At 39.3% G+C, this 144,179-nt stretch overlaps 1 protein-coding gene across 1 annotated transcript; it reads left to right on the plus strand.

The window, feature by feature from the left end:
* Positions 1 to 38,960: 38,960 nt before the first annotated feature.
* Positions 38,961 to 95,794, plus strand: PELI1 (pellino E3 ubiquitin protein ligase 1). Its single transcript, XM_068965767.1, has 7 exons — positions 38,961 to 39,256; positions 80,065 to 80,204; positions 83,096 to 83,225; positions 89,748 to 89,849; positions 92,389 to 92,586; positions 92,674 to 92,862; positions 93,434 to 95,794. The coding sequence occupies exons 2-7, from the start codon at positions 80,134 to 80,136 to the stop codon at positions 93,998 to 94,000; spliced, it is 1,257 nt and encodes a 418-aa protein (XP_068821868.1). The 5' UTR covers positions 38,961 to 39,256; positions 80,065 to 80,133; the 3' UTR covers positions 94,001 to 95,794.
* Positions 95,795 to 144,179: the final 48,385 nt, after the last annotated feature.

A 144,179-nucleotide genomic window follows, 5' to 3' on the forward strand; every position in this document is an offset into this window, starting at 1 on the left:
TGTCTATATCAGAAACTTAGCTAGTATTCAGTAGGGGTATAGGTTTCCAAGAACATCAAAATATTTCTTTAAGGAAAGGTAATTTATCTAATGTCTTACTTCTTAATTTTACCCAGGTGTGCTTGTGTGTGTGCGTGTGTTCTACAACTTATTTCAATAAAAGAAAATGAAGCACTTAAGAGGGTCTGTGCCTTTATATACTGCAAGACAGAATGACTTGGAAACTCCCTGGATACCCCCTGATCAACTGTTCTACTTTCAGTTTTGACAGTTTTAATTCTTCTAAGCCACCAGGCTCCTGATATTCTTCTTTCTAAAGAGAAACAGTGATTTTGTTTACATGAGTAGTCAGTCTGATAATTATCTAAATTTGTTTCTACCAACCCTGCTTGATCTCTGTAGTGTCAACTGATAAAATCTATCCCTTTCAAAGGGCCAAGCAGCTTTCAGATCCCAGGTCAGAGGTCACTCCCTTGAGAGAAATCAGAAGACTTTAAAGAGGTTGAATAAGCCTGGATTTCCTCACAGAAATCAGCCACATGGGATAATCTTACAACCATCGCATTCTCCTAATTCCCACCAGCTGTGTGATTGTTTGATTGGTTTTCATCTATTCCATGAGAAAATATAAACCCGAAGAAGGTGCTCATCATATTCTCAGTGCCTGAAACAAAGAAGGTGCTCAAAAAATATTTGTTGAATTAATGAATGTAAAAATACATAAAACGTGTACATGAATAGATGTGTGAACTAAAGATATTGCTCAAAGAGGCTTTATCTGTAACACTTTGGAACAGCATTGTCCAGTGTAATAGCCACTAAACACATGTGGCTAGTTAAGTTTGCTGTTTAGTGACTAAGTTATGTCCAACTCTTTTTGCAACCCCATAGACTGTATGTAGCCCACCAGTCTTCTCTGTCCATGGGGATTTCCCAAGCAAGAATACTGGAGTGGGTTGCCATTTCTTTCTCCAGGAGATCTTCCTCATCCAGGGATTGAAGCCACATCACCTTCATTGCGAGAGGATTCTTGACCATTGAGCCACCAGGAAAGTCCCATGAGGAAGCTTTAGGAACTGTCTAATCCACTGGTCAGGGCATCCCTGGTGGCTCAGCAGTAAAGAATCCTCCTGCAATGCAGGAGACGCGGGTTTGATCCCTGGGTCAGGAAGATGCCCTGGAAAAGGAAATGGCAACCCATTCCAGTACTCTTGCCTTGATAATCCCATGGACAGAGAAGCCTGGTTGGCTACAGTCCATAGGGTAGAAAAGAGTTGGACATGACTGAAGTGACTTAGCAGGCACTCAATCCACCGGTCACATTGTATAGAAAGCAGGTGCCCAGTCACACCCACAGCTGAGTAGTATTATAATCTAGAATAAAATTCAAGTGTTCTACATCCTAGGCCCTTAGATGTTCAGCCTCATTTAAATACCTTCTAAGACACTCCAGTGTTCTTGCCTGGAGAATCCCATGGACAGAGGAGCTTGGTGGGCTACAGTCCACATATCGCAAAGAGTTGGACACGACTGAGCGACTTCGCTTTACTAAGACACAGATTAGAGAAGTGAAGTTTCTTCTATTGAGTTCCATTAATCTACCAAGAAAATATCTATGTTCACATATATAAAACTTTAATTTTTAAAAATAGAGACATAGATTTTTACTTCTCTCCTTTAAAGAGAATGGTAAAGATGATAAGGTACTCAGATTCAGGTGTACAAACCAGGAAACCAAAGATACCAGGAGACATTTGCAGATGCAAGTCCCTAGGAGGCTTGTCTCTTGTAATAAAAAGCAAGGTTCTGGGTCTTCTTTTAGCAAACTAGACTCTATCTCATCCTGTTTTTATCCACATCTCTATAAAAACACAAAAGACTCTATCCAGTAAATACTATGGTTACCTTAACTGCACCCACATGTTTTGAGTTACATATCACATACTTGTCAATCTGTATCATAAAATGTCCAAACCAGCTTTTGAACCAAATACATTTTACCAAAGCATCATTTTCACATCCTAAGTTTCAGAGACTAATAGAAGTGACAAGTACCAGCACTGTTTTTGACAGGTAACCACCTCAATGCCAAACATGCTTGTCAACATAGCTAAAACATTATCATTTATCATATTATAGTACCTTTAAATTTTCAGATCAAGGTGTCCCAAACCATGGGAAATCAAATATTTCCCTAACAGCACACTTTAAAACTTCAAGCCCAACAAACTAAGAAAATACACCAGTAACCCTTTTTGAAATGTATTTGCAAGAATGGATCTCACCTGTGTCTACTTAGGAACATGCTTAGATTTTCTGCTTCACTCTTTCAGTACTTAGCCCTTATATCTTGAGGTTTTACTTTTGCATGTCACACTTGGCAAAGTTACAAATGTATGATTTCTCCACTTGGCTCTTGAGCAATTCAGACCTTGCTTCTTAAAAGGTAAACCTAAGGGGTTGTCAGAATGTTACACAAGTTCATCCATGAAGAACTTTAAGGAATATGTTGGGTGGTGAGGGACCAAATGAGTAGAAAAATATAATTGGGAACGTCCATGTGCCTCATCTCTGCTGATTTCTGTGTGGAAATCCAAAACCAGACAATCCCTTTGAAATCTGTGCTTCTAGAGACCATTGCAAGTTTGGGAACTCAAATGCCTTGTAAGTCAAGGCATGTAACATTGATGAGTGAAGTAAATAAGGCTGTATGACAGAAAATAGAGATGAATGGGAACTGTGATAAGCTCCACCTGAAAATATTTAAATTAAAAAAAAAAAGTTTAAAAAACTCCAGAAGCCCATTGAGTATAATCCATGGGGTTGCAAATTTAGAGTTTCTGCTTTAGGGGGCAGACTGGGTTTGGAGCAGGTTGGGGAGAGAGTTACTGGCTGGAATAACTTGACAAACTTTGCATTCCAGTAAAAGTCACAAGGCCATGATTTAAGAAGGCAAGGTAGTCCTTTTGGAGCGAGTTTTTCGAGTTTTAGGTTGCAAAATTATATCTAATTATAAACTAACTTTAACCTTTCTCCAACTCTCCTCCAGTTCCCTCCCCAAACACCTCAACACTTGTTGGCTTGATTCAGGCTGCTTTGCCTAACATAGCCAAATACCGAGTTCTTTCTGACCAATGGCTCTATAGTCCAAACCATGGAGAGCAGATTTATAATCCGTCCAAATTTTGTGTGAAACAATAACAACAAGAAAGGAGTTCTGAGGCCCTTTGTTAGTTTTAAAGGTGCTGTATTTCTAAACACCTCTAGAAAGTACCTCTTCCTGGAGGTGGTACTCTCACCCTTAATGAAAACAGAGTATTTAAAATGGGCTTCCATGACTCGGCTCTCAGCTGGTACTGTGTCAAAATCGTGTGCTATTTGGGGCAAGTAATAATCTCTCTACTTCAATGTCCTCATCATTTCCTCATCAAATGATGATGGCAGCTGGATTGTAGGGTTGTTATTAGCATCATGCCTGTTGATGCATAAAAAGGTCACAAAGTATGTACTCAATAAATAGTATCTATTTCGTTGTTACACTTGCCACATAATTTACTGATTATCCTAAACATTGATGGTGGAATGTTAATGACACAGAAATTTGGTCATAGTGCTTAGGTAGAATCATGAAACATAAGAGCAAAAGGATTGAAAACAAAGAGGAAATGACAATTAACATTTAGTGGTGTGCTTACAGTGTTTTAGATGCTGTGATAAGCGCTTTCTTTACATGTTTCAAGTCCCATTTACTTTTCATATCTCCATGAGTTATGAACTCTTAATAACTGCATTTTGAAAATGATTCACATGGCTGTTTGTACTTAAAAAAAAAAAAAAAAATCCCGGTCCAACTAGACCTAAGTTCCCCAGAATCCTCTTCTCTTGGTGATTCTGGGTTTGATTTAGCCCAAAGTGGAATTTTCCTGAGATTTGAAAGGCAGAATGACGCAGTAGCCGTTATTCTGAAGGTCATCATGGTTAGATGCAACAATGGGCAGACATAGAAGTACCAGTAGGTTCCAGCTATCCACTCTTCACTCCACATCCTGCAGGTACCTCTGGCTTTCCTGGTCAAACTCAACATCACCAGATGTTTGAATGCAAACCTTTCGAGGCATTAGTTCCTCATAGATTTCGCCACCAGCTCTCTGCTTAGAGACCCATTCAGACCCTCTTACCTTTCAACTCCCCCTTTCAGACCTTCACTTTCTCAGTACCTCCCACATTAGCAGTTCTGCTTCCCTAAATGAACCTTGACGGATACAAGGTTGTAGCGACATGGCAAGATAAAGCAGCTTACCCAAAGTCCCTCAGTGTCTGGTGGAGCCACATTTGGAAGCCTTAGTTTGCTTCCAAAGTCCATGCTTTTAATGACCACTGTGCAGCATTGCCTTGCAGAGGGAGACGAGGAAGAAGGAGATAGGGATGAAAGAAAAGAGGCAAGACTTGAAAGTTCTAAATAAGGAGAAAGGAAACAATGAGAACTAGATAGGAAGAAGGGGAGGACAGTGGTAAGGAATCAAAAATAAAGGGGGACAGGATAGTGAGTCATTTGTTTTTGTTTATGTTTTTTGGTCATGCTGCACTGAGAGGCTTGCAGGATCTGAGTTCCCTGACCAGGGATAGAACGCCGGGCCCTTGCAGCGAAAGTACCAAGTCCTAATCACTGGACTTCCAGGGAATTCCCAATACTTCCTTTTTAGCACAAAGGGAGAATTTTAAGCATAGCTAATATATGCCAGAGGACTGCTGAGTTCCAGTGTTCAATTGCTGAGGAAGCAAAAGCCCTTTCAGTTTCACCTTTCTATTAGAAACTGAATCTAAAGTTTCATAAAAGGTTTGTTTTGCTTTTTTGTAACAGAGAATCTCATAATTTCTCAAATTGTTCACTTTTCTTTTTTAGACTGTTAATCAATCTTTTAGAACCTTGCATGTCAGAACCTTTTAAGCCATTTAGAACCTTGTAAGCCAGCCACCTTTATTACAGATCTTGTCCACGAGTTGAGAAAGCAAATATTTTTAAGCAACAGAACAATGACTGATAATTTAATTTCAGATCATCATGTTCAACTGGGGTAATTATCAATTTAACTATGTGATATTCAGCATGAAGGATGCAGCAAACTTTGCACATAATTCCAAAATAGAGGTGTGAAAAATCATTTTCCATGTGACTACTTGGTTTACCCTAGATATTTACTATGTATAGTATGACAGCTGCCAAGGAGGCATAAAAATTAGTTTAAAATCTTATTGAATTTTCTTTTCCACTTTGAAGCAGCTAAGACTCTGAGTACAGAAAGTGATCTTCAAAGGTCCTGATGTTCACACAGGTGGGAGGACATTGTACCTGACTCTAAGGACAAATCCTCTCATTCCCACCATCTGCCCATGCAGTGTTTCTGACTTGCATTTTAAGCATTGATCTCTATGCTTTGGCAACACTCTGCGAGGACAATGGGTTTTATGAGAGGACGGACAGAAGAGGTCCTCTTGCCCCAAACCATCCCTTCCCTTCTCTCCTTTAGGGAGTAGGGTACCATTGCCTTCTCCCAAAGAACTGCTTAAAATGCCATTATTTAAAAGCCCCTCTCTTCTAGGGGCTTCCCTGGTGGCTCAGTTGATAAAGAATCTGCCTGCAATTGCAGGAAACGTGGGTTCAATCCCTTAGTCATGAAGATCCTCTTTAGAAGGAAATGGCAACCCACTCCAGTGTTCTTGCCTGGGAAACCCCATGGACAGAGGAGCTGGTGGGCTACAGTCCATGGAGTTGCAAGAGTTGGATATGACTTAATGACTAAACCACCACAATCTGTCTTCTGGATTTGTTCACTAGATTTTGGTGAGTTCTGCCTCATAAGAGGTTACCACAGCCTCAGAATGGTATCTGAAAGTAAATATTAAACATTTATTATGTATGATTATTAAAAATATGGTTGCTAATTATCTTATACTTAATTATCATTATATTATAATAAATAATTATTCATTATTTACTATAACTGAAAAGGAAAAACGTTGGTCTCTTGGAGTTCTTGGGCAGGGCCTGGAAAACAACCTTTATCCCATTAAGCCCAACCCCTCTGTAGCCATCAGCCCAGGTAACTGGACACATGGAGCCCTAACCTTCAGCCTTGGTCCTGCACCTCTCTGTATGCCCCCTCTCATACTTCTTTTCCCTATCAGTTCTCAGCTCACCCAGATTCTGGCCTTCTGGGTTATTTTCTTATCTGTAGCCCCACACAGGACTCTGCTTACCACCAACCTGGTACTGACATCTGCCTCTCCTGTTCACATTTCCTGGTGAGACCCTGGGTTCCCACTCCCCAACACAGACACTTCCGAGTAGCAACTTCCCAGTTCATCCAGCACCAAAGAGTACCTGAACACAAAGGCAGAGAGCTGAGAGATGTGGTATACCCTAACTAAGCCTTGATTCTGGGGGCAGCTATTGGCAGCTTATTCTCCAGTCCCTGCATTGTGCCTCTGGATGACAGTATGGCCAGCATGGTGTCAACATTATGCTTGCACTAAGAGCTCCTCCAGATGATCATGGACTTTTACCTGAACTCTGGAATACATGGCAAGACAAACAGGGACCAACGTACAGGAAATATGAGGGAGGGAACAAAACATAGGCTCAGAGATCAGGTGTGTTTGCCTTGTCTGGGTTTATAAGCAGGTAAGGTGCTCCTATACCATAGAGGTAACATCCAATAAAGACCCAACTCCACTACCTCATTCACAGGCTTCACTTGAGACATTTTCTACTTGATTCAACTTCTCCTCTCCTTCTATACTTGGTTTTAATCAACATAAATTCTGAGCTTTTGACTCATCTCCTCAATAGTTTGTGTTGTGCCCCTGGGTTAGGGTTAGATATTAATCCTTTGTTACAGGGTTTGATTTGCCTTCTTAGGGACACTTCAAATGTGCTTTGCGGAGCACATGTGCTATGTACCCCAGCTCTAGCAACAATCCCTATACCAATCCTAGATGTTACTCCAACCCACAGCATAGCCCAGTTTGCCCCAATCCCTAAGAAAGGAATTGAACAATTGTAGAGTGAGTATAGTGAAGGAGAGAGGAAGGGAAGGAATTACTAACATTTTTGAGCACTTTTTATAACCCAAGTATTCTTCTGGACTTTCTGTTCAGAGTATCATCTTTAACTTTCATGATTCATTAGAATGTAAATTCCTTGAGGTCAAAGACCTTTGCTCTTGCTATCTCCAGTGCCCAGAATAGTGCCAGATGCATAGAAAATGCTCAGAAAATTTTGGGTGAGCACACCTATCACCAGATCTTGATTGCTAAAAGCCATTTCCCAATCAAAGGAACCAGGGCTCCTTGGAGAGATGGCTGATTCTAGAGCTGGGGCAGAGAAAATATAAGATGAGCCCAAAGCATGTTATAGTCCCAGAAAGAAAGTAGTGCTCAAAAAAAGGATGTAGGTGTATCAGAGGGGCACAAGAACCAACCTGAAAGGATTCCCCATGGTCAAAGCCAGAACAATTTGAACAGCAAGATAAATAACATAGCATTAGATTATTACCTAAAATATAAAAGAAACACAAGTCCATACAAATGAATAAATGAATAAGAAACAACTCTTCCTTACCAAAGAACTCCAGATATTTTCAGAGTTGACCATTCTAGGTAGGAGTTTACAGCTTATAATGACTTTTCCCCAGTAGATGTCCCAGGTTAGGCAAATTTTAATAACTACTTGCCTGTTTAATATAATGAGGTCAGATTCTGCCCCTAATATACACAATTTATATTAAATTTGTTTGAATATTTTATACAATTATCCAAGAGCTGAGAAAATATTTTCTTTTGTGTCATATGCTGTCGTGTCAATATAACTGACAACAGTAAGCATATATCTTCATTACTATAATCCTGTAAGTATTATTATCATTCATTTTTACAAATAAGGAAACTGAGAGTTGGTGAGGTTAAATGACTTGCCCACACAACTAACAAATGATAAAGCCAACATTTAAACTTACACTGATTCCTACACCTATATTTTCCCCACTGTGCCATACTGCCTCACCAAAATTAAAAGTCCTGTAATACAGTATTCCATATGCAAAGCACTATGAAAACAGGAAGAGCTAAAATCATGCCTACCAATTTTGTTTCAGATTCTAGATGTGTGGCATACTTATTGTTTCTTGCCTGAGGATTTACTCTCTCTACTTGCCTGACAGAGAAGGTAACAGATGCCGAATGTGAGAGCAGAAGGAAAACAAAATGTGTCCTGATGCCAAAGTCAAAATTAACTTAACAGGAGAGAAAAGTTGAAGAAGGCAAATTCGTTTTTGTGATAGAGTTTAATTTAGATCACCCATGCTTCAACAACATTTTACAAGTCATAAAAGACATCGGGATTCTACCTTGGCTTTGTTTTTTTTTTTTTTTAACTCTTTAGTGGAAAGGGTTGCAGATTAAAAATAAAAAAAGGTTGTTTAACATTTCTTGCTTATTTGCTTGCTGCTACTGCTAAGTCACTTCAGTTGTGTCCGACTCTATGCAACCCCATAGACGGCAGCCCACCAGGCTCCCCCGTCCCTGGGATTCTCCAGGCAAGAACATTGGAGTGGGTTGCCATTTCCTTCTCCAATGCATGAAAGTAAAAAGTCAAAAAGTCGCTCAGTCGTGTCTGACTCTTAGTGACCCCATGGAATGCAGCCCATCAGTTTCCTCCATCCATGGGATTTTCCAGGCAAGAGTACTGGAGTGGGGTGCCATTGCCTTCTCCGGCTTATTTGCTTACATGCCATTATTTCCCTACTAGGTTCAGTGATCCACGGAGATCACCATGTCTTATTTATCATTTTATCCCAATGGCTGACAAAAAGTAGGAACCCAAAAAGTAATGACTGAGTGAAGGAATGAATGAAGGAAGAGACAACAAGCAAACCACTATCTCACCAACAATGGTACAAAGTGGGTAGGGTACCCAAAGCTGAGGTCTTTTCTCTTCCAGCCAGAGAATTCATTCCAGTCTCTATCAAGATTAATCCTCAGTAAGACAGGAATCCCTTTCCTGAGTTTATAAGGTGCTTAAAAGGCAGATTCACATTCAGCTCACACCCCCTGAGAACCTGCCATGTGTCAGGATCTTTCATGTACAATATCTTACGTAAAGCATCTAATAACCCTGTAGCTATTTTTATCCCCATTTTTCAGATGAGGATGCCTAGGCTCAAAGAAGTGAAATGCTTTGCTCTGGGTCACACAGCTAAAAAGAAAGAGAACTGGAAGCTGAGTCTGGTCTCAATTAAAGATCAACACTCTCCACGCCCTCACTGCAGCTTCCCCACTGTATACCAACCCCATGTCTACCATTTACCATATTTCAGTAGAATTTACGGCACGCCTTTTTCACAACTTAACATTGCTGAAATAAGGATGCGTTTTATAAATGATAGCCTCTTATGTGACTTGAAATGTGCTCATGGTTTCTCAAAAAATGTTAAATCCACCATCCCTATCCTGTGTCATTCGTTACCTCTGACCGAGAGCTGATGTCAGAGCCTCTATTCTGTTTGTAGAGTCAAAAGGAAGCACAAAGGACCTGTTGCAACAATTTAAAGAACCATAGGAAGGCATCTCTGATCAAAACACTTTTCTACAGTGTTTTTATTTTGTCACTTAACTACCAGAAATTCTCATCTTCAGTTCAGTTCAGTTGCTCAGTTGTGTCCGACTCTTCACAACCCCATGAACAGCAGCACGCCAGGCCTCCCTGTCCATCACCAACTCCCAGAGTCCACCCAAACTCATGTACACCGTGTCAGTGATGCCATCCAGCTATCTCATCCTCTGTCGTCCCCTTCTCCTCCTGCCCCCAATCCAGAGTCTTTTCCAATGAGTCAACTCTTCACATGAGGTGGCCAAAGTATTGGAGTTTCACCGTCAGCATCAGTCCTTCCAATGAACACCAAGGACTGATCTCCTTTATTTTTTTTTTCAGATTTTATTTTATTTTTTTTTTAACTTTACAATATTGTATTGGTTTTGCCATACATCAACATGAATCCGCCACGGGTGTACACATGTTCCCAATCCTGAACCCCCTCCCACCTCCCTCCCCATACCATCTATCTGGGTCATCCCAGTGCACCAGCCCCAAGCATCCTGTATCCTGCATCGAACCTAGACAGGCGATTCATTTCTTATATGATATTATACATGTTTCAATGCCATTCTCCCAACTCATCCCACCCTCTCCCTCTCCTGCAGAGTCCAAAAGACTGTTCTATACATCTGTGTCTCTTTTGCTTTCTTGCATACAGGGTTATCATTACCATCTTTTTAAATTCCATATATATGCATTAGTATACTGTATTGGCAGAGAAGGCAATGGCACCCCACTCCAGTACTCTTGCCTGGAAAATCCCATGGATGGAGGAGCCTGGTGGACTGCCGTCCATGGGGTCGCTAAGAGTTGGACTGAGTGACTTCACTTTCACTTTTCACTTTCATGCATTGGAGAAGGAAATGGCAACCCACTCCAGTGTACTTGCCTGGAGAATCCCAGGGACGGGGGAGCCTGGTGGGCTGCCGTCTATAGAACACGACTGAAGCAACTTAGCAGCAGCAGCAGCGTACTGTATTGGTGTTTTTCTTTCTGGCTTACCTCACTCTGTATAATCGGCTCCAGTTTCATCCACCTCATTAGAACTGATTCAAATGTATTCTTTTTAATGGCTGAGTAATACTCCATTTGGAGAAGGTAATGGCACCCCACTCCAGTACTCTTGCCTGGAAAATCCCATGGATGGTGGAGCCTAGTGGGCTATAGTCCATGAGGTCCCTAAGAGTCGGACACAACTGAGCGATTTCACTCTCGCTTTTCACTTTCATGCATTGGAGGAGGAAATGACAACCCACTCCGGTGTTCTTGCTTTGAGAATCCCAGGGACTGAGGAGCCTGGTGGGCTGCCGTCTATGGGGTCGCACAGTGTCGGACACGACTGAAGCGACTTAGCAGCAGCAGCAGCAGCAATACTCCACTAGAATGGACTGGTTGAATCTCCTTGCAGTCCAAGGGACTCTCAAGAGTCTTCTCCATCACTGCAGTTCAAAAGCATCAATTCTTCAATGCTCAGCTTTCTTCACAGTCCAACTCTCACATCCATACATGACCAGTGGAAAAACCATAGCCTTGACTAGACGGAACTTTGTTGGCAAAGTAATATCTCTGCTTTTGAATATGCTCTCTAGGTTGGTCATAACTTTTCTTCCAAGGAGTAAGCATCTTTTAATTTCATGGCTGCAATCACCATCTGCAGTGATTTTGGAGCCCCAAAAATAAACTCTGACACTGTTTCCACTGTTTCCCCATCTATTTCTCATGAAGTGATGGGACCAGATGCCTTGATCTTAGTTTTCTGAATGTTGAGCTTCAAGCCAACTTTTTCACTCTCCTCTTTCACTTTCATCAAGAGGCTTTTTAGTTCCTCTTCACTTTCTGCCATAAGGGTGGTGTCATCTGCATATCTGAGGTTATTGATATTTCTCCCGGCAATCTTGATTCCAGCTTGTGCTTCTTCCAGCTCAGCATTTCTCACGATGTACTCTGCATAGAAGTTAAATAAGCAGGGTGACAATATATAGCCTTGACGTACTCCTTATCTTAATATGTAGTAATTGAATTGGCTTATTTCCTTTTTATCCCAACTAAATTTACCTCAGGGCTTCCCTGGTAGCTCAACTGGTAAAGAATCCACCTGCAATGAAAGAGATACTGGTTCGATTCCTGGGTCACGAAGTTCCCCTGGAGAAGGGATAGGCTTCCCATTCCAGTATTGTTGGGCTTTTCCTGGTGGTTTAGACAGGAAAGAATCCACCTGCAATGTAGGAGACCTGAACTCAATCCCTGGGTTGGGAAGATCCCCTGGAGGAGGGCATAGCATCCCACTCCAGTATTCTTGCCTAGAGAATCCCATGGACAGAGGAGCCTGGCAGGCTACAGTCCATGTGGTTGCAAAGAGTCGGACATGGCTGAGCGACTAAGCCCAATACAAGATCACCTCAGAGGCAATGGGAATTTTAACTGAGGATAAACTGAGGGCAGTTAGGGAGTTGAAACCATTTGAATGAAGAATTTGGGAAAGGAAAGTGAAAGAGGAGAGTGAAAAAGTTGGCTTGAAGCTCAACATTCAGAAAATGAAGATCATGGCATCTGGTCTCATCACTTCATGGGAAATAGATTGGGTAACAGTGAAAACAGTGTCAGACCTTATTTTTCTGGGCTCCAAAATCACTGCAGATGGTGATTGCAGCCATGAAATTAAAAGATGCTTACTCCTTGGAAGAAAAGTTATGACCAACCTAGATAGCATGTTCAAAAGCAGAGATATTACTTTGCCAACAAGGTCCGTCTAGTCAAGGCTATGGTTTTTCCAGTGGTCATGTATGGATGTGAGAGTTGGACTGTGAAGAAAGCTGAGCACCAAAGAATCGATGCTTTTGAATTGTGGTATTGGGGAAGACTCTTGAAAGTCCCTTGGATTACAAGGAGGTCCAACGAGTCCATCCTAAAGGAGATCAGTCCTGGGTGTTCTTTGGAAGGACTGATGCTAAAGCTGAAACTCCAATACTTAGGCCACCTGATACGAAGCACTGACTCACTTGAAAAGACCGTGTTGCTGGGAAGGATTGAAGGCAGGAGGAGAAGGGGACGTCAGAGGATGAGATGGCTGGATGGCATCACCAACTCGATGGACATGAGTTTGAGTGAACTCCGGGAGTTGGTGATGCACAGGGAGGCCTGGCATGCTGCTATTCATGGGGTCGCAAAGAGTTGGACACAACTGAGCTACTGAACTGAATTGAACTGAAGAGGGTGCCTTAGGGGAAAGTAAAACAATAGGGGTTGGCTTAAAGAGTAGAGTTAAAAATGGAAAAAGCATTTTAAGAAGATAAATAAATATAGTCCAACCAAAGATTACCACACATTAAAAAGAATATTTAAGAGAGAATGTCATAGGAGACTGATGTTAAGAGCAGAGAGAAGGTCTTATTTCACATTTATAAGTTAACTGAATGCCCAGAGTGAAGTGAAATGGTCCTTAATTTATATTTTGATATTAAAGCCATTTTTAAATCATTGAGTATTGCACTACCCTAAAACTATCACCTTTTGTGTCTCTTATGAATCAAAAAAATTCTGAGTGAGATATTTAGTTCTTGATCAATGAAAGAAAGAATGAAATCTATTAATAAGAGACCAGAAATCCCCTGCACTTGACCCTGTATTGGATCCACTTTTCCTGTCTCATCTAGGAAGTATCATTAGCTCAACAAAAATTCTGTCCTGTCACAGGTCACAGGTCAATTTGCAGATCAAGGCCAAGGTACCTGTGCAGTTCTACGCCCACAGCAATGGAGTAAGATCCTGTCTCTCACTGACGTGAGAGATCTGGATCCTGGTTTACTGGGCAAGTCAACATGGTGCCTACCATATCTATAGCACTATCTAATAGCACTCCAAACTACAGTTCCTGATGAGGGGAAGGTAGGGGTGTGAAGGTCAGGGGAGATCCCAAACTTCTCCTTAAGCATGGATGACCATGTTTTGTAGCTCATGACCTCATTTCATGGTTTTTGTTAATTGGACCAGAGGAGGACATTTGACTCAAGGAGAACCAATTTGTAGACTGATGGCATCACTGACTCGATGGACATGAGTCTGAGTGAACTCCGGGAGCTGGTGATGGACAGGGAGGCCTGGCGTGCTGCGATTCATGGGGTTGCAAAGAGTCGGACACGGCTGAGCGACTGAACTGAACTGAACTGATTTGTAGCAGGCTATGAAGTAATCTGGCTCAAGAGCACTTTCTTTTTATTTATTTATTTAATTTCTTTGGCCGTGTTGAGTGTTCACTGCTGTGCAGACTTTTCTCTGGTTCTAGTGTGTGGGCTTCTTATTGTGGTGGCTTCTGTCATTGTGGAGCACGGGCTGTGGCACATAATGGCTTAGTTGCAGTTCCCAGGCCATAGAGCACAAGCTCAATTATTGTGGCACCCAGGATTCATTGCTTCGCGGCACATAGGATATTCCCAGTTCAGTGACTGATCTTGTGTCTCCTCACAGGTGGACTCTTTACCACTGAGCTACCAGGGAAACCCAAGAGCACTTCCTAATGCATGTCCAGATTGGAGCAACTGAGTTCTATCTCTCTGAAGGACAAATGATACAGAGATACAGAGATGCAATGATGCCAAGAAAAACAAGTGTCAACTGGAAGTGGGAGAAGGAGATGGACACAGAAAGGAGAAGCAGATTCAAAGGGAGAAGCTGAATTACTTCAGTGGTGGAACAGCAAAGATTGACAAGGATATTGAATAATCTCCCAGTTCTATTTTCTGAGACAGCTGGCCATGGTTCCTGTTTTTCCTGAAATGTTTTGCTTACTTGGGTTTTTCCTGAGTTTTCCTGTACTGCAGTACGTTCGTCAGAACTGGCTGAGTTTTGTGGTGGTAACAAGGAACAGATCAACTCAGTAGTTTAACATAACAAATTATTTCACTTTGCAAAGAATCTGCTCCAGATTTCAGGAGACATAAGCACAAGTTCTATGCTTAGAGCACAAGTCCTTCAACATTCCAGACTTCTAGCTGAAAACTAATCCCTCGTTTTTAAATTCTTCTCTCTACCTGTAATCTATTGCTTCTACTAACAGCCATTGACCAGAGCTTATCACATGGTCTGCTCAACTTCAAGGAAGCTGACAAATGCGATTTTCCAAGTACTGAGAAGAAAAATGGAAACATGGGTAAATTGGGTACTTAAATATGGGATACCTTTACCATACCCGTAGTCTTTCCTTGGTGCCTTAATCATTTTAGCTCCTCCTTTGCTTCACTGAAACCCATCAAGCAGTGTTATGTTCATGTCATTTACTCACCTTTGATTCACTCTCAACGCACCTAGCCACACCTCTTGCCACTAGCAAATTTGATGCCTCATGATAAATAGCAAAACTTATAGCAAGCAAGGACTTGGACTGTTGAGTAGATGCCTTCAGCAGCCTTTTTTTCCCTTCTAAAATAAGAATAGTAGCAGAGGATGATGGATTTTTGCCATGTGGTAAGGGGGAGGGAAAAGATAATGACAGCTAATGAGATCATCTCAGAAATAAATTACTGTAATTTATTTTTTTGCAAATTATTGTAAAAAGAGTAAGTTCAATCTAAAAAGAAAAAGAGGCTTAAAATTTCCTGAGTATCTACTATGTCCATCACTTCACACAGACATTATCTCATTTATTCACCAAAAACCCATATCAGTGGACTAGCTATTACTGTCTTCCAGCTGGCAAAACCAAGAAGAAGAGGTTATATAATTTTAGAAGCAGTTATATGAAGAGGTTATATGATTTTCCCTAAGTCACACAGCTATGATAACTGAGAATTCAATCCAGGCTTCTAAATGCAGATTTCCAAATCTATGCTTTCACAATTTTATGAAGCAGAAGCAGCAGCAAACTTAAAATACATTCTAGGAGAAATGTTCCAGATTTTCTGGGGCTATTCCTAGAAGAAATAAGACTTGGGAAGGATTGAATTGATTTTAGGAAAGCCCCCAAGGCTTTTCAAGATGATGACCTCATGCATTCATTTATGCATTCACTTATTCAAAAAGATTTAATGAGTGAGGAGAAAAAGGAAGTGAAGATGAAAAGACAAGATTGAAAATCCCTGTCCTCAAGCTGCTGACTATATTTAGGCATAGCCCCACAAGTAAACAATGATGGGGTAAGAGTCACATTAGGAATAAGCAAGTGGTGTTGAGAGCCGTAATCCAGTGTTACCATGCAGTTTCCTGTGAAACACAGTCAAAGATGGAAATTTATGTGCAGAAGACTTGCTGTCATGATTGACACCTGTAGGAAGAAGTGAAAGAAGGTGAACTGGGGAAAAGAATAAATTGAGCTGTGATACATTTGTGACAAAGTCCTCAGTCTATCCAAGAGAGAACTATGGGGCTGAAATGGCCCACGGCACTGTCCCAGTGGGGGCAACGGGACCAGGCATTTATGCCTTTGTCTAATTCTGTGACTAGTCATTGCAAATGGGCTGCCCCAAGGAAGGAAGGCATGACCTTTAGTAAGTAGCTCTTCAACTCAAGGTAGTCTCCAAAATGAAATATGGCAGGGATCTGAACTGCTACCAACACTCTCAGCAGTTAGAAGGTGAGTGCTTTAGTCCTGAGGAGGCAGAGGAATCCAAGCGGCACACTATTTCATCCCTATAAGAACCTCCAGGGAAGGTTTTCTGGAGGTGACCCTGGAGCTGAGTCTTGAAGGATGGCAGTTGTCCAGGGGAAAGGCAGGTACAAAGACATAGCAGCTGAGAAGAGCGCATTCAGGATGGTTTGTCATGCCTGTAGAAATGAATATTCATTTCTACAAATGTCTAAGGAAAGTCATAAATGCTGAGGTTTAAACGTGGAACATGACGTGTTGTGCTAAGGAGTTTGGACTCCTTCCTGAATGCAATGGGAAGGTAGTGAAAACTTTTATTCTGAGAGTGATATAATCAGATTTGCTCCGTAAAGATATCATTCTGGCAACAGGTGAATGTATTAGATGAGGAAGAAACTGAAGGAAGTGAAGCAGGGCACTGTGACGGTGAACCCAGAGCGAAGAATAATTGAACTGACTAGTAACAGTAGTAGTGAGAATGGATATTCCAGAAATTGTCAGTGAGCAAAACTGAGGAAACTGTAAGACATCAGTGATGTCTTGAACTGAAATGATATGGGTAGGGAAAATTTAAAAGTCAAGAATGTCTCAGAGGATAGTTGCATCCATTTGTTGATATAAATATGGAGGTAAAAATGCTAAATTCAGTTTTGAACATATTGTCCATGATGCATTCATGGGGCAGTCTCCAGCTACAGAAGTTTGCCCACCTCCAGAGCTCAGGAGAGAAATCCAGGTTGGAGACAGAGTCAGAATCCACATGTGGATGGTAGCAGAAGCCATGGGAATGGATGAGATCACCCAGGGAGGACGCTCTAAAATGTACATGTACATGTACCTGCTCTAAATGTACACACAAAAGAAAAACAGTATTTCAAATGGAAGGGAACTCACAAGTAAATGCTAGATATGTCACAGGAGAGAGGAATGTCTTAGAAGCAAAAAGAGAGGAGAATTTTAAGAAATGCCAAGGGCAGCTTAATGCTTTTGAATAGTTAAGACACACAATTTTCCAGAAAGGTAAAGAGGGGATATCTGGTGACGTTGGCAAGGAACACTTTGATGACATGAAGAAGAAAGGATCAGAAAAAAAGACAATAAGGGAAACAGGGCTGAACCTTGAAGACATTATGCCAAGTGAAATACCAGCCACCAAAGTATAAATACTGTATGATTCCCCTTGTGTGAGGTACCCAGAGCTGTCAAACTCAAGAAACAGCAAGTGGGATGCTGGTTGCCAGGGGCTCATGGTAGAGGAGGAGGAATAGAGAATTATTATTTAGTGGGTATGGAGTTTTAGTTTGGGAAGATGAAAAAGTTGTGGAGCCAATAGCAGTGATGGTGGTATAATAATACGAATGCACTTAATGCCATGGAACTGTACACTGGAAATTGTTGCAATAGCAAACTTCATGTTATGTGTATTTCACTAAAAGTAAAAGGGAGTGAGAATAAAGGAGGGAATGAGAGATGAGAAAGTGGAGGGACTGAACGTAACCCTCTCTCAGGAAGCTTGAAAGGAAAGAAAAGGAGACAGGGTGAGAGCTAAAGGAGAGTTGTGGATGGCGGAGGCATTTTTAGGTGAGAGCCAGTAGAGAGGCATTCTGGAGATTTCAAAGATACAGCAAAGAGAAGGCGTGCTGTGAGCTTAGCAAGACCGAATTATGGTGAAATACGGGCTATGCAAGCTGCTGCTGACTCTTTCCGGTGAACACCAAGGGAGGTTGGATGACATAACTAGAGAGTGAACTTTGACCCTGAAGGATGGCCAAAGATCTTACTCTGCCCAGACCATTAACTTACATTGGGAAAATATGGTAAGCCACCAATGCGCTAAGTTGTGACTGTCTTTATTTTTTTAATTTATTAATATTTTTCACTGAAGTATAGTTGAATTACAATATTGTGTTAAGTATTTCCAACCAGCCCATCCTAAAGGAAATCAGTCCTGAATATTCACCGGAAGGACTGATGCTGAAGCTGAAACTCCAACACTTGGGCCACCTGATGTGAAGAACTGACTCATTTGAAAAGACCTTGATGCTGGGAAAGATTGAAGGCAGGCGGAAAAGGGGACGACAGAGGATGAGATGGCCGGATGACATCACTGACTCAATGGACATGAGTTTGAGTAAACTTTGGGAGCTGGCAGGAGGTAGATGGACAGGGAGGCCTGGCATGCTGCAGTCCATGGGGTCACAAAGAGTTGGACATGACTGAGTGACTGAACTGAAAGTTACTCAGTTATACATACATATATATATATATATATACACACATACTTTTTTTTCATATTCTTTCCCTTTGTGGTTTATCACAGGATATTGGGCTGGATGAAGCACAAGCTGGAATCAAGATTGCCGGGAGAAATATCAATAACCTCAATTATGCAGATGACACCACCCTTATGGCAGAAAGTGAAGAGGAACTAAAAAGCCTCCTGATGAAAGTGAAAGAGGAGAGTGAAAAAGTTGGCTTAAAGCTCAACATTCAGAAAACGAAGATCATGGCATCTGGTCCCATCACTTCATGAGAAATAGATGGGGAAACAGTGGAAACAGTGAGAGACTTTATTTTCTTTATTTTGTGGAGGTCCAAAATCACTGCAAATGGTGACTACAGCCATGCAATTAAAAGATGCTTGCTCCTTGGAAGAAAAGTTATGACCAACCTAAATAGTATATTAAAAAGCAGTGACATTACTTTGCCAACAAAGGTCTATCTAGTCAAAGCTATGGTATTTCCAGTAGTCGTGTATGGATGTGAGAATTGGACTATAAAGAAAGCTAAGTGCTGAAGAATTGATGCTTTTGAACTGTGGTGTTGGAGAAGACTCTTGAGAGTCCCTTGGACTGCAAGGAGATCCAACCAGTCCATCTTAAAGGAAATCAGTCCTGGGTGTTCTTTGGAAGGAATGATGCTGGAGCTGAAACTCCAATCCTTTGGCCTCCTGATGCAAAGAACTGACTCATTGGAAAAGACCCTGATGCTGGGAAAGATTAAAGGCAGGAGGTGAAGGGGACGACAGAGGATGAGATGGTTGGATGGCATCACTGACTCAACTGACATGAGTTTGAGTAAACTCCAGGAGCTGGTGATGGACAGGGAGGCTTGCTGCAGTCCATGGGGTCGCAAAGAGTTGGACATGACTGAATGGCTGAACTGAACTGATTGAATATAGTTCCCTGTGCTATACAGTAGGACCGTATTGCTTATCCCACTCTATATATACAATTTGCATCTACTAATCCTGAACTCCCAATCCAACCCGCTCCCATCTCCTTCCCTCTTGGCAGCTGCCAGTCTATTCTCTATGTCTCCGATTCTGTTTCTGTTTCATAGATAGATTGATTTGTGTCAGATTTTAGATTCCACAAATGCAGTATCATACGGCATTTGTCTTTCTCTTTCTGACTTACTTCACTTAGTATGATAATCTCTAGTTGCATCCATCTTGCTGTAACTGTCATAAGCAGATAATAGTGGCCTCATGTCACTTTCAGATTAAATTGCTCAATCACATAGAGTAGTGCATCACATATGATGAATAGACACAATAATATTGTAATATGTAAGTTTTTATTTTTCAATTACATGTTGGATGATATTTTATAAGAAAGGGCAAAACATTTACAAATTTTGAAGCTCATTAAAACTTCAAGGAAGAGTATTATCTAAATTTCAAGAGTGTAGTCTAAAAGTTTTATTCTTAAATATTTCCTTATTTAATTAATTTTAACTTACTGTATGTTATTTTATAGTATATTATTTAAAATACCTACAAGGAAAACATTGTCAAGTCACAGTGTCCCTTGACTCAAAGGGGAAAAATTAGCTAAGGAGAATAACAAATTTTCTCCAGAGTGAGAAAGACAGGGCTTCTGTTTAGAAGCACCACATTTAATCCACATATTTTAAGGCAAACATTGCGTTGTATTTTTTTCTGTTTAGACACAAAAGTTTATGAATTAAAAAGATAGGAATCTTTAATATATCTAGTCATGAACATAAACATATGCTCACCAGCGCTTGTAGAAGATTTGGCTTTTGGCCATGATTATGTGAATTCATATCATTTCTTAGTTATATAAAGACATGGAGCCAGGAAATCAAATATAAACAGAAATGCTCTCTCATTTCCAGTCCCCAGTCTTGAGTTGAGTCCTGAGGTTTCTGAGGCAGCTGTTAGATCCATTCTATATGATTATGTAGTTGGTTTAAGAGCTTCCTTCTTTGCTACATGTGTATGATTTTGTCATTAAAAAATACATTTGGGGTCAAACTATGAGTCATAATAATGACACTAATATATAAATTTCTGTGTATATATATGCATACATATATGCATAATTTTTAAGAGATCTATATGCATTATCTCAAAAAAAATTTTTTAATCTTTATTTGAGACATGAAAAGTATGTCATAATTGTTACACAAGATATATGTAATAAGTATGACACAAAGACAGGTGTGTCTTAGGAGCCACCAATATTACACCCATTGTGTGTGCATGGTCATTAGGAAATTGAGGACATGCCACATTAAAAATGAAAGATGACATTGTCCCTTGAGGTCTGGAACATGTGAACCAACTAAAAGTTGTAAGGAGAAAAAGGAAAGTAAAAGATTAGTCTTTTCTGAGAAGATGTCAAGCAGGTGGAGGTAATCTTCCCTTTCAACCTTATCCTTAATAAATGAGAAATAGGTATGCTCTGCCTTTATATTTCTGCTAAAATGCTTCTTTTCCTTTAAAGGGGAAGAAAATAGGACATCACGTTCTTTTAATGAGTCTCTACTGTCTGAGTCTCTACTCTGGCAGAAAGTGAAGAACTAAAGAGCCTCTTGATGAAAGTAAAAGAGGAGAGTGAAAAAGTTGGCTTAAAGCTCAACATTCAGAAAACCAAGATGATGGCATCTGGTCCCATCACTTCATGGAAGATAGTTGGGGAAACAGTGAAAACAGTGGCTTATTTTTTTGAACTACTCTCTGAGCCTCTTCTGAGTGTGTGAAGTATCATTCTAGGCCAATTGATCAATTGTTGCTTTGACAAAGTCTATCTTCAGTTCAGTTCAGTTCAGTCGCTCAGTCATGTCCGACTCTTTTGAGACCTCAGGAACTGCAGCTCTCCAGGCCTCCCTGTCCATCACCAGCTCCCGGAGTTTACTCAAACTCATGTCCATTGAATCAGTAATGCCATCCAACCATCTCATCCTCTTTTGTCCCCTTCTCCTCCTGCCTTCAATCTTTCCCAGCAACACAGTCTTTTCAAGTGAGTCAGTGCTTCGTATCAGGTGGCCCAAGTTTTGGAGTGAACACTCAGGACTGATCTCCTTTAGGATGGACTGGTTGGATCTTCTTGCAGTCCATTCAACATTTAAATGATTCCCTGGAAGATATAATTATAGTAAATGTTTTTAAAAGGGGAAATATATCACTTTACATGTTGAAATGTTGTCCTAATAATAGACAATGGAGTCTTTCTAACTTACAGATTAATTAGTATATATGCACTATATATATTTATACCAAGGCTAGAAGAAAGACCTTTCAGAGTATTTTTGGCATGAGAAAGTTCATAAGTAATCTCTCTTTACTGTTATAAACTCAAATCATATTTTGTAAAATTTCAGAAGTCCATCAAAAGAAAGACCTACTCAAAATCATTAATTTTTTTATTAATTAAATGTTCTAAGTATCTAAATGAGTGTGGGACCTATATTTACAAACTGTTTGCTATTCATAAATATTATTAGGAATCAAAGTAAAAGTAATATTTTCCTAAAAATGTTAGACCATTACCCTCTATGGTGTCCAAATATTTTAAAGCAAAAATCAAAGTGAATGGCTTAGCATAGTTTCAAAAGGGAATGTTAACACTGGAACTGTCCTGGAAATTTTACAGAAAGTAATTGTAGCTATACATCTTCCTTCCACCATGTGAAAATTCAGGAAGAAAATGTTTTTCTTTCTCTTGTACTTTAAACTAAATTCATTTCTTTGATCTTTTTGGAAAATCCCCTACAGTTAGCAAGAGGGCTTAAACAACACATAACCCTTATTTGTGATTATGTTTTTGAAGTGCACTTTTGAGCACACAAATATATAGGTAGAAATTAAGTAATTATGTCCCACACATTGTTTTCTTGCAACACAGTAAAATATTAAAGCTACTCAGTAACAAGTAGTATTTTTGTTTGTTTGAGTCTTGTCTATGATCATTAGCCAATTGAAAAATTCTTTGTAGCAATTTTTAAATTATTAAATTTTTTCATAAAAAATGCATCAAACACCTAAGCAGGACATAGGACTTTAAAAGAGCTTTCAGGTCAATACAACTAATATGCCATGGAAAAATTATAATTTTTTATATTTCTAGAACTACTTTCTATAATTTTTTTTCAAATGCTCCCTTGAATAGGCCTGAGAATAAAGTCTTCTAATATTTGTGTCATCTGAAATGTATTAGTTAAGCAACAGTTGGCTAATTTTTAAAAGACAGAAGCAAATGTATTACTCCCAAATTACACTGATTATAGTTTTTAACTTTTTGCCTTTTTATAGCTCAGAACGTACATTATCATTACAAGGCAATCATCAATACAGCACCATACATGGGACAGTGTAGGAAACATAGTTAAACATTGGATTAATACATGCCATGAATATTGTTCTCTAATGTAAATCCTCTGTTTACTTGGCACTGACTACCTGAATTTTAAATTCAGAAGTCTTTGAAGAATACCCAATGTCCTTTTGTTCTCATGAAAGTATGGTTGAGGGGAAATCCAATTATTTTACTTTCCTAAAAGCTTTAATTCCTTTAATTATAATCTCTCATAACTTGTAGACACACTTTTTAGATGCGGAATCATTCAGTGTTAACACATAATCCAACTTGGTATTAAAGTGTTGGGACTATTTTTGTTGGACCCTGTGACACAAAATTGTGTTAACCTTTATTTCATCTGTCTATTTGTACTGTTTCCCAACATAGAAAACTTTATTTATCTGGTTTCATTAGAAAAGAAGTATTCCAAAAATTTTCCAGACACTCAAAGTTCATCTCTTTAAATCCACAAATTTGTTTTATTTTCACCATGTCTATTTTTAGATTTTTTAAAATATGCTATACATTTTCTTAAACAGAGTAATCAGCATAATGTAACTGGTTCTTGATTGTTCAGGTATCACTTTTACACATTCATTATTGTCCCACTTTTACATTTAACCATTTTATGCCTCGCGCAAGTCCCTCACAGCCTGGTGTAGTATGTACAGGACTGTCTCCTTTTGCACCAAGTGGACTAGACTGAATGGTGTCTATGCTCCTGGGCTTGCAGCGTTTTGTTAGAGTAGTGACAAGCCTGGCATGCTTCCAAAGAGTTGGACATGACTGAACACTGGACAACAACAACAAGTGATGTGTAGGAGCAAGGAATTCAGCTTTCATGTCATGCAGATGTGGATTCCAATCCCAGGTCCACTATTGATGAATTATACAATTGGGGGAAATTTGTTTAGCTCTTTACAATTTCGACTTCTTCATCTGCAAAGTACTTATGCTAACTTGCAGAATGGTTGCAAAGAGAGAGCTAAATCATAACTGTAAAGGGTCTGGTGGTCCCCAGTCCCCAGCCTCCTTCCTTGCTCTGCTGTGTGTCAGTTTCTTGCTCCTGCCAGCTTTCTTCTCTTACACTGGCTTGTCCCTGTAGATTGTGACAGCAGGAACTTCCTCAGACCTGTTCATCACTGGATGCCTGCCATAAGAACTTTGACAGTGTGGTCTCTGGTCAAACAACACTTGTCTTTAAATTCTGACCCTATCTGTTTCTATTGTGTGATTCTGGGTAAGTTTATCAACTTCTCTCCAACTGTTTCCTTTTCTGTGAAATGAGGGGACTCATAATACATACCACCTAGGATCAAATTAGCTATTTCTGTAACTCCCTCACCCATGGTAAATACACAATACATGTTAGGGTCCGTAAAGACTGGGGCAAAAATTTATTGTTTCTAGTGTTCTGTGCCCCCAGAAATGAAATAATCAAGTTTATTTAAATAAGCTTAAGTATAAGAAAACTTCTACTAATAAAGATTATGAGCTTTAGTCTAGTTTTTAAAGCTTTCCCCCTCCTTTCTTTTTAAAGCCACTTAGAAATTTTACACTTACCTTTGGGTGAGTGGGTCCTATTTTGATTGCTGAATAAATGATCTCAAGATAATTGGAATTTTTTCCTTTTAAGTCTTTGAGATAACCTATCTTTTTTTCTTACTGTTATTTTAATCCATTTTCTCTGTTTTATTTACAGTGATAGATTTGAAGTTTCATATAAGTTAACCAGTTTGTATGTGTTCTCACGTATAAATGTTTGCCTTTATTCGTGTGTGACCAATCGTGTCAATATCCAAGGCGACAATTCAGCATGTCATTAGTAAAAATTCACAGCAGTTGTATTTCTAAATCTTAACACCAAACTCATTTAAATAGCGAATAGAAGTCAAATATTTACATTATGTATTCCATTTCTTTGTGTTTAAGTATCATCTATTTGTCTTCAACTCTGTTTTGTCTAATCTTCCAGTTGAATAATTCGTTGTAATTTGGAAGTAGTGATAAAAAATGAGGGTACATGCCTATTGCTGAGGAGTGAAGAGCAACCAATTGTTTAGAAGAGCAAAAGAAATCACTTATGTGGTATACACAGATGGTTCAATTAAATCTAGAACTTGAATAAACAAAAGTTTTAACTGATTTCAAGCTATGAAAGGAATTATTCATTTACAGTCTCACTACTATTGGTTATTTCTATTACTCAATCTCACTACTCTGTACCTATAAAACAAGGTTTTTCCTGTGTTCCTTTTTATGCTTATCAATCAAGAAACTATTTGACATTGATCGTAACATCAGTAGAATTCTAACGGTAGTTTCTTCCCTCTGTGTGAAGAGTTACACACAAGATCTAATCAGGCACATGTTATTACTAACGTGATAATTCTCTTCTGTTCCCTGGACATGTTTGGTTATCCATGTGATTGAAGGGACCACTTGAACCACACACTTGTTAGGTTGGTTGGCCAGGATCTAGGGGCAACAGGCTAGAGTCTGGAAATTCAAAAACTTTCCTACAGAGTGGATTAGAGCTTGAAGGAGGGGGTATTCCTAGAAGGATTAGAGCATCCCAGAAAGTATTTGGCAAATGCTCAGTGATTGCAACATAGCAGGTATTTTTCCAAGGGGGAAGGTAAGACACAACAATGATTCATTGAAGACCATCTCAGGTCTGACTCCAAATTTAACATTACAGAGGGTCACTAATCAGACCACTTGTGACTCTCATGGCCTTATAAGAGAATTTGTCTTCAGAGTAACTTGACCTGTTCTGATTTTCTTATTATGTATCATCTCAGTTCAGTTCAGTTCAGTCGCTCAGTCGTATCCAACTCTTTGTGACCCCATGAATCACAGCACGCCAGGCCTCCCTGTCCATCACCATCTCCCGGAGTTCACTCAGACTCACGTCCATCGAGTCAGTGATGCCATCCAGCCATCTCATCCTCGGTCGTCCCCTTCTCCTCCTGCCCCCAATCCCTCCCGGCATCAGAGTCTTTTCCAATGAGTCAACTCTTCGCATGAGGTGGCCAAAGTACTGGAGTTTCAGCTTTAGCATCATTCCTTCCAAAGAAATCCCAGGGTTGATCTCCTTCAGAATGGACTGGTTGGATCTCCTTGCAGTCCAAGGGACTCTCAAGAGTCTTCTCCAATGCCACAGTTCAAAAGCATCAATTCTTCGGGGCTCAGCTTTCTTCACAGTCCAACTCTCACATCCATACATGATCACTGGAAAAACCATAGCCTTGACTAGACGGACCTTAGTTGGCAAAGTAATGTCTCTGCTTTTGAATATGCCTTCTAGCTTGGTCATAACTTTCCTTCCAAGGAGTAAGCATCTTTTAATTTCATGGCTGCAATCACCATCTGCAGTGATTTCCCTAGCCCAGTCTAAACCTCCAGTGTATTACTATCTGTTGGGATTTGGAATTGGACAGTAAAAGATGAGGGTAGATAGCTATGATTGAGGAGTGAATAGCAACAAATTGTTCTGGATAGCAAAATCATCTCATAACTGTTCTAACTGAACAATGAAAATTAGAAAATGAGTAAATAAAAGTTCAAATGAACCTGCAGTTACAAGGGCTTATTATCTTATATCAATCCTACTATTTTATGTGTACAGACAAGACTTTTTTACTGAATCCTTTTACTGAAATCCTTTACCTTTCTTTTCAGTCAGTAAAACTACTTCTGAGTGACAGCACTTTCTTGAATTCTAATCTTCTAAGAGGTAAGAATTACTGTTCACAATTTTCCTAAATATTATGAAATTTGCCCAGTCAGAAACTACAATGTAGCTGTCTATAGTAATGATAATCTTATTAGCCAAGTTGCTTTCTTTAAACATACATAATATTTTTCCAGCACCACTTCTTTTTCTTTTTTTTTGTCCCAATTCTAGGCATTGGGAAGAGATGAGAACCCTGTTTTACATATCCAGTTGATCCTTATTATTTGTGCAGTACATATTTGTGAATTTACCTACTCACTAAAACTTACTTGAACCCTCAGATCAATACTCATAGTGACTTTGCAGATCATTTGTAACCATATGAACAGCAGCCAAAATTTGAGTCACTCAGTGCTCACATTCCTAGCTACGACTGAGTGAGCCAATGCTCTGCCTTCTTTCAACTCTCACACTGTCAACCAGCGTCCTTTTCGTGGTCCATTTAGTGCCAAATTTTTCAGATTTTTGTGCTTTTCATTGGTGATTTTGTTCAAAATGGCCCACAAATGTAGTACTGAGGTGCTGTCTAGTGTTCCTAAGTACAAGAAAAGTGTGATGTTTCCTTTGGAGAAAATACATGTTAGATAAGCTTCATTAATGCCAACAAGGGTCCATCTAGTCAAAGCTATGGTTTTTCCAGTGGTCGTGTATGGATGTGAGAGTTGGACTATAAAGTAACCTGAGATTGCAGCACTGTTTATAATAGCCAGGACATGGAAGCAACCTAGATGTCCATCAGCAGACGAATGGATAAGAAAGCTGTGGTGCATATACACTATGGAGTATTACTCAGCTATTAAAAGAATACATTTGCATCAGTTCTAATGAGGTGGATGAAACTGGAGCTGATTATACAGAGTGAAGTAAGCCAGAAAGAAAAACACCAATACAGTATACTAACGCATATATATGGAATTTAGAAAGATGGTAATAATAACCCTATATGCGAGACAGCAAAGGAGACACAGATGTAAAGAACAGACTTTTGGACCCTGTGGGAGAGGGAGAGGGTGGGATGATTTGGGAGAATGGCATTGAAACATGTATACTATCATGTAAGAAATGAATCGCTAGTCTAGGCTTGATACAGGATATAGGATGCTTGGGGCTGGTGCACTGGGATGACCCAGAGAGATGATATGGGGAGGGTGGTGGGAGGGGGGTTCAGGGTTGGGAACTCATGTACACCTGTGGTGGATTCATGTCAATGTATGGCAAAACCAATACAGTATTGTAAAGTAAAAAAATAAAATTTAAATTAAAAAAATCAAAAAAAAAAAAAAAGAAACCTGAGCACCGAAGAATTGATGCTTTTGAACTGTGGTGTTGGAGAAGACTCTTGAGAGTACCTTGGACTGCAAGGAGATGCAACCAGTCCATCCTAAAGGAGATCAGTCCCGAATATTCATTGGAAGGACTGATGCTAAAGCTGAAACTCCGATACTTTGGCCACCGGATGCGAAGAACTAACTCATTTGAAAAGACCCTAATGCTGGAAAGGATTGAAGGCAGGAGGAGAAGAGGAAGGCAGAGGATAATATAGTTGGATGGCATCACCCAGTTGATGGACATGAGTTTGAGCAAACACCGGGAGCTGCTGATGGACACGGAAGCCTGGAGTGCTGCTTTCCATGGGGTTGGAAAGAGTCAGACATGACTGAGTGACTGAACTGAACTGAAGCTTCATTTGGCATGAGTTATAGTGCTGTCGACTGTGAGTTCAATGTTAATGGATCAACAGTATATATTAAATAAGGTGTCTTTAAGAAGAAGTGCACATAAAACATGGTTATGTACTGATCAGTTGACTAAAATGTTGGGACCAGACACTCTCAGAAACTTACCTTGTGTTTCCTCTCAGAGTAATCATTCAGTATTTGCTAGTTCATTGTTCACAGCAACTTTATAAAAGACGTGCAACTTAAGAGACTTAACCATTGGTAGTTTTATGTAACAATGTTCTTAGCAGCTTTATTCTCCATAGCTAAAACCTTGCATTAGCCAAATGTCCATCAACAAGAGAAAAGATAAACATTTGTGATAATAAGAGCAATTATAACAAACGAATCCAATAATAAGGATGAATTTCATAGACATTATAGTGAGAAGATGCTGAACATAAAATAGTATAATATTCCAAGAATATTGTAAGTCACTACAGCCTGACTCTGGTCCTCACTATGGACCGAATCTGGTCCTCTCTTTGCCTCACAACGGCCTCACTCTTTGCCTCACTGGGACCTAACTCTTGACTCTTTGCCTCACAACAAAGAGTCTGCCTGACTCTGCCTCACAACAGCCTGACTCTTTGCCTCACAACAGCCTGACTCTTTGCCTCACAACGGCCTGACTCTTTGCCTCACTGGGACCTAACTCTTGACTCTTTGCCTCACAACAGCCTGACTCTTTGCCTCACAACAGCCTGACTCTTGGCCTCACAACAGCCTGAGTCTTTGCCTCACAGCAGCCTGACTCTTTGCCTCACAACAGCCTGACTCTTTGCCTCACTGGGACCTAACTCTGGTCTTCACTGGGCCCAGAGTCTGGTCTTCACTGGGCTCTGACTCTAGTCACCACTATGGCCTGACTACGGTCCTCACTGTATCTTGACTTTGGCCTTCACAAGGGCCCGACTCTAGTCCTCACTTTGGCCTGACTCTCATCCTCACCACAGCCTGACTCTCATCTAGATCACGGTCAGACTCTGTCCTCTGTGGCTGACTCCTTGCCTCACTGGGGCCTGACTCTTGTCCTCACTGGAAACTGACATTGTGCCTCACTGTGCCCTGACTCTGGTCCTCTCTATGGCCTGACTCTGGTCTTCTCTGAAACCTGACTCTGTTCCTCTCTACGGCCTGACTCTTTGCCTCACTGGGCAAAACTGCCTCTGGTCCTCACTGGGCCCTGATGCCGGTCCTCACTACAGCCTGACTATGGTCCTCACTATGTCCTGAATCTGGTCCTCACTAGGGCCTGACTCTTTAATTTAAGATTAAAAAAAAAAAAAATCAAAGTGGTTGCTAGTGAAGAAGTAAGAAGCAAAAGAGAACCATCTAGGGAGACAGAAATGTCCTGTGTGATGATAAGCACTCCCCAGGTGGTACTAGTGGTGAAGAGTCTGCCTGCCAATGCAGGACATGCAGGAGATGAGGGTTTGACCTCTGTGTCAGCAAGATCCCCCAGAGTAGAAAATGGCAACCCACTCCAGTAATTTTGCCTGGGAAATCGTTGTGAACAGAAGAGCCGTGGCTACAGTCCATGGGGTTGCAAAGAGTCGGGCATGGCTGAGCACAAGCGTGAGGTGTAAGGACAGAGGTGTTGGGTATTTTCATATTTCCATTTGTCAAAACTGTACCACTAGGACTTGTATATTTAAATATATAGACATTTTACCTCAAACGATTGAATGGAAACTGGAGAGTGGATGGAGGTATAGGTGGTACAAGAATGACAAACTGTTGATCATTATTGAAGCTGGGTATTGAGTACATATATTTTTCTGTTTATTTTGTATATGTTTGGAAATTTTCAAAATACAAGTTTTTGGTTTTTTTCTATGAAGAGAGAGAGACTTAAGAGATATAGTAATCAATAGCACATATATTCTTTTTTTTTAATCTCAGTTCATAAAACTGTCTGGGTGTTTGAGGAGGTTAGGGAAGTATCTGAGGGACGGTATTTTTAGGTAATAATTGGGTTATAGTTATGTTCTTAAAGTAAAGATACTGTTTAAGAGGGATACAAATGAAATTATATGGTATCTGGGGGTTGTTTTGAAATAAACTAGTTTGGTAGAGGTAGAGATAAAACAGGTTTGACCGCGAGTTGAAAATTGTTGAACCTGGATGGTGAGTAGGTACATGGGGTTCATCAGACTATTCTCTGTCATTTTGTATACTTGAAATTTTCTGTAATAAAAAGATTTTCAAATAATATATTTTTTATAAGTACTCTCACAAATTGAAAAACTCCAGGCTGGCTAAGTCTAATCAAATGGATGGAACTGGATCTCTACTAACGTGTGATGCTGATTCTACTTGAGAAGAGACGGGGTAGGCTGGGGACAGTAGCCTGGGCTGGTAACACTAGAAGGGGGCATCTGGTGACTCGGGTTGGGAGGCTGGGAGTTTTGCAGAGTGACACAGTGAGGTGGGATTGTGAAGAAACTGATCTCTGAGAGGTAACTATGGAGGCAGGACAAGCAGGAGGAGACACAGATGATTAAAGCAGGATGTGAAACTGCATGGAGGAACTACTTGGGAAAATATTAAGGGGGTACCAGTTCAAGAGAGGTAGTTACAAAGAATCAATTCTCAGAGAGGCAGAACTCAAGTAGGAAATTTCTATTGGCAAAGTTCACCATTCCTGTATTTAGGCCTACAAAGAGATTAAAAACAGACAAACAGAAAACAAAAAACAGGAGTTTAGGGAGTAACTTGCTACTTTATTTATTAAAGTAGCTCAGAGAACTAGATGAAATAAACAGGGAAGATTGGGTTATGGGGCATCTACCTACTTGGGAGGATGAAATAGGGAGCGTTAAAGCAAGTATCATGAGTTTATAGTTTTATAACTTAGCAAATTTAAATATGATTCTTTACCTAGAACCTTCTCCCCACTCTCCCCTGGCCTCCTAAGACTTTCTATTCTACTACTCAAGACTGTAATGTTTAAAAGTCAACATGTTTCCTTTTTACCAAAAAAAAAAAATTGTTTTATTTATTTGGTTGTGCTGGTCTTAGTTGCAGCATGTGGGATCTACTTCCCTAAACAAGGATTGAACCCCAGGCACCCTGTGTTGGGAGCATGGAGTCTTAGCCACTTTGAACACTGAAGAAATGAAGTGAAGTCGCTCAGTCATGTCTGACTCTTTGCAACTCCATGGACTGTAGCCTACCAGGCTTCTCTGTCCATGGGATTTTCCAGGCAAGAATACTGGAGTGGGTTGCCATTTCCTTCTCCAGGGGATCTTCCCCACCGAGGGATCGAATCCAGGTCTCCCACATTGCAGGCAGATGCTTCACCCTCTGAACCACCAGGGAAGACACTTTGAATACTAATGAAGTAGTATTTTAGAAAGACAGATGTGTTCTTAAAAGTTTTGGGATATGGCTAAATGTTTAAAATAGTTTTCTAAAAGAATGAAAAATAAGTTCCTACATCATGGCAGACAGCTAATTGGAGCCACCTTTTCTGACACAAATACATAGACATGCTGCAGAAGTATAACAGAAGCAAAAATGAAATACATGGCTGAGCTTGAGAGAGATAATTTCATTCAGCTTGAATGAAATACATAAGCTCAGCTTGCAGCAAAAAAAAAAAAAAAAGTTGTGCCAGGAGAAGGGGACTCAAAGTCAGAGACCTGCTATTTCATTTTCCACATCTTTTCTAGAGTATCAGTTACACTGAAACGTCCTTGCTTATCTGATAAGCACCTACTCGCTTATCAGGACTCAACCCAACTACCACCTCTTCTTTGAAGTGTTTTCTGACTGCTTTCTCATGAGAAATTATTCCCTATCTATAGTCTCACTATTTCCTAAACATTCTTCTAGAAAAGTGCCTAAAAAATCTCATTGCACTTAGCTATACACTTGATTATAAGCTTCTTGAGGGTTGATAAAATGATAATTAATCTTTGTGTCCATAGCCTGGCACCATAGTAGATGCTCAATAAGTATGCGGTGAAAGAATAAATGCATGAAATTTGAGGTAAGAAGATATCAATACAAGTAATTATTCCATGATTAAATAAATTAATAGGGATGGAAACACAATCTAAATCTTCCCTTCATGAGTTTTCCACTCCTTTCATTATTCAGTAACTTTTACAGTCCCAAAGTAACTGCTGGCACACATGTTGGTTGGACTAATACTAATATAGACACTGCATTCTTTGATGTACAAACATACTCCTTTAAAACATTAAAATCTTAACTAGCTTGTCTTTGACATTTTCCACATACATCTAAAATGTCAGAACCAACATTTGGGGCCTACAAATCTTTTGAGTGAAAGCCCAGGCCTTCAAATTGTGTGTCATTCACAGGTTTAAAATAGGAACATGTTCCATGTTGACTATGAGCTATTTGGAGATTTTTGAGGACATTAGAAGAGAATAATTTTATTTGGGGGAGAAATGTTAGAAGGTAGGAGTTTTGAGAGAGAACCTATTTATTATCTGAATATTGAAATGAACACACATACATGCACACACACACATACATTATTACTCTCAAATCCAAGAGCCTCAGCAAGAGTTAAATATGCAGTCTAGGGTCTTCCTGATTCAAAAGGGAAGTCTGCCTAAATTTTTAGGAACAAAAAATAACTTTTAGCATACGTGAACTAACAGTATGTAATCATTTGTCAGTATAAAATATGAGAAATTTGGATTAAACATAAAAAGATATATTCATTTGCAGGAAATGAAAAATTTCCCATGTAAGGAGAAATACAAGTTTGCAATATTTCAAGTCATAAGAAAAGCTGAGTGTGTCTAATTTCCTCTGCATCATTTACTAGTAAATTAGGTTTATTGCACAATGTTTTAGAGACAGGTGCCAATAATGTGATTTTTCCTTATGTTCACATCCTAAATACCATTTTTATATTTGCCTGGGGGAGAGTAGAAACATAGTTTTAGCTGACTTTCATATAGTCATAAGGTAGAGGAAATATTGAAATTTACTAAGCAATTTCCCAAGATGAAAAACTTTTTACAATTCAAGGGATCCCAGTAATATAACTTATTAGTCCCTTGTATACTTCGTTGCTCAGTCATGTCCAGCTCTTTGTGACCCCATGGACTATTGCCCACCAGGCTCCTCTGTCTATGGGATTCTTCAGGCAAGAATACTAGAGTGGGTAGCCTATTCCTTCTCCAGGGGATCTTCCCAATCCCAAGAATTGAACCAGGTTTCCTGCATTGCAGGTGGATTCTTCAACAGCTGAGCTACCAGGGAAGCCCTATTAGTTCCTTGCTGCTGCTGCTGCTGCTGCTGCTGCTGCTGCTAAGTCGCTTCAGTCGTGTCTGACTCTGTGCGACCCCATAGATGGCAGCCCACTAGGCTCCCCCGTCCCTGGTATTCTCCAGGCAAGAACACTGGAGTGGGTTGCCATTTCCTTCTTCAATGCATGAAAGTGAAAAGTGAAAGTGAAGTCGCTCAGTCGTCCCCAACTCTTTGCGACCACATAGACTGCAGCCTACCAGGCTCCTCCGTCCATGGGATTTTCCAGGCAAGAGTACTGGAGTGGGGTGCCATTGCCTTCTCCTTAGGATTCACTAAAATGACTAGATATCTGAATATAACAAATTTGGAACTATAGATTTTCAACCACAGGATAGCTGCTTTGGTCAAGGAAATGTAGGTATTAGACTAGGTATGTGGACCAAGTAGGTGGCAACTGGAGGTGAACGCATCTTCTGTGACTCAACTGTCCTCTACTCAAAGGACTTCAGATTTTGAAGAACACAGTAGAACTGTGGTGGGTAAATTTCGAAAAGAGATTCACAGATTTTGACATATAAATGAATGCCACCTCGATTTTCTACACCTGGCACTAGAGCACAAACCCCACATGGGCCTAAGTGGTGGTACATCTACTTGTTATTGCGGCTCTGTTTCAAAGTAACAGATATTTACCAAGCGTTTGCTGTATTCCAAGGACTACGCTAAGCAATTTACATGTATCTTTTCCTTCAAGAACAAACTGATTGAACTGATTGTAATAAGTGATACTTATACAAGAGATGAACTGTCTTTGGAATTCTAGTGACAAATACATGACCCCAAAACATATGTTGAAGTTATTGGCCCTGCATCCAAATTCTGAGCAATGTGTGGGTCTGCCTGATTTTGGGAAACACTTTACTTGATGAAATTACTTTAGGCTTGTGGCTGTTCTGATTAGCTTCAGCTGTACGTAGCACAGACTACAAAAAACTATGCCTCTAAAGAAAACAGAAGTTTATTTCTCTCACTTAAAAGAAGTCAAGAGGTGGAAAATCCAGAGCTGCATGTCATTTCCATGGTCCTTAGGGACACAGATTTCATTTATATTTTTGTTTCTATTAGCTATACTGTTATTATTACCTGCTTACTGTTGGCTTATTAGCTATACCTGTTTTTTTTTTTTTAATGGCTGTTCTAAGGTTTAGAATATGCAGTTTTAATTTATCACAATTTGCCTTCAAATAAATTGTGGTGGTCATTTTGGCTTGTCTTACATCAGATTTGGAGAAGGAAATGGGAACCCACTCCAGTATTCTTGCCTAGAGAATCCCATGGACAGAGGAGCCTGGCAGGCCATGGTCCACAGGGTCACAGAGAGTTGGACATGACTGAAGCACTAAGCACACACATTCAAGTAATAGTATAACACTTTACATATGATGTAAATTCTAATAATGTAATTCCATTTCCTGCTTCCACCCTTTGAATTCAAATAGTTATTGTGGTCAAGCATTTTACTCCCATATATGTTATGTTGTTATGTTATATAAATTTTGCTTTAAATAGTCAATTATCTTAAAAAATTTTTTTAAGTGAAGGGAAAAATCTTTTATACTAACGTGTATAGTTTCCATTTCTGACACGTTTCATTCTTTAGTATAAATCCAAGTTTCTATATAGTACTATTTTTCTATGCCAAAGAATTTGCTTTAACATTTTTTATAATGCAGTTCTGCTGGCAACATTCTCTCAGCATTTGTTTTCTTTAGCCTTCATTTATGAAAGATATCTTCTCTAAATATAGGATTCTATGTGACAGACTTTTTTTCTTTCAGCACTTTAAAAATGCCCTTTCATTGTCTTCTGACTTGTGTAGTTTTTAATTAGAAGTTTACTGAAATTATTTTTTTTCTATACATAATCTTTTATCCCCCACTGGCTGTTTTTAATTTTTTATCACAAGTTTTCAACAATTTAATGGTGTCTTTTGCACCATTTTTGTGAGTATGTGGGAATGTGTGTGTTTATCCTGCTGAGGGCTCACTGAGCTTCTCGTCTCATAATTTTTCATCAAATACAAAAATAATATCAGCTATATTACTTCAAATGATTTCTCTATCACCCTTCTCACCCTCCTCTCATCTATATTACATGTATATTAGAATACTTGATATTATCCCACAGATCACTGAGGTTCTCTGTTTTACTTTTCTTAATTGTTGTTTCTCTAGAAATTCCATTTTTAAACCTTTAGTTTCTCTGTATCAGCATATAAAACATATTTGCAATAATTGTTTTAATATTTTGACTGCTAATTCTACCATCTCTGTAATTTCTAGATTTGTTTATTGACCGACTTTTTCCCTGCGTATAGATTATGTTTTCCTACTTTGTATGTCTTAGTGTTCTCACTAGTTCCCAGGCATCCTAAATGCTGATGTTCCCAGCACTTAGAAAGTAGGCAGGAAGAGCATGAAGCTGCCTCTATGCTTATTATCGGCTCTGAGACTCCTGGATGCTATTAGTGACTTCTTTTCTGCTGTGCATTCTCTCCCTGACCGATCTCATCCACTTCCAAAATTTCCATTACCATCTATACGATGGTATACTCCAATTTTATCTTCTACTGTGCAGATCTCTCTTCAGGGCAGTAGAGTCATGTATATAACTGCCCACTCCACTTCTCCACATAGATTCAGAGCCATCTCAAACTCAGTATACCCCAAAAGAAACTCATCAAATTCCCCCTCAAAAGCTGCTCAATGTCTTATATTCCTTAACTCAGTGAATGGCATCACTTGCTCATAGTCTTACAAGTAAAACATCTGGGAGTCATTATCCTTTTCCTTCCATGTAGTAGGTGTTGTGGTTCTCCCCTTCTCAGCCTCCATTCTTCTTTTTCTAGGTTATCACCTCAATTTTCATTGGGATATCCACACCTTCTCATCACGGCTTTGGATCTAGAGGCAGGATATATTTCTCTATCCTAAGATAATTAGACTCATGCCATCCCCTGGTCACCATGAATCAACTGGTGAGACTTCTAAGAAAGGAGTTTTCTCTCCTTTCTAAAAGAGTTTTAGAAAGAGTTTACAAAAATGACTTCCTCATCTTCTCTTCTTGGACCTAGATGGTGAAACTCACAGCCACAAGATTTGTTGGCAACTATAAAGCCAACACTAAAGAAGAGCAATGAAACAAGAAAGAAGCATGTCCTTAATGACATCACTGACCTGTTGAATCATTCAGCCCTGTAGCCCATCTTTTCACTAGACTTCATATCTAGACAAGTCAATGTTGGTTTATTGGTTAAGCTAGTTAGAGTTGGGATTTTTGCTGCTTGCAATCCAAAGCATCATAACTGATAACTTTTCTTCATCCTTCACTCCCTATCACAGGTAATTGACTCACTAGGTGCTAGTAATTCTTTTACTTAAATAGTGTCTGATTTCCCTCATTTCTGTCTCCTGCCACTGCCAGTGCCAGTTCAGGCTCTCATATTTTTTTAAATGAATAAAATGCATTTATAAAATGTACATCTTACTAAAATTTGCTTCCAATCCTGGCACAACTTTCTGTTGCTTCTAGAAAAGCCTGCATTCTTTGCATATTATACGAGATTCGTCACAATCTGTCTCCTTTACCTTTTCCTCTCTCCTCTAGCTATTCTGTTTAACCCCATCCTACCACCAGCAATGAAGAATTCTTTACTGGACCAAAATATTCTTTGATCTCACACTTCTAGCACTAACCCTAGCCCTAGCCCTGCCCACAGTGCTCTCACTTCTCCCTTTTCCTTCCTCCACCAAAGAACACAGTCATCCTCAAGTTTAAATGTTCTTTGAATCATTTCCTGACCCTATCTGAGTCTGGGGTAGGTGTGTACCAAACCATCTGGTAAACTTTTCTACTAAGGTATTTATTGCAGTTTGTTTATTTACCTGTCTCTTCCTCTGCACTATAAGCACTTTGAAAATAATAAATATTTCTTTTACACTCCTGTATCTCTATTTCTGGGAACTGAAGAAGTACCTGAGACATACTATACTCAATAACTGTTTTTTGAATATTAATCATGGGGTCTGCAAACACAAGGATCCTTGACCTTGAAACTCTCTACCTGAAAACCGCAGCTTTTCCTGTGCTTCTGATTTCTAAACACTAGTCCTTTTCTTCCAGAGTATGGGGTTCTAGGTAGGCAGAGAAGGAAAACAAAAGATCTTGGGATAGGTTGCCTTTAGTTCTCTGGAATCCAGTAACATGTCCTGCCTTGCACCACCCTCGTCCACCATCTCTTCACACCTGGCTGTCCCACATGGGCGTAGACTTAGCTGACCAGCCCCAAAGCATACTCAGACCTTGGTTCAGACTTCTCTTATTGCCAACTGAAAGTTGGTCAATGTACGTACAGCCAACAATTTTCAACTTTCCACTTATCTTTTGAACTTCTACTTTATAAAATTTGTATTTCTTGAAAATTGTAGGCCTTAAAATTTAAGAAATTTTTTAACATGGATGAAGTAAGATATAGTGATCTTAACCTTGAGCTTTACCTTTGCTGGCCTTAAAGCTGGATGTGACTGCGTGAAGAAATGATGGGAATCTGACAGTGGTGATGCTCCTAACCCTTTTATAACCTAATTAATTAAGATATCGGAAGCAACTGGTGGCTCAGATGGTAAAGAATCTGCAATGCAGAAGCCCTGGGTTCCACCTCCGGGTCAGGAAGATCCCCTGGAGACGGGACAGGCTACCCAATCCAGTATTCTTGCCTGGAGAATCCCAAGGAGCCTGAAGGAGCTACAGTCCTTGGGGTCACAAGAAATCCGACATGACTGAACGACTAACACCTTTCTACAAGTCTTAGGTTAAACAACAGACAAAGAACCTTAAATTTAAGGCAGAGAGGATACATTTGCGGGAAGGGAGGGAAATGGGTATTTGTGATCCTGAATTTATGGGATAAAATTAAGCAGCAGGGAAGACCGAGATATGGTGAGGAAGTCAGATTTCACTGGGCACTTGGCGTGATGAGGCTAGAAGCTGGGGGTGGAGCGAAGTTAAAGGACTAGCCAAAAGTGGGATCCTTAACAGTACCATAACACAAGGAGGGCCTTGTTCAGTCAGCAGCCTCGCTTAACACGTTCCCTTCCTTAGTGTGTCGGTGACCATAGTAACAGTAGGGCCGAGCCTCCCTCCCGAGCATGCGCACTGCAGAGCGAACGCAGCCGCGTCCTCAACAACAATGTACAGCTTTTTTCTTGAGGAGAACTACAACTCCCAAGAGACCGCTCGGCGCCGCCGCACCGCCTCCCTCTGTGGCCCTGCCCTGTCCCCTCCCTCCAGTCCCGCCCCCCCGCTAGTCCCCTCCCCTCCCTCCGAGCGTGGGTCAGAGACCCAGAGGCGGTGGAACCGTCGGGGGGCGCCGCCGCCGCCGCCGCCTCCAGCAGCAGCAGCAGCAGCCTCGCCGCGCGTTCGGATTTGCTTCGAGCCCTCCTGGAGCGCATCACAAGGCGGATCCCGCGGCTCTTCCTCCGCCCGCGGCTTCTCCAGCGTTCGGCTCCGCGGCCAACTTCCCCTCGTTGGGCTCGGCCGGCTGGCGAACAAGGCGGCGGCGGAACGCCGGGCTGTCTGCTCGCGCTGCCGGCGCACGCACACTTCTCCCCCCTCGCTCCGTGTCTCGGGGCCGTGCTGGGAATTCCGGCCACCAGCAATTGTCCGGTGAGTGTGGCCGCAGGAGGGGTCGCGGCGGGGCCGCCGAGGGGTGCGGGCCAGGCAGGCGCGCAACTTCCTCAGCGGCTTACCGGGGCGGCCGGCCGGCCGGCTCTCCCCGCCCGCCTGCGCGCCCCCGCGCCGGAGGCGGCCGGGAGCGGAGTTTGCGGCGCCGGCATCCCGCGCCCTCGCAGGAGGAAGCGCCTTTGTCAGGAGCCTGCCCGGCGCGCCCTCCCCCTCTGCCTGGGAGCGGGCGCGAGGGTGGCCAAGTCCGAGCCCCGCGCCCGGGGTAGGGTCGCCAGCTGCCGGAGGGGAGCTCCGCGGGGGCTGGGAGCGAGACCGAAACCAAAGGGAAACAAAAGGGGTGGTGGGCTTTTCTTTTGTTTGTGCGAAACTGATAACTTCTTTTTCCTTTCCTTACATAACACAGACTTCCAAGTTAGTCATTCTTTTTATTATGATTATTGTCATCATCTCTGCGTGTCCCTCGCATTTCCTTTCATCTCTGGATCACAGAGCACTTAAAAACATTAATTAATTACACCTCCGGGGCCCCGACGAAACAAGTTAATAAGCCCGTTTCTGTAAGTGGGTAAACTGAGGTTCAGAAGAGCTTGCTCCTCCACCGCACCTGGTGTCTGAAGACCTGAAAGCATTTATGAGTAAGAACTCGTTCTCCAGTGCCCCGTGGAAAAGTTAAAGATGTTCCTTTTACTTATAGGCTAACTAAAGTCTAAAAGAGGTACTTGTTAGCTAGTTCAAACCATAACTCTTCTTACATAGTGTTTAAATTTTAAAACCTCAAGAGTCTCTTGAAAAATGCCCGGAGTGGGGAAAATACTGTGATCATAAACTCACCTCACCCATCTAGTTTTGGTTTTTGTACATGTAGGTTTGTTACAAGGCAGACGAGCAGGGATGGGGGATGGGGGTGGGAGGACAGACTTTTTAACGTAGGCTTCACAGATTTTAATCACTGCACACAAGGAAATGTGTCTTGGTTTTAATAGCACCAACAGCTTTCCCATCGTTTAGTCATCAGATAATTGAGTGAGCGCTTTATCCATAAGGTGCTGGTTGTGCCAAGAACTGAAGCTTTAAATATACGAAAAGGTCATCTATTTGTTTTGGTTTAAAGACGGTGTACTTCTCTTAGTCTGCAGAATGTTATTTTTTCACAGCAGCTGATCTTTTGTTTAAGAACTGGCTTTGTCTTTTTCTACATTGTGTATGTGTTACCTTAATTGAGCAGAAAGATTAGAGTGTTTTTGTTATTTACTTTTCATAGTAGTGTGAATTTAAATTTTTGAATTGTGGAGAAGGTTCAGTTTCTCCAGTTCTTGTTTCAGTTTATGGCGTTTTCTTTGTAACTAACAAAGAGAAAATGTTTTCTCAGAGTGATCAGATTTGTATCTTTCAAAACATTGTCCGTCTTGTACAAATACAGCATATAAATCCCTTATGTTTTTTACTCGCACCAACAACCTCTGTGGAGGAAGATAATTCTGAAGACAAGTTTATTTTGGTAGTTGACCCAAAGTAGAAGGTAGTGCAAATTTAAATCAAGCATCATTTCTGCTGGTTATTTCCTGAGGTGAATAATGATCAGAACTGTAATAACAAGACTTTTTCTTATCTGCAATTCTCTTGAATTTAATTTTGTATTTTATAGTTGCCCCTAGATTTTAGATTCTGGTGATTCCATCAGAAAAGGGAAAGATGTTCTTATTTTGATATTTCCCCCCTTGTCTTCTAACCTGTTCTCTTTCTGTTCTCTTTCTGTAGTATCTTGAAAGAGATCTTGACTTTAAAACAAACAGTTGGAAAATAGAACAGTTAAGTGTATGGAAAGATGCATGTAGTGAAGTGTTTATAATACTAAATCTAATAAATTTAAGACTTTTAAAGAGAAAACTGTCACCTGGATTTTTATTAATAATACAGAAGTGCTGTCATATAATAATAGTGGTATTTATTGACTTTAAAAAAGAAAAAGAGATCCTGGGAATTGTCTCTTTGTGGAAGATTTGGGGGCAGGGAGAAATCTGTGCTCTCAATATTTTCATTGAAGTGCCCTTGCAGTTGGTTAAGTTGAACTTTCTCTGCAGCATTTACAAACCAGATTTACCAAAGGCATTTATTTGTACTTTAAGAAAGCTACTAACACAATGTCTGCTCAGTCACTGGAGTCCAAAGGCAGCAGTTAATGTTGACCGTCAAAAGGCTGGCATTGCAGGTTTTCCTAGTTTCTTTGGAACCCCTTAAAGGAAATGACTGAAAAGTACAGGGAAGGGAACTGAGTCTAGTATGCTAAATGCTGCTGAGCCAAGTTTCAAGGGGAAGCCTAAATATGTTTCCATCTGTCTTTGTTTCACCTTCCTTTCAGGTTGTCAAAATATCACTTCTATATGAAGAGTTCTGTGAATTCAGAATATGCCTTATTGTGGTTGTCCAGTAGGTCAGATGATAAGGACTGTAGTAGTCGTGCTCTGTGAAGAACTGTTTTCCGACAGAAGCTTCTGTAGCTAAGAAGAGATTTTAATCTGGAAGACTTTGAACACTAACATTCTCACATAATATGCCTTATCATGGCGCATCAGTAGAGACCTTTTCTCATATTTATTGAATCAGAAAGACTTATATGGATTATTTTGTTACAGCTGTTGTATCTATGAAAACAATGACAAGCACATGATGGCACTGAGAGGTGGTGCTAGAAGTTTCTTTGGAAAAATCATGCTGATCCATGAAGTTACATTTGTGTCTCTTAATGAGGAGAATAAAAAAATTTAAAACCAGTAGAAAAAAAGAAAATCGGTAGAATGAAGGAAACCTGATGAAGATACTTTTAAAGAGTATAATATTACAGATTACTGGCAACAGTATGTAAGGGACAAAATTCTAGCTAAAGTCAGTAAACCGTGAATTCCGCTTAGCATTTTCTGTTTATAGATCACTAGCCTTGTTTTCCAGATTCTCTCTAAATATATCACATAAGAAATGTAAATAGAAATCATTCCTTCAAGGGATTTGAGTTGTTGGGAGGTTTTTGTTGTTTTTTTTTTTACACACATGGTAAGGGGGGTTTATTGTTTTTCTTTGTTTTCTGTTAGAGAATAGTTTCCCCCGGACTAATGTATAGGAACCTCAGTGCAAGAAATATTGGATACTGAAATATCTAGATATAATTTCAGGTTGTACCACTAGCTTTTGTGTGTATATATATATATATATATATATATATATTCTCTCAAAAGAGCAATTCTAATAATTGTTCCTTCCAGAGGTTGAAAATAATTGCACGTAGTAGGTCTTACATAGTTTTTGTTTTTGCTGAATGAATTTGCAAGATAAAGAGAAAGCACAAGATTTCTTGAGTCAAAGAATTTATTTCATTTTAAATAGAAGTAACTAATTGAAACATGAACATCTGATTGAAGCCCTTCAATTAGCATAGCTTTCTTCAGAAATAAACTCAAAGGGAAAGAGCTTCATCAGGTACTTTAAAAGAACTGAATTGCAAATGAGTCTAAGAACTGGTTATTTTTTCAGAATGTTGTACATGTTTTAGATATTTTGCTACGATAAACTCCCATTTCAGGGAAATAGAGTTCTACAGTTACTCCTTGTATCACCCCCGTAATACTTTTTTACACTTCAAAATACCATTTACAGAAAATAGAATATGTTGCTGGTGCCTATGAGAAAATCCTGACATTTGTCATCCCCCAGTTAATCGTGACCATCCATGTAGTTAAAAAAAAAGTTTTTAATTGAACACACATGTAATTTACTTCCTTCCTTCCTTTTTGAGAAGTTTATTGCTGATCTTTGATTTTATAATGTGCCTCTTGGGATGTTGCTACTTCTAAAAATATGTAGTACCTCTGCTTAGTTTCCCACCATGTTCTGCAGTTTTTCCTATTAAGTTTTTGGCTACAATTTGCTTTTCCCTCTAAATTGTCTAAAATGAGCTAAGAAATACTGAAACATACCTGACAAGAAATACAGTCAGTAATTTATTATGCTAAGCTTCAGCTGAATTTCAAAGTACAAGGTTTGTTGAATCTATTTTGGAAATAGAAATGTACTTAATTTAAAGGTGGCTGATATAGCTAGTAGATTTCAACTTGGGTACCAAATCTGATTGCCTGGTGGTGACTGCCTAGAGTGCCATGTAGAAAACATGGAGTCCTGGTTCAGTCTCAGCAGGACAGAGTGCTGTGATTAGCAATTTCTGCTGTGCACGTTTGGCATGAATGCCAAATATTCATTTAGTGTTTTTTGGATGCCTTTTATGTGTCAGGCATTGGTCTAAATGCTAATAGCACACAAACTAAAATCTCTGCCTTATGGTGTTTACATCTTAGTAATGACACAGACAATAAAATAAACAAGTAAAATATTTTGTGTTTTAATGACAAATGACCTGGATTCTTTTAAGAAATAAATAGCAAGAAATCAGAGAGGGAGGGGTATTATAACTTTAAAAGCAACTCAAAGGTCATATCTATCAAATGCATTGTATGGTCCTTAGATCCTGCTTTGAGCAAACTAACTGTAAAAGACATTGATGAAAAATTTGGGAAATTTGGACATTGGGATATTTAATGAAAAGAAATTGTTAGTTTTTAGGATATAATGTATTGAACATGTAATGTAGTTTTAAAACAAGAGCCTTACCTTTTGGAAATAGATATTTATGAATTAAAATATGATATCTGAAGTTTTTACTTTAAAATAATTGGGAGGGGAAAAGAGCATAGATGAAACAGTATTGGCCACGTATTGAAAGTTGTTGAAAGTGGATAATGGATACATGAGATTTCTTACTTTCTACTTCTGTGTATGTTTGAAAATTTCTGTAATTAACAGTTTTACACACACACACATAAAGCAGAAAGGGAGAAGAGGGGATATATGGGATGGGAGTGTGGAGGTAATAATTATATGAATAAAGACCTGAAGGAGTTGAGAGCAAAAGCCTTGGAGCTAATTTTGGGGCCGGACATTCCAGGTGGAGGGAAGAGCAATTACAGTGACCCTGAGGTTGAAGTTTGGTTGGAAGGCAAGAAATTACAAGAAAATCAGTGTGTCTGTGTTAGAGTGAGAGAGAATAGCAGGGATAGTCAGAAGTACGGGGCTTCCCAGGTGCCAGTAGTGGTAAAGAACCGTCCTGCCAATGCAGGAGACATGGGTTCAGTCCCTGGGTCAGGGAGATGCCCTGGAGGAGGGCATGGCAACCCACTTCAATGTTCTTGCCTAGAGAATCCCATGGACAGAAATGTCTGGTGGGCTGTAGTCCTTAGGGTGGCAAAGAGTCAGACACGACTGAAGCAACTTAGCAGCAGCAGCAGTCAGAAATGTAAATGGAGGGTAGAGGAGACCAGCTGGTATAGGATTTGGTTGTCCATCCTTCCTTTAGAGTAAGGATACTTATTTTATACACTTATCTAAAATAAGTCTTCAGCCACCCTGAAAGCTCTACACTTATTTCAACAATACTGCTGCTGCTAAGTCGCTTCAGTCGTGTCCGACTCTGTGCAACCCCATAGACGGCAGCCCACCAGGCTCTTCCATCCCTGGGATTCTCCAGTCAAGAATATTGGAGTGAGTTGCCATTTCCTTCACCAAAGCATGCATGCATGCTAAGTTATTTCGGTCATGTCCGACTCTGTGCAGCCCCATAGATGGCAGCCCACCAGGCTTCTCCGTCCACAGGACACTCTAGGCAAGAGTACTGTAGTGGGTTGCAATTTCTTTCTCCATCAACAATACTAGCATTACTCAGATATTTTTGGAACTTTTAAAAAATTGCCTTCTAAGCCAATTTAAGAGCCACACATGAAAATAGCTCATTACTTTCTATTTACTCCTTGTTTTTAAGGAAAAAGGGGGTATTAGCTACATGGTATCTCATTTTATTTATCAGATATGACTCAGAAAGGATTTTAACAGAAAGAAAATAGGAAATAACTTCAGGCTATTTGTGAATATCAGATCTACTCTGAGAAGGCCATTATTGTTACTGAAAATCAGATCTACTCATAGACTAAAGAGGAGTTTTAATAATGTCCTAGACAGTTGCAGCATCATGTAGAATAAGGGTATAACCTGTGAGAATGACTAACATGGAAGAGACTATACTCATTTGGATATTTAAGTTCTATCTCATACATGAAAACACATAATATATACACACAGGACCATGCATATTTCTTAATACTTAAGTATTCGAAACAGTCGTTGCTGATAAATTGTGTATCATGCATCCAAAATGGAAGAGATAGCATTTATCATCATAATGAAACTGTGTAACTTTCTTGTTGCTATGGCATACATTTGGAATTGAAAGACTAGCATGCATTTAGTGTTAGGAATCTGGCTTTCAAGTCTTCTTGTGTTCATGTTTCAAATCTCAGATTAGTAGTTATTTCAAGAACATGCTGATTTCCCACAAAGAACTCTTTTTAAATCTTTATTAAAATTACAGAAAAATCAGACCCTCCATCCTCCAAGTGTTTGAAAGGTCCCCTTTCCCCACCCCCCCCCCAAAAAAAAAAACCATCAATAGGAGTTTTTTTAATCATCTACTTATAGGACAATGTAGATGTAAAGACTTATTAGTTTTGAAATTTTTTATACTAGTTCATTTTTTTAATAGGAATGTTTTTCAACCTGAGAAACTTAACATTTGAATGCTCTTTAGTAACATTGAATAAAGAAAACATCCTTTTTCTAGTCAATTATGCATAATAAGAAGGCACAATATTTTCTTTATCCAATAATATGATATGTAGATCTCTGCAAGGAGATCAAACTAGTCAATCCTAAAGGAAATCAACCCTGAAGGAATGAAGCTGAAGCTGAGGCTCCAGTACTTTGACCACCTGATGGGAAGAGCTGACTCATTGGAAGAGACCCCGATGCTGGGAAAGAGTGAAGGCAAATGAAGAGTGTGACAGAGGAAAAGATGGCTAGATAGCATCACCAAACTCAGTGGATATAAGTTTGAGCAAACTCCAGGAGATAGGGACAGGGAAACCCCATGTGCTACAGTCCATGGGTTCGCAAAGAGTCAGACATGACTTAGCGACTGAACAGTAGCAACAACATAGAAATTAATGGAATTAAGTAGAATTTATGAAATTTTATTATATAATAGATTACTAACAGTGACCACTAAGCACATAAATACATAACTGTATAAGAAATACTTTAACCAAGATTCCTATTTTTCAGAAAATTGTTAGGTATCTAGTTCTTTAATTCACTCAAGAGTCTTTATCCTTTTGGTGGATAGATAGGTAGATAGCCAGATCCTTTCTTCATATACTGCACATACTATTAGGATTAAGCTGCTTGGCTGGATTATTTAATATGTTTTAAACACTATCCTTTGAGCATGGAACATAGGCCATGTTTAATTTTTGGGCTTTCCACTAACTCTGGAAGTCTTTAACAAACTATCTTTGATTCACCTGTGAAATAAAAGTGGTGGTAGTTTTTTGGAAAGGACTTTGAAATTCTAAGAGGTGACTGTATTTGAAATAACAGGCAGTCTTTTGATTTTGGTGGTAGGATTATGAAGCTGTTTTCTCATTTCCATTTTTTGTGGAATAAATAGCTTATGAAGGAGGAGAAAGAGAAAGAGGGAAAAGGGAGAGAGCAGGAGAAAGAAGGAAAGAAAAAAATCAGCTCTCACAAAATAGTAACCATGACCAGAAAGCCCTAGTAACTTGGATCTACTTAAGTGTCCGTGACCTAATGAGCTAAGATTCAAACTTATAAATGCAGTAGAGAGTAGTAATAAGAATACAGCTTCTCTTTTAAGGAAAAAAGTTGCTTTGCAAAAGGGCCATGTTATATTTCACATTGACTTGAACATTATGACCATGATAAAGCCTATATTTCATTTTGGAGTGAATAATGATGACGGTGATTAACAGTAGTTTATGGAGTTATATGAAAATTCAATCTGTTACTTAAGCTCTGTTGATGGTTGCAGCATCAGGTTCCAGGTTATTCTGTTCACCTTGTGCGTTGCAAATACTCATTCCACCTCTGACTTCATCTCTCTTTCATGCTCCTCTCCACTCTGCCACTGGCTGTTTATCTTCCTTTGCTAGCTTTAGTAGAGCCCATTGCTCTTCCACATTTTTTTCTGCCTTTTTTTATACTTATAAAGTGGATTTGGAATGAATTGAGGGCCTAAAAGAAGTGACATGTAGATTGCAAGTGTATTACTTTTCCTGTGTGTCTTACGTAGTTAGCTTCTTTTTATCTTTTCTTGCACTTTTTACGGTACATGTTCTAGTGGAGAGATAGTATATTGTATCAGCTGGCACTCAGAGATAACTGACCTAATAAGATGGAATATTTTTTGAACTGAGTAATGTAGGAAATAGTAATAAACTCAGCCTCATAAGTTAATCCTGCATCCATCCATAGTCTATACCTCAGCTAGCCTAGTGGATTTTCAAAAGCTGTTTTCAGCTTTTGGTGTATGTTGTTTTTTCTGAAAATGTCAAACAATCAAGAACTTCATCGTCACTGTAATAATAGTTAATCATAAATAGCCTTGGGGAAAAACTGTCTGGACTTCTGTTGAGCTGTTTTTTGACAGTGGAGAAGAAAGGAGAAAAAGATCAGTAATGTGATGAAGTCCTTTATAACTTCTTCCATCCAAAAAGTGAATTATAAGGTGACTGACTCTGATTTTTTTTGCTAGTTGTAGTGTTCAAGGTATCTATCAGTTGCCTTAATCTTCAGAAGGCACAGTTCAGTTTAATTTTACTTTTTAACAATAAGTGAAAACAATTGGAGGTATGTGGTTCTTCAGAACCTTAGAGTTGTACTCCTGGTTCTTGGCAGATACTATCCACAGTACTTCGTGTTCCTGTGGGTTTACACCAGATTTAATGAACTACATGTACTGGAAACACTGAGAGCTGATTTTCTTTAATTTTAGACTACAGTTAACATAATGGATTTTTCTTCAGAGTGTCTCTCACTACCATACTTTAAATGTACCAAAGGACTAAAACACCCAAATTACAAAACTAGTTAAGTTTATCATTCATGAGAAAATGTGTGAATTGTGTGTCTTTTATAAAGTACGAGCTGCTAATTAGAAACCACCGTCCTATAGACAGACTTCATGTATCTGAAAGCTTTTCAAATTTACTTACTGCTTTACTGTAATTTTCATTTAAAGTAGGAAGATTCAGTCTCTGAATTAGTCCTGTCAGGTCACTGAAGGGCTGTGAATTTTGAGGTAGACTCTTAAACTGTTCAGCAGAGAGCAGATCTGTGATGTCAGTGGCCCCAGATCTTTTTTAATTTCATCACGGACACTTCCTCAACAGAAGGTAAATCCCATTTTACTGAAGCTTCTTGATTGTATCACTTTTAGAAATGGCACACTAGTTTATCTACAGATAGTTGAGCTCTTAAAGACCAGTCTTTTTAAGGCTTTTGCCAGAATTTGCCTCCTGAGGCTGTCTTTTAAATGGCTTCCAAAAAGGATTTGCTACTTTTCCAAGCTGAGTAGGCTGTGAACAATTCAGTATGCCCCCTCATTCTCCTCCTACCTCTTAAATTGAAAGCGCCTTCATAACACCTAGGTGCCCTGAGTCATCATGGCTAAATTCTAAAGAAGAATTGTCACATGGAAACACTCACCATGAAGTAAAATTGTCAGAAAACAATATGAGTCAGAGATCATTCATGGATCACAGTGATACAACTTAGAGGTTGTGGGCTTCATTTAAATCTTTGAATGTACTTTCATCTAAGTCTTTATCATAGGCTTGTAAATTTCAAGGACTTGTTTATTCCCAGTTAAATTTTAATTGGTTTGATTTTTATTATCTACTACATGAAAATGATTTACTATTTTTAATAAATGTATCCAAAAGGAGAAGAAGTATGGTTCAGGATAAGAACATCTCTTGACTCAGGAGTCAAGAGAAGTAGAGTTCTGGTCCATTTATTTGGGATGTACCTCATGTATTTCACTTAATGTCTTAGCTTCCTTTTCTTTACAAGGAAAGTCAGGAACTCTATGGGAGCCCTCTTTGGAACCAACCTATGGCAGATAAAGCTAATAGTGAAGAAAGCTGAGCGCCGAAGAATGGATGCTTTTGAACTGTGGTGTTGAAGAAGACTCTTGAGAGTCCCTTGGACTGCAAGGAGATCCAACCAGTCCATTCTGAAGGAGATCAGCCCTGGGATTTCTTTGGAAGGAATGATGCTAAAGCTGAAACTCCAGTACTTTGGCCACCTCATGCGAAGAGTTGACTCATTGGAAAAGACTCTGATGCTGGGAGGGATTGGGGGCGGAGGAAAAGGGGACGACTGAGGATGAGATGGCTGGATGGCATCACGGACTCAATGGACGTGAGTCTGAGTGAACTCCGGGAGTTGGTGATGGACAGGGAGGCCTGGCGTGCTGTGATTCATGGGGTTGCAAAGAGTCGGACACGACTGAGTGACTGGACTGAACTGAACCCCACAATAGCCCTAGACTCCTTTTTGGTACAGCACTGTCAGCACCTATATGGTTGGTATTCTAGATGAAATCTGTCATCTCAGCCTTATAAGGTCCCTTCTAACTCCATGATTCCATGACTTCCCATAGGCCATCTCCCTCTCCCAGTCTTTACTGTCTTTTTCACATGAGTGTCAGGGTTGAAACTCACTAGGTAAATTTAAGCATTCTTATTCTTTGTAGTCAGGGATAGCATGTGTATATTTCACACAGGACTGTAGACTGATGTTTATACCTGCCCGAAATGCATGTGTAGAGGCCTCATCCACAATATGACAGTGTTTGGAGGTAGGGCCTTTAGGATGTATTTAGGTCATGAGGGCAGAGCCCTCCTGAATGAGATAAGTACCTTGTAAATGACCCTGGAGGGATTTCTCGCTCCTTCTATCATGTGAGGACAGAGCAAAAAGATTTTGTGAATGAGGAAATGTCAGGTGGGCCCTCACCTGACATCAGATCTGCCAGTGATTTAGTCTTGCACTTCTTTGTCTCCAGAACTGTGAGAAATAAATATCTGTTGTTGATAAGCCATCCAGTCTATGGTATTCTGTTATAGCAACTCGAATGGACTAAGGTATATTGCACTATTAAGAAAAAATGATTGGAGAAAATTCATGGGTACACTTAAAATTCCAAGTGAAGTGGAACAAGTCAAAATGGTCAATGATAACTTGATTGACTCATTTTAACTCCTAAGTGTTTCTGTGGCAAAAACCTCAGGTTAGTGAAGTTCATAGTAATGTTGTATCTGTTTGGAGGGCACATAATGAAGCAGGACTTATCCTAAACTGAGAGAGAAGAGGCCTGAGTTCTAGCTCTGCAAACTTGTTAACCTGGTTAGTATCTTCAGCAATGTAATGATAACAGACCAGGGCTTCTTGGACATTAATACAGTGTGTGAATTATCCAGGGGTCATAATTAGGTGCAGATCCTGATTTAGTAAGTCTGGATGGACCTTGAGATTTTGCATTTTTAACAGGCTCCCAGATGTGCTACTACTGTGTGCCATGGACCAGAGTTTGCTTTATGAAAGTGCTGTGATGATATGAGGCTCTTTGTGCTGGATCTTTAAATCTTTACTTCTTTCTTTCCACCTGTTTCACATCATCCATTAAACTTTTTTTTTTGAAGCCTTGTTTTCCTAGACTCATTCCCTGTTTTCTCAGGCTAACAGCTTCTTTAGTTTTGCTGTTTTTCTGTTTCCAGAACCAACTTCATAGGTGGTCAGTCATTCAAGTTAGTGTGGTAGTATAATAGAGTAGAAAGAGGCTTTGATTTGAAGAAAATTGGATTCAAATTCCTCCCTCACTGATTAGCAGCCTTATGTAGTTGACTTGGTTTTCCTCTCAAAGCTTTGAATACCTTCCAGATAGGGTTGCTGAAAGGAGTAGAAATTATATGTAAAGCCCTCAGCACAGTGTTAAGTGTTCAGTAGGTGCTCAAAACTCAGAAGCTGTGTTTATTCTTATTGGCATCCTGATTTGGTTTTGTAGAGGAGAAAAAAGCTGTGGAGATCACTTACTATCTCTGTATTGTTAAATCCAGTGACACTTCTCCACCATTTATCTAACCTGACTTCTCAGCAGCATTTGGTCTTGTTGATACTTCCTACTTTTTGAAACATTCTTCTTCACTTCCAGGGTACCGTATACCTTACACTAACACTTAATGCTGTTGCTTTTTTAATGTCTTTCAGAAGCTGCTGCTGATCTTGTAGAATCCTAAATTTTGAATTCCTCAAAGCTTAGTCTTAGATTAGGTTTTCTTCTCTTATTCTATACTCTTCCTAGGTAACTTCTTTTGTACGTTGAAGATTTCCAGGTCTTCATTTCCATTCCAAGCTCCAGACTTATATATACAGTTGTTTTCCATGGATGTCTCAAATGTAACTCAGATTCTTGTACTCAAACTAATGGGAACCTTAAGAGTACTAGACTGTAAAAGTTTTTGAAGAATGAGTTATTACCCTTCAAAAAACTTAACTTCCACCCAGTTTTCCCCCCAATTTCTCTTTAGCAGGAAATAGTTTGTATACTAAAATAATCATTTAAAAATAATTGACAAAATAAATATTAAATAGAAGTTGACAATCCGAACTGTAACAGTAAACGTTTATTGAGCTGTTGCTTTGTACTAGGCACTTTGTTTCTTTCTCATAACAGCTCACTGAGGTAGGTAATAATATAGGTAATGTTAGATTAAAAGTTAATACACTGTAATGTTTATAAGTAATTTACTGATCTGGGTCTCAGTTTCCTTCTCTGTGAAACAAGATGATATTATTATTTGTCTCACGAACATTAACATCTCTTAAGTAATTAAAGAATTAATATGTAAAAGTCTTTGAAAAATATGCCTGGTACTTATGATAAGCACTGTATACATGTTAAGATTATGACTTATTAGTTATCTTAGGTTTACAGGAGAGTAAACTGAGCCTCAGTGAAGTTGGTCCAAGTCTCACACCTAGTAAATGACAGTGTCAGGCATCAGCATAGACAGTCTGACTCCAGAACTCTCTTAACCACTCTGTTTCACTTCATCTCAACCAATAAGAATTTATCTCCTTTTGCACACAGACTCTAAATTAATGGTCTCATTGTGATCGTAAGAGAATTATAATTCACTTCAACTCTCACGCCTGGTGTTTGAAATATAGAAGATCTAAAATATGCAGGTAAAATTTCACTTCAGTAAGTTATGAGAGAGCTTCCCTGGTAGCTCAGTTGGTAAAGAATCTGCCTACAGTGCAGGAGATCCGGGTTCGATCCCTGGGTCAGGAACATCCCTTGAAGAAGGAAATGGCGACCCACTCCAGTATCCTTGCCTGGAGAGTCCCACGGACTGAGAAGCCTTGTGGGCTACAGTCTATGTAGGCAAGAGTTGAACACAACTTAGTGACTAATCCACCACCGAGATATGAGAAACACAAGGATATACCTCTTAATTCCATTTTATTCCATGTGTATTTTTGTTTTTTCCCTTTTCTTGTTAGCAGTTAAGTCACCAAAATCCCTAGAAAGTGGAAGTCCTAATTCTATATTACTCTTAAGTGACTTTAGTTGTCTTTTACTTACTCTGTTAAATTCTCTCTGGCTGAAAATTGGAGGCTCAGTAACATGTTGTATCCACATAATATGCTTAAAATTAATAATTTCTATGATTTTGATTAACGTCTTGAAATTATGTGGTGATTTGTCTGTTTTCAGATGTTTAAGTTATTTCAATTTCCCAAAGAACTTTCCTTTGAATTTTATCAGCTGCTTTTTGAATAAGAACTTTGATTTTAGCATTATGATATCTTTATATTACATTCTAGATGTGGTTGAATCTGCTTAATTTATAAGCTTTAAAGCACATCTGGTTATTATTTACAGTTTCTATAGCAGATTTGTCCCCCCGCTCCCACCATTACTTATTTCTTTTTTCCCACTGTTGATTTTTTATTCTTATTCCTTTGCAGTAATTTTTTTTTTAACTTTGTGTTTAGACGGTATAAAGGCAGAAGATACAGAGTCTTTCATAGCCTTTGAACTTAGTAGGGAGATGGGCTAGCAGGTTCTTGAAAAGGAGTGGACTTTGAAAAACCAGAATCATCTATGGGGGAAGAGTCTGTTTTTACTTGTTTTTGGAACTGAATTCTATGACCTAGTGTATTTACTTTGGGGAAACACTTAAAATGGTTATAATATCAGCTAAGACTCTATTGTGACAGAAGACTCCATTGAAACTGGCTTAAGTGGGGGCCAGCTGGGGGCACAATTTATAAGGGTTTTTGTAAACTGGTCCAGGATAGGTGCAGCATCAAGAATAGCTCCACCCATGGCTCAAAGTCATCAAGACTCAGTTTCTGTATGTTTCTTAGTACTGCTTCCTCAGTGTTAACTTTATTCTCAAGCCATGCATGAGCAAAAGATAACTTTTAGTCCATTCAGCCCCTAAATCCTTAATCTGAAAAAATTAACTATCTTTTTTCCCTGGAAGTCCCAGCAAAAGTCTTACTGTATCTCATGGATTCATACTCGTCCACTGCCCTTGTGGCCAAGGGAATGTGACGTTCAGATCGTCTGGGACAGAGCCATGTACCCAGCTTTTGAGTTTGAGGGTTAGTCAACTACATCAGACACACATAAAACTATATGTAATTACAAAGGGGAATGAAGATATCAATATACCACCTGAAGGGTGACTGATTGATTGTTGGGCAGTGGAAAATGTACTTTGTAGTATCTTTTCCATTTTAAGAGTTAGCATGCAACTAGCAAAGATCAGTTTGATTATTTTTTAATATAATATTTAGTGCTAATTTGAAATTTGTGTGATTTCACTTTTAAATTACTAAAAGCAGTATGTAAATGGAATTGCTAGAATTTTCACCTCTGAAGAGCTTTGAGAATGTATCAAAATGTAAAATTTGGTGCTGTTTTAACAAATACAATACTACTAATTTTCCTATTAGCTGTAGTAATCCAATTTGTTGATAGCTAGTTCTTATGAGATAAGGGATTGTCTTTATGGATTAACATCTTTTTCTAGGTTAACACTTCCTGGTGGCTCAGAGGTTAAAGCGTCTGCCTCCAATGCAGGAGAGCCAGGTTCGATCCCTTGGTCAGGAAGATCCCCTGGAGAAGGAAATGGCAACCCACTCCAGTATTCTTGCCTGGAGAATCCTATGGACGGAGAAGCCTGGTAGGCTACAGTCCACAGGGTCACAAAGAGTCGGGCACAAATGAGCGACTTCAGAAGAAGAAGAATGCGTTAAGCAGACTGGACTCTTGGACCAAGAAGTTCAGAAAGAACCATAAAATCAAAGATTCTCTTGGACACTCAGGGCCTTAGAGAGAGGAGGGAGGAGTAAGGGGTTATAAGGGACACTAGTAAAGGCATCAGGAGAAGGCAATGGCACCCCACTCCAGTACTCTTGCCTGGAAAATCCCATGGATGGAGGAGCCTGGTAGGCTGCAGTCCATGGGGTGGAGAAGAGTCAGACACGACTGAGCAACTTCACTTTCACTCTCATGCATTGGAGAAGGAAATGGCAACCCACTCCAGTGTTCTTGCCTGGAGAACCCCAGGGACGACGGGGCCTGGTGGGCTGCTGTCTGTGGGGTCACACAGAGTCGGACACGACTGAAGTGACTTAGCAGCAGCAGCAGGAGCAGTAAAGGCATCACATATTGATTTCTATGACTGATTTTAGTCTGAAAATGAAAACTAGATTTTTATTGAAAAAATGATATTGTAGGATTACTCTTGCTTTTAAACATCAAAATATGAAGTGGTAAATGTTATTTGCATTTCAGTCTCTAATACAATCATTTAGATACTGCTTCTGGTTCTTCGGTTACATTAATATGTATATGAATGAATATATCCATCCCCATAGAGCTTTAATATTCTATAGTCTCTAGGAAATGTTAGCTTTTTCTTTTAAATTTCTTGACATCATAGAAATATTTATGCTTTATGCACCAAATTAAAATGAAGACTCCAAAGGATCTAACGTAAATGTATATTTAACATCATCTTGTGCTTTATTATTAAGTGCTGCAGAATGAGGAGAACAGTTTTTATCTTGGGAGTTTTCAGCTTTAATAGGAGATAGCATAAGCTCATACATACCTATCATGTAAAGGTTTTATAAGAATAAGAGTTCAGGGGATATGGAAAAATTACGTTATAAGAAAAGGAATATCAAAACGGGTCTTGAAACATTAACAGAATTTCTTTTCAACTAAATAGTGAAAACATTAAAACAGTTACTGTTTACTGAGCATTTGTCATATATTCAGTTTCATTTTTGTCAAAAATATGTGGTATATGTGACATAGAGAGGGACAGCCATGGCACTTTATATTTGGAAGAAGTTGGAAAGAATTTGAAGTACAGTGAATTCAGAAGACACAGGGTTTAAAACTTAAAAATTGAAGTAATAGAGCTTATTGGGACACATCAATTGGGGACCTTTCTGTTTCAGCCACCACAATAGCTCTTCCTAGTGTAAATAAAAATTTGAGAATCATTTCTTAGTGAATATTTTCACTATTTAGTTGAAAAATTCTGTTAATGTTTCAAGACCCGTTTTGATATTCCTTTTCTTATAACGTAATTTTTCCTTATCCCCTGAACTCTTATTCTTATAAAACCTTTACATTATAGGTATGTATGAGCTTATGCTATCTCCTATTAAAGCTGAAAACTCCCAAGATAAAAACTGTTTTCCTCATTCTGCAGCACTTAATAATAAAGCACAAGATGATGTTAAATATACATTTACAAAATTTAAAAATTACTTCGTTTCTCTGTAGGTAATCAATGATTTGAATCAAAACTTAATAGTACATGACAGAAAACAACAAAATTCTGTAAAGCAATTATCCTTCAATTAAAAAACTTAATAGTAGTTACATTGCTTTGAAGTGAAGTCACTCAGTTGTGTCCAACTCTTTGCCACCCCATGGACTGTAGCCCGCCAGGCTCCTCTGTCCATGGGATTCTCCAGGCAAGAAGACTGGAGTGGGTTGCTATTTCCTTATCCAGGGGATCTTCCCAACCCAGGGATAGAACCCGGGTCTCCTGCATTGCAGGCAGATGCTTTATCCTCTGAGCCACAAATTAATCTAACATTAGAGTCATTATTAAAGAAATCCCTGTGACTATATGGATCACCAATATTAGCAGTTGTAGACTGTATTCTATATCTTATAGAATCAGCAATGTATCTATTTACTTGGTTTTTATATAGATACTAGTGCATTTTGGCACCCCACTCTAGTACTCTGGCCTGGAGAATCCCATGGATGGAGGAGCCTGGTGGGCTGCAGTCCATGGGGTCGCTAAGAGTCCGACACGACTGAGCGACTTCACTTTCACTTTTTACTTTCATGCATTGGAGAAGGAAATGGCCACCCACTCCAGTGTTCTTGCCTGGAGAATCCCAGGGACGGCGGAGCCTGTTGGGCTGCCATCTATGGGCTTGCACAGAGTTGGACACGACTGAAGTGACTTAGCAGCAGTAGCAGCAGCAGCAGTAGTGCATTTTACAAATATAGGATGGTACATTTAAAGTAGATTTTCCACAGTACAGTGTGACATTAAATGAGTGGTCTTAGAAAATTTGTAATTGGTCTAAATATTTACTGAAGAACATTTTCATAATAACAAAAAAGGGAGTAATATATTTCATGAGCTATTAGACAAAGCCAGTTCGAATATGATTTTAATTGCAGTTTATTGAATTATATGAGAAAGAGCCCAGAGTAGTTTAAACATATAAGATCTGAATTTATGGTCTTCTGAGCCTAGTATTTTTTTCATTGAATGTTAGGGTTATATATTAAAGTGCCTGCATTTATGTTTCTCTACAAAAGATTGTTCTGACAGTAAGTTTAAGTCATTTTCACAATTTATTTGCTGTCTAAAAATTTCCCTTGACTTCACATTTTGTTCTGAATGTCTTGGTTTCCTTCCTCCACCTACACAATATTGAAGGCAAGTGAATCAAGAGTTGCAAAGTAACAGTGAATTTGAGAACCCTGGCTTTTTTTTTTTCCCCAAAACAAAATAAACCTTTATTATAAGGTTACTTTTTATTGATACCAAAAAAAGAGCTTTTTGGCGAGTGTTCAGTAAATGTGTGAATAACCTAATTGATTTAGTGGAATGAATAGGAAGCTTTGCTATTTGTCTTTGTAGCTACTTGGCTCAGTAAACTCAATGATAGACCAAATGCTGCATGGTTTAAGGTAAAAACAAAACCAAAAACCCTTAAAGCCCTCCAAATGTATAGATCCAAAGAGCAAATTTCATGTCTGTGTCACAGCCTCCTAAGAGAAAGAGCAGTATGTTAATTAAATCTTACTTCTGTTGCGACAAATAATCATGTTAAGTACATAAAACTCAGTGTTTTGACCAATGTTAATATGTGAAAATATCAATAGTAAAGCCTCTCCTTAAGAATAGTAAACTGTCTAATAGTAAATATGGATTCTAAATGATATGGTTGGAAAGAATCTGGTTTTATCTGAGATGACTGGTTGGAAAAAAGTAAACTAAGGTGGAGAACTGGTTTGAGAAATAGATTTCTTCTTGTCTAGTGGTCATTCCTAACAAATGTAGTTAAAGGGAAGCTACATTCTGGCTTTCAAATGGTTAGCTGAGGCAACAACCTTGATTTTCCGGGTTAGTTCCAGTTTCAGGTACAAAATTCCTTTGACAACAAGGAAAAGAACTATGGTTAGCAAAACTGCAACTGTTGCAATCAAAATCTGATTGGAAATAAAGTTCAAGATAGTTAGGAGACTTCCCTGATAGTACAGTGGTTAAGAGTCCTCCTGCCAGAGCAGGGGCCACAGGTTTGATCCCTGATCTGGGAAGATCCCACATGGCGCCACAGAGCTGCTAAGTCCATGCGCCACAACTACTGAAGCCTTTGCTCAGCAGCAAGAGAAGCCATCACTGTGAGAAGCCTGGGCACCACAACAAGGAGTGGCCCCGGAAAGCCCACAGCAATGAAGACTCAGCGCAGTTAAAAATAAATCTTTTTTTTTTTTTTTAAAGAAAAAGTTAAATGTTGTTTTAAGTTTTTTAAACTTATTTTTAATTAGAGGATAATTGTTTTACAATGTTGTGTTGGTTTCTGCCGTACATCAACACGAATCAGCCTAGGTGTACACATATCCCTTACCTCTTGAACCTCCTTCCCACATCCCACCCTATTCCCCGCTCTGGGTTGTCACTGAGCACCAGGCTGAGCTGGGAAGGAGAGGGTGGGGAAAATTGAGAGAGTGGCATTGAAATACATACATTACCACATGTAAAACAGACAGCTGGTGGGAAGTTGCTTTATCACACAGGGAGCTCAGCCTGGTGCTCTATGAACATACTTTTAATACAACAGAGTTCCAGAAGGCATCTGCTTCCAATTCAGCAGTGTTAATAACCTGACTGACTTAACATTGTTTAGGAAACATTGCTGTGATGGCCATAATCTACTAAAACATAATCATGGTCTTTGAAAACTTTTCAAACCAGCTCTTAATGGCTTGGGATTGGATGAGTTTTGTGCGTTTGTCTTCCCATGTTTTGTTGTTACTGTTTAATAAATATAAGCAAAGGGTTAGGTCACAGCCTGGACTTCTGCAATATGCTTTAAGAGAATGTTTTTTTCTGGTCTTGGTAATCTATCCATGATTGAAAAAATACAGTGTGGAGAGATTTTCTTTGTTGTCACGCTATAAAGAGGAATCAGTAATTATTGTCATACTTTTTCTTTATGTGGAAACTGAATTTTTTAAACTGAGGTTTTATATTTTATTGCACAAATGTTAAAGATCGTAACTGACAAGTGATTTCTTTAGCTTCCTTCCCATCTTACCCCACCCAGCTCCTCATCCTCATAGGTAAACCCAACCATAGTCAGGTTCTCCTGGTTCTCAGTAACCTAAAAATATGAAAACCCTATCCAACATCAGACATTCTTTTTGATCAGTTTTGGCCTGGCTAGTTTTAAATAGCTTAATAAGCATCCTTCAGCTTTATATGCAGGCTAAGTCACTTTAGTTGTGTCTGATTCTTTATAACTCCAATAACTGTCAGCTTTATATACAGATTCTTATTTACAAATGTGTCTTCCAGAAACATGTATGCAAATGAGCTCACATTTGCACATTACTGGTTTGTTCTTGACCCATGGACCTGAGGAAAAGGACAGGTACAAATCCATTTCTGTATGGTGATCCCAGGGTCTTTTCCCTTCCTTAGGGAAGACCATTTACCTGGGAGAAATTGAGTAGTAACATACACAAATGCTCAGGGAGCCCACCAGCCTTCTGTATTCATCAATATAGATTTCCATAAGTAAAGAGTAAAGAATCATCAAAACACTGTGAAGAGACTCAGTAACTAGAATAAGGAGGCGTGCGGCTTGTGTCTTTGTGGGCTTTCTATGGCTTATGTCATCCATTCCGTCATAATGCATTGGCATGTATTTCCCTCTTCGTCTTCAGATCTCTTAATTAGTTTAATCTGTTAGAAAGATAACTCTTTCTTCAAGATGACTTCTCAAGAATCCCAAAAATGATGTGTCTCGTGCTAAGTAGCTTCAGTCGTGTCTGACTCTCTGTGATCCTATGGGCTATGCCCCACCAGGCTTCTCTGTCCGTGGGATTCTCTAGGCATGAATACTGGAGTGGGTAGCCATTCCTTTCTCCAGGAGATCTTCCTCATCTGGGGATCAGACCCGCATCTCTGTCTCTTACATCTCCTATAGTGGCAGGCTGGTTCTTGGCCACTGGCACCACCTGGTAAGCCCTTTATGTGTCTACTCCAGCCTATATTTTTAGATCAAGCTATCCCATCGGTCTACTCAAATTTGGCAAAAACCCATTTACCATAATGTAGTAATAAGCAGACTAAAAAAATTAATTTGACATAATATCAAATTTGATCATGGACATTGTGGCCAGACATCTTTGGGCCCTGGCTTGATTGATTGAATTTGCCAGATAGAATGGTAGACAGGATGTATGTTTAAATTCAGATCTCAACTTCTGCCACTTAGTTTCTGAATGACCATGAGTACATAATTTATTTCCTCATCTGTCATAGACAGTTAGAAAGATGGAGTTTAACACAGGCATACAAGTTGTTTTCTTCCCTTTCTGAAAGCCTTTCTTAAAGACTTTTGACTAACTCCAGAGAAAAGTTCAATCTCTTTACCCAGACTCTTAAGGCCTGCTGTATCAGGCTCTTCTTTACCTTTCAGTTCCTGGGAACCTAACCTTTCCTGAGCATACAGTACAGTTTTTTTTTGTTTTGTTTTGTTTTTTAATCTTGATGCACGTTGTTTCTTCCACCTGAAATGATTTTTCCCCACTTACCAAAATCTAGTCTGTCCCTCAGGGCCCAACTCAAGTACCTCTCCTTCTGTGGACCTTCCCTGGGTGCTCTTCAACCAACATGGTAATACTTTTCCTTGAAGTGTTACATTATCTATTCCCTTTTGCTTTAATAGGGTACCTGATTTGGGTTGAACTGATTGATTTACACCTTTTCCCCTCCAAACTGTGAGTAAATGAGTAGTGGTATACAGAATCATACTTTTTGCATTAGTTTGAATATTCTTATTGCTTCTGGCATTATAGTAAACGCTATTTGTTGGGATTGTAATTGTATTATTATTCTCTAGATGTGACTTCAGAGGTATAAAATTAAAAGTAAGGAGACCATAGGCCTCAGTTTGAAAATTACTCAAACATCTAAGCTAATTAAAGTGTAGGGAAGCCCACAATTGCTGCTGTTAGTAGAGGAAATCATTAATGGCATTTAGTGGAATCTAGAGGATTCGGAGAAGGGTGGCTCTTTATAATCCTGCTGTGGAGAGATACCATCATCTGGTAACCTAGATCTTAGTTTTCTGTTTTCAGCTATTTAGCCAAATGAGACTGTAAGCTACTTAATACTCAAAATATTTAAATAACACTTCCCTTTATAATAAACTGGTAAATGTAAGTTAAATTTTCTCCTGAGTTGCGTGAGCCATACTAGTAAGTTAGGGACCATGAAGTCATGGGAACCCCCGATTTATGGCAGAATTCCAAGGATGGGCTTGATAAAGGACAGAAATGGTATGGACCTAACAGAAGCAGAAGATATTAAGAAGAGGTGGCAAGAATACACAGAAGAACTGTACAAAAAGGATCTTCACAACCCAGATAATCACGATGGTGTGATCACTCATCTAGAGCCAGACATCCTGGAATGTGAAGTCAAGTGGGCCTTAGAAAGCATCCCTACGAACAAAGCTAGTGGAGGTGATAGAATTCCAGTTGAGCTATTTCAAATCCTGAAAGATGATGGTGTGAAAGTGCTGCACTCAATATGCCAGCAAATTTGGAAAACTCAGCAGTGGCCACAGGACTGGAAAAGGTCAGTTTTCATTCCAATCCCAAAGAAAGGCAATGCCAGAGGATACTCAAACTACCGCACAATTGCACTCATCTCACATGCTAGTAAAGTAATGCTCAAAATTCTCCAAGCCAGGCTTCAGCAATACGTGAACCGTGAACTTCCTGATATTCAAGCTGGTTTTAGAAAAGACAGAGGAACCAGAGATCAAATTGCCAGCGTCCGCTGGATCATGGAAGAAGCAAGAGAGTTCCAGAAAAACATCTATTTCTGCTTTATTGACTATGCCAAAGCCTTTGACCGTGTGGATCACAATAAACTGTGGAAAATTCTAAAAGAGATGGGAATACCAGACCACCTAACCTGCCTCTTGAGAAATCTGTATGCAGGTCAGGAAGCAACAGTTAGAACCGGACATGGAACAACAGACTGGTTCCAAATAGGAAAAGGAGTACATCAAGGGTGTATATTGTCAGCCTGCTTATTTAACTTCAGTGCAGAGTACATCATGAGAAATGCTGGGCTGGAAGAAACACAAGCTGGAATCAAGATTGCCGGGAGAAATATCAATCACCTCAGATATGCAGATGACACCACCCTTATGGCAGAAAGTGAAGAGGAACTAAAAGCCTCTTGATGAGGGTGAAAGAGGAGAGTGAAAAAGTTGGCTTAAAGCTCAACATTCAGAAAATGAAGATCATGGCATCCGGCCCCATCACTCCATGGGAAATAGATGGGGAAACAGTGGAAACAGTGTCAGACTTTATTTTTTTGGGCTCCAAAATCACTGGAGATGGTGACTGCAGCCATGAAATTAAAAGACGCTTACTCCTTGGAAGAAAAGTTATGAGCAACCTAGATAGCATATTCAAAAGCAGAGACATTACTTTGTCGACTAAGGTCCGTCTAGTCAAGGCTATGGTTTTTCCAGTAGTCATGTATAGATGTGAGAGTTGGACTGTAAAGAAGGATGAGTGCCGAAGAATTGATGCTTTTGAACTGTGGTGTTGGAGAAGACTCTTGAGAGTCCCTTGGACTGCAAGAAGATCCAACCAGTCCATTCTGAAGGAGATCAACCCTGGGATTTCTTTGGAAAGAATGATGCTAAAGCTGAAACTCCAGTACTTTGGCCATCTCATGGGAAGAGTTGACTCATTGGAAAAGACTCTGATGCTGGGAGGGATGGGGGGCAGGAGGAGAAGGGGACGACAGGGGATGAGATGGCTGGATGGCATCACTGACTCGATGGATGCGACTCTGAGTGAAATCCGGGAGTTGGTGATGGATAGGGAGCCCTGGTGTGCTGCGATTCATGGGGTAGCAAAGAGTCGGACACGACTGAGCGACTGAACTGAACTGAACTGAAGGGTTGCCTGAGATTTGCAGCTGGCATCATAAGTGCTGAAGTGGGGCTCTTTTATGGGACTGAGTCCTTTAACTTGTGGGATTTGTGCTAACTCCTCCAGGTGGAGTGTCAGAATTGAATTGAATTCTTGGACACTCAGTTTGTATCAGAGAATTGATGAGTTGGTCTTAGGGGAACACCCTTCACTTGTATTTATTGAAGGTGCTGTAAGATGTCAGCGAAACCAAACAAAAATGTCTACAATAAAAGATAGATTGACATAATATGAAATTAAAATTCCAAGCCTGACTGTGAATTTTGTGATTTTTGTACAAGAAGCAGTTGGTTTGGGAAAGTCTTCAGCTCTTTTTGTTAAAACCTATATATCTTGTAGAATGTTCAAATGATTGTTTCCCTCAGTTTCTTTGGTTCAAGAAGTAGTAAGTTCAAGATCAGTACTTGAATTCCACATACACGCCAGCATCCAGTGATCTAGAGTCTATGGCATTTTTTTTTTTAATGTGGAAATGCTTTGTTTCTTTGATAATATAATAGTTTAATTGAGATATACTTTATATACCATGCATTTGAAATCTAAAGTGTATACTTCAGTGTAGTCACAGAGTTGTATAACCGTTATTACAATCTTAGAACATTTTTATCACCTGAAAAGGAAACCCCATAAGCCCATGGCATTTAACCATTGCTCCCTCAAGTTCCCATTTCCGACCCCCCGCCCCTCCCCACGCATGTCCCAGCCCTAGGCAACCACTAATCATAGTTCTATCTCCGGATTTGCCTACTCTGGACATTTCAAATAAATGGAATTATACAATATGTAGTCCTTTCTAGTTGGCTTCTTTCACTTAGCATAGGGTTTTCAGAGGTCACCTATGTTGTGGCATGTATCAGTATTTTATTCCCTGTTATTGCCAAATAACAATCAATTGTATGGATGTGCCACATTTTATTTATCCATTTGTCAGCTGATGGACATCTGGCTGATTTCCACTTTTTGGCTGTTATGGATAATACTACTGTGAACATTTGTGCACAGATATTTGTTTGAATATGTGTTTTCATTTCTTTTGAATATATACCAGGAGTGGAATTCCTGGGTCATATGGTAACTTTGTGTTTAATCTTTTGAGAAGCTGACAGATTGTTTTCCAAAGTGACTGCCCTATTTTCCTTTCCTACCAGCAGTGGTCAGGAATTTTGAATTTTCCACATCCTTGACAATATTTCTTTTTGATTACAGCCATCCTAGTGGGTGTGAAATGTCTCATTATTCAGATTTTGATTTACCTTTCCCTAATGGCTGTTGATATTGAGCATTTTTTTGTGTGTAATTATTGATTATTTATGTTTTTTAAAAAAGAAATCTCCATGGTACGCATATCATCAAACTTTTATTTGTCTAATTTTCAGCTTTTTCTTTATGGTGTAAAGTAACAGCACACAGAGAAGAATAGAGCTAAAGGTCAATATTTGGCCATCTCACATGATAGATAATACTGTGGTGCAGAGTATGAGTCACTTGTCAGCTGACTGCTCTTTTCTTTAGTATTGTGATATTGCCTCCAAAACTAATGAAACAACCTAGTAGAAGTGAAAAGATCTATTACCTGGCTCCACTACTTAGTTCAGTTCAGTTCAGTCGCTCAGTCGTGTCCGACTCTGTGACCCCATGAATCGCAGCACGCCAGGCCTCCCTGTCCATCACCAACTCCCGGAGTTCACTCAGACTCAACGTCCATCGAGTCGGTGATGCCATCCAGCCATCTCATCCTCAGTCGTCCCCTTTTCCTCCTGCCTCCAATTCCTCTCAGCTTCAGAGTCTTTTCCAATGAGTCAACTCTTTGCATGAGGTGGCCAAAGGACTGGAGTTTCAGCTTTAGCATCATTCCTTCCAGAGAACACCCAGGACTGATCTCCTTTAGAATGAACTGGTTGGATCTCCTTGCAGTCCAAGGGACTCTTAAAAATCTTTCTCCAACACCACAGTTCAGAAGTATCAATTCTTCGGAGCTCAGCTTTCTTCACAGTCCAACTCTCACATCCATACGTGACTACTGGAAAAACCATAGCCTTGACTAGACGGACCTTTCTTGGCCAAGTAATGTCTCTGCTTTTGAATATGCTATCCAGGTTGGTCATAACTTTTCTTCCAAGGAATAAGTGTCTTTTAATTTCCTGGATGCAGTCACCATCTGCAGTGATTTTGGAGCCCCCCAAAATAAAGTCTGACACTGTTTCCACTGTTTCCCCATCTATTTCCCAGTACTATGACTTAATCAAATACCTTACCCTCTCTAGATACAGATTTTTCTCATCTGTAAAATGAGGGAATTGAAAATTGAAGAAGCTAATAGGATATTCTTTAAGGTTCTTTCCAGCTTTACAGTGTGGTTATATGATATAGTAATACCAGTGATATTTTTGTTATTGTCGTCTTCTTCCTGTCCCTAACAATGAAGAATTATGCCTTATTGAAAAATCTTAGACCTCAAATACCTTTTCTTCAAAAGGATTAGAGTTAGGTGCATTCGGCAAGTAAAAACCTGGGCACATGTTCAGTAAAAGCTTACTGTGGACTAGCCAAGGCCATCTGTGTGAATTTGCCTTATGTCTTAGAGGAACATGACATACGTGTCACCAGTGAAGTGGAACTAAAGGATGAAATAGTTTACACACTTGCTGTGGGTGTGGCTAGAGGTAAAGGGCCTAGGAGGAAAGAGTCCTTGACTGCATCCTCAGAAGAATTCAGAGACCATTAGAGGAGAAACAGGCTCTCAGAGGGAAGTCGTGTTCAAAGGTGAAATCAAAACCTAAACTACAACAGATAAGAAAAATAAGACATAAGAAAAGAAACATCTGGAAAGGCATACACGTTTTCAGGTAAGTGCACTTTGTTTTATTTTTCTTTTGGATTGATTTTTAAGTTTTCAGGGTACTGAAAGTTTATCACTGATCTCAAAAAAAAAAAAAAACCCAGCCCAACTGAAATAAGTCCCAGAAGTTCAGATATTATAGATGAAGACAAGGAAGTTTGACACCTGTAAGCCAAGGCAGATTCAGAAGAAGAGTGGGGAAAGGTTATTGAGGTTAAGGTCCATTTGCCAGTTTGGTAACTTTGATTCCTACCAGTTAACAAAACTACTTAATGTTTTGTTTTTGTATCTGACTGGGCTTCCCCAGTGGTTCAATAGTGAAAGAATCCGCCTGCAGTGCAGGAGATGCGAGTTCAATCCCTGGGTCAGGAAGATCCCCTGCAGAAGGAAATGGCAACCCACTCCAGTATTCTTGCCTGGGAAATCCCATGGACACAGGGACAACAAAAAACAACGAGATATTACTGAATCAGACATTGTAAATAAAAAACAAACCACATGTGAAAAGCAAAAAATGTTATTAAAAAGCAAACCCAAGTAACTAGTCAATTCAGATTGGGAAATAAAAGCTTAAAAATTTAATTCTAGCCCTTTTCCCTTATGAATACGGATCTTTGTCCCATTTTTAAATTGCTCATCATTCTCAATAAATAGGGAGGTTTTGTCTTCAGTGTTTTCTTGGAGTTCTTTAAGAAAAATATATTCCTTCAGATTATTTGGTAAACACAGAGCTTGAAATACATAAGGAATTTTTATACTCCTGATGGTCTGTTTTTAATCATTAAAAGATAAGTCACAATGACAGTGTATGAGCTATTGATGTATTTGATTGCCTTAGGAGGTGAGCAAGAAATACACTCCCCAAGTTAATAAGAGAGTCAGTATATTTGTCTCAAGAATGGCAGGTCCTCAAGTTTTGTTGTGGCATCAATTTTAAGGCATAGTCAGTCACAACTACATTCTGTTTAGTATGAGTATTGGACCGGTCACGTCCGGCTTCTTGAGCAGTTTCATCAGCCTGGAATCCCATGATGTGGCAGGATCACCAAACAGCAAAACGTCAGAGTATGCCCAGATTACTTTGACAAATAGGTTTCCTGGACTGAGCATGTATCTACATTGGACAAAAGCAGACTACCTGAGCAGATTTACGTTCACAGTAACCTAAGTGGGCCTGCTGCCAGCATAATGAGCAAAAGAAACATTATGCAGATTTGCTCAAGAATGGCTGCAAGGGATATGACATAGTTATGAATGCTGGGTAGCAGCAGAAGTAGACTTGTAGCTATAAGCTAGAAGAGAGTTCATTTTGTGACAAGATGTTATTTGGTAGATATTAGGTAGATAGTAGATACCCTAATTTACTACTATTTGGTAGATATCAGGGTATCTATTATTTGGCAGATATTAGGGCTACCAAATATTTTTCTATAAGAGCATTTGCTCCCTAGACTCAAAGCTGAACAACAATTTAATGGGTGAGAGTATAGATAGTTTGCATGTGCAGCTTATTGAACAGGTATGGACCAGAATTTGCTCTTGTAACTTAATTTAGCATGCTTAAAAAAAAAACCCTGAAATATAATTAAGCTCAGAGCAGGTTTATTTTTGGCTGTGTAGAGGAATAACAGGTTCCATGTATAACCCTTCACCATAAGAAAACACATTTCTTAAGAAAAGATGCAGGGAAATTTGGAAAAGCAGGCAGTAACTCTTCAAATAAAGCTTACAAGTAGGATCTAAAAGCTGCTGAAGTCAGTAAATAATTTGGTGCCTTCAGTGGCTGTTGGTGAAACTTATACAACCCCAACTCGCTCTGGGTACTGGTATCATTTCTCCATGTTCATCAGCACCCAGTGAATCTATTTTTAAAGTATAAATCTGGAAATAAGCATGATCAATTGGAAATGTGATTGAATGTTCACCTGTTCTTATGCCTGGAATAATGTAGTTTTTTGTAACAAAACCAAAAAAATCTGCTTCGTTGGATAGTTCTAAAAGAGCCATCTTTCTTTGCATGAATGGTATTGATTCTTTTGTTTTTTTAAGAGTGTTTCTTAACAGATAAAGTATTATGCTAAATCTGTTAAAATAGGCTATTACTTTATTATGAAAAGATAGTTCAGAATTTTATATTTCCAACATTTTTAGAGAACCTTTAGGTAGTCAATTCAGTCAGCCTTTTAAGAAATAGAATACTCCCTTTTGAAGTACCATATTCCATAACTTGAAATTCAGTCTGTTAAAAATTGTTGAATGCTTTCCTCTTACTTCCGTTTCTTCTCTTTTGGGATACAGACTTCCTTAGGGAGGAGAGGGGAGAAGTGAATTCTCAACTCAGCCAATAGAATCTAGAATTACATAGTGTTTACCTGTTTTCCCTAACACAGGCCCACCCACACACGTTATGAGGTGCTTAAGTGAAAGAACACTGAACAGACTGCTTTTCTGTGTGTGATTCCAAGTGTAACTGGAAGATGCATTAGTACTATCTGGATTTTATCATCTGGTGAGAAGGTTGTTTATCTAGCTTGTGGTGATAGCAAAGGAATAAAGAGGTAGATGTTCTATGGCTTAATTTTAAGTGTCACATTGTCAGTGCTTCAGGTTAAAGGTAGGGTTGCAAAAGGAATGATTGGAATCGTCAGATGGTTTATACTTAATTTTTTCACATTTGATTTTAGAAATATGTTATGTATAAATTATCTTTTCTTCCCTCTTGGGAAAAAGGTTGAATAAATCTCAGGCTCCAAGGATTTTGTGTTTTTAGGGAGGTTTATAATATTAATTTTTACCTCTCATTACTCTTACAGAAATAACTACAGGGATTTACTGCCTGTTGACTGTTGGTCAGCAGAAAACTAAAAATTCTTCATTTGCAGTGTTTTTCCGATCCAGGCTACAGTATTTAGTTCTTAACATACTTTGGAATTCAGTATTATTCATTGTTTTCTTTTGAACTATTAAATTTGAGAATTACATTGCTCTATGAAGGAAATCGTTTGGTAGCCAGAATGATAGCACTGTCATTTTACTTTGGTTAGCTGTTTATAGCTTATTCAGAATTTAGCTTTTTGACCGTAAGTCTCCCAAGTTCCCCTCAAAGAGATTAGGGCTTTGAGATAACTACAATTTACTATTTAAATATTTTTACAAGGTAGGGAAAATTTATAGAATTTTTTAAAAATATTGAGAGTTTTGCTTTATAAGAATTTTAGATAATGTTTCTACTTGAATGCTTTGTGATTGTTCTATAATGTGGTAGGAAGAGATTTAATAATTGTAGATCTGCTGACTGATTAAGAGGGGGTGAGGCTCCTGCTAAAAAATGAACAGTTTTGTGTTCCCAGCAGTGTTCTTTTCTGAAGCATTTTATTTTCTTTTAAAGAAAAGGTACAACTAAGATTCTCTTTTTAAAATTTTGTTTAAAACTGACTGTTTACTAGAATACCAACATGCTGCCCAGTAATGTGTGTCCATTTTTTATCAGATTTTCTAATCCGTGAGAGGGGAGTATACACTCTCTTGGGTATGTATACAGCAGAAGACATGGAGAAAGTTGCAGATTAGGAAGAAAAATTGATCTTAATAAGTTACCTGCTTGGGTAATCAGAGTGGAAAGAGGAAATTTGTAGAAATATCCCGGCTACATGTATGTATTATTTTCCTAATGAAAAGAATTAGATAGGAACACCATACTGAGTGATTTAAAATATTCACTCTGCTAAAAAAATAGATGTTCTTAGCCTCCCACCCACAGTGTCTCTAAATTACTGCTATAAAAATTTATGGGGAAAACATGGTTTGGTCAAAGAAAGATCAGATGCTGTTACTTGTGAGAACTTTTCATGAACCACAGAGAAATCATAAGATGAAACTTTGGTTCATTAGTGAGATTATAATAGTCATCTTTTAATAATGACTTCTCTCTGTGGGTAGCTGACTTTACTGTTAGAAGAAATATTGGAGATTTAGTGGGTTATTTGAATTTTCAACCACATTTTCTTTTCCCATTCCTTTTTAGTAAAGCTTATAATGAAATTGTGAAACTATGAAAGAGTTAAAGTTAACTCCCTGTAAGAGCAGGAAATTGTTGTTGTTCCTTCACTAGGTTGTGTCCTACTCTGCGACCCCATGGACTGCAACACTCCAGGCTTCCCTGTCCTTCACTATCTCCCAGACTTTGCTCAAACTCTTATGTCCATTGAGTTAGTGATGCCATCCCACCATTTTATCCTCTATCACGCCCTTCTTCTGCCCTCAATCTTTCCCAGCATCAGAGTATTTCCCAGTGTGTCAGCTCTTCACAACAGGTGGCCAAAGCATTGGAACTTCAGCTTCAGCATCAGTCCTCCAGTGAATATTCAGGGTTGATTTTCCTTTGGGATTGACTGGTTTGGTCTGCTTGCTGTCCAAAGGATTCTCAAAAGTCTCAAAAGCACCATAATTTGAAAGCATCAAAAGCAGGAAGTAAATACACTAAATCTAATTTGATTTAGATGTAGTTTTTTCCACTACTGCGAATCAAGACATTTATATAGCATTCAACCTTAAAACTAATTGCTATGATCTTTGAGGTTTTTAATTTCAGGGCCTGTTATGTTTATGAGCAGTAGAAAACTAGAACTTTATACATGGTATCAAGTTATCGACAAAGAGCAGACCATAAACATTTGTTTAAATACTGAGAAATAAAGATGCATCTCTGAGAAAACAAATATTAAGTGATAAGGCAGCATTACATAAATTATTATCAAGGCCAACTTTATATTATTAGATATATTATTTAGATTACCAAGTATTATCTAGCCTAACTGAATACATTTTACAAATACTTGATTTTTTTTTTAACATTACATTAAGACCTTGAAAATCGCTGGTTTAACTCTCACAGTTTGAATAATTTTAAGAGACTCAAAATTCTGTGACTTGAGTGAATCAACGAGATGGCCCAACAGAACAAATCCCAGTGCGGCTTTGTTTCTCATTCAGATCCGGTGACAAATCCTATGAGGTGAGGGAAACGTCCCCGTCTGGGGGAGTTGTGTGTTACAGGACTGGTTTGTAGTTTTGAGAATTCATGAACGACCCTGGGTCCAGCCCTCATGACTGTCAAGGGCCAGAGTTCTTAGGGTTGGCCTTAGGGAACTCTGTCACAGCGTAGTCCTTTGCAAGTGCTGCTTCCTGTTTGAAGAGAATAGTATCCACAATGAAATAATTAATGAATGATTCAGGAAAGTATTTGACTTTCTGGCTTTTCAGGATTTTATTCTAAATGAAATGTGTCAAAAATCACCCAGGGCTGCTGCTTCCTAACTCTTCTTTCTCCCATCCTTCTTTCTGTTCCCTTTTATAAACTATTGAGAACTCAAATAAACTAAAATCCTGTTAAAGGTCAGTGTATAGTATAGCATTAAATCAAAAGCTATGATATAATTCCATATACAAAGTATTTTCTAATAAAACCTTCTAGAGCATTCAGTAGTGAAGTTGCTCATGTCATAACTTTGAGGGGGAAAAAAATCATGAAACATGATTCTGCCAAATTTAGATCAGTGTGTGGATACATCACTAAGGTTCAGTTTTTATCACTCAGTCCAATGAATGGCCACACTTGGCAGTAACAACTTTCCTCACTAAAGAGGCTGTGAATGGGGCAGCTTCACATCAGAGACAGGACAGGAGACCAGACGCTGTGACTTGACAGGCCCAGCATAAATGAAACTCTCACACATTTAGGTTGTGAGAGGGCTGGAAGGAAGCAAACTTTAAATCTTTAGTTCATTTCTATATTAAATTTTTTACTTTAAAATTTTTATTAAATTTCATTTTCCATTTTTATTGTCTTCTCTTTTTTTACTTTTTATTTTGAAATAATTCTAGCCTTAGAGAAAAATTGGAAAAATAATTCAGTGAGTTTACATATACCCTTTATTTCCTCTAATGTTAGCGATCTGTATAACCAGAGTATATTTATCAAGACCAGGAAACTGACATTGGTATACTACTGTTCACTAAACTATAGGCCATATTCAGATTTCAGTTTTCCACTGTCCTTTTTCCGTTCCAGGATCCAATTCCTGATCCTGCGTAGTTGCTTCATCTCCTGCATCTCCAACCTGGGAGTTTCTCAGTCTTTCCTTGTCTTTCATGATCTTTGTACTTTGGGTACTGAGAGTTGTTTTGTAGGCTGTCAGTTTGGGTTGGTCTGATATGTTCTCCTGATTAGATCGAGGTTACACGTTTTCTGGCAACATAGCGCAAAAGTGATGTGGCTTTCATACATCATAATCAGGGAAAACACGATACTGAAACATTTTATTGCAGATGTTAACCTTGATCAGTTAGTTAAGATGGTGTCTGCCAGGTTTCGCCCTCTGTAAGTTACTGTTTTTCACTTCATAATCAATAAGTATCTTGGAGGAGATACTTGAGACTGTTATTGGCCTTTTTAAAGTGCATGTAATTTGGTCAGTGTTTTAATAAAAATAAGGACTAGAGAAAACCTTGATTATTCTGTTTCTGGGAGTAATCTAACTGTCCAGAATAATCATTACACAATACTTTTTGTGGAACATGGACTCCATATTCCATTTTTTAATTTCATAGGGTGGTATAGATTTAAAGTGATTGAGAAAAATCCATTTATTCATTTTTTTCAAGTTTAAATTTTATCCAAGGGACTTTTGAACTCAGCTTTAAAATAATTGAGTTACTAGAAACTTCAGATGGTTAGTCAATATTATAGAAGTTTGTCCTGTATTAGAGCAATAGCATTTATATAAACTCTCACTATTAAATACGTCATAGTAGGAAAGAGTTGGAGGGTTTTCTTGCTTGTTGTTTAGTTTCCCAGTGCAGTTCTCTCCTCCCCACCCCCCATTTATTTCTCATTTTAAACTCAGTTGTTTCAGCTGATCCAGAGTACTGGTTTGAGTTTGAATTGTAACCTTGGTTTTCTTATCTATTGAACCTCACAAGGTTGTTCTGGGATTAAATCAGTTGTTTTATGTAAAGTATTTAGAACAGTGCTTGGCACAGAACCCAGAAAGTGTTGGACACTAAGAAAAAAGGGTAGCAGAGGCATGGGTTGCCTGCTGACTTGAAGAAACTATAGCATTTACAATGAGTATAATTCTGTCAGATGTTTTTCGTTCCGAACAGCTATCTAATCCCACTGAATTTGCTGCTTTCTGCAAAATTTTCTTCAAGACTTTAGTGGTGAAATCTAGGGGAATTTCTGGTCTTGCTTTCCTGAGAGAAGTATATTATCATTTTAGGCACTTTGGTAAACTAAAAGAGTTGAATACAGGCCAAGCATGGGCAGACACAATTAAAAAAAAAAAAAAGAAGAATCCTTAGTTTGTGTCCTTTAAAAATACATTTTCTAGACGTGGGGAGTTAAGTGATCATTTTGGGGTAGGGTGGCCAGGTTGTATTTAAACCCCCACCCCCGTCAGGAATACTGCCCTGCAGTTTTTTCTTGGCTGTTAACTTTTCTGTGATTGCATGAAACCTGTCCCTACGCTGTCTGGGCTGTCTTCTCATATATGTGTTTTTCTTCCTCATGGTGCCAGGAATTTGTCTTAGTGTAATACTGTGCTTTTCCCCTTGGACTCCTTTCTCCCCTCCTCATTTTTAAAGAAAAGCATACAAAGTCCACTTTATTTACTGATGTTTTTATTGTTGGTCACTACCAGGCAACAGGGTTGACAAATACAGTGAGCTTTGAGGAAGTGACAAAATTTCAAATAATGTCCAATAGCCCTAGGCATAATTGCATAGTTGCTGTTCGTCTCTGCTGGAGTGTAACTTGTCTAGAGTTTATTTTTCTTTACGGTCTCTTTTCCTAAATGGCCCCCTGATGGCCTCTTACTCTTATTAATATTTACCAACCTTGTTTGGGGTGTGATAAGTTATTTATCAAAAAACCTGAACTACTGCTTAACTTCTAGGAGCATCAGTCTTCTCATTTATCAAATGGAGATAAGTAACTATACTTGATACAGTTGTGATAGAAATTAATTAGTTAATGTGTGTGTGTTTAATATATAGGTTTCAGTTTTAGCTCTGTCACATAGTACCTGTTTGGCCTTGAACCAGTCACTGGCCTTTCTGACTGACAACTTCTGCTCCCTGTCTGGACAATGGAGTTAATAAGACATCCCTAACTAATTCACAGCGCTGTTGTGAGGGTCAAATAACCTAATCCTGTGAGAAAGCACTTTGCTGATTAACTTTCTGTACAAGTGCAAGATAGACCTTAATCTAAGTTTGATTCCAATTGATATTGATATGCCTTTTGATTTAAAAGCATTCCCCTATGCTTTTCAAAGCCTGCTTTTAGTTTCTCTGAGTTTGGGTTCCCTAGGTCAAGAAGATATTTCCTCATCTGGCCTCCACAGATTAGCCTTTCTCTAAATGTCAGGCTGAGCTTCACTGGTGGTTTAGTGGTAAAGAATCCATCTGCCAATGAAGGAGGTATGGGTTTGATCCTTGGGTTGAGAAGATCCCCTGGAGAAGGAAATGGCAACCCACTCCAGTATTCTTGCCTGGAGAATCCCATGGACAGAGGAGCCTGGCAGGCTGCAGTCCATGGGGTTGCAAAGAGTCAGACACAACTGAGCGACTAAGCAACAACGAAATGTCAGGCTACCAAGCACTGGCCAGAAGGAAGGTTGAGAGAGGTAGCTAAAATATTAAAATATTTTAATGCACAGAAATATTAATAATCACCATCAAGATAAGATGATAGTTCTCCCATTCTCATTCCAGCCACTCTTATCAAGTGTAATGAAATACTGAAACTGCAGCTTCAAAGCCATTGCTCTCCCTATCACACGGCTTAGTAATAACTCTTTAAGACCAGTGGTTAAGACTCACACTCCCAATGAGGGAAACATGGGTTTAATCCCTGGTCAAGGGACTAAGATCCTGCATGCTGTGAGGTGTGGCCAAATAAAATTAAAAAATTTTAAGACATCAGTATGATTATGGTAGTAAGCAAATGTGTATTAAATACCTTACTGTGTACTAAGTACTATGACAAAAATAGGGGAAATTCCTAAAAAAATTGTTATCTCCAGTTTGTTCTCAGTGGTTCTGAGGGTGAAGGGTGGGAAGGAAGTTGGGGGATGGAGTGTGGGAAGGTGAGACATTTCTCAGGGGTGCTGCTGAACCTCTGACAATGTGCAGGCCATCTCCCCCCTCCACTCCCCATGTCAGAATGTCAGTAGTGCCAGGGTTGAGAAACCCGAGTTTAGGGGAACAGTCACTATCTGTGGGAGAGATGTTAATTGCTTTCCCATCAGGATGAAAATATGTTATCACTGTAGCTGATAGACGATCAGATGTCACTTGGCCACCCTGAAAAGCAGGGCTGGGAGTTTGTCCAGAAGTGCCCTGTATCTTGAGAAGGGGAACATGGCCTTCACTTCTTTCAGTGGTCTACTGAGAAGCCAAAAGACACCAACAGAAAGAAAAGCAGTAACCTCATACTCCTACAGCTGACACCATTATTTTGCCTATCTCTTTTCTCCATTTATGGAAAAATGCTGCTTATTAATCCTGCTGATGGTGAAAGAAGGAAGATGATGATTAACTTTTCACTCTTAGCAAGAAACTGCTCTAAGTTTACCACCCTCCAATCATCAGCTAATTTGTTTTCACAAAATGGCTCCACCACCACAAGCATAAGAAAAGAGTTCCTTTTGTTTGAATCATCCTTTTGAAATTAACCACAGGGGAATGCTGGTGTAGATGGAATTCTGTTTCATCAGAGATAACATATGCAATCCACATTATATTTTTTACCATAAAAAAATTATAACATTTTCATGTTTTAAAACATTTTCCTCCCGTGCCCCCAGCATCCCTTATACCTACTCTCTTGCCCACCAAAATAGGAGTGTTCAAAAGATTATGTAAACACATTCCTAAGGTCTGTTTTGTCCCTTGCTTAGTGTTTGTTTTGCTTCTTTTTATTTTTCAGGACAGGAATTTTGTACTTGTGTTTAGTGGGTAGAAAGCAAAAAGGCTGTGTGCAGTGTGAAAAAGAAAAATGTTATGTTAAAGGAGCAATGTGGACCAAGATTGGTTCCCCAGTTTTCCTTCTTAAGGTAAAACTGACAATTACATATTAGAAAGTCTTTTCCTTTGCAAACACTTGATAAGAAAACAGTTGTATTTCACTGGCCTTTGAAGAACAAATGATTAGAATGTTGTATCAGTCAAATTAATGAGACTCTAAGAAACGTATTTTATGGCGAATTACTCATGTTTTCCTGACACCCCCCCCCCCACACACACACACAGAGCGGTCCAGAATGTATTTCTTTTAAAATTTGTTCAACTTGGGAAGGTCCCTGCTGATGAGAACAGCATGCTTAATTTTCACAGATCAAGCGGACTTCAAAGTAATAGATGTTATAGGAAACAGCCTTATTGTGTTAGCAAGATTTTCTCTATCATTTTTTCCAGTCTCATATAGACTTAATGGTGCTATTTCTTATTCTTTTTGCTAGGTCTCTGGGATGGGACTGAATATATGGGGTCAGACCAGCTAACTTAACTGAATACCACCAGGTGTTGTCTGTGATTGAAGTATGAGAATACACTTATGTACATATGCATTTCATGTTCTCAGGAGTATGTCTTCAGAAATTGATCTCGAAGAAGTCTGTATGTTATTCAGATTTTTAAAACACAGGTTATCTACAGAGAGTGAATGCAAGAGTTACTACCTAGCTGCTGGGCTTTGTTTAAGATCGTAAATAACCATTACTACTTAAGTATCTTATTTGAGATTTTAGATTATTAGATACAGAAATAGAAACCAAGTTTCAGTGTGTTCTGTGATTGAAATTTTGATATCTGATAAATATCTCAAATTAGACCTTCTAAGGGATCTAACCAAAGTAAGAATAACTGGGAACATGTTGTTTTCCTTGGCTAATTTGGCCAGAGGCTCTAGAAAATACAGAATGGTGAGTATATGCCAGCCCTACTCTTATTCCTTGTCAAAGCTAGAATTAGTTCTTGTTTTGCTATAGGGGCAATAGAACTAAATCTGTAGTGCTGTATGCACATTACTTGTAAATTCTTACGTTAGGACCAGATGGTCTCTCGTATATTTTCACCTCCACCGTTCTCTTCATTTTACTTTAGTCCCTTCATTTTTAGAGATGAGGAAGCAGATTGGTTTATTCAAAGAGAACTAGAACTATAATATAGGTTAATACTTGCTAGCCATGCTAAAAACTAGTGTCAGCCAAATATGGGCATTTATGTATCATTTTCAGATTTTTGCCATATCTATGTGCTTACTATACTGTTGAAATTGACTTCTTTAAATAAGTTCTTTTTAAGGAAATGTTTTGCTGCTATAAATGAAAAACCCCCACTTCCTAAAAATAGAAAGTAACTCTAAAAAGGAATCTGAATCAGGACAGTGTTATTAAAAGTTAATTTAAATTTGAAATTTAATTAATTCATGTTATTGAAGTTTTAATTCTTACTGCTCTTGGTCAGAAGTGTGCCACAGCAGTGTTTGCATGTTTAGATGGCAGTATGTTAATTGTCTAAGAAGAGCTCATTTAAAACCCCTGGTTAAATCTTCTGCTTCAGGTTTTTAAAATGGAATGCCTCTTTAGGGGAGAAGTAAAAGGGATAGACATTCATATATTGATATATGACATAGTGTAGATCAGATGATCTTGTTATATTCAACTATAGTTAAACTATAGCACAATATCACAATATTCTGGTTTTATAGAATACTGACACTGATAAGGCTACAGACCATTTCCATCACCGCTGTGGTGCCTTCCTGTTGCTTTTTTGTAGTCACATTCACTTCCCCCTTGCTCCCACCCCTAGTTTAACCTTTGGCAGCCACTTATCTGATTTCTGTTTCTGTAATTTTGTCATTTCAAGAGTGTTGTATAAAAGAAATCATATATGTGACCTTTTGAGCTTAGATTTTTATACTCAGCACAATTCTCTAAAGATGTGTCCATGATGTTTCATGTACCAGTAGTTTATTCCTTTTTATTGCTGAGTACTATTCCGTAGTATGGATGTACCACAGGTTAATCATGCACTCAGTAAAGAACATTTGGATTAATTCAAGTTTTTGGCTACTATGAATAAAGCTGCTATAAACATTTATGTACAGGTTTGTGTGAACATAAGTCTTGATTTTACTACCATGTTCTTTGTTCTTTTCTGATGTTCCAAGCTATTTTTTTTTTTTAATTTATTTTCTGTTTAGAGAATTCCTGCTAACCATGCTATTAGAGTAGCTCTGCTGGTGCCAGACTCTCTTAATGTTTCCTCCTCTGAGAATGTCTTAGTTTTTCTTTCCATTTTTGCTGGAATCTGGTTGATAGTTACTTTCTTTCAGCACCTGAAGAAAATAGGCCACTTGCTTCTGGCTTCTGTAGTTTCTGGTGAAAAATTCATTGTTTTCCCCCTACAGGTAAGATTTAGTTCTTCTCTGACTGCTTTCAAGAAAATTTCTTTGCCTTTAAGTCAGAAGTTTAATTATCGTGTCTTGGCATAGATTTCTTTAGTTTTATCCTATGTGGAGTTTGTTCAGCTTCCTGAATCTGTGGTTTTGTTTCCTTTTCACATTTGTTGCATTTCAGTCGTTGTCTGAGTACTTTTTCAGCTCCATTCTTTCTCCTTTCTTTCTGAACTCCAGTGACCCTAATGTTATTAATAGGGCCGTTTTGTAGCCCCACAGGTCCATGAGGCTCGTTCCTGTTTTTTTCCAGTCTAATTTCCTGTCTGTTGTTAAGACTGGGTACTTTCTGTCTTCCAGCTCATTCCTTTCCTACATACCTTCCATTCTAGGTTGAGCCCATCCAGTGAACTTTACAAATTGTCTCTTTCTTTGTGGAGACTATTTTTTGTTTGTCTCTCTGCCCCAAACTTGTTTGTAATTGATTACTGAAATTTTTTATCATGACTGGTTTAAAATCTTTGTTAGATAATTCTCACATCTCTGTCATCTAAACTTCTGGCATCTGTTGATTATCTTTTTGCATTGTTTTAATTCTGTCTTGTACTTTATATAGTAAGTGGCTTTCTTTTGAAAGCTGGACATTTTCGTTTTATGTTCGGACACTCTGAATATCATCCAGACCTTCTATTTTCGCTGGCTTTTCCTCACATTGCTCTGTCAGGGGAGTACGGGGAGCCTTCTTACTACTACTAGGTGGACATGGAAGTCCAGGTTCCCTGCTCGCCCTCCATTGACCCCTGAGGGAAGAAGATCCTGCCGAATTGGGATGGAACCCCAGGCTCCCTGCGCTCTCCACTGACACCACTCGGGCAGGGGAGGAGGCATGTTGCCAGTCAACAGGGTGGTCATGCTGGCTCTCCACTTGGCCTGTCCTGACACTGCCTCTGGCAAGGGTAGGCCCAGGGGGAGGTCAGGCCGCCTCATTATGGCCTCCTGAGGTAGATGTCCGGGCTCACCACTCAGCTCTTGCTGGTGAGTGCGATGGTGCAGTCACAGTGGTCACCACACTTCTGTGGTGTTGGCTGCATTAGAGCAGTTATTGTCAAAAGTTTTCTGTCTTGCTAAGGCTGCGTTTTCTTGTTCTTTTGACCAGAGAGAGCAGCAGATGTTTGTTTTTCTCTGTGCCAGTTGGCATTTCCAGGTTGCTAGATTCTTAAGCTTCAGATCTGGGATATATTGATATTAGGCAAAAAGAAAACTGAAAGAACTTGCCACTAAGTCATTCCATGGACCCCAAAGCCCCTAGCTGTTCTGCCTTCTTTCTACTTTTCAGAGTCTTCTTCTGCTTTATATATAATTTCAGAGTTTTGTGTTATAATTAGCAGAAATCATAGGGAAAATAATGTCTTCCTCATCGTCCTGGAATTGGAATTTACATTTTTAATGTAAAGTTAACATTCCTAAATTTACATTTTAATGTGTTTAAACAGTTATATCAAATATACAACCATTATTGGGGGAAATGTCACACACTTTATATATTATGTGATAATTTTCATAATACTGTGCTCACAAGGACTTTTAGGAAAGAACATCTTTACTTAAATTGAAATTCATTGTTCAAATTATTAATGAAAACTTTTCCCCTCTAGGAAATAATGCAAAAGGTGTCCCAAGGCTCCTGACCAGTGAACAAAGATTTGAGAAAGACAGCCAAGCTCATGTTTTCTCCTGATCAAGAAAATCATCCATCCAAAGCACCAGTGAAATATGGTGAACTCATTGTCTTAGGGTAAGACTTCTCCATCTGATGAGCATAAAATTGAATGATATATGGTAACTTGAACATCTTCGTTAAATGAACTTTTTTTAGAATTTATATCCTGCCTATTTCCAAAGAGTATTTAAAGCTACAGAGTTATATTACCAAATCAAGAAATTCTTCTAATTCTCCATTTTTATGTCATCCTTTGTAAGTACTCAAATGCTCCATAAACTCTGCCTCACCCTCATCCTTAGAAAGGACAAACCTTCTTAAAGATGAAGTGAAAACTGTACTTGTCTGAAGTCACATAGCCAATCCATTTGTCTTCTCTATGCCTTCTTTTAGAAAATTTGCCTCAGCTGACTATACCCAAAATCTCCCCTCTGCTTAGGTCATTTCATGTAGGTTAGTGTTTATTTGTCCCTTTGCCCTCTGAGACAGATGCTGCTTTGTGCTTTTGGTCCTGTACTTAAAAGAAAAGAGTTGTGTAGACATAACAATATGATGATTTCTGAAGCCCAGGACATTGCTACTTGTTTGCTTCAAAAGTAATCTCATCCATTCAACTCATACAGTCTTATGATTGACGAATAAATGATTCCATTATTTCAGTTTATCCAGTCTAAACTTGCCACAGTGTCAAAATGGAGACACAATGTTAGTCTGTTTCTTAGAGATCTCAGAAACTAGACATTGTAAAATTTATTTTCTCCCTACTGTTTCTGTACTTTTTCCAGCACTGCTAGCTGTGTGGCCTTAGGCAAGTCACTTAACCGTTTTGGGCCTTAGTTTCCTCTTCTGTAAAATGACAGACAAGATCAACTAAGGTCTCTTGAGATTAAAGAAAATGTTGTTTTCTCAAAAACAATTTAAAGATTGTAAACTTAATATAGGAACTACAATATTACAATTTAAAATCACATAGATTTTTATGTATTAATAACAGATTTTTAACCACTAAAAGCTATTCAAAGTTAAATTCTTCAGCAGGAAATTTGAGTCATTTGAAGACTTAGAATTTGAAATTTAGTATATGGTTTAAACTGGCTCTTTCAGCCCAGCAGTTTCTCAGTTAACCTTATAAAATGGTTGTCTCTGTACCTGGCACTTGATGTCTTAAAATGCAAACAGTGCTGCTTCTCAACATTTTAGAAGGAGAAGTCAGGCTGGATAAGGTGGTCAGTTTTGTGCTGGTGCTATTTAGAAAAGAGCTCTGAGCTATAGGAATACAGTGTAGGAATAGAGATCATATGTCCAAAAGAGGAAGGAGGCGAGCTCTGGTAGACAGTAGTGAGGGGCAGTGAGGAGCCCTCAGTTTGTGAGACTGGGGCAGCACAGTCCCATGCAGCAAAATCCAATATGTATTAGCTGAGCGGCACTACTCTGAACCTTTAGCAAGGTTAGCAGGGGCTTTTACCAGAAGAATCAGTGTGTTTTACATTTTATAAAGGTTGTTCATTGTAATTTCTATATCTGACAACCTTTGAGTAAACTTCCTTCCCTTCCTTGTCAGCCACTAGTGTAGGCCATTTTATAAGCACAGTCTCCTACACCCTCAAAACTGTACCCATTCCTTGCCTCAGTTTCCCCCCAGATGAACCAGCTATAAATAAGAAACCATCAAACCAAAGGGTTTTGTCGAGCAATAAGGGGACAGTGTGTGAGGAGAGAGTATTATTAAGCTACTGTCCATGCTTCAGCGAAGCAGTAAAGAATGAAAACACAGCAAGCGCCTAGATTCCAGTTCCAGCTTTGCCAGTGTCACCTGTGTGACCTTCAGAAAATAATGGAGGGACTCAATTCCTCTCAAGAATAACTTAATTCCTAACCTGTAGCAATGGCAAGTGGTACCAGTCTTGCAGTTTTTATGAGAGAATGGATAAAATAAAGTGTTTTGTGAAATAGAACCCACTAGTGCCTAGTACCAGAGAAGGCAATGGCACCCCACTCCAGTACTCTTGCCTGGGAAATCCCATGGACAGAGGAGCCTGGTGGGCTACAGTCCATGGGGTCGCTAAGAGTCAGACACAACTGAGAGACTTGCCTTTCACTTTTCACTTTCATGCATTGGAGAAGGAAATGGCAACCCACTCCAGTGTTCTTGCCTGGAGAATCTCAGGGACAGAGGAGCCTGGTGGGCTGCCGTCTATGGGGTCACACAGAGTTGGACACGACTGACGGAACTTAAAAGCAGTGCAGCAGCAGCAGTGCCTAGTACGTAGTTAACACCCAGATGTTTGTTTTGAACCTTTTTCCTATTGGTTCACTCCTCGCTCACTTGCTTACCTTTAGGGTGTGTTTATGTTATCATGGAGAAATGGTCATAAGATCTGAGCAACAACCGTGTTTAACGGCCACTTAGTTATGCTCAGTCAGACAGGTATTACTGACTTAACGTGAATGTGTACAAGCCAGTAGCTGAGACTAACAAACAAGTCTAAAAATTCCTAATTTCAAAAGTTCACTTATTTATAAAGTGTTAGGTTCATAATTAAAGGAGATTCTATTTTAAACAAGTCATATTTGTTTAAATATGTACTTTTAAAGGTTGTATTACCACATGCAAACATTCACCTTAAAAAAAAATAGAATGAGTCATAAGAAGTCAGATATGCCATTAATCAGCTCTTGATTATCTTAAGTAAAAGAGGGAAGAAAAATACAAGTAATTTAAAGCTGTGTGTAATCCAAAAGGTACTTCTCTGTGACTTCAGACGTAGACAGAAAAAAATCTTTTTTGTTTCACACTCAGGCAGCTGGTCTGGGGATCAGCAGTTGCTAAAAGTTAATTCCAGACGCTTCTAATCTACTAATAGATAATTAACCAGTGGTTGATCCTCTAAGACAAAGTAAAGCATTTGTTTTAGAATTGTGTGGTTCTTTCATGAGATCATCTAAACTTTTTTCTCCCCCATCAGGTATAATGGGTCTCTTCCAAATGGCGATAGAGGAAGGAGGAAAAGTAGATTTGCTTTGTTTAAAAGACCTAAGGCAAATGGGGTGAAGCCCAGCACTGTGCATATTGCTTGTACTCCTCAGGCTGCAAAGGTAAAACAAACAAAAACTACATAAATTAACTTGGAGAAATTGAAAGACTTATATTTGCTGTTTATGTTCTCTAGCAGACCCTTCACATTGTATACCAAAAGTTTCCTTTTGTTTGGATGGGAGAAGACACTTGGGAGATAGGATATCTAAAGAAATGCCATCTAAAAGGGCATAGGACTTTTTTTTTTTATGACACACTGGGATCCATGAGTAGAAATTAGAAGGAAATAATTCCTTTTTTGTCATTAAAAAAAAAAGTGGGGGTGAAGGGGGATTGGGGATTCATCTAGAATTTGGAATTGTGGGATTGCCCTGGGATCTAGTGCGTTCCCGCTATTACTCGAGGGACCTCCCTGAGCTGGGCAAGGAGCGTGGTACAGAATATATGTATTCAGGGCCTAGAAACATGTTTGGATGAGATCATTTTTTTAATTAAGTGGTCTTTATCAAAGGTTTTATGGATGCTCTTTTTATTTTTTATGATCCCCACAGCTTTGTAGCATAGTGCCTTAAACACAGTAGACTTTCATTAATTATTAAATCAAATCAAAGCTGTGAAAGCAAATACCCAGTTGTGTCTATAACACAACTTCTCAGTCTCCTGGCCTACTTCATGCTTCTAACCCCGTTTTTATTCCCAACTAAAATTTCCAGAAGTTAGGCCATCATTTCAGGACACTTGGACTTTTCCTAGAGTGATAGACAGTAAGGGGACATTTCAGATCTTAAATTTCCTATGTATTCTTCTACTTCCAATTTTACGACACAGACTAAATTTGATGCTGTGGTGAATGAATAAACATTACAAAGAGTTCTTTATATCTGGAAGTACCTATATCTTTAAGCAACCCTAGAATCTACATTAATATTACACCATCTGAGGTATATTTTTGTAGATTAAAAATAAATGAGAGCGAAATTGGCATATAGTGCCTTGTTTTAAGTCACATTTGCGGTCCCTGGACTTGTGGCTTTGTTTTATATCCAGTGTGGTGTCTAAGCAAGAGTCCTCGAGGAGTCATTTAAGGGCCAGGGAATGTAGAAAAGTGACCGTTTCTTTTACATGTTTCTTTCTGTTCTTTTGCAAAGAAGGGACGTGCTGATAAATAATAAGCAGGTGGTAGAGTGAAAGGTTTATTGATCTGAGGAACTTCTTTCCAGTATTTCCCCACTGAAGTGCTCTTGGCATTTTGGGTGTGCCAATTCTTCTTTATTCAGGACTGTCCCACCTGTTACAGGATATTTAATATTAGGTTGGTGCAAAAGTAATTACGATTTCGAACTGTGAATTTCAAATCATTTTCAGTTCAGTTCAGTCGCTCAGTCATGTCCGACTCTTTGCAACCTCATGAATCACAGCACGCCAGGCCTCCCTGTCCATCACCATCTCCCAAAGTTCACTCAGACTCATGTCCATCAAGTCGGTGATGCCATCCAGCCATTTCATCCTCTGTCGTCCCCTTCTCCTCCTGCCCCCAATCCCTCCCAGCATCAGAGTCTTTTCCAGTGAGGCAGCTCTTTGCATGAGGTGGCCAAAGTACTGGAGTTTCAGCTTTAGCATCATTCCTTCCAAAGAACACCCAGGACTGATCTCCTTTAGAATGGACTGGTTGGATCTCCTTGCAGTCCAAGGGACTCTCAAGAGTCTTCTCCAACACCACAGTTCAAAAGCATCAATTCTTTGGTGCTCAGCCTTCTTCACAGTCCAACTCTCACATCCATACATGACCACAGGAAAAACCATAGCCTTGACTAAATGGACCTTAGTCGGCAAAGTAATGTCTCTGCTTTTCAATATGCTATCTAGGTTGCTCATAACTTTCCTTCCAAGGAGTAAGCGTCTTTTAATTTCATGGCTGCAATCACCATCTCCAGTGATTTTGGAGCCCAAAAAAATAAAGTCTGACACTGTTTGCCCATCTATTTCCCATGGAGTGATGGGACTGGATGCCATGATCTTCATTTTCTGAATGTTGAGCTTTAAGCCAACTTTTTCACTCTCCTCTTTCACTTTCATCAAGAGGCTTTTTAGCTCCTCTTCACTTTCTGCTATAAGGGTGGTGTCATCTGCATATCTGAGGTTATTGATATTTCTCCCAGCAATCTTGATTCCAGCTTGTGCTTCTTCTAGCCCAGTGTTTCTCATGATGGACTCTGCATAGAAGTTAAATAAGCAGGGTGACAATATACAGCTTTGACGTACTCCTTTTCCTATTTGGAACCAGTCTGTTGTTCCATGTCCAGTTCTGACTGTTGATTCCTGACCTGCATATAGGTTTCTCAAGAGGCAGGTCAGGTGGTCTGGTGTTCCTATTGCTTTCAGAATTTTCCACAGGTTATTGTGATCCACACAGTCAAAGGCTTTGGCATAGTCAATAAAGCAGAAATAGATGTTTTTCTGGAACTCTCTTGCTTTTTCCATGATCCAGCGGATGTTGGCAATTTGATCTCTGCTTCCTCTGCCTTTTCTAAAACCAGCTTGAACATCAGGAAGTTCACGGTTCATGTATTGCTGAAGCCTGGCTTAGGGAATTTTGAGCATTACTTTACTAGCGTGTGAGATGGGTGCAATTAAGTAGGCTCAAATATGTCTTTATATTAATCAAAATAGGAACCATTACAATCAACACATTTTTGCAAATGAGAAGTAATTTTGTTTATTCTTGTAACATAAAACTCTGTGCTTCAGGATTCCATGAACTCTTGGAAAGCATTTTCTGCCGCCTCCTGGTTGTAGAAGTGTTTTCCCTTCAAAAAGTTGTCAAGATGCTTGAAGAAGTGGTAGTTGGTTGGCAAGAGAGTCAGTGAATATGGTGAATGAGACAAAACTCCATAGCCCAATTCATTTAATTGTTGAAGCATTGATTGTACAGTGTGTGGTCGGGCATTGTCATGGAGCAGAATTGGGCCCTTGCTGTTGACCATTGTCAGCTACAGGTGTTGCAGTTTTGGGTGCATCTGATTGATTTGCTGAACATACTTCTCAGATGTAACGGTTCACCAGGATTCCGAAAGCTATAGTGGATCAGATGGGCAGCAGGCCACCAAACAGTGACCATGACATTTTTTTGGTGCAAGTTTGGCTTTGAGAAGGGCTCTGGAGCTTCTCAGTCCAACCACTGAGTTGATCATTGCCAGTTGTTGTATAAAATCCACTTTTCGTCACATGTCACAATCCGGTTGAAAAATGGTTTGTTGTTGTGTAGAATAAGAGAGGATGTCACTTCAAAATGATTTTTTTGATTTGCAGTCAGCTCATTAGGCACCCACTTACCAAGATTTTTTACCTTTCTAATTTGCTTCAAATGCCAAATGACCGTAGAATGGTCGATGTTGAATTCTTTGGCAATTTCTTGTGTAGTTATAAGAGGATCCGCTTCAGTGATGCTTTCAGTTGGTCACTGTCAGCTTCTGATAGCCAACCACTGCACTCGTCATCTTCAAGGCGCTTGTCTCCTCTGCAAAACTTCTTGAACCACCACTGCACTGTACGTTCATTAGCAGTTCCTGGGCCACATGCATTGTTGATGTTACAAGTTGTCTCTGCTACGTTATGACCTGTTTTGAACTCGAATAAAAAAATTGCCCCAATCTGCTCTTTATCTAGCATCGTTTCTATAGTCTAAAATAAATATAAACAAGTAATGTCATTAGCAAAAAAAATAAAGTGAGAAATGCACATTAAAATGATGTATAATAACATAGCCACATTTATTTAGGAATTTATTCCAGTATTAAAGGCAGAGTTCAACAATGCAGAACAGCCATTACTTTTGCATCAACCTAATATTCTTGGTCCCTTCCCACTGAATGCCATTTCAGCCCTCAAATCATTGTGATGGCCAGCAAACACAGCCAGCAAACGCCCCTTACACAGCTGACACTACCTCTGGTTAACAACTACTATCCTAGGGAAATCTTTCTAAGTCTTATTTCTGTAATTTCCTGTTGTATACTTCTCTTCATGTTTTTACTGTCATACTTCTCATGTTTCATTGCTGGCTCCTTTTCATCTTTACTAGGCAGCAGGAATCTTAGGGATCAAAGATTGACTTTCTGCTTTTTCAATTTTGGAGGAGTGTATAATGAGGTCAGGAAGAAAACTAACTGTTTTGTCTAGCAGTCATCTGGGATGAGTGCTTAAACCCTGACTTCCAATCCAGTGAGAATTTAACTTGACACAGCTCTGTATTCTCAATCTGAGTAGATCTCATAGTTTAAAAAAAAGCAGCTTATAATCTCAAAGTACACAAAACCTGTGTTTTTAAATCCCTTTAGCCTTTAAGAATTAATGGCCAAAGTACTAAAAAATTTCATTGAAAAGTCAGCTGCTTAATGTTGAGATAAAGTAATTATAGATTTTTAAATCTTTAAAACCATTTTGTCATGTTTATGAGTGCATCAATGTGTAGTAAAGCCTGTTAAAGTGCATGGGAGTGACGTTAACTGTACTTTTGAGGTTCAGTTCCTCTACAGAGACAGGAGTAGGGAAGGACATATAAGCAGCCTTCATTATATCTGCAGTTTAATTTCTTTTAAAATATCAGAAGCAGAAATGGTATTAGTAAGAATAATAAAAGTTGGGTAGTTAGTACCCAGGTATTTATATATTCTTTTTGTATATTTGAAAATTTCACAGTCTTAATTATCTTAAAACTATGAAGACTTTATCTATTACAGGTTAGCTACCAATTGAAACCAAGTAAAATTTCATAATACCAAAGTTCTAATTACGAAAGTTTTTTTTTTTTTTTTCATTTAGCCTCTTTGCTGCATATAATCATTCTTCTGTGTCTTTCTCTGTTTCTTTTACACAGCCTGTTTCCACTTCCTCTGTGCAGGTTTTTCCCCCTCTGATATTATCATCAACTCATATGCATAGAAAATGCCCGAAAACAAAACTGAGAAGTTCTTTTTAACAATGTTTTTAGTTTGGCATATGTCAAAAGTACAGTCATAAGCATTATATCCATTTCCTTTGGTATGTTTAATCATTCTATGAATTTTTCTGTATCTAGCCTAGCATATGGCAAATACTTGTCATCTATAGAGTCACAGAGTGGCTAGAAAAACCAGTTAACTTTGCTTATTTGTTAACTTTAAACCTCTTTGAGTTATTAAATAAGATTCTTAAATAAATAATCTTGTCTTGCAAGATTTTGTGTTTTCTCCTTATCAGAGCAGTACTGAGTACTGCTTTCATTTTCTATCTGGGATTTGATTTTTAAGTATCTTATAACTTGAAATACTTATAATAGAGACTCAGATTTTACAATTTTTTTTATACAGTGAACTTATGTTTTTACTCTGTGATTGCTTCAGTGCACAGATAGACCTCAGATATATTTTGGGATCAGTTTCAGACCACCACAATAAAGCAAATCACAACTGGTTTCATTTCCTAATATGTATATAAAAGTTATGTTTGCACTATGCTGTGGTCTCCTAAGTGTGCAGGCTTCCCTGGTGGCTCAGAGAGTGAAGAATCCACCTGGTAAATAATCCACCTCCATTTAGGAGACCTGGGTTCAATCCATGGGTCAGGAAGATCCCCAGAAGAAGGGAATAGCAACCCACTCCAGTATTCTTGCCTGGAGAACCCCGTGGATAGAGGACCAGGCAGGCTACAGTCCATCAGTCACAAAGAGTCGGATATGACTGAGTGACTGAGAACTAAGTGTTCAGTAATAGCATCATGAAAGTTACTCAGTTGTGTCCAACTCTTGCGACCTCATCGACTGTAGCCTACTAGGCTCCCGTCTCCATGGAATTTCCCACCATTGAGCCACCAGGAAAGCCCTTAATTTTAAAGTAATTTTAATGCTAAATGCTAACCATCATCTGACACTGCAGAGTTGCCACAAATCTTCAGTTTATAAAAAATTCAGTTATCTGTGAAGCATAATAAAATGAGGTCTGCCTGAATTCTTCTGTACTCTACTCACTCTAAGAAACCACTGTCACAGCAAAGGTTATGCAAGTTATTAATCTCTAAATTTAAGGGGAAAAATATGTCATACATGTAATAAGTAGATTACTGTTTTTTAAAGAAAGAATAAAAACCTCTATTTTTCTTATTCTCAATTGATCAAACATATTTTATTCAAAATAGCAGCAGTGATGTCCTTGATTATGTATTAACATATATATTATTATATGTCTGTGTATGGGTGAAATGAATACCAGCAGTGACATAAGAGATGTTTTGTTTTGTAATTATAAAATAGTTGACTTACCCTTGAAGCAGTATAGTGGTATTTTTTTTTAACTTTTGTTTTATGTTGGAGTACATATACTCCAATACAATGTATTAGTGTTAGGTGTGCAACAGGGTGATTCAGTTATACATTTATATGTATCTCTTCTTTCTCAAATTCTTTTCCCAATTACATTGTTATAGTATAATGAGCACAGCTCCCTCTTTTTTTTTTTTTGAAAAAAAGGTTATCTTTTATCTATTATGGTTATCTATTTAGATTGATGTACCTGCTAATTTTTGCTATTAATCTTTTTTTTTCTTAGGCAATAAGCAATAAGGACCAGCATAGCATATCATACACCTTGTCTCGAGCACAGACAGTAGTGGTTGAATATACTCATGACAGCAATACTGATATGTTTCAGGTATTATAACATCTAAACTTTTTTCCTTAAAAAACAAAAAAAGGTTAAAAACCTGTTGTAATTGACTTTCGCTGTGGTCAGCTTAAAGGTTATCACACTTAATGCATTTCATTAAAATATTTTGATTTCTAAACCCCATATATAAAAAAAAGTCCACATAGCATGGGTAAGAGATGGGCTCTGATATCAGAATTTCTGGTAAACATTACTTAGCGACTCTCTGCATCAGTTTCCTCCTATAAAGTGAGATAATAGAACTTCCTTCAGATGACTATTAGGAAGCTTAAATGTGTTAGTCCCTCTGAAGTATTCAGAACTGTGCCAGGTACCTGGTAAACACTTAGCTACTAGTATTGGTAGCTGTAAAAATTATTATTATCTATTATTATCCAAAAAAGAAACCAAGGGATATTTTATACACATTTATGATCTTTTTTGCTATTACTTCTCACTTTCCTCTCTAGGCAACTAAAAGTACAGTTTCTAATTATTCATATCATATACATGAAGTTAAACTTTCTTCTCAGCACATATTTGGTCAAAGCTAATGGTATAGTAAGTTTTTATTTCTCTCATTCTTTGTACCAATCCAGAATTGATGACTTTATAAATCAATGATAGAAAAGCTAAACCTTAAAGACATAAGCAAGATTCTTGATATTCATGACATCGTCTCTCTCAATATTGGGTTTTTGTAAAGCCTTGGGCTTTTTTGAAACAAATAGGATATAAAGTGCCTAATAATGTTGTTCTTATAATTATTGTCCCAATGACTTTACAGTTTTTCTTAAATTTATGAGATAAAATGAAGATAAAAAGGCCTGGAGGTGTCTTTGCTGTAGTCAGTAACAAAATATTTCTTTAAAGTCACTTTACAGTCAGCCCTCTTAATGGAATGCTGAATTTTTTAGAATAGTGGAAATATTTTTAGTTCCAAAGGTTTAAGACCATTTTCTTTAGATATCGTATTCTTAGAAATAAAGAAAAGGAACATCCAAATGTTACATTTTTTTAATCAATAAATTTCCCCCTAAAACTATCCAGACTAAATAAGTCTTTGTACTTAGTGGCAGGATAAAAGCACTAGAGTTTTATCTGAAAGTGTGTTGATAAAAGGAATTCTTAAAGCTCAACTATGCAAAGAGCAACTTAAGAGTCATCCTCTTTGTAAAGGGTCAGTAGTTTTTCTCACAAACAATTTTCTTTATCTTTTATGATGCTGCTTATTCAGTGTTAGTTATTTTTGGCTGTGCTGGATCTTCATTGCTGCGAGCAAGCTCTCTCTAGTTGCAGTAAGTGTGGGCAGCTCTGTTACAGTGAGCAGGCTTCTCATTGTGGTGGCTTCTCCTGTGACAGAGCACAGGCTCTAGGCTCGTGGGCTTCAGTAGTTACAGTGCTTGGACTTGGTCGTCCCATGACACGTGGGATCCTCCCAGACCAAGGATCAGATCTGTCCCCTGCATTGGTAGGCAGGTTCTTAACCATTGTACCACTAGGGAAGTCCTATGATACTACTTTATAACAAATACATTAATGAACTGATTTCTAAATGTTTAATACCCTGTGATAATTGTCACTTTTGCCTTCTTTTCCACCAATTTCATTTTTTCAACTTTCATCTTTCAAAATGAAATTAATTTACTAGCTAGTACATTTAAAGATGTTTTTACTTCACTGACACCTCATCCAACAGAGCACTGTTCAAGGAAACTTGTCTCTAAAATATGGCCAAGAACCAGGAAGAAAACAGAAAAGACATTTAGGCATATCAAATAAATGCCAGAGTCCATATACTGAAATTCCTTTTCTCTAACTCCCTAGAGAATCCCTTAGGGCACCGCCAAGAACCTTTTGAAATACTGTTCTTTGAAGTTTGGTTATCTGATTTCTCAACCCATAGCAGAATTAAGAGTAGCTGGTTCAAGGAGGAGTATGCTGCAGAAACAAGTATACCCATCAGCAAGAAATGAGAGTTAACAGCCTGACAGATAAGACAGGAGAAAATCTGTGAAGTAGACATAAGACCTCAAAGCATGGCTTTGTAAGGTTTTAACATAGGGATCAGTGTTCTTCTACACCTTTATAGGACCCAAAGACATCACTGCACTTCAGCTTAATAGAAACAGTATTCATAGTGTAATGTCCTGGAGTCATCATAGAAGATTTACTTTTATGTTCATTATGTTCTGTTAAGGAAACTAGAGTAATATGTGGTAGACATATTTCTATCCCAAGGGGTTAAAATTAAAATCTGTACCCACTTAGAAATCTCAACCATCCTAAACTCTTCATTCTTGAGGGTTTCCTATATTCTGGATTGTAAGTTCCTACTTAATTCTATGCTCTAAGTGATTACTACATTAGAGGAAATCGGACAGGTTGGTTTTCAAGGGTATAGATACCCCCAGAGTTAAGTGTGATAAGTTTGAGCTTTAGAAATTTCAGAGGCTTGATGATTTCACCCTATTGTTTGTGCCTTTGAGTGAATTTTCCTCTGTGTTCCTTTCAATAGTTTTATAGATATTTCTTTTTCTCTTAGATTGGCCGGTCGACTGAAAGTCCCATTGATTTTGTAGTAACTGACACAGTTCCTGGAAGTCAAAGTAATTCTGATACACAGTCAGTGCAGAGTACCATATCAAGATTTGCCTGTAGAATCATATGTGAACGGAATCCCCCCTTTACAGCACGGATTTATGCTGCAGGATTTGACTCATCAAAAAACATCTTTCTTGGGGTAAAAAGCTTTTTTCCTAAATGTTGCCTTTCACAACCACTTCAGTTTCCCAGTTTACAAATAAACAGAAGCTATTTTTCCTGCTAGGAGAAGGCTGCCAAATGGAAGACATCAGATGGACAGATGGATGGCCTGACCACTAATGGCGTTCTTGTTATGCATCCACGCAATGGGTTCACAGAAGACTCCAAACCGGGAATATGGAGAGAAATATCAGTGTGTGGAAATGTGTTTAGCCTGCGTGAAACCAGATCAGCTCAGCAGAGAGGGAAAATGGTGAGTACTAAGATGTAAACTTCTTAATTACAGTAGACTTCATAGGGTGAGTTGGACTGAATCCATTACATATTCCCCAAAACTATTAAACCTTTTGCTGATACAAAGTACAAAGTGTGGCTATCAAGCTCTGACTTCCAAACACTATACCAGGAGGATAATATCCTAGTTTTTCAATGAGGACACTCTAAAAATATATTCTTTTATATTTTGTTAATACATTTTAAAACCTAAGCTTTCCCAATTTAAACAACACTCTGTGTATTTTCTACTTGTATCTATATATCTTTGAACAGGATATTTACCAAATTGTAAAAATTAAGCTAACTGATTAGTCAGATAGTTTAATCATAAATTGTCTTTACTATAACTCTGAAAAGATGTGTTACTGCTTAACATTTTATCCTTGATTTTGAAACCTGTATTTTTCATGACTGCCATTCAAGTTTCTTCAATAAACAACCAGAGGAAATCTCGATTCTTGAGTAAGGAGCTTGTAAGACCAAAACTCTGAAGTAAAAATCCAGAATTCCGTGGTGAGTGTGTGTTTTTTGATTCTTGTTTCCTCTAGGTGGAAATTGAAACCAATCAGTTACAAGATGGCTCATTAATTGATCTCTGTGGCGCAACATTGCTGTGGCGTACTGCAGAAGGCCTTTCCCACACTCCTACCGTGAAGCATTTAGAAGCTTTAAGACAGGAAATCAATGCAGCGCGACCTCAGTGCCCTGTAGGGTTCAACACACTAGCATTTCCCAGCATGAAGAGAAAAGATGTCGTTGATGAAAAACAACCCTGGGTGTATCTAAACTGCGGCCATGTGCATGGCTATCATAACTGGGGAAACAAAGAAGAACGTGATGGAAAAGATCGTGAATGTCCTATGTGTAGGTCTGTTGGTCCCTATGTCCCTTTGTGGCTTGGATGTGAAGCTGGATTTTATGTGGACGCCGGCCCTCCAACCCATGCGTTTAGCCCATGTGGGCATGTGTGTTCAGAAAAGACAACTGCCTATTGGTCCCAGATCCCGCTTCCTCACGGTACTCACACTTTTCATGCCGCCTGTCCCTTCTGTGCACATCAGTTGGCTGGTGAACAAGGCTACATCAGACTTATTTTCCAAGGACCTCTAGACTAACAGACAGTTGTCCTCCAGGACTACATTAAACATTTATAAGCTAAGTGATCTGGGCTTTCCAACCTGTTGTCCACGTCACAGTTTTTCTGCTCTGGTTGTTTGCATTAAGATGAAGATTTTTTAAAAACATTTGTAATAAATAGTAGCAATTTCTGAGCAAAAATCTGGGAAAATCAAGCAAAGGAATTTTCGAAAGTACCAGACTTCTGATTTCTGAGTTTTGAAAATATATTTTGAGGGGAAAAAGACATAGTCTAATTTGATGCCTTCCTTTTAGTGTTTTTGAATCACCCATCCTCAGTGTTGAAAAATTGTTTTGTATAACTGAGGGTACTGTTGGTTCAAACTATGTTAGTTTACAGTTTGTTGCAAAATTGTAAAATACAGCAACATGTATATTAACTTTTTTTCTATTTATCTTTATTATAGAAAGTATCTTAGAATGTTCCTGATAGAGTAGCATGGTGACAGTGGTCTCACACTCCTGGTGAGAATGGTAGTTTAGCAAGCGTAGCTCAAGGATTTGCAGAGTTAGGAAGAAGGACAGGAGAGACTCTCTCCCCACCCCATTTACATATGAAATTTGGTAAATTAGAATACTTTGTAAAAACAGATTCATATTAATTACCACTATGTAAGAGGTGTTTGTTTTTAACCACATTAAAGGTAATCGGGAAAGAATTTTTTCCTTAATGTTTCTTCCGAGTATAGTACTATAACGAAAACTTAATGCTAAGAAACATTTTATATGCTCCTTTGAAAATGCAATTTAATCTAGATTATCTATTTTTCTCCCACAATAACTAATCTGTTTTTAGTATCAGCAACATTTGGCAAGTTTATTTTTTAGATATAAACTGTGGTTCATCTGTTCACTGTTTCTAGAAAAAAATCATTCCCATGAGAAAAAGCATAAATTAACAAGAAAGGAGAGTGACTTGATTTGCTTGTAGAAGAAGAATGCTGAATTAACTATCCTGTATTTGGACTTATTCAGGTGTTAAAAAACGTAGAAAGATTTGAAGGGTTGAATGACAACAGTGCTTTTTTGTTTGTTTGTTTTTTTAATTTAACAGACCAGCCTTAACTGTGGGTTTGAATCCTAAAAGGACATTTGCCACAGTGTGACTCAAGGAAGTATTTGGTTGGCAGGTGAGCACCAGTGATAGCCAAATAGAGGGACATACTTGCATGGTCAGTTTATTCTTCATTTCCAGTAAGTTCTTTGGTTTCAGAAGGAAGAAAACATTTTCTCTCCCTTTCCCCCACCCACCCATTTTTGTTTTTTTTTTAATACCCACAAGGAAAGTATAGACAGCTGCACTACATCAAACCCTTTGTGACACTTGTAAAAATCAGTACACTTTTAGGTTAGACGGAATCATTTTTTTAATCTTTTGATTTGTTTTCCTTTAGTTCAAAAAGTTGTATTATACTTAATTGACTCTAGCAAGATTTTGTATGTGGTAGCATAGCTTTAATTTATCCTGTTATGATACTGTTCTGAATTTTCTTTTGGTTTTTAAAAAACAAAACCTGTTGCTTGGAAGCCATGAACTATTTTACTTTACTTCAACTTGTCAAAATTTACTTGTTTTAAAAAAATGATCATTTGGGTTCACTCAGGAAATGCATGTCAGGAAACTTGTATTATAAGTTGACTAGTTGTGATGTACCAGTAACTGCTGTTACTCCTTTTTCAAAGAAATACAATTGATTTTGAAGTTTTTGAGATTGTCACATGCTTTGTGACTAATGCAAGGAAATCAAGTCCTGTGTTGTATTTGTTCTAGTCATTTCTATTCAGGCTATATATTGTAGCTAATTTTTATTTGCAATTAATTTATTCAAACTAAGTAAATACTTTTCAAAATAGATACTTGAATTTGTTTCTGTGAGTTCATTTTTCCATAACTTAGAATGGGAAACCAGAAGTGAAAACTTGTGGACAAAACCAATTCACACTCCAAAAATATTCACTTGAAATCGGTGAGGAGTTTGCATGTAATGTAACTCTTTATTCTCTGGTTCTCTTAGGAAGGTATCTCTTCCCTGTTAATAAAGGAACTTCTTTAGTGGTTGAGTAATTGCGGCCTTTTTCGAAGTTAAACCCTGCTAGAGAGATAGCTCTTAGTAAGCTGCATAACTAGACTGTTTAAGCAGTGCCTCAGTAATCATAAAAGGTTCGTGTTCTTCCTGAGGTGCCTGAACTTCCTCCTATCAATTGGGAAAAGTCTGGTTCATTTTCTGTCAAATTAAAGTTATGAAAACTTAGATAATTAAGTCATTAGTCATATGTTTTTCTGTTCAAGCATCTTAATTACCTAAGCAGTTTAATTATTAGACATTTTGCCAATGACTAATAGAATACTTTTACTTACTCAGTTGTATTAAGGGAATGTCAGTATTCTGACCAAAAAGAAAAAAGTTGTGTTTAGGTGTCCTAAATGCATTCTCAAGAAAGATAGTCTGAATGGCTCAATTCTTTTATCAGAGTGATCTTAATATCTAAATCTGTGTTTGATTAAGATCACATCTTGAGCTGTGTCTGACTCTCTGCGATGCTATGGGCCGTGGCCCACCAGGTGCCCTCTGTCTGTGGCATTTCTGGGCAGGATTTCTGGAGTGGGTTGTCATTTCCTCCTCTGGGTTATCTTCCCAACCGAGGGCTTGAACCCATGTCTCTGAGTCTCCTGCATTGCAGGAGTTTCTTTACTGCTGAGCCAGCGGGGGATGTGTTAGTCACTCAGTCATGTCTGACTCTGCAGGCCCAGGGACTGTAGCCCACCAGGCTCCTCTGTCCATGGATTCTCCAGGCAAGAATACTGGAGTGGGTTGCCATTCCCTTCTCCAGGGGATCTTCCCAACCCAGGAATTGAATCTGAGTCTCCTACATTGCAGGCAGATAGATTCTTTACCTTTTGGGCCACCAGGGAAGCCCTCCTTAATCCATACAGGGAATTAAATTTCCCCTTTATCTAAAATGTTGAGGTCATGAAGCAAGATAGGGTAAATATCTAGAAAGAGGAGTTCTTTACCAGGTTATCTTCTTCAAGCTGTGATTGCTTACTTTCATCATATAAAAATCTTCTAGTACTTGTGAGGCAGGATAGAAATAAATACTCATGTAAACATAGAATCACATCTAACATGCGTACTCCCACTCCACTCGTCTTCCAGAAGAGTGCCCCAGAAACCATGTGTGATGCATGACCTTCTGACACATAGACTGAGGGCACCCGTGTAAGTCCATCCATAATTCAACTTTATAAAATACATGTAATTTATTTTTAAACTTTATAAAATTAATGTAACATGTTGGCCCCTCATCCCAAATGATCATCTTAAGTTAACTGAAGGATCTGTGATCCATTCTTTGGTATTTATGTTCTAATAAAGAAGCATTAACCCTGTAGCAAATCGGATCCCTAGAATACTACCTAACCCAACTGTGTTATTCTATCTCCCACTCCCACTTTCAGAATTACTCCCGTGCAAGCATACTCTAGGGTCAGGCCCTCAATTTTACTCCCACATTCTTAGATATTTGAATATCCACTGTGCACCAGGCCCTATTCTAAACACTGGGTGATACAGCAGAGAAAGACAAAAACCAAAACCCTGGCTTCATGGGGTTTGTGTTTTAGTGAGAAAGATGGAAATGAACAAGATAATGTAAAATTACAGTATGATAGATAGCAGTGCTGAAGGGACAAATAATGCAGAAAAAGGAGATACAGGTGTCATGTGTGATTTGTGTGAGTGTGTGGAGTGTTTACAGTATTAAGTAGGAGGGCAAGGACTCCACTAGAAAGTTAATATTTGAGTTAAGATCTGAAGGAAGTGGCTACTTAGAAGAAGAGCATTTAGGCAGAAGGAACACTGATTGCAAGGGTCCTGACCCAGGAGCATGCTTGAAGTTATTTTGTGACAGGCAAGAGGCTAGTGTGACCATGTGGGTAAGAACAGGGAGAAGAGGAACAGGTTAGATCCAGGAGGTAAAGCAGCAGAGGAGGAGTGGGGCCTGGGGATGAACTAGATCTCGGAGTGCCTCCTGAGACTTCTGGCTTTTATTCTGAATGAGATGGGGGCCCATGGGAGGATTTTGAGCAGGGGAATAACATGCTCACACTTAGATTTTAATAGGATTCAAGAAGGTGATGGCACCCCACTCCAGTACTCTTGCCTGAAAAATCCCATGAACAGAGGAGCCTGGTAGGCTGTAGTCCATGGGGTCACGAAAAGTCGGACACTTACTGAGCGACTTCACTTTCACTTTTCGCTTTCATGTATTGGAGAAGGAAATGGCAACCCACTCCAGTGTTCTTGCCTGGAGAATCCCAGGGATGGCAGAGCCTGGTGGGCTGCCGTCTGTGGGGTCACACAGAGTCAGACACGACTGAAGTGACTTAGCAGCAGCAGACTGAAGTGAAGCAGGGAAACCAGTTAGGATTACTGTTGCAGTAATCCTGGGGGGAAATGATGGTGACTTAGGTCAAAGTGGATGCAATGGAGCTGGTTTGAAAAATAACCAGAATCTGGGTATGTTTTGAAGACAGAGCTGACAATATTTGCTGGCAGGTCAGATAAGGGGTATGAAAGAACGAATAGGAGTCAAGGACAACTTGGTTTAATTAGCCTGAGTAACTACTAGAAGGATTAAATTGTCGGTTAGTGAAGTAGAGAACAGTTTGTGTGGGAGGGTGTACTGGTTGTGGAACTTAGTCTGGGACAGTCAATGGAGGCTTCTCTTAAACAAGTTATTTACCGAAACCATCTCTGCTTTTGTCTTTTAAACTACTGTCAAGAGTTCCTAATTATCATGAAGAGTTCCTAATTATCATGATCAGTGATCCCCATGTATCCCATGCTAGCTTAGAAATAAAAAAGTATTCCTCCCGGTTAAGGGCCATCTTCCTTTCATTAAAACAGAGAGTGGGAGTACCTCTGTCTTTGCTTTGTCTGTCCTCTGAGGAAGCACAGTTCTATTTTCAACCACAGTAGCTTCCTTTAGCCAGCATGTTCTGATACAGTTTTTCTCCCTTATTCATATATACCTTTGTCCTTAGCTCTAGCCTTTTTTTTAAAAAAAGTTTTCAGTTTTATTGAAGCTTAATGTTTTGCTGCTTCAAATCCTTCCGGGCACCGGTAGAGCACAGTGGTGTTTGTTTTTTAATTTGAATATTTAAATGTTAACAGAAAACAAAGTATTCTTGAACCCTATTTTATAAGTCCAGATTTTAATATCCAGCTTCCCTTAAGGAAATATGTCTGTATTTGATAATATTGTCAGAAAGTGCAGTAAAGAAGATAAAAAGAGTTTTTTTAGTAATCATTGTAAAATATTATGTCCAAACATCCTGTTAGATGCTATGTTGGAAACACTGGTTTGTTTAGAGTGGTGTTAGATTGTTAGCCCAGCTATGTATGTTAAAGTACAGCATGAAACCTCCTCACAGCTAACATTTGAGCATTTGCTGTGTGCCTAGCACTGTTGTAAATGCATCATTCTAAGTATCTTACTGATGTTGTTTAAAACTCAACCTTAGAAGATAGGAACTATCGTCTTTTTTTTTTTAATTTTATGGACGTATAGTTGATTTACAATGTTGTATTTCTGCTGTACAACAAGATGAATCAGTTATATATATATGTGTGTGTGTGTTATATATATATATATATATATATATATACACACAGATCCACTCATATACATATCTGCTCTTTTTAGCTTCTTTCCCATATAAGTCATTACAGAGTATTGAATAGAGCTCCCTGTTCAATACAGCAGGGACTTATTAGTTAGCTGTTTTATATGTAATACTGTGTATATGTCAGTCCCAGTCTCCCAATATATCTCCCCCTTACCCCTGTAACCATAAGTTCGTTTTCCACATCTGTATATCTCCATTTTTACAGTAGAAACCAGGCAAAACAGTGTCTTGTAATTTGCGCAAGAGTCACATGTCTCATAACTAGAGGAGTCAAAATTTGGAACTTAGAAGTCTTGCTCAATACTTATGTACACAGCCACCACATTTTGCTGTCTGCTTCCCCCTTTTAATCAACTTTAGGCAATTTTTCAAAAATGGTTTAAGATGGCTTATAAAAATTAACTAAGGATATTAAATGTCAATAGTAAAAATTTTTAGAACAAAAGTGAAAGAACTTGGTATTAGTAACAGAATGCGAGAACCAGCAGTGTCATGAGTACATGAATAGTTTTAATGAAGGCCTGTAAACTTGCTCAAGGTGAGTCACAAATTGATCTCATGCAAAGATGTTCAGTAGGTTATTCAATAAGCAGAGACCTATTTAGCCGGTAGGAACTCCCAAGGCAGGGAATGGGGTCTGGTGGCAGCTGAGAGGGTCATGGGAGGAATTGTATGCTGTAGATCTTGGTAACATGTTAGTTTCCCAAAGTAATTCCTTCCAAAGTTGAATTTATATTAGGATTTGGAATGGGAATTTAGAGAACTTGTGGCCCCCACCAGGGAACCATAGTAATTATCCGAATGTCCAGGTATGGAAATTATAAGCAAGAATCATAACATCCAAAGACAGGCAGTTGCTTGTATTCCCCCTGCCTCGCAATCAGTTTCTTTCTTTCTCGCTCTCTTTTCCCCACTGTGTGTACATGCTAAGTTGCTTCAGTCATGTCTGATTCTTTGTGACGCTATGGACTGTAGCCAGCCAAGCTCCTCTGTCCATGGGGATTCTCCAGGCAACAATACTGGGGGCTCACATTCCAAACACGTGCTCCCAATTTTGGTACAAGTATAGGTTCTCATGATGACATTTTTAAAGAAACAATGTTCACTTGAGTGTGTTAATTCTAACAAGTTTGTTAGTATAATTTCTATATTATTCACACTGAATGAATGCAGATGTTAATTATATTTTTGATTGATTTTATTCAAAGAACTGAACTGTGGCAAGAAGCCCTGAGTCAGGTATACTACGCAATGTTGGTATTTAATTGTAGAGATAATGTAATGAAACTGTGAAGTGATACTTATGGTGTGATGAAATGAAAGTCAAAGATACTACTCTTGGGATGTGGCCTTTTGCAGAGAAGCACTAAAAGACCATTTACTGCTTTGCTACATGTTACAGGATTTTTTTTAAGTTTGAAAGTTAACAATTAAGAGTTTGTTTGAAGGTGCTTTTATGGTTTTGTCATTGCTGTTAACTTCAAATACGGCCATATTTATTTACCAAAGTGTTTTAATTCCTCTTTAAGTACAAAAGAGCCATTGACAATGTTGTCTGGGTGAAATTTCACAAAAACAGAAATTCTTCAGACAAGGCATGAGTCCAAGCCTTAATCCAGTCTGGCCTCAGATACTAGTCGTTAGATGTTCCTTTATCAGAGTCGGTAACAATGAGCAGTTATTCATTGTAAATAAAGTAGAGCCTAAGAGTGAGGGGAGGGAGAAAATATCAAGATACACAGTTCCCCTTTGGAGAGGATCTAGTTATACTAAAGCCAGCATTTCCTGTAATTTTGTAACATACTTTTATGTTTAACTCCTTGACTGTGTCTGTCATGAATCTTATTACCTGATATCCTATGGGAACAGGAAAATCCAACCCTTTGGCATCAGTTAATACTCATTCTACCTTAGTTCCTTAGGACTTTGGTGCTAGTCCTATGTGGGGAAATAGACTTGTAAGAGCAGATGGTCCCAGACTAATAAATTATGGTCTCATCAGTTGGGGAGGTCAGTAGCTTCTTTGATACATAACAAAGGCAAAGAACCTTAAATGAATTATTAAGCTATCTTCAGTCTAAGGACCTTTTTAATCATTCCATGGCTAATGGAAATGATATTCCAAATTATTCATAGCTGAAACACCTCTGAAAGTTTGGGGGGCAGTATAGTTTGGAGAACAGTTCAGAGAAATGACCCAACATGTCAGATTCCCTAACAACAATTTCCAAAGAACTGTCTCAATGGGCCTGTGTTGGAATTTAATTATATGTTGACCTGTGTCACTAGTTTAAACATCTTTTTGATCTGCAAACATGTTTGGTTGTGTTGGGAATTCAAACAGAAAATCTATCTTAACCTTCTGACACATTCCTTCATTATGAATTACACCTGCTTACCAAGGAAATAGACTACCAAATGGGAGAAACGTGACTGAAAGAATTGATATAACATGTGGGTTTGGGTGGACTCCGGGAGTTGGTGATGGACAGGGAGGCCTGGCATGCTGCAGTTCATGGTGTCACGGCAACTGAGCAACTGAACTGAACTGAAGTTTAAATTTTCAGCCTGAGAATGTTACATTAATATAACTTTTGTCATTTTCATTTGCTCATTATGGCTGACATTTTGAGCTACCAGTTAGCCTTCTGGGTTCCCAAATACCCTTGGTCTGATTTCTAAGTACACTTGTAACCACAGGACCCAGCATTTACTAGAGAAGGTGTGCACAACAGCAAGAAGCTATCTCATTCCAGAAAATCTGTTTTATGACGTTTTGTTTGTTTCTCTTTTATGTGGAAAGGTCTTTACTTGGAGAACTTTATAAAAGTAAACAATATGGAATCTTAGATGGTGACAACTTCATCTTCCTGATTGGCAAGAATACACAGACTTTAAGGCCCTCTTTCATTTGCTTCTGTTTGCATGGTTCCTTTCCAGCCAGCACAGCATTTCTGAAATGCCAGCATTTGCTTTGTGCTTTCTCGTGTTGTATCTAAGCAAACTAAGCTTATATGGGTACCAACGAGGTAATGCCTTGCTTTTGTGAAATTCCAGAAGACTAGCTCTCTAAATGAAATCAGAGATTGTGGAGTTGGTGTGATATTTGATCTAAAATTTGATCTCCTTTCTGGACCAATTATTTTTTCATGGAGAAAAACCCATTCTGTGACCAGCAAACAGGTACCAGGGGCTAATATATACTGGAATGAATGGATAAGAAAGAGTAAGTAGTGTAATGCATCATGATCAATATGATTAGAAAAATAGCTCAGAGCAAAATTCTTTTCGATGTCTTCCAAGAGTGATGTGGTTTGGACCTGTATGGCTGAGACAAGCTATTTATCTGATTTCATGCTGTTTCTTTAAAGCTAGAGGGCCTTTGGCAACAGAGTTAAGGCTACCCTCTTGAATGGAAGTCTGTGCAAGAGAATAAAATACTTGCAGGAGACAAAGTTTTGATCCTTCATAAAACTTGAAGATGGGAAGAGTAAGGATGTCTTGCATAGAGTCAGCCTTCAGTGAAATATTCATTGAATATTTGAGCAAAACTGGATCCTTCATGAAGGACGAAGGGTCATTTTTAGTTTTTCACCAGCCTTGGGTTCATAAGATAGGAGAGAGGAACTTCACTCTTGAGTGGAGTAGGAGAGTAATGAAGGTCTTTGCTGCCAGTTGTGATGTACCTTTATCCCTCTCCTTGTGCTGTGGGAGTCCTGGGGAAACCTCAGAGTCTGTTGACAACTTACATTGGAAAGCAAGAGCTGATTTTAATTTGGTCTTTTTCTCTGCGTGAACATCAGAATTTACAGTGCTCTGTGAAACTCAGTAATTTTTTTTTTTTAAATTAAGATGTCTGGAGAGAGGGATTCTTTCATTTCACTCACCATGAGAGCTGTTGTTCCACTGAATACCTTCTAATTGCCTGACTAGTCAGATATGTTTATCCACTGGGAAGAAAAGCGTGTCTTGAATACCAAATCCCTACTTTGGGTTCGTTTAGTCAACAGAAATATGTTGAGCATCTAGTGTGTGAGAGGCACTGAAGATACAAAGATGAATCAAATTTACGTGGTCTCTACCCTCATAATGATAAAAATCTAGTAGAAGGGAGCATGGAAGCAGGGATTCCCTAGTAGCTCAGCTGGTAAAGAATCCACCTGCAATGCAGGAGACCCCGGTTCAATTCCTGGGTTGGGAAGATTCCCTGGAGAAGTGATAGGCTACCCACTCCAGTATCTTTGGACTTCCTTTGTGACTCAGCTGGTAAAGAATCCACCTGCAGTGCGGGAGACCTGGGTTCAGTCCCTGTGTTGGGAAGATCCCCTGGAGAAAGGAAAGGCTACCCACCACAGTATTCTGGCCTGGAAAATTCCACGGGCTGTACAGTCCATGGGGTCACAAAGAGTGGGACACAACTGAGCAACTTTCACTTTTCAAGTTAGCAATTATACTATGTGTAAGTACTATGACAGAAATGATGCTCTTTTAAGAGCACATGGGAGGGGCACCTAACCAGACCTGGGAGGTCAGAGAAGACTTACCTGAAGGAAGAAGGAGACAACCAAGGATAGGGAGGGGTAGAAGATGGGGGCAGTGGGAAGAGGATTCCCAGCAAGGCACCAGCTTGTGCAGAGACTGAGCACCAATAGGGAGCAGTGCATATCTGAGAAACGGAAATTAAATTGGCTGAGTGGTGAGTGGGCTTCCCAGGTGACTCAGTGATTAAAGAACCCAACCTGTCAATGTGGGGGAGACGGGTTTGATCCCAGGGTCGGGAAGATTCCCTGGAGAAGGAAATAGCAACCCACTCCAGTATTCTTGCCTGGGAAATTCCATGGGCAGAGGACCTTGGTGAGCTGCAGCAGATGGGGTGGCAAAGAGTTGGACATGACTTAGCAACTAGACAAAGTGGAGAGTTTAAAAAAAAGCAAAGAAGGAGGAAAAGATACAGGCAGGAGACTCATCAGACAGGGCTTTTGTAAGGAAAGCCAGGTGTTCTTATCCTGATAACAATGGGGAGACAAGGAATGGCAAGATCAGATCTGCACTTTTGAAACATCACTCTCTGACTGCTGTGGAGAACAGGGATGCAAGCCTGGATGCAGAGTCAAAAAGTTGCAGGAGAGCCCAAGTGAGAGGTATTGGGGAACTGCAGAGGAAGTAGCAGTGGGAATGGAGAGAGGTGGATGGATTCTAAATATTTAATGCACTTAAAAGTAAACGGGAAATTCCCTGGTGGCCCAGTGGTCCACTGCACTTCCACTGCCAGGGTCTGGGTTCAATCCCTGCTCTGGGAACTAAGAGCTCATGAACTGCAGACCATGACTTTCCCCTCCCAAACCCACCCCCCACCAAATGTAAACCTGGTAGGACTTCGTGAATCACCAGATTACATAGGAGCCATGACTCTGACTCAGGCAACTAGATAGATGGCAGTTCATTCCCTGTATGGGATAATAGAAGAGCAGGTTTATAGGGAAGAGCAGGAAGATGAATGTGATTTGAGATCACTGTTAACTATCCATGATGCTATTCTGTTGGCACTTAAATGTATGAGTGTGAAACCCAAAGTAAAATCCACCTTGAAGATACGAATTCAGAAATCATCAGCCTTAGGTCTTACAAGTGACTGAGACATCTCAAGAAGTTGTGAACCATTCAGGTGGAACAGTGAGATGAAGCGGTAGAGTGGGAGAAGAGAAACCCACAGCAAAAAGAGATGTCAGAGGAAAAATATAGAAAACCAGAAGAGACCAACGATGTGGAAGTCAAGAGAAGAGAATGTGGTTATAAAGGGCTGGTTTACAGTGTCATGTTGTTGTTCAGTTACTAAGTTGTGTCTGACTCTGCGACCCCATGGACTGTAGCCTGCCAGGCTCCCCTATCCATGGGATTTCCCAGGCAAGAATACTGAAGTCGGGTGTCATGCCTTCCTCCAGAGGACCTTCCCGACCCAGGAATTGAACCCACATCTCCTGCATTGGCAGGTGAATTCTTAACCACTGAGCCACCAGGAAAGCCATTACTGACGAGCAAGTAAGTCAAGGGCTGAGAACTATGCACTGGATTTAGCTATAAGGAAGGTGTTTGTGACTTTGACAACTGCATTTTCATAGAGTGAGAGGAACAGAAGCCATTCTCCAGAAGTTTGAGGAAACCTTGAGGGTGAAGAAGTAGAGACCTGGAAAAGTCAAATAGCTTGGTTATGGAGGGGAGGAGTTGGAAAAGGAGAAGCAAGTGAGGGAAGAGAGGAAGTAGGAAACGGGAAAAGTGTGAATGGGAGAGGAGGAGAGGGGAGAAAACGACAGAGACACAAGGGTGAAGGAAAGATTTTTGTGTTTACATATTAGAGCTACTTGGTCCCATCACTTCATGGGAAATAGATGGGGAAACAGTGGAAACAGTGTCAGACTTTATATTTTGGGGCTCCAAAATCACTGCAGATGGTGACTGCAGCCATGAAATTAAAAGACGCTTACTCCTTGGAAGGAAAGTTATGAGCAACCTAGATAGCATATTCAAAAGCAGAGACATTACTTTGCCGACTAAGGTCCGTCTAGTCAAGGCTATGGTTTTCCCAGTGGTCGTGTATGGATGTGAGAGTTGGACTGTGAAGAAGGCTGAGCACCAAAGAATTGATGCTTTTGAACTGTGGTGTTGGAGAAGACTCTTGAGAGTCCCTTGGACTGCAAGGAAATCCAACCAGTCCATTCTGAAGGAGATCAACCCTGGGATTTCTTTGGAAGGACTGATGCTAAAGCTGAAACTCCAGTCCTTTGGCCACCTCATGCAAAGAGTTGACTCATTGGAAAAGACTCTGATGCTGGGAGGGATTGGGTGCAGGAGGAGAAGGGGACGACCGAGGATGAGATGGCTGGATGGCATCACTGACTCGATGGACATGAGTCTGAGTGAACTCTGGGAGTTGGTGATGGACAGGGAGGCCTGGCGTGCTGTGATTCATGGGGTCTCAAAGAGTCAGACACGACTGAGCGACTGAACTGAACTGAAGGATGTTTGAAGGCTGAAAGGAAGGAGCCGGTGGAGGATGGAAGGTAATGGATAGAGTGTAGGATGTAGGAAATTGGATCCATAGCAAATGGAAAGAATTAGCCTGAGACAAGCTAATTTCACTGTAACTGAAGGAAAGGGAAGAAAAAAATGGTGTGGATATAAACAATATTCAATTCAGTTCAGTTGCTCAGTCATGTCCAACTCTTTGTGACCCCATGGACTGCAGCATGCCAGGCTTCCCTGTCCATCATCAACTCCCGGAGCTTGCCCAAACGTGTCCATTGAGTCGGTGATGCCATCCAACCATCTCATCCTCTGTCGTCTCCTTCTCCTGCCCCCAATCTTTCCCAGCATCAGGGTCTGTTCTGATGAGTCAGTTCTTCACATCAGGTGGCCAAAGTATTGGAGCTTCAGCATCAGTCCTTCCAATGATAAATAATGTTGGAGGTAGGCAGTTGACAGAAGTTCTGTCTAATCATTTCTTACATCTTCCTTCTGAAATGAGAGAGGGAAGTGGGAGAAGGAAGAATGGAAATTGGAGGAGCAAGAATGAGGTTTGAAGTGGCTACTGGAGAGAATAGAGACACTGCTGGGCAGCACTAAGGACCAGGTAAGGGTATAGAATATACTAGATATTGGCAGCAATCTGCTTAGTCATGTGACTTGACCATCAGCATTTGAACCCCCAAAATTGCTCTGGGGAGAAAGTTAGATGGATCTGATATTGTTATGTAGTTATGTTGGTTCAAAGTGACAGAAAACCCAAATAATGGTTTCTTAAGCATAAAAGAGGGCTTCCCAGGTGGCGCTAGTGGTAAAGAACCCACCTGCCAATGCAGGAGATATAAGAGATGCAGGTTTAATCCAAGGATAGGGAAGGTCCCCTGGAGAAGAGCATAGCAACCCACCCACTACAGCATTCTTGCTTGGAGAACCCCATGGGAGAGGAGCCTGGCAGGCTACAGTCCATAGCGTTGCAAAGACTTGGACGTGACTGAAGTGGCTTGGTATGCACACAAGCATGAAAGAAGTTGATTACCCTCTTATGTAAAAATCCAGGTAGACTAATGTGTCAAGAGTCAAAATTCCTTGGATCTCCTTACTTTGCCATCCTCAGCATTTAGCTTCCCTGTCATGGTCTAATGTGGTTCCTCCATCTCCATCCATTTTGTGTGCATTGCAGCCAGCAGGACGGAAGGAAGGACCAGAAGGGCATATGCCACTTCTACCTAAATCCACTGACCACAGCTTGGTCACACATCACATCTAGCTGCAAGGAGGCTGAAAATTTTAGCCTCTCTCATGGATGACCATGTGACTTGTTACATTTTAAATTAAACAATTTGAGCCTAGACCTTGGGAGATACTAAGACTTGCTGGGTTTATCTGGGTAGGCACAATAGAACGGAGCTAGGAAGTAAATGATACTGTCAAGAGGAATTTAAGGAGACAGAAGGGAGCCAATCAAGATAAGGGAGGAACTCAGTGATCTGGTCGTTTTGGTTCAGGTATCTATTCACCCTAGTGTGGCTTCTGTACTTTAAAGGAAAATAAACTCCCAGGTTCAGGGGGATGTGCCCTCGTTCTGAAGCCAGTATTTCTTGACAGGGACACTATTGGCATTTGGGGCAGGCCAGTTCTTCATTGTACAGAGCTGTCCTGTACTTTGCAAGACATTCGAAGCTCCTAACTCCCACCCACTAAATGCCAGTGACCTCCTAGTCATAACATGCCTCAATAATCTTAAGGAGGTGTTACCACTTACAGTTGAGAACAACTGATATAAATTAATCATGGTAATCCCGTCTGCCTCGCTACTGTGACTGGCTCAAGAGTGGACAGTTTTTTTAACCTTTTTTTAAAAAAAAAATTTATTTTTTTGAAGTTTAGTTGATTTACAACTTTGTGTTAGTTTCTGCTGTACAGCCAAGTGGTTCAGTTGTACATATATTAACATTCTTTTTCATATTTTTCCATTATGGTTTATCATAGGATATTGAATATAGTCCCCTGTGCTATACAGTCAGAACTTTTTGTTTATCCATCCTATGTATAATAGTGTGCATCTGCTAATCTCAAACTCCCAATCCATTTCTCCCACATCCCCACAAGAGAACCTTTTGAGGTGATGTATCTTGATTGGGGTGGTGGCTACAGGGACATACATGTTTCTCATAACCCCATCGGACTGCACATTTAATAGGGATGCAGTTATTGTTTGCAACTTATGCCTCTTTCCTGGCCTTTTCCAGCTTCTAGAGCTGCCCTCCTGTGTTCCTTGGCTCATGGCCTCTTCGTCCATCTTCAAAGTCAGCAGCTAGTATCTTGCTTAAACCCACTATTGTCATCTTCTATCTCAAATCTATGTCTACCTCCCTATTTTTTTAATTAATTATTTTTAGATGAAACAAAGATGAGTATTTTTAATGCTAAAACATACAACTCACGAAGACGATAGACATCATAAATCATTGGACACCTAACAACCTAATTTAGACCTTAGTGAATTAGCGCATGGCAGTCTCCTAGTCACCATGGTTGGTTCATTCTATTCCAATTCACAGAATGTTAAGATTTTTGTTTGATGCTTATAGACTCACTTCCTCTCAGCTCCTCTGGACATAATGACATTTGTAGGCCCAATTGCTGCTAACATCCAACCTATAACTACTAGGGGAATCAGTCCTAGAATGAAGCTGATGTTGAGGGTGGTACAGGAGAGACAGAAAGAAACAGAGGCCTCAGTAATTCAGAGAAGGAAATGGCAACCCACTCCAGTGTTCTTGCCTGGAGAATCCCAGGGACGGGGGAGCCTGGTGGGCTGCCATCTATGGGGTCGCACAGAGTCGGACACGACTGAAGCGACTTAGTAGTAGTAGTAATTCTGAAATGCAACCAACTCAAGGCCTTTGCCACAGCTGATGTTCAGTCCCTTGAGTCAGAAAATACCCTTGTTGTTCAAATTGGTTAGACTTGAGTTACCTGTTACTTGCAAGTGAAAATACATTAATAGAAAAGAGAAGCAAAGGAAGATTGGGCCAAGGTAGTAAAAGTCTAGGAAAGCTGTGAATGAGAGTAAAAGATGAGGTAGATGACTGTCTTGGGAAGAAACCAAGGAGAACGGAGAATGGGTACCCTGAGTTTGGCTGGACATAAGATTTTATAAAAATTAATCTCCTGTCTTTTCTTGGACTGGGGGTCAAGGGTAATCAGAACAGCTCTAGCATTGTACCAGGATAACCCAATGAGGTTTGCATTAACTCTAATGTTTAGAAGAAACTGAAGACTCACCCAGGGACATGAGTCAGTAGCTGGCAGAGGTAAGTCCTAGTGAGTCTGACTCCAGTACTCAAATCCTTTCCACTGAGTCCCCATTCCTACTTGATGCCAATCTGAAATAACCAGTTCCAGCCCTCATCAATCCATTCCACACCTCAATCCAGGACGGCAGGCAAAACTGACTGGTCAGTGGGATTGTTTTCCCCCAGGCAGTGGATGGTCTGCCTACAGGATGTGCGGTACTGTGTTTGGGGTACGAAAACACAGATGGGTCATGGGCTAGATGGAGGGGCAAGATAGCTTACAAAGACAACACAAGCACAAATGAAAGTAACAACCCCAGGGTGCACCAAGGAGGAGTGGCCCAAAGATTCCTGGTGAGATAAAAAGTACTGACAACGTTAATTGTCAAGCACCGAATGTTAGATTCTGTGCATCTACATTTTTTTTTTCATTTCAAAAGCTTTTATTTTTTCCCATTTTACTTTATTTTTTGAATAGTTAATGCTTAAACGTGGTACAAATGCAAAAGTTAGAAAAGGTGTACAGTGAAAAATAAATCTTTCTCTCTTCTCTGTCCCCCAGCTACCGTCTCTGGAGGCAACAAATACTGACAAAATCAATCCCTGCCCTCTCTGCTCCCCACCCCACCCCCATTATAAGCTGAGGTACATAAGCTAAATTGTCTTCATTCAGTAAAGATACCTTCCTAAGGTAGCAGCCTTGTAATGGACACGCTTAATAAATCAGATTTACAAAAATACATATGGTAACTTTATTGTATATCATGACTTCTTGCTAAAAAGCCCCCATTGCTGATGCAGGTGGAAAACACTTGACCTTGCTGATTAAAGAAGCCTCTTTTAGATTTGGCCTTCTCAGGTAGCACTAGTGGTAAGGAACCCACTTGCCAAGGCAGGAGATAAGAGACGTGGGTTTGATCCCTGAGCCGGGAAGATGCCCTGGAGAAGGGCATGGCTACCCACTCCAATATTCTTGCTGGGAGAATCCCAAGGACAGAGGAGTCTGGTGGGCTACAGTCCATAGGGTCACAGAGTCAGACATGAATGAAGTGACTTAGCATGCACACTTTTAGGCTCAAAACAGTCTATTTTGGGAAATCACTGTACCTTTCAGGGTTTCTCCCTCACCCCAGGGTTCTCCTCTCCCCATTCCCTTTCCCAGATGGTTGCCCAGGTGGAAGGCATGCTACAGGGGAGATACAAGGGAAGAGACCATGGTGAGGAAATTGTTCTCTCTGGCCTTTGGGCTGTGTTCATTCCAGCTCCTGACAGCCACAGTCTCCACCATGATCATCAGTGGTAAAGGTCACATACCTTTACCTTCTTGGCCCAAGGCCAGGCCCATTACAGCCCCATTCATCCTTTCAGCCTTCACTGTCCTCCCAGGGGATCTGCTGTAGACTGCACACAGGCCGGGGAACGGGGAGCACTGCTCAAGGCCTCTCATTACCCAACCCTCGCATTTCTTCTTCTCTGTAGTTGGCCCAGTTCCAAAGGGAAAGCCAGCAGCTCTCCTGCCTTAGGGCTCCGGTCACCCCTCATCTGGGGCAACCCTGTGCTCATAACCTCTGACTCTCATAGCTTCCTGCAAGCTGCTTAAACTTTTCTCTTCCAGTCATGGGAAAATGGCTCTGACGTCACATCCTGTGTTTCTTCCTGGCACTGTCTGTGACCTGCTCAGGGGCAGTTCTCCAAGCTCTGCCTCATCTGTGTATACAAACATATTTATTTTTTTCTTTCAGCAAAGTCTGGCTTTTACAAATCAGAAACACTTAATTTCAATCTATTGTCTTGCTATGATTTTTTTTCAATCCTATTTTGAAACTCAAAGCTAAATGATGACTTACCCATTCTTGGCTGGGTTCCTTCCTCCCCGTGACTCAAAGCATGTCCTTGACTCACTGGGTGGAGGAGCCATAGAGCCAGGGTTTACTGGGAAAGCAAACATGCTGGGAGAATATCTCACAAATGTTATCTCCATGACATCAGCATAAGGTTCCCAGGGCTGAGGGGAAAGCCAGTGTCAGGGTGGTAAAAGTTACTAAGTTTTCAGTTGCGATTAGGGTACACTCATTTCATACAAAAACTTCATGGTCCTCAAAGTGAACATAAACAAAACTGAACTCCTGATTCTACCGGTTTCCACCCAGTTAGGCAGTGCGAGCCTGAGTCATTCCGGACTCTTCTCTTTCCTTTGCACTCCGTATATAATTCATCTCCTATTCAGAACCACCAAAGGGGATGGGAGACTTTTTCTAATTGTTACAAAAGCAATGTGTGGGCCAGTAGCGGCCTTGCTACTGAAACCCTCCTCCCAGCCACCAGCATCTGTCATTGGACCTCTGCCATCGTCTCCTCCCTGGTCTCCCCACTTTTGTGTTTGACCTTCTACAATCTATTCTCCACAAAGCCAGACTTTTCTTTTTAAAATATGTTAGATCCTTAATTAAATATAAATCATCACTTCCCAGCTTCCCTGCTTTAAATCCTCCAGTAGCTTCCTATCACTCTTTGACCTGACTCTGCCTTCCTCTTCAGCCTCATCTCCTCTCTTCCAGGCCTTCCCTCTTACTCTGCTCCAGGCCACCTTTCTGGCCTCAAATACACCAGGTTCGTTTCGACCCCAGGTCCTTTGCACTTACTGTTTCTTTGCTTGCAGAGCTCTTCCCTAGACAGTAACACTGTTCCCTCCTTCTCAGCCTTCAGATCTCAATTCAGATGTCACCAAGCAGCTGCATCCCACCCCAGGTACCATTGGCCGTATTACCCTATTTTATCTTCTTCAATAGCCCTCAGTTCCTGAAACAGTATTATTTGTTTGTTTAAATGTTTATTACCTATCTGCCCTCACTTGGAATGCAACCTCCTTGGACAGGGACTTGGTTTGCCTTCTTCAGCACTGTATTTTTGCATTAAACAGTGCTTGACACATAATAAACAGTAAATAAGTGTGGACCGAAACCAACTAAGTTCATCCAGTGGGGAAAAGGAGAAAGACAATATTTTTAAACTCAACAAGCATTCATGGATACCTTTTTATTAGTTTACTGTTCAGAAGAACTTTACCGCTTCTTCTAGTTTCTGTGTAAGGGAATCATAAGGTTAATGTAGCTTTCTGATGAGAAACTTGGCTGCAAGACAGAACTAGTGTCTATATTTATGCTGCTGAAAAGCAGCTTTTTCAAATAATCAAGTCAGATCAAAGTATAAATTGTTAGTCTCATACAAAATTTGAATGATTGCGTGTGTGTTGCTGTATGCTTAACCTGCTACAGATCACTGCTATTTTAAGGTTCCCTGATTGCTAAAAGTTGTTTACCTGATTCCTTTCTTTTTAAGTGTAGCTGAAGAGGCAGGGCTGATCAGAGGCAAGATGTAAAAAGAGAGGCAACATTAGTGGTTTTTCAGGCACACTATAAAACAATTACCCACAACCTTTAGGTATTTCTTGTACTTTCAAAACTAAAAACTAAGCTTACCTTGATATAGGCTAAAATTTGTTTTGAATAACTCATACCCTGGAAAGTCCTGAACAGTTACACAAACAGTGAAGCAGGGACTTTAAAGCTCAGCCCTGAGTGACATGTTTTAGAACAAAGATGCAAGAAAATTAGGTTTCATCTTGCTCATAATAGATGAGGTTAAACATACTTCTCCATTCCTGGTGTCACAGAATCTGAAATTTCTATCATTAGAGCTTCATTTTTTATCCTGGAGTTCTCTTTTAAAATGCATATATTCCTGGAAATAGACTAATTCATGAAGATATTGAAATTAATAAGGTCCATTTTCCTTTCAGTGGGAGAAGTTACCAGCAAAAGAGCCATGAACATGGAGGAGAGATGTATGGAGAGAGACTAGTAGCCCCAACTCTGGCTTTTCTGAACCTATACTAGGCCCAATACAGTACAGTACTTATTCAAGTACTTTGGCTAATAATACTGTGGGGAAAATGATTTTAAGAGTGAGTATTGTGATATGAGTTACTTAATCTAAGAAAATGGATTTTTTTAAACTTCAAGTGTTGCTATGCAATATGAATTTTGATGAATTTTTTCCAGTTAGGGTCCCAACAGGAAACAGATGGTACAGTTAAATTAGGATAAGTTGAGAAGAGTTTCTTTTCAAAGTGACTATTTGTAAGGGAGTGATGGGATATAATGAAAATGCAAGGGACAGTCTAGGAGCTAGGGGTTAGAAGAAGCAGAGTGGTTGACATCCTTGGGCCTTAAGGCAGAGATTATTAGAATACGGAAATGGAGTATTACTTGGAGCAGACCACAGTAAGAGGAGCAATTACCTTGACCAAGCCAACTAGAGGCAGCCTCACTGGGAAAATGCCAAAGGATGAATACCCTGACCTTCTCTGCTCTTCTGCAAGAGCTCACCATTGGCCAGACCTAACTGGAAGGCAAAGAGAATACATTCATACAGGGTCAGTCTCCCCTGGCAGAGAAGAAGGGAAAAATGGTGGCGAGTGGATCTCAGGAACAATGTAGTGATATTTCCATTCACTTGACCAGAAGCATTGAGAAAGAGCCATCCAACATCCCTTCCTCTTCCTGCTGCAGGCTTTCAGAGTGAAGATGTCTTAAGATGGAGGAGAGGAAAGGATGTGTTCCTAGAGTCAGCTTTGGAATTTTGATTAATATCCAACTTCTGCATCAAGACTGTGTTTATAGCTTAAATTGATAGTCTATGATGCCAGAGTGCCAGAAAATTTAAGAGCCTGCCTGAATTTTCAGCCTAGAGCCGAGAAAGACTCCTCTTTCCCCTTACCACCTGACTTTATATATATGTAAAGGAAGAGTCGGGGCAAAAATAAGTATATAAACTTGCCTTTTTATTAGGTCAGAGAATTGCAGTTATTCAACATACCACTTAAATAATCTTTACCAACTTTCTCACGTTACATATAATGAAACTAAATTCACATGCCCTCTTTCAGCAAGCCAGTGAAGTGAAAGTTGCTCAGTCGTGTCTGACTCTCTCTGATCCCATGGCCTATACAGCCCATGGAATTCTCCAGGCCAGAATACTGGAGTTGGTAGCCTTTCCCTTCTCCAGGGGATTTTCCCAACCCAGGGATCAAACCCAGGTCTCCCGCATTGCAGGCAGATTATTTACCAGCTGAGCCACAAGGGAAGCCTATCAGCAAGCCATTTCACGCCCAGATCCAAACTAGAATTATGAATGGAGACATCTATTATGTAAGCTATAGGCTTACATAAGCAATTAGCGACAGGACAGATTTCAAACAAGGCCAAAGACATTGACTAGCTATCTTTGCTCTGTCCCTTGACTGCATAGACAGCTCAGTATAAGATGAGTGAGGAAGTCTCCCTAGCCAAACTAGGATTTTTGGTTCGATGAGTGTAACTCTGCTCTGAGGTTTAGATCTTAGATGTGTGATTCAGAAACTTAATTTCATCTGTTCACCCAAGAATAATCAGGCCCTGATGAATCTGTACATGATTGGGACATAGACTTGGATTATTGTGATATTGAATGGTTTGCCTTGGACATTGAACTGAGATTATTCTGTTATTTTTGATATTGTACCGACTACTGCATTTCAGACTCTTTTGTTGACCATGAGGGCTACTCCATTTCTTCTAAAGGACTCTTGCCCACAATGATATATATAACAGTCATCTGAATTAAATTTACTTGTTACCATCCAGTTTAGTTCACTGATTCCTAAGATGTCTATATTCAATCTTGTCAGCTCCTACTTGACCACGTCCAATTTACCTTGAACCATGGACCTAACATTCCAGGTTAGGGAATTACTTTGGGGTGCGCTAAAAATGTAGATCCTTCATATTCTCACCAAGAGAGCCTAATGCAGTAGGTTTAAGGGAGACCCAGACAAAGATGGTTTAGCATCGAAGGCTATTTTTTTCGCCCAGTTATTGATGTCTGCTCTCTGGGAATGAGTCTCATAAAACCCTAAAAAAAATTCATGGAAGGGAACAAAAAGGGGTAAAATGTGTGATGTCTTCATTGGAAGCAATAATGAAAAAAGAAGTTTAGCAACATTGACTTAGAATTAGTATTGCTCCCTGTGTTGACTATTCCTGAATTTGTTAGAGTTCTCTTTACTCCTTAGTAGTTAATTACACTTTTAGTTAATATCATTTATATTAAGCTTCCCGTGTTCAAATGACTGTGTCATTTAAGGACCACTGCAATGGAATTATATGTTAGGGGAGATTGGGCTCAATTACAAATAGAGCATGGGTAAGTGAGCAGGGATGGAGGAGACAGTGAATGGAAAATTACTAAGAGGAAAAATCAGGGGTCAGGAGCATTCTGGCTAGAAAACAGACCAGGATGATCAGACATCACCTGGGGGATGGTGGAGGATGAGGAACCTGATAAGATATCCACGGTGATCAGAAATCAAGGATGGGGGGGTTCTAGTTAACCTGACTTAGCAGGGTTCAGTTCAGTTCAGTTCAGTTCAGTCGCTCAGTCATGTCCAACTCTTTGCGACCCCATGAATCGCAGCACGCCAGGCCTCCCTGTTCATCACCAACTCCCAGAGTTCACTCAGACTCACGTCCATCAAGACAGTGATGCCATCCAGCTATCTTATCCACTGTCATCCCCTTCTCCTCCTGCCCCCAATCCCTCCCAGCATCAGAGTCTTTTCCAATGAGTCAACTCTTCTCATGAGGTGGCCAAAGTACTGGAGTTTCAGCTTTAGCATCATTCCTTCCAAAGAAATCCCAGAGTTGATCTCCTTCAGAATGGACTGATTGGATCTCCTTGCAGTCCAAGGGACCTTCAAGAGTCTTCACCAACACCACAGTTCAAAAGCATCAATTCTTTGGCGCTCAGCCTTCTTCACAGTCCAACTCTCACATCCATACATGACCACTGGAAAAACCATAGCCTTGACTAGACGGACCTTAGTCGGCAAAGTAATGTCTCTGCTTTTGAATATACTATCTAGATTGGTCATAACTTTCCTTCCAAGGAGTAAGCGTCTTTTAATTTCATGGCTGCAGTCACCATCTCCAGTGATTTTGGAGCCCCCAAAAATAAAGTCTGACACTGTTTCCGCTGTTTCCCCATCTATTTCCCATGAAGTGATGGGACCAGATGCCATGATCTTAGTTTTCTGAATGTTGACCTTTAAGCCAACTTTTTCACTCTCCTCTTTCACTTTTATCAAGAGGCTTTTTAGTTCCTCTTCACTTTCTGCCATAAGGGTGATGTCATCTGCATATCTGAGGTTATTGATATTTCTCCCAGCAATCTTGATTCCAGCTTGTGTTTCTTCCAGTCCAGCGTTTCTCATGATGGACTCTGCATAGAAGTTAAATAAGCAGGCTGACAATATACAGCCTTGACGTACTCCTTTTCCTATTTGGAACCAGTCTGTTGTTCCATGTCCAGTTCTAACTGCTGCTTCCTGACCTGCATACAGATTTCTCAAGAGGCAGGTCAGGTGGTCTGGTATTCCCATCTCTTTCAGAATTTTCCATAGTTGATTGTGATCCACACAGTCAAAGGCTTTGGCATAGTCAATAAAGCAGAAATAGATGTTTTTTTGGAACTCTCTTGCATTTTCCATGATCCAGCAGATGTTGGCAATTTGATCTCTGGTTCCTCTGCCTTTTCTAAAACCAGCTTGAACATCAGGGAGTTCACGGTTCACATATTGCTGAAGCCTGGCTTGGAGAATTTTGAGCATTACTTTACTAGCATGTGAGATGAGTGCAATTGTGCGGTAGTTTGAGCATTCTTTGGCATTGCCTTTCTTTGGAATTGAAATGAAAACTGACCTTTTCCAGTCCTGTGGCCACTGCTGAGTTTTCCAAATTTGCTGACATATTGAGTGCAGCACTTTCACAGCATCATCTTTCAGGATTTGAAACAGCTCAACTGGAATTTCATTTTGGTTCTTGCTAAAGCTGGATCTCATAAGGAAGTTCAGAGAAGAGATGAGCCTAGGAGAAGGATTAGAAGCCTGGCTAAAGTTTGGTGAAGCAAAGAATCTTTGTCAAAACATTGACAAATCTGCATATCTATGAAACAGAAACAGACTCTCAGACACAGAGAACAGACTTCTGGTTGCCAGATGGTGGGAGGGTAAGATTGGGAGTTTGGGATTAGCAGATGCTAACTATTATGGATAAATAAACAGCAAGGTTTTATTTTATAGCCCAGGGACCTATATTTAATATCCTGTGATAAAGGGGATCCAACCATTCCATTCTGAAGGAGATCAGCCCTGGGATTTCTTTGGAAGGAATGATGATAAAGCTAAAACTCCAGTACTTTGGCCACCTCATGCGAAGAGTTGACTCATTAGAAAAGACTCTGATGCTGGGAGGGATTGGGGGCAGGAGGAGAAGGGGATGATATAGGAGGAGAAGGGGATGATAGAGGATGAGATGGCTGGATGGCATCACTGACTTGATGGACGTGAGTTTGAGTGAACTCTGGGAGATGGTGATGGACAGGGAGGCCTGGCATGCTGCGATTCATGGGGTCGCAAAGAGTTGGACACGACTGAGCGACTGAACTGAACTGAACTGAACTGATAATCCATAGCAGAAAAGAATATGAAAAAGAATATATGTGTATGAATAACTGAGTCATTTTGCTGTTAGCAGAAATTAACACAACATTGTAAATCAGCTATACTTCAATAAAATTTTTTTTAAGTTAAAACATAAAAACATTGACAAAGAGTGAAAATAGCCATTGCTCACAAGTAGAAACCCAAATAGTTAAGAAGAGAAGTTCCACATCACCAGTAAACAGAGAAATGCACATTAAGACTTTTTAAGACACCACCTTACACACAGATCTGTAAAAATTAGAAAGTCAGACAATGCTTTGGCAGTCTTGGCAAAAATGTGAGAATACAAGGACCCTCATTGCTGCTGGTAGGCTTGTGAATAGATACAGATATTCTAGAGAGCACTTTTAACAGTATTTAATTGTGTGTGTGTTTGCTTGCCAATACAGCTTGTGACTCAGAAGTTCCTCTCCACACAAGTTCATAAAGACATGTGTAAGGACGTTTCTCACAGGGTTATTTGTGGTACAGAGTAGCTAGCGGCAGTCCAGGTGTCCCATCACTAAGAGAACAGATATATTAAAAGTATCTGACACGATATGGAACCTTATGTAACAGTTCGAAGAAATTAGCTGGATGTGTGTAAAAGAACATGGAAAGAACTTAAAAATAGCCCTGTGTGAAAAATTGGTCAACAGAAAAAAGAGCTGTTGAACAATACAGATTTAAAACACATGCATTCATAAAACAATATTATATTAAAACTTTAGGGGTCCATTCATATCCAAACACAAATCAGAGTGTCCATGCTGTAGATGAAAGGAGAAAATAGTAAAACAAGAATATGCTGAAATTAAACAGGAAAAGGCCTTGCATGGATGATCATGTACCATCATGAATGGAGGAGGGTTATTACTCAAGTCTTTGCACTTAAAGTCCAAAGGAAAAAAAAAAAAGGAAAGACGTAAACCCTATTTTTCTCTAATTTTTTTCATTTCACAAATGAGATGTGATTCTTGCCTTTTGAGATAATCCATGTGAAGTGCTACGTGAGTAGCTCATCCATTTAATCACACTTGAGCAAAGCACACAGCAATGGAAAGCCAGAGGACAGGAATAAAATAGAGTGGAAGATACACCTGTAAACTGAACTTAAACCAGAGCCGAAATGCAGCCTTCTCTATAAAACTGGAAGTGCAGCGTGGAAACAAGAATGAACTTATTGTCTGTGGTGTCAGATCAGTGACCCTAGTCTTGTTATTTCTGTAAACAAAAAAGAAAAATTGTTTGAAATTATATCTAGTTATAAAAATTAGAATAGAGGAAACAGGTAGCCCCAAGACATCTGCAAAGACAGTTTAGTTGGCAAAACTAAATTATTTGGCATCATCGGACAGTATAAAATACACTGTATACATATATGTGTATACATCATTTTTTAAGTGAATTGATCTCAGGATTCTGTTTGTTTCCAAAGTGCCTTCAATCAAACAGAAAACACAAAAGAGCCTGGTCTGATTCCAGGACTCTTCCTTTTTAGAGCTGCCAGGTCTACCCTCTTGCAGGGAATGAGAGCGGACAAGGCTGAATATTTCTCTGTGTTTCTGAAAGGGGCTTGGCTCACCGAGTCCTTGCAGCTGCGTATGCCACCTGTGGAATGAATCTGTTGCCCTTTTTCAGTTCATTCTTTCTCATCTCCAACTGCCTGCTTAGACAGATGATTGCTGGGAATTCACATATCTTTTGTTTTTCCATAGCTTTAAAGCTGTAGTGCCCTAACTTAAATTACACTCTCAAGTTAACAGGAGCCCTTTTAAATGGAAGACTCAGAGGTGAGGAAGTGAGGGAATGAGTGAATTCTTGAGTCTCTGTTGTAATATTATCATTTGACCCTCTGAATGTTTTTCTTTGGTATTTAAAAATTGTCTTATTGGGACGTTAAAGTGAAGGATCCTATAAGCTGTTTTTCATCAGAGTACTCAGATATTTGAAAACATTTTGGCTACCATTTCATTTGGCAATTATTTCACACTACAGGGTTTAATTGAAACTACATCAAGATATTCTTTAGCAGCATACCAAGTTTAATTCAAGAAAATTAACTTTAAAGTGTATATACACTTAAAAAAACATAACTTGCAAAAAGTAGAGACATGCTGTTAAAGTAAAACTATCACATAGTCTGGATTTTATAGGGAAAAAGAACTGTAGCAATTACTGATCAGTTCACAACCTCTTTTTTTCCCCCTGCCCTACCTCCACTGAACAGCTCTCCTACATAATGAGTCTCACCTGGGAAGGACAGACATCTATACTATAGTTTGAAATGATTCCTCTTCTCTTTCCTTGTACTGTTTATTAGTTTTCAAAGTCCATATGGTGCTAATGATAAAAGTAACTGCATAATTCACAGACTGTTTCATGGACCAGTTCCTGCTTCACCTTGAACAGGATGCCATAAAGCAGGCATCCATGGAGCCACTGACGAAACAACCGAGTCCTCACAGCTGAGAAGCAGTGAGCACCCGAACACTGCTTCTGGCCCTTTTTTACCTTATAATTAAATTCTGCACTTCCTCTGCTATTCAAGTATTATTTAGCACTCAATTTAAAGTTTACTGGCTAGTATTAAAGTATTTGCCATATTATCAAAAGCTTAAAATAATGTTAATCAAACATTTTATGATGTAGTATCTGGATTTGGTTTTGAGTGTTACTACATATTCATGTAAAAAGTTACAAAATAGAGCAAACATTCTGAACAAAAAGGAGAAAGGGCAAAAAGAGAAAATGTTTTTCATATTTGTACCACCTAGAGAAGACTGCATTTTCCCCTACATACTTCTAGTCCTAGATAAGAATATTTTTGTCTTAAACAAGAATATTTCACTTGAAAATTTTCACCCAAAGAGGCATGATTTCTACAAAGGTGAGCTTCTGAGAAACCAACTTCCCTTTGTGCAGACAGCTGATTCTACTCTTGGGGGAAGGAAATGGCTCATATCCTGAAAACAGGGCATCATTGTTACTCTATCAGAATTGGCATAAAGCCTTCTTCAGCCAGAAAGACAAATGACAGAGAATCCAAGAGCTGACCCAGTCTTAGGGGAAAGTGGTTTAAAAGCAGATTTTACTCATATGCGGAGTATGCTAGGCATTTTCCATGTCGTCTCTCTAATTATGACAACCCCAAAAACCATGTGTTTGAATCCCAGCTGTTCCTCACAAGCCAGGTAACCACAGATCAGTTAGAAGCCACTCTCTGTCACGTGTTCCTCATCTGTTAAACAGGGACAATAATAGCACAGACCTCACTGGGGTTTCGCAAAGACCAATGAGTTACTACAACAGAGCCCTTAATGCCTAGCCTGCAGTAAGATTTCCAAAACATCGGCTGCAGTGCTGTTACGGTCTTGGATTGCCTTCGGGATTATATGAAATATTCTATTTGAAGCTCCTACCACATTTAGGAATTATTATTATAATACTTAATATTGCAAGGAGGATTTGTTCTTAACCACCCACCTTTTCACTTGGCAGCATTCCTGTTTTTTCCTCTAGTTCAGTGCTTTCTGTGATCATGGAAATAGTCAATAATCTGTGCTGTTCAACATGGTGGCCATTAGCCAAAGATGGCTATTGAACTTAGAGGTATGGTTAGTGCAACAGAGGAATTGAACTTTTTGTTTCAATTTTAATTAATTTAAATAGTCACAGCTAGTTCCTTGATATCTGAGTGCTCCTACCCCCATCTCGTCACAGTAATTGCCTTTAGTTGTTGTTGCTTAGTTGCTAAGTTGTGTCTGACTCTTTTGCGACCCCTTAGACTATAGTCCTCCAGGCTCCTCTGTCCATGGGATTTTCCAGGCCAGAATAATGGAGTGGGTTGCCATTTCCTTCTGCAGGGCATCTCCCCAACCCAGGGATTGAGGCAAAAAGCAAATCCACCTATGAAGACTTTAGCAAACATTTCCTCATTCACACTGTTTGAACATCATTTTACATAAAACCTTTTTTTCAATTGAGATATTGTTGACATAGTTCCATCTTGATAAATGATAATACAATTATCCCCTTAAGAACATAGAAACAAACTGGATATATATCCAGTATCAAGCTTCTTGGCCAAGTCTGGCTTTCCAGTGAGCACTTCGCAAACTTGAAGAACTTAATAATCTTTTCCAAAAAAAGACATTTGGCAGTTTAGTTTTGAGTGTTTCTTTACAGATCTGGAATGAAAAGGGGATTCTTCTGTTATCAAATGCCCTTCCTCACAGCATACAGTAGAGAACTTGATCTGCTCTGATTTTGTCTTTCTGTAAGTTCTTTGCCTCCCTGTGGCCTCTAACCCAGAGCCCCCTTCTGAACCTCAAGGTGATGCTTTCATCCACACCTATTGGTGCTGAGTCTGAACTTGACCAGGTTCCCCAAGGGCAGCTACTCAGTAACTCAGAGCCTGTGACTAAGAGGCTGGGTTCCGAAAGTGAGCCAACATCCCCTTTTCCGAGTTCCAGAGTCCTGCTCCTCTTCTCTCTGTTATAAAGCCAGTCTTAACTTCAGTCTCTAGATAAATCACCTTACACTTATATCAAAGAAAAGCTATAAAATCAAAAGCAATTTTGCATTAGCTTAGACTAGCTTTTCCTTTTCTTTTGGGGAAAGGCTGCCACCTGCTGTAATACATTAGCATTGGGCTTTTGCAACGTCCCTGAACAACCATTTGCACATACAAAATAATGCACACACAACCCCACCTGCCTTCACCTCTGTGTGTCAGGGTAAATAGAAGGGTAAATCAGGAGGTATTCCTCTTAGTTCCTTGACATAGGGCAAAGAAGCAAACTTATCCACTTGAATGGAGCCCAGAAGGAACTTGCACCATATAATCTAACTTGCATCTTATATTCTAATTCTGAATATAAGAGCATCTTTTTTTCTCTATTCAGCAACACTTTTTCAAATTAGCTCATAGTAACTTCACAAAATCTCTGCTGTTAAGAGGCTTATCACTTCCTCGATCCTTCTAGCCTCATGTATGTTTATCTATTCTTCGCAGCCCCGGCAAGTCTCTAGTAGGTGAAAGGATGAGAGAAGAATAAAAATTAATAATTTGCTGGATAGTATCCCTGAGCCTTGCACTCTGTTTTAAAAAAAAAAAAATCCCCACAACTCCCTCCCCCTTCCTGTCACTCTCCACCCCCACTGGGACGCCATCAGTCACCCACTAGCTGTTGTAGTCTACCTACACAGACACACGCACACACACACACTCACACACACACACATGCACTCAAAACTTCTTAGGAGTTGGTTTTACTAGCCATTTTCTTCCTGGCAAAAAGTGCTCACTCCTCCCACTCCCCTCCCTAAATTATGCCTTTGTACCTGAGAACTTAACAAACTTAAAGAATTACTTGGGATTCCAACATTGAGTAAATTCAAATATAAACAAGATTATATTTACATCTAAAAATGCAATATCCTAAAAGTTTGCAGTATGACAAAAATAGAATCAAAACCCAGTAACTTTTTAGCAAAAATAGCTGAAAGAAGAATACCTTGATGTCTGGGTTTAGCTTTGTAGAATTCATGCCACTGATAACACTGATACAGATGTAAAATATCTGTGTAACATTTGCCAACCTCTTCAGGAAACTGTTCTTTTCTTTCCTGTAAATCAGGAAAGTGCTACATTACCACCCCAACCAACACCTCCTGCCTGCATTTACAGACAGGAAAAAGCAGGCTACGGAGGCAGGAAAGGAGAGAAATGTTTTTGTTGATGTAGGAGAAGCCTTTTTAAAAGTTGTATTAATAGTCAAAGAAATGAATCTTTATAGTATCTGATGCTGCTATGAGTGTGTGTGTGTAAGAGTGTATAGTTCTTTGAATACAATTTTTATGGCAATATTTTATTTATGGTAAGATTGTAACAATACACCTTCCCAGTTTTTGGTTCATTTTTCTACTTCTACAGTTTTTTTAATCCTTTTTAAAATTCCTTTACACAGTTTTGTAACCTACATAGCATTTTTAATGTCTTGAACTATTACTTTGAATTGTGATAGCAAAATTTACAAAATTATTCCCCAGTTGTTGAAGATTTAGTTTCCAAGCTTTTCATCTTAGTTAATACTGAAATAAATATCTTTGTGGAAAGTGCTTTTTTTCTTCTTCTAAGTTGGTTCACCATCCATTACAGTGAGGGGCATGTAGTAAGAGCTTGGTAAATATTTGTTCTGTAAGTAGATTATTTGTAATAAGTTATTGGGCATGAGAATATGAGATCAAATATTAAAACAACTCTGGTGTAAACAGATAGTGTCTGTTGGTATAGATTAAGTAGATTTCCAAAAGAATTTTTACTTATTTACAGTGTCATCAGATAAATTGTTTAGCACATCATTTTCATCAATCCATCTTTTATAATCTTGTTAATTAACAAGAGGTCACGGCATGACAATAATACTGCTGAAGCCAAAGGATGTGGAGAGTGAATCAATATGGGTCACATTTTTAATCATTTTTAAAGTCTGTGTTTAGTATAGTTTAATTCTTTCTTTGAGTCATCATTCTAACTCACAGAGCAGACCATGTAAGAGGATCAGTTAGCCTCCCAGACTTTAACATCTTAGGCAGTTTGAGTTTACTGACTTTAACCCAAAGAACCAAAGTGAAACAGAATTTGTTATAAGGTGAAGTATCGGCTACAGGAGAGGGACAAGAGGCCATAGACCTCGGCCACTCAGACTGTGGTTCCTAGACAGCCACATCCACTTCACCTGGGATGAAGGAAATGCAGAGGCCCAGACCGACTGAATCTGAACCTGTTGTTTAACAAGAGCTCCAGATGATTCTTTGCACATTAAGTTGGAGAAGCAGTGCCCTTGACAGTGAAAATTGCTATGGCCAATTGTCTATGGGCTTAAGCAGAAAGGAGAGCCCACCGTGAATATTTAAGAATATGAATCTAAAGACAGTAAAGAGCTGTTGTAATTTTAAATTGGGGGCTTCTTTTGAAAGCATTCTCAACAGTATTTTAACTGGCTTTTTAAAAAGTCAAATATATTTTGTAGAGCTTGATATATAAGCTTATTTAGTGTCTCACAGTAATTCAGACCCGTTTATTTTTCAAATACAGATTAAGTCGTAGTAGCAGATAATCAATTATTTGATTTCTAAAATCCTCTAGAGATGATTTCAACACTCTGCTAAAGTTCTTCCTGCCACCAATGAAAATAACTTGCTTCTCTATGAGATTTAAGCTACTTGAAAGCAAGAAACCTCACTCACTTATATCAGAGACTGTCAGAGTTACCTCTTTGGTTGACTTGTATCTACTTCCCTCTTGAGGACTTAAAACATCCAAAGATTTGGCTCTTAATTCAGTTCTCTGAATCAGAATCTGAGGGTTTGGAGCTTAAGAATCTGTACTTACAAGTTTATTCTAATGCACAACAAAGTTTGAGAGCCACTATCTTTCAAGTTTTAGAAGAAAGCTAAACCGAGCTATGGTTCTTAACCTCAGATGAACAGTGGAACCACCTGAAAACCCTTAAAGAAACACTGATGTCTGGGTTCCACTCCCAGAAATTTTTATTTAATTGTCCTGAGATATATAGCCTCAGCATGGAGAACCACTAATGAGGTGCTTTAATAAACAGTTATCTCATTGTACTCATTCGCTTTGGTGGAAAGAGAAGTGGCTGGGGGTTAGAATAGACATAGAGTCACGAGCAGTGACAAAGGGTTGGCCAACTGATCAAGGTCTGAAAGAAGAAAGATTGGAAGATCATATGGTTCTAAAAAGAAATGAATTCTTTTAAGACGTATCTGGTGGTACATATGGATCTCTGTTCCATCTCTTATCCGTATTGCTCTTAAGAGGCTGCCACTTTCAATGTCTAACTATTTTATCTATTACTTGTCTCTTTGCGCTTTAGTAATTTGCTCACTCAGCTGTTTCTTGATTTATCAATTTAAGATATTGTCTTTTGACGGCCTGTTATGGTGGTTGAGAATTTACCTCTTTTATTCAACCTCCACTTCCCTTCCCTACCTTCTCCCACTATATCTTTATGATAATCTTTAAAAGTCACAGGGCTTCCCTGGTGGCTTGGCTGGTAAAGAATCCGTCTGTAATGTGGGAAACCTGGATTCTATCCCTGGCTTGGGAAGATCCCCTGGGGAAGGGACCAGCTACCTACTCTAGTATTCTGGCCTGGAAAATTCTACGGACTGTGCAGTCCATGGGGTCACAAAGAGTTGTATCCAACTGAGTGACTTTCACTTTAAAGGTCACATGGCAAGACTTCTTGGCAAAAATGTCACAGGCAAAAATATTTTGATTAATTCAGTAATAAGAATTTATATAATTATGACTATATATATAAACATTTTCGAGTCTCAAATGGCCAGCAATATTTTTAAAACATTTTTTCAAATCTCCACACACAAAATCATCATTCTAACAGTTCCATTTTTTTTCCTCAAAAAAGAAAAAAAATCCCCTCTCCTCTTGATCAAATCAAGACTGAATGAACCCTAGGCTTTGAGGTATGGTTGTCATTCTAGGACTTCTCTCACCATCCTCTGGGTTAGCACTTTCATTTCCTGGGCTGCTTGTCATCTTTCTTAGTTGACTGTCTTATAGCTCTGAAATAGTAATCTCTTTGGAAAGGGTATATAAGACATAAATTTTTGAAAATTTGAATCTCTGAAAATGTCTTTCTTCTATCCTCACACTGTATTTGTTGGATATAAAATCTTAGCTAAACAAAATTTCACTTCAGAATGTTGAAGATAATATTCCATTGTCATTCCAAAACTGAGTGATACTGTTGATACAATCGTCTTTACCCTCTTTGGAAGCTCTTAAGATTTTTATTTTCAGTGCACTAATATTTCATCATCATCTCCTTGCTACAGGCCTTTTCTCAATCTTTGGGTTGGATATTTCAACCTGGAGATTCATGTTCTTCACATTAAATAAATTTTCTAGGATTTCATTTATAATTTTTTTCATTTATAATTTTATAATTTTCCTCCTTCATTTTTGTTCTGTGCTCCTGGAACTGAAACTCTAAACAATGGAATTTCTGTTTTATTTTTAAAGTCTTTTCCATTTTTCTCCTCCTTTCTATCTCTCTGTCTTCTTTGTCTTCAATATTCTCCTAAACTTCTTTGGGACTTTCTATTTCAGTGATCAGATTTTTAATTTTCAAATTATTTTTTTTAAGATTTTTTTTTCTGCATCCTGTATCAAGTTTGTTTTCTCCAAGTTCCTTTTTTAGTTGTCTCTGATGTTGTGAGCTTTTTAAAAAATATTTATTTATATTGGAGCACAGCTGATTTAGTGTTGTGTTAGCTTCAGGTGTGCAGCAAAGTGGTTTAGTTTCCTGGTTGCTCAGTGGTAAAGAATTTGCCTGCAATGCAGGAGACACATGTTTGATTTCTGAGTTGGGAGGATCCCTTGGAGAAGGAAATAGGAACTCGTTCCAGTATTCTTATCTGGGAAATCCCACAGACAGAGGAGCCTGGGAGGCTACAGAAAGTCCATGGGGTTGCAAGAGTCCAAGAGGACTTCTTGACTCAACCACCACCACATACATATTATCTATTCCTTTGCAGATTCTTTTGCATATATGTTATTACAGGGTATTGAGTAGAGTTCCCTGTGCTATATAGTTCAGTTCAGTTGCTCAGTCATGTCTGACTCTTTGCGACCCCATGAATCGCAGTACCCCAGGCCTCCCTGCCCATCACCAACTCCAGGAGTTCACTCAGACTCATGTCCATTGAGTCAGTGATGCCATCCAGTCATCTCATCCACTGTCGTCCCCTTCTCCTCCTGCCCCCAATCCCTCCCAGCATCAGAGTCTTTTCCAATGAGTCAACTCTTCGCATGAGGTGGCCAAAGGACTGGAGTTTCAGCTTTAGCATCATTCCTTCCAAGGATATCCCAGGGTTGATCTCCTTCAGAATGGACTGGTTGGATCTCCTTGTAGTCCAAGGGACTCTCAAGAGTCTTCTCCAACACCACAGTTCAAAGGCATCAATTCTTTGGCGCTCAGCTTTCTTCACAGTCCAACTCTCACATCCATACATGACCACTGGAAAGACCACCTTAGTTGGCAAAGTGATGTCTCTGCTTTTGAATATACTATCTAGGTTGGTCATAACTTTTCTTCCAAGGAGTAAGCATCTTTTAATTTCATGGCTGCAGTCACCATCTCCAGTGATTTTGGAGCCCAAAAAAATAAAGTCTGACACTGTTTCCACTGTTTCCCATCTATTTCCCATGAAGTGATGGGACCAGATGCCATAATCTTTGTTTTCTGAATGTTGAGCTCTAAGCCAACTTTTTCACTCTCCACTTTCACTTTCATCAAGAGGCTTTTTAGTTCCTCTTCACTTTCTGCCATAAGGGTGGTGTCATCTGCATATCTGAGGTTATTGATATTTCTCCTGGCAATTTTGATTCCAGCTTATGTTTCTTCCAGTCCAGCGTTTCTCATGATGGACTCTGCTTATAAGTTAAATAAGCAGGGTGACAATATACAGCCTTGACATACTCCATTTCCTATTTGGAACCAGTCTGTTGTTCCATGTCCAGTTCTAACTGTTGCTTCCTGACCTGCATACAGATTTCTCAAGAGGCAGGTCAGGTGGTCTGGTATTCCCATCTCTTTCAGAATTTTCCACAGTTTATTGTGATCCACACAGTTTATTGACTTTGGCATAGTCAATAAAGCAGAAATAGATGTTTTTCTGGAACTCTCTTGCTTTTTCCATGATCCAGCGGATGTTGGCAATTTGATCTCTGGTTTCTCTGCCTTTTCTAAAACCAGCTTGAACATCAGAAAGTTCACGGTTCACGTATTGCTGAAGTCTGGCTTGGAGAATTTTGAGCATTACTTTACTAGCATGTGAGATGAGTGCAATTGTGCGATAGTTTGAGCATTCTTTGGCATTGCCTTTCTTTGGGATTGGAATGAAAACTGACCTTTTCCAGTCCTGTGGCCACTGCTGAGTTTTCCAAATTTGCTGGCATATTGAGTGCAGCACTTTCACGGCATCATCTTTCAGGATTTGAAATAGCTCAACTGGAATTCCATCACCTCCGCTAGGTTTGTTCGTCGTGATGATTTCTAAGGCCCACTTGACTTCACATTCCAGGATGTCTGGCTCTAGATTAGTGATCACACCATCATGATTATCTGGGTCATGAAGATCTTTTTTGTACAGTTCTTCTGTGTATTCTCGCCACCTCTTCTTAATATCTTCTGCTTCTGTTAGGTCCATACCATTTCTGTCCTTTATCGAGCATGAAATGTTGCATGAAATGTTCCCTTGGTATCTCTAATTTCGTTGTTAATTATTTATTTTATATGTAGTATTGTGAATATGTTAATCCCAACCTCCTAATTTACCCCTTCCCCTATCTTTCCCCTTTGGCAATCCTAAATTTGTTTTCTGAGTCTGTTTCTGTTTTGTAAATAGGTTTATTTGTCTCATTTTTTAGATTCCACATATAAGTGGTATATGGTATTTGTCTTTCTCTGTCTGATTTACTTATTCTGATAATCTCTAGGTCCATCTGTGTTGTTGCAAGTGGCATTATTTCATTCTTTTTTATGGCTGAGCAATATTTCAAGGCTTTACTTTTTAATTTTTTGGTTGCATTCTGCAGCATGTGGGATCTGGGTTCCCCACCCAGGGATCGAACCCATGTCCCCTGCATTGGAAGCTAGGAGTGCACTGCCAGGGAAGTCCCCCACGGCTTTTCTTAATTGTCTAGTGACTCTTAGATCTCTGTTCTTTTAAGTGACAAGATCAACTAAAAAAGTTATTTGAAAGCACTTGCTGAGGTGAAGGGAGCAGGTCAAATGACAGGCTTCTCTTAGCATGATCAGCTGGTACACTAACCTTTTTTATTGGCCAGTTACCTACGCCAGTGTGTGAAAATATCTTTTTCTGAGGCTATTTCGTTTTTCCATGGAAGAATCCTCCATTCTCTTAAACATTTTGTAAGCAAGGTATAGAAATGGATCTGAGTAACATTTGACTTACTACTTGCTGACCTTGTTTACATATTTAAGGCTGGAGATTCAAGGTAAACCCCCAAAAATAGATGGAAAGTACATATACCAATATTTAAAAATAGTTATCTCCTATTATGGATTCATGGTTGATTTTAATTTTCTTTTTCTAATTAATTAATTATGTGATTTTTAAAAATTGTTAAAATAAAGATAAGTTATATGAAACAAACTCCTCAATTTTTTAACAGGAAAAAAGATTTCAACGTATATTTCACCAAAGAGAATAGATAGCAAATAAGGGTGTTAACATAGCAAATGTGTTAACATGAAAAGATGCACAAAATCTTTGGTCCTTAGGGAAATAACAAATTAAAACCATAATGAGCTACCACTATCCACTCATTAGAATGTCTTCTAAAAATAAAACTTATACCAAGTGCTAGGATACAGAGCCAGAGAAGGCAATGGCACCCTGCTCCAGTACTCTTGCCTGGAAAATCCCATGGATGGAGGAACCTGGTGGGCTGCAGTCCATGGGGTCGCTAAGAGTGGGACACGACTGAGCGACTTCACTTTCACTTTTCACTTTCATGCATTGGAGAAGGAAATGGCAACCCACTCCAGTGTTCTTGCCTGGAGAATCCCAGGGACGGGGGAGCCTAGTGGGCTGCTGTCTATGAGGTCACACAGAGTCAGACACGACTGAAGCAACTTAGCAGCAGCAGCAGCAGCAGGATACAGAGCAATTCTCATACATAGTTAATGGGGATGAAAAATTCTGAAAAAAAATTGGAAACAAGTTAGCAGTTTTCATGAAGCTACACACTTAATTTATGACCAAATAATCCCACTCCTAGGTATATACCTAAGAAATGAAGCTATACATTTACAAAAAAATTTGTATGTGAATATTTATAACAGATATATTCATAATAGGAAAAATCTAGAAATAACCCAATATCCTTCAAGTGTTATACTTCTGTTCCATGGAATCAGTTCAGTTCAGTTCAGTTCAGTAGCTCAATCATGTCTGACTCTTTGAGACCCCATGAACCGCAGCACACCAGGCCTCCCTATCCATCACCAGCTGCCGGAGTCCACCAAAACCCATGTCCATCGAGTTGGTGATACCATCCAACCATCTCATCCTCTGTCGTCCCCTTCTCCTCCTGCCCTCAATCTTTCCCAGCATCAGGGTCTTTTCCAATGAGTCAGCTCATCACATCAGGTGGCCAAAATATTGGAGTTTCAGCTTCAACATCAGTCCTTCCAATGAACACTCAGGACTGATCTCCTTTAGAATGGACTGGTAGGATCTTCTTGCGGTCCCAGGGACTCTCAAGAGTCTTCTCCAACACCGCAGTTCAAAAGCATCAATTCTTCAGCACTCTGCTGCTGCTGCTGCTAAGTCGCTTCAGTTGTGTCCGACTCTGTGCAACCCCATAGACGGCAGCCCACCAGGCTTCTCCGTCCCTGGGATTCTCCAGGCAAGAACACTGGAGTGGGTTGCCATTTCCTTCTCCAATGCAGGAAAGTGAAAAGTGAAAGTGAAGTCGCTCAGTCATGTCTGACTCATAGCGACCCCATGGACTGCAGCCTACCAGGCTCCTCTGCCCATGGGGTTTTCCAGGCAAGAGTACTGGAGTGGGTTGCCATTTCCTTCTCCATCTTCAGCACTCAGTTCTCTTTATAGTCCAACTCTCACATCCATACATGACTCTGGAAAAACCATAGCCTTGACTAGATGGACCTTTGTTGGCAAAGTAATGCTATCTAGGTTGGTCATAACTTTCCTTTCAAGGAGTAAGCATCTTTTAATTTCATGGCTGCAGTTTAATCACCATCTGCAGTGATTTTGGAGCCCCCCAAAATAAAGTCTGACACTGTTTCCACTGTTTCCCCATCTATTTCCCATGAAGTGATGGGACCAGATGCCATGATCTTAGTTTTCTGAATGTTTAGCTTTAAGCCAACTTTTTCACTCTCCTCTTTGACTTTCATCAAGAGGCTTTTTAGTTCCTCTTCACTTTCTGCCATAAGGGTGGTGTCATCTGCATATCTGAGGTTATTGATATTTCTCCCAGCAATCTTGATTCCAGCTTGTGCTTCCTCCAGCCCAGCATTTCTCATGATGTACTCTGCATATAAGTTAAATAAGCAGGGTGACAATATACAGCCTCGACGTACTCCTTTTCCTATTTGGAACCAGTCTGTTGTTCCATGTCGAGTTCTAACTGTTGCTTCCTGATCTGCATACAGGTTTCTCATGAGGCAGTCAGGTGGTCTGGTATTTCCATCTCTAGAAGAATTTTCTGCAGTTTATTGTGACCCATACAGTCAAAGGCTTTGGCATAGTCAATAAACCAGAAATAGATGTTTTTCTGGAACTCTCTTCCTTTTTCAATGATCTAGTGCTCAGCAATTAAAAGATATAAATTATTGAAATGCCAGCAATATGGATGAATCTCAAATGCATTATACTGAGTTAAAGATGCCAGACTTAAGAGGCTATACATTATCTGATTCCATTTATATAAGGATAGAGAACAGGTCAGTGGTTGTCAAGGGCTTGTGGTGAGGGGATAGACTGACAGCCTTAGGGATTTTTTTGAGTGATGGCAGTGTTCTGTGTCTTGATTATGTGACTCTTTATGTTTGTCAAAACATATAATGCTATGCACCAAAAACAGTGACTTTTATTGTACATAAACAGTAAAAAAAAAAAAAACCCATCTCCATGTGTTAAGATTATAAGAAAATACATTCAGTTCAGTTCAGTGGCTCAGTCCAACTCTTTGCGACCCCATAGACTAGAGCATGCCCGGCTTCCCTGTCCATCACCAACTCCCGGAGCTTGCTCTAATTCATGTCCATCGAGTCGGTGATGCCATTCAACCATCTCATCCTCGTTGTCTCCTTCTCCTCCTGCCTTCAATCTTTCCCAGCATCAGGGTCTTTTCCAATGAGACAGTTCTTTACATCAGGTGGCCAAAGTATTGGAGTTTTAGTTTCAGCATCAGTCCTTCCAATGAATATTCAGGACTGATTTCCTTTACAATTGACTGGGTGCCGAGTACTTCAAAAGGATCCTCTAATGGTTCCTTTAAATAGCAAGACCCCTCTGGCATTAAAATATAATTAAATTGATAAAATTAATTCACATAGAGATTCTGAAACATATCTATCATATGTTGCCTTTTTTTAAAAGCAGAAAATGATACACCAAAATTTATTACAATACCACAACCACTCAATTAGCCCAAACCCACCATAAATTTGTGAAGGATTTAAAGAAAAACCTGAAAAAAAAAAACTACCAAAATAGTACTCAAAATAAATACAATGTATGTCATCATTATTCTTACAGGCAATATAATAGCCAATAACTTATAAAATCATCATCGCATCTTAACTATAGGAACACTAATAATCAACATTAAAAAATCCCATGCATTAATCAAAATTGTTAACAATGCGTTTATTGACCTACCAGCCTTATCAAACAGTTCAGATGATATCATGTTGTCTTAACACTGATAATGCTTAGCCTATGAAGTCCTAAGAACTACATCTTTAGCCTTTGAGAAGATGAGACATGAGTCAAAGAGAATTTGGATAAGACAAAGTTACATCAATGCAACTCCATCTCTCCTATTCCATTTGTTAAATACAAATGTATAATTATTCAGAAATTTTTGTTGGTGTCTTTATATATATAATGTGTTTATATATCTATGTGTGTGTTATATATGTATATAATATATGTATGAAAGAAGTGATAGAGAATAGAGAGATGAATCTTATGCTTAATGTCTAGTATAGGAAACAAGCCTCATAATATGTGTCCATATTAAAAGGCAGAAAATGACTAATGCCTCATAAGTGGTATGAGTGAGGGAGTGAGTGAAGTCCCTCAGTCGTGTCTGACTCTTTGCGATCCCATGGACTGTAGCCCACCAAGCTTCTCCATCCATGGGATTCTCCAGGCAAGAATACTGGAGTGGGTTGCCATTTCCTTCTCCAGGGGATCTGTCCAACCCAGGGATCGAACCCAGGTCTCCCACATTGCAGGCAGAAGCTTTAACCTCTGAGCCAGACTTGCCTCCCATAAGTGGTATAGAGGAAAGATAAAGAGAAGAATCTCGCTTTTTCATAGTAGTGAGCTCAAAAATCACTTTCTGGGATAAACTGCATTTTTAAAAGTTTATTCAAAGAAGAGGTAGAATGTGTATTTGCAGATTTGGGGCAGGTAGGCAGAGGCCCAGGGAGGTAATCCAAGAGATGAAGAAAAATAAAACAAAAAGAAACTATGAGAAATTCTTTTTCAAATAATGAGGAAGTAGCTATGAATACACCAGCTCCTGCCACCACCATCATTATCCTCTGAACAGATCTGATATATTGACCACTTCACTCACCATGCTGATTTGCCTCCAACCTTGCAATAGCTATTATAGATACAGCAGAATCTTCAGCATGATCTCACCAAGTTCTTGGGTTCTAATCACCTGAAATTTGATATTGTTGTTTGTCATTAAATGCTAATATATATGATTACTCAGTTAAAAATATATTTCTTATTTCAGCCTTTCTCTCCATGCCCTTCTTTGCCATTATAAATACTACCCCTTTAAAAATATCTCATGAAATCATAGTTGCTTCTCTAGTATTTCCATTAATTTTAAACTTTATTTTAAATGTTCTTGTTCATGTATTATTCAACCAGATTAAAAGGAGGAACAGATCAAGTTTCATGAGCCTCTTTAATTGCAATTTTCAGTACCTCAATCATGTTCCTTTATACTCTTTTTTCTCTCTTGCAGGCTAAATAATCACTTTGAGTCAGTTGCTGCAGTGAAACTTGAAACCTGTTCATTGCAGAAGCCTGCAATTTAGCAGAAAACAAGACACACCAGAATCTTCTGTTCCAGCTGTAACTTGAGGATTCTGGTCTTTTTTTTTTAAAGGCTTATATTTCTAGTTAGTTTAAACAAGTTTGCAAAGTTATTGTTTCTTAAAGAATTATACTTGTCCACAACTCCTAGACAGCCCACTGTAGTCTTAAGAGACACAACACTGTGCGTGTTAGTCGGGGTGGGAGCGTCCGACTCTTCGCGACCCCATGGTCTGTCCATGGAATTCTCTAGGCAAGAATACTGGAGTGGGTTGTCATTCCCTTCTCCAGGGGATCTTCCCCACTTGGATCAAACCTGAGTGTCCTTCATTGCAAGTAGATTCCTTACTGTCTGAGCTACCAGGGAAACCCAAGATATAATTCTAGGGCTTCCCTGGTAGCTCAGATGGCAAAGCATCTGCCTGCACAATTTGTGGGAAATGACACATGCTGGTTAAATGAATTTCCTAGTAAATCTTTCTCTCTATCTAGTTGAATGATTCAAAATTTTGAGTGGCTTCATTTCTGGAAATGGTGGTGTTACTGAAAGGAGGCAGGTGCTGCTAGTGGTCGAGTCTACCTGATGATGCTGTGTTGTTGTCATTTCATTCTCCCAAGGGCAAATCCTCTCTCTCTCCCTCTTCTCTGTGTGTGTGTGTGTGTGTGTGTGTGTGTGTGTATGGATGTGTACTTCGAGGTGCCAATTAATTCTAGTTGAGTTCTGGTTAACTTTAGGTTTTATTGTTAACAGACCAAATTACCTCAGTTCTAAAATACCCAGAAGTATTATTTTTTTCCTCTTGCCGAAGAATTGATGCTTTTGAACTGTGATGTTGGAGAAGACTCTTGAGAGTCCCTTGGACTGCAAGGAGATCCAACCAGTCCATTCTGAAGGAGATCAGCCCTGGGATTTCTTTGGAAGGAATGATGCTGAAGCTGAAACTCCAATACTTTGGCCACCTCATGCGAAGAGTTGACTCATTGGAAAAGACTCGGATGCTGGGAGGGATTGAGGGCAGGAGGAGAAGGGGACGACAGAGGATGAGATTACTGGATGGCATCACTGACTTGATGGACGTGAATCTGAGTGAACTCTGGGAGTTGGTGATGGACAGGGAGGCCTGGCGTGCTCTGATTCATGGGGTCACAAAGAGTCGGACACAACTGAGTGACTGAACTGAACTGAACTGAACAGTTACTGGGCCCTCTAAACTAAAAAAATATGTTATTCACAAAGCCATGTCCCTAAACAGTGTGAGACATCACATTGTTAACAGCTATCAAAACCCCTTCTATACATCAATTTGCCAGCTTGAGTTGGTGGTTCTGAATGCAAAGGATCTGTTTGATACGCGTATAAATGATTCACTTTGTTGTACAACAGAAACTAACACAATGTTTTACATCAACTATAGTGCAATAAAATTTTTTAAAATAGATAAACAATAAGGATTTACTGTATAGCACAGGGAATTATACCCAATATCTTATAATAACCTATAGTGGAATATAGTATCCAAAAAAAAAAACAACCCAAATTGAATTGCTGTGCTGTACACCTGAAACTGAAGCAATCTTGTAAATCAACTATACATCAATGAAAAAACTTTTTAAAAGATCCCTTTGAGTCCCAAGAAACCATGTAGATTATGTGATAAGAGGAGAATATGGGATATGAGGCAATTTAACAATGATTTGCACAGTCCTTGGACTGCAAGGAGATCCAACCAATCCATTCTGAAGATTAGCCCTGGGATTTCTTTGGAAGGAATGATGCTAAAGCTGAAACTCCAGTGCTTTGGCCACCTCATGTGAAGAGTTGACTCATTGGAAAAGACTCTGATGCTGGGAGGGATTGGGGGCAGGAGGAGAAGGGGACAACAGAGGATGAGATGGCTGGATGGCATCACTGACTCGATGGACTTGAGTCTGAGTGAACTCCGGGAGATGGTGATGGACAGGGAGGCCTGGCGTGCTGTGATTCATGGGGTCGCAAAGAGTCAGACACGACTGAGCGACTAAACTGAACTGAAGCCCTAGATGGGCTTCCCAGGTGGCTCAGTTGTAAATAATCTGCCTGTCAAGCAGGAGATGCGAGTTCAATCCCTGGGTCAGGACGATCTTCTGGAGACAAAAATGGCAACCTACTCCAGTATTCTTGCCTGGGAAATTCCATGGACAGAGGAGCAAGGCAAGCTATGGTCCACGGCATCATAAAAGAGACAGGACCTATTTACTAAACAACAACAACAAGCCCTAGGCAGCAAGGTAGATGGGTAGCATACCAAAAAGTCACCATTGCCACCATTAACTCATCTACCACGTGCAAGTCACTGTGCTAGGGGCCAGAGAGGGACAGGCCATGGAGCAATAGTCTAATATGGAGCTGAAGAGGTCTGCTAATAGCTTGAACAGGAGCTAGTGTGTCATAAATGTCATGTCCATGTTTCAGGAAATAAAGGATATGGCAGTTGAGAAGAGGACGATGTCACTTCTGGCTAAATGATAAGGGAAGATTTCATCAAAGAGATGACATCTGAGCTGATCCTCGAAGAAGGGATGAGATTAGCAGGCAGAATTGGCAGAGCCTAGCAAAGACACAGGCAAGGAAACCCAAGTTTGTTGGGAGGTTGTGACAAAAGATATGTGAAGGTGATGACAGAACGGCTTAGTAAAGCAGGTAGGATTCAATTATGGACAACTTTTGAAAATTATCATCTGAAACTTATTCCAAATAAACATTTTTGACCAAGGCAGTGGCCAAGAGCCCAGACTTTGGCAACAGATAGATCCAAGCTCAAATTTTGACTCCACTTATCTGTGTGTGATCTTGAGGAAGTCACCTACCCTACCTCTCCAAACCTCAAGTTAATAATCTCTATCTCACAGGCTGTTTCCAGAATTAAATTCAATTTGGATATGAAGCACTCATTCAGAAAATACTTATTGACCCTCCATTGTGTATGTCCCAGATAGTGAACTTTGAACTGATGATGCAGAGATATAGGCCAAGTCATAAGTCATAAGTGTTAATCACTTAGTTGTGTCCGACTCTTTGGGACCCCATAAATTGTAGCCTGTCAGTCTCCTCTGTCCGTGGGATTCTCCAGGCAGGAATACTGGAGTGAGTTGCCATTTCCTTCTCCAGGAGATCTTCCTGACCCAGGGATGAAACTTAGGTCTCCTGCATTGTAGGCAGACTCTTCATGGTCTGAGCCACCAGGGAAGCCATATAGGCCAAAGGCTGTCCGAAAGAAATGCATGAGGCAAAGGGTGAGGCAGATAAAACAGAAAATTCTGATACAGTGTAAGCAGAGTCACAGGAGCTGAGTAACTCAGATCAGGGAAGGAGATGGTAAATAAAGCTTATCAGAGGAGGCAGTCCCTAAGGCATCTGAAAGGTTTATAGAAATAAAACTTATTTTCCAAGGTCTGATTATTTTTTTGTTATCCATGTAATTTCTAGCAGACACAGACATTGGAAACTCCAAATGGATTTTTGCTATTAATTTTTGTTTGGTTGATTTTAGCTTGTTTAAAGCCAGAGAAACAGAGAGTACCCTATTCAGTGAATGAAAGCGAAGAAAAGAGTCTATTTGCAATCTTGTTAATAGTGGAAGAAGTAAGCAACACAAATCTTTGAAATGTGTGATAAATGCAAGAGATGAAGGGTAAGTTGACCTAATAAGAAGTAGCAAATCTGGGTTTTCACTTGCAGGAGACCGGCTGTGTAGCTTTCCTGGGTTTTCAGCCTACATTTACTTCCTCTTCTGAAATGGGGCCCCAGTTTTGTTTTTTGTTTTGTTTCATTTTTCTTTTTCTGGAGAACCAATCTTTCCTCATTCTTACTTTGTGTGTTCTGCTGAAGTTGACTATGGTTCAGGCCTGGCCAGTTAAGAACCTCACATTGACCTCAGTGATGGGAATTATCACCCAGTCAGAGCCAGAGAGACAACCTGGACCTTTGGCTTGGCTTCTGGTTTGAATATGGGAAGTTGGAGAGGAGGAGCTTCTGGAAGCTGTCTTCCTATTTCTTCCCACAGCTTGAACGCCTGAGGCTGAAGCCAGACAACACAGAGGAGAGCAAGGAGCCTCACAGTAGAATATAAAGTCCATGAGGGTAGGAAGCTTGGCATGGTTTTAACATCTTTTTATTGATACATAACTCACATACAGAGAAATAAAAACACACAAAACTACTTTGAGTAAACAATTATTACAAAGTGAATACACCTTTAGCTAACACCCAGATCAAGAAATAGAATATTATTTACCTCATACTTCTCCCAATCTCTCCTCTTGACTATTAACACCATACATTTGAGTTTTCCAATTTTGTGTAAATTGAAGTATAATATTCATTCTTATGTGTCTGGCTTCTATCACTCAGAATTATAAATGCCCTTGATGAACATATATATGTATGTTATTGGATATATTCATAAGAGTAGAATAGCTAGGTCATAGAGTATACATGAATGTACATATGTTCAATTTTAGAAGATGTTGTAAAATTATTTTCCAAAGTGATAGTACCATAAAAAATTTCTTCTATCAAAAAAAAGTGATCATACTGATTTATCCTGTTATGTACCTTTTGCTCCACATCCTAGACAATATTTGTTATTTTCAGTCTGTTGAGATTTTCATTGGGATTGCATTAAATCCATAAATTAATTTGGAGAGGTTGACATATTTACAACATAGAAATTCTAGCCCATGAACAGCACACATTTCCATTTATTTCAGTTATCTTCAATTTCTCTCAAAAAGTTCTATAATTTTCTGTGTAGATGTCTTACATCCTTTAATTAGATTTATTCCTAGGTGTTTGATACATCTGTACAATTGTCAATGGTAACAATTTAAACATTTTTTCTGTTTGTTCCTAGTATATAGAAAAACAATTGAATTTTGTATGTTGACCTTCTATATTGGTTTTCCATTGTTGCATAACAAGTTATCACAAACCTAGCATCTTAAAAAACAAAGTTATTATCTCACTGTTTTCATGAGTCAATCAAGAATATGAATTAGCTAGGTCATGCTGCTCAAAGTCTCACCAGGCTGAATCAAGGTGTCAGCCATGCCTATAATCGCACCTCAAGCTGAGAGTCCTCTTCTAAGTTCACTGATAATTGCTGCAATTCAGTTCCTTGCAGTTGTAGAACTGGGGTTCCTCTTTCATGCTGGCTTACTGGCTAATTAATTCAAGTAGATTCATTGAGGTTTCCTAAATACACAGTTATATTATCTAAATATAATAATACTTTCACATCCCAAATTCTTCTGCTGTTAAAATTTCTTTTTCTTAACCTATTGCACTGGTAGAACTTCCAGCACAATGCTGAAAAGAAGTAGTGAAATTTGGCTTGTTTTTTCTATCATTGTATTGCTAGTGCTTAAAATAGACATAGTAGCTTTTCAATGAATATTTTCAAATGAATAAATGAATGAAAGTAAAGGTGAGAGATGGGGAAAATTGGTTCCTGCTTGATCATTAGAACCTCTAAATACCACTATGTCCTAAGTCATTCCTAACCATGGACTTTTAAATGACATAAAGTGATAAATTATCCTCTCCATATCCCATCCCCCGTTTTCTTAGTTTAAACTAGATTTTTTTTTTGTCAACTTCTATAAGAATAGATCTCTTGACCCACAGAAATGAATGAAAAATATTTGGGAGAAAATTAATTATAATGTCCAATGGAGTTACTTTTTTATTTTCTTTTTAAAGAGAACTTCCAGGAAATCAGTTCAGTTCAATTGGTTCAGTTCAGTTGCTCAGTCATGTCCAACTCTTTGCAACCCCATGAATCGCAGCATGCCAGGTCTCCCTGTCCATCACCAACTCCTGGAGTTCACCCAAACTCACATCCATCGAATCTGTGATGCCATCCAGCAATCTCATCCTCTGTTGTCCCCTTTACCTCCTGCCCCAATCCCTCCCAGCATCAGAATCTTTTCCAATGAGTCAACTCTTTGCATGGGTGGCCAAAGTACTGGAGTTTCAGCTTTAGCATCATTCCTTCCAAAGAACACCCAGGACTGATCTCCTTTAGGATGGACTGGTTGGATCTCCTTGCAGTCCAAGGGACTCTCAAGAGTCTTCTCCAACACCACAGTTCAAAAGCATCAGTTCTTCAGCACTCAGCCTTCTTCACAGTCCAACTCTCACATCCATACATGACCACTGGAAAAACCATAGCCTTGACTAGACAGACCTTTGTTGGCAAAGTAATGTCTCTGCTTTTCAATATGCTGTCTAAGTTGGTCATAACGTTCCATCCAAGAAATAAGTGTCTTTTAATTTCATGGTTGCAGTCACCATATGCAGTGATTTTGGAGTCCCCACCCCCAACATAAAGTTTCCAGTAAACACTGTTTCCACTGTTTCCCCATTAACTTCCCCATCTACTTTCCCCATCTACTTCCCCTGTAGTGATGGGACCAGATGCCATGATCTTCGTTTTCCAAATGTTGAGCTTTAAGCCAATCTTTTCACTCTCCTCTTTCACTTTCATCAAGAGGCTTTTTAGTTCCTCTTCACTTTCTGCCATAATGGTGTCATCTCCATATCTGAGTTTATTGATATTTCTCCCGGCAATCTTGATTCCAGCTTGTGTTTCTTCCAGTCCAGTGTTTCTCATGATGTACTCTGCATAGAAGTTAAATAAGCAGGGTGACAATATACAGCCTTGATGTACTCCTTTTCCTATTTGGAACCAGTCTGTTGTTCCAGGTCCAGTTCTAACTGTTGCTTCCTGACCTGCATATAGATTTCTTAAGAGACAGGTCAGGTGGTCTGGTATTACCATCTCTTTCAGAATTTTCCACAGTTTATTGTGCTTCCCTGGTTTCTCAGAGGTTAAAGTGTCTACCTCCAATGTGGGAGACCCAGGTTCGATCCCTCGGTCAGGAAGATCCCTTGGAGAAGGAAATGGCAATCCACTCCAGTATTTTTGCCTGGAGAATCCCATGGACGGAGAAGCTTTGGCATTGCCTTTCTTTTGAATTGGAATGAAAACTGACCTTTTCCAGTCTGGTGGCCACTGCTGAATTTTCCAAATTGGCTGGCATATGGAGTGCAGCACTTTCAGAGCTTCATCTTTCAGGATTTGAAATAGCTCAACTGGAATTCCATCACCTCCACTACCTTTGTTTGTAGTGATGTTTTCTAAGGCTCACTTAACTTCACATTCCAGGATGTCTGGCTCTAGGTGAGTGATCATACCATCATGATTATCTGGGTTGTGAAGATCTTTTTTGTACAGTTATTCTGTGTATTCTTGCCACCTCTTCTTAATATCTTCTGCTTCTGTTAGGTCCAGACCATTTCTGTCCTTTATCGAGCCCATCTTTGCATGAAATGTTCCCTTGGTATCTCTAATTTTCTTAAAGAGATCTCTAGTCTTTCCCATTCTGTTGTTTTCCTCTATTTCTTTGCATTGATCGCTGAGGAAGGCTTTCTTATCTCTTTTTGCTATTCTTTGGAACTCTGCATTCAAATGGGTATATCTTTCCTTTTCTCCTTTGCTTTTGGCTTCTCTTCTTTTCACAGCTATTTGTAAGGCTTCCCCAGACAGCCATTTTGCTTTTTTGCATTTCTTTTCCATGGGGATGGTCTTGATCCCTGTCTCCTGTACAATGTCACGAACCTCAGTCCATAGTTCATCAGGCACTCTGTCTATCAGATCTAGGCCCTTAAATCTATTTCTCACTTCCACTGTATAATCATAAGGGATTTGATTTAGGTCATACCTGAATGGTCTAGTGGTTTTCCCTACTTTCTTCAATTTGAGTCTGAATTTGGCAATAAGGAGTTCATGATCTGAGCCACAGTCAGCTCCCAGTCTTGTTTTTGCTAACTGTATAAAGCTTCTCCATCTTTGGCTGCAAAGAATATAATCAGTCTGATTTCAGTGTTGACCATCTGTTGATGTCCATGTGTAGAGTCTTCGCTTGTGTTGTTGGAAGAGGGTGTTTGCTCTGACCAGTGCATTCTCTTGGCAAAACTCTATAGCCTTTGCCCTGCTTCATTCCATATTCCAAGGCCAAATTTGCCTGTTACTCCAGGTGTTTCTTGACTACCTTCTTTTGCATTCCAGTCCCCTATAATGAAAAGGACATCTTTTTTTGGGTGTTAGTTCTACAAGTCCTTGTAGTTCTTCATAGAATCGTTCAATTTCAACTTCTTCACTATCACTGGTTGGGCATAGACTTGGATAACTGTGATATTGAATGGTTTGCTTTGGAAACGAACAGAGATCATTTTGTCTTTTTTGAGATTGCATCGAAGTACTGCATTTCAGACTCTTAAATTAAACATGTTCAAATACATACCATATTAAGAAAATCCTCCCTCACATTAACACCATCAATCCCTCTCTCTACCTTATTTTTTGTTCACAAGTAAGCTTCTCAGTTAAGCTCAGTTCAGTAGCTCAGTCATGTCTGACTCTTGGCAACCCCATGAACCGCAGCACGCCAGGCCTCCCTGTCCATCACCAATAACTGGAGTCCTCCCAAACCCATGTCCATTGAGTCAGTGATGCCATCCAACTATCTCATCCTCTGTCATCCCCTACTACTCCTGCCCTCAATCTTTCCCAGCATCAGGGTCTTTTCCAATGAGTCAGATCTTCGCATCAGGTGGCCAAAGTATT

The sequence above is a fragment of the Capricornis sumatraensis genome, chromosome 1 (assembly GCF_032405125.1).
Source record: "Capricornis sumatraensis isolate serow.1 chromosome 1, serow.2, whole genome shotgun sequence".
Classification (NCBI taxonomy): domain Eukaryota; kingdom Metazoa; phylum Chordata; class Mammalia; order Artiodactyla; family Bovidae; genus Capricornis; species Capricornis sumatraensis.

Bases quoted from the DNA above. Each gene is read 5' to 3' on its own strand.
- PELI1 (XM_068965767.1), top strand. From the start codon at position 80,134: ATGTTTTCTCCTGATCAAGAAAATCATCCATCCAAAGCACCAGTGAAA. The intron at 92,587-92,673 runs GTAAAAAGCTTT...TTTTCCTGCTAG, and splicing joins CAAAAAACATCTTTCTTGGG to GAGAAGGCTGCCAAATGGAA. The intron at 92,863-93,433 runs GTGAGTACTAAG...TGTTTCCTCTAG, and splicing joins CTCAGCAGAGAGGGAAAATG to GTGGAAATTGAAACCAATCA.